The following is a 126,280-nucleotide window of genomic DNA, read 5'->3' as shown; positions in this document are numbered from 1 at the left end:
ACAACATCCTGTGCTGCTGCTGATCCTTCTGGGAAGATGTCTACTTTTGTTTCAGGTTAAAAGAAATAATTTATGAAAGGGCAGCAACGTAACCTGTTATATATGAAAAGACCTCACTGACCCCTTTTGGTTTTAAGGCTGCAGACACTGATAGTTTCTAAAGCCTCTGGTAAATTAAAATGTTGCCGCTGCTGTCGGATTTCTTTCAAATAAACAATCCAAGTCTTCGAGGCTTGTGTGTGTTTTTAATAAAGAAAAGAAAATCAGGTCACTGCATGATTGAAACATTGTCTGTATTAGCTCGAAGCTAGTTACTAAGTTGGCGCCAAAAAAGATGTAGCGATGAAATGACTTGCTAACAAATGAAGAAAGTTCATTTTAGGTGCCTGAATCATGTAGTTCATTGTGTTTTTGTAAAGGCAGTGACTGTCAAACCTGCTGCCAAGGCCACAGGCACTTTATTTTATCTCCAGTGATGGCGATGAGGTGTAAAATGGTCTCTAAAAGCATATTGGAATAAAAACCGACAAGCGACCAAGTCCAGAGGACTAAAAACCGTCTGTGGTACTGTTCTTTATTGGTTCAAACTTTTAAAGCACGATGAACCCAATCAAGGCTGTTTGTCCCAACTAATTCATTATTATCATAATAGAGTATAAGACCAATTAATTGTTAACCATCCCAATATTGTTGTTTCTCATTCATACTGAGTCCCCCATGATCACAGGACTGATTTGCTGATCAGTATCAAGTGGGCCAGCTTAGTTACATGGCTACTTGTTTTGCAGACACTGCAGATATTGTTCCCTAGGACCTAATTCAAATCATTTTTTAGATGTAAATTTACGATGTTTGTTAAATGAACAAATATGTCAGAGCCTCCCAATAAAATCTCAAGTCTGGGTTTCCCCTGAGGAGACTGTTTATCAGAGTAGCCAGGCAGATCCTGACACATCCTTGGCACACTTGTTATCTACATATACAAGGTTTTTGCAACTTCCTCTCAGTGTTTTATTATTTTACTTTTGTTTTCATTTCTATAATGGAGGTGGTCTATCTAAGATGAGATAGCCAAATAAAACACTGCGGGGAACAACGCGTTGTCACTCCCAACTCGTCAAATACAGCAGCTCGATTAAGCTTCAAACTACGCTGCTCTACCCTCTAGTGTCAGTTTTACACATGAATGACTCTTTGCTCTTTGAAGTTAAAACTTCTTGCAACATCTGGATTTTCAAAATAACTTTTGTACCGTTATTAACATTGTCAAACGGTTGTAGTTTGGTTAGATTTAGGCACAGTTACATTTTTATGAAAAAATAACCAGCGAAAACCAGTTCATTTTGGAAAAACAACTCAATGTTGACAGTTGGTCACATGATCCCCAGTCTCCTGGGGGTAAGTCTCTGCATACGACCCAACCCAACACCCTCCAGCTCAGACTTTTCTTGTCCTTTCTGCTAAAACGTCAAACTTAGAAGCGTAGGGTAACAGACCAGGCTGCTGTATTTGACGTGTTGAGAGTGAGAACGGGCTGGCGGGGAAAAAGTCCAATTAAAAAGGCAAAAAAAGAATTCAGTGTTTAAGGCAAATCACAACTGCCTCTGTAGCCAGATTGCATCGTGATTACCTAAAGGACAGTGGCTGTAGATCAAATTAAAAGACACTTTGAAGTACTGAAGACTCCAGGGTCTTGGCAAAGAGTCTACATTTCATGGCTTTACATCCTTTTTCAAGGGATAGGAAGTAAAACCCCAGGTGCAGGTGATAAAATCAATAATGATGGTTCCATTTACAACTGTGCTTTGATGAGTCAACATGCCTGTTGTAAAAAAAAAAAAAGCCTATTAATATAAACTAACTCAGGCATACAGACATGAAGAACAGGCCACAGGTGATTCCCATCAGAGGCAAATTACCTGCCGTGACATCACTAATTGAGATGTGGCCAGAAGCACAGCCCTGAATGTGTCAAAACACAGCGTATTTTATTAGTGATCCAATAAGGACATTACCCTTCGATATCATTTCCAACATTTAACGTTTGGAGACAGCGCTAACAGGACACAGCTGCCTGGAGCTGGAGCATTACAGGGTGTTGATGATGTCATGGCATTACTGACCACGGTTAATCACTCAAAGTGACTTATAGGGATAAATCCCCGCAGTGGGCCAACAGATTAACTCACCGCCTAAATGCTCACTCTAATCTCGCGTGCCACAAAAAGTACAGTCGGCTTTAACGCTAAAGACAATATGTCAGCGTTTAATGGCTTTATGGTAATCTCTGACTAATTGATGTCCAGCAAACATGACTAAAACATTAGGTGACATATTTGTTTCCAGTGATGACAAGACAGAAAAACGTGGTTTACGTATTGCTCATGTCTTTTTAGGAGTAAACACACACTGCAGGGGACACTGCTGCGGTGTGCTGTAATTTTATTACAATGTGTGATGGACGAGGAGACATTATTGATGTCGGAGAGACAGTGCCATTAGAAAAAAATGTAATTCTATAGCAGGAAACATGCGGCTGAACAGACTCTATAGTCTGAGATGGTGTTATAACTCTCCGGGAGATCTAAAGGATGCAGAGCTGTTTATGTGACACAGTGATCCAGTTTCGTCTTAATAATCCAAACTTCTGATTGCTGCCACACAACGGCAGATGAATAAAAACATGACAGACAGCAGCTGTGTTCATACATTACAGCTTCTAATAGACAACAGAAAATGTGATTCATGGTTGCCTACAAATAAAATGTTTATACATTTTCAAAAAAAGCTCTTTTTTGTTTAATGTTTATTTTTGTCATAGGGACAAATACTTAGACTGAACCAATGTCACATAATGAAACACAGCAGCATAGCCTAAAGTATTTTTTTGCTCGGTCCTAGATATTAGATAACACTTTTTTTCTGTTTGCCTGTTTTGCATACATGTTTTGGTGTTTGGGTGGCCCATTGAAATAACTAACAGTGACAGTGTCTCATGGGCAATGTCAGTGATTACAGATGGTTGTCTCAATACATTTAATCAAATTTATTTTGACACTCACTGTAAGCTTTAAACGATTAAGACTAAGAGTCTACAGTCATGCTGGTGGCGCTGTGGTGTTTTGAGCTAATCTCGGCATGCTAACATGCTCACTATGACAATCCCAACATGCTGATGCTTGGCAGGTATGTTCATCATGTTCACCATCATAGTTTAGGCTTTAAAGAACACAAAACACAAAATAAATTTTGTCATAAGCATTTGATAACCACATTTGAGGGATCACTGCAAAAAAATTGTGTAAATCGGCTGATGTATCGATATTGGTATTAGCATTGGCCCCAAAAACTGCATGTTGGGCTCTAAATACAAGTAGAGCTGAAGCTGAGAGTAATTCCATTAGTTTTGCAGCTTCGGCCAGAAACCAAAGTTCAAAGTGAAATTTTGACCTGATGATGGCGCTAAATGAAAAGTCGGGGTGTGGTGTTTACCATATTTAATGGCACTCCATTGGATAGATTTTCTACCGAGAACAGAAGAATGTTGACCTGCTGGCGGCACGATATGAAGAATCAGGAGATTAGAAGAGTCGGCTCATCTCTCTGAAGACCACGACTGTCTGTGCAACATTTCATGGCTTTACATCCAGTTGTTTTTGAGATATTTCAGCCTGGACCGAAGTTGTGAACCGACTGACACTGCCATCCCTCGGGCCACACTGCAAAAAAAAAAGTCCTTGTGCAACACTCATATTTCATTGTAAATTAATTTACAAAATCAGCCAAATGCTCCTCCGGCTCCAATTTGTTAATTTGAGCTCCGTCTACAAACTTTCATAGTAAATGGAAACTTGCACCGCTCAGAAAGAAACAGTCATGATATGCCAAAGAAAATGGTATTTTATTTCTCTCCAACTGACTTGTTGTCAAAGTGTCTCAAATAGCTGAAAAAACATTTGGTGCTGGAGGGAAAACCTGAACACAAAGTGAAGCTTTTTAGCTGTCACAAACAATGGAAACACAAAGTCTGGACTGGTGTCATCTAACATCGTGCCTTCAGCCAAATGTAAGAAGAGCTGTGCTTTACTTCTGTCATCTGTGCATGTGTACTCTTTGTGTACTTTGTGTGTGCACATGTGTGTGTCTTTCTACACAATGCGAGCTGACCTCAGTCCATGTTTGTCCCAGCAGAATACCTCCCCGACACAAAGCTAGGACACAGGAGGAAGCAGAGAAAATCAGGAATCTGGGACTTGGTGCTATATTTAAAAATTAGATCAGGCCTCTTGTAAAACTAGATAGTACGACGGTCTTGCGAAAATTGAATTATGTAGATAATGATGCACTCGTTCAACTCTATTATCTATCGGTGCTCAGCTGGAATGGAGAGAAACTGGAGCAGAGAAACAGCAGGGTCACATTCAGCTCTGCAAAATATCTGCAAGTGAAAGAAAACGTTTGCTGTTTTATAAGGTGGCACCTCGCAAGATGACTTTTGGCACGAAATGAAAATTACAGAATGATTCACAAGCCCTGAAACAGTTCCCCGAGTGGTGATGATTTCCAGATTTGGTCAATTACATTTTAACACTGACGTCTTGTTTCTTCCAAAATGGATTTATAGCATTTAGAAAACAGACGCTGCAGAACTGGAGACTCCACCAGAGGAAAGTGAGCCGACATGTTGTTGGTCTGTGCGAGTATCTTTAGTCTGGCCCTCGGGCTGATTATAGGCCTGGAAGACTTGGGCAGTTTTAGCTACTCGTTCGCTGCTGGCTGGATGCTTTGATGCTGGCACGTTGAATGGCCGGCATGTAAGAAAGGAGCTCAAAGTCTCATTCAGACTGTCACAGAAACACGAGCCCCGGGGGGGAAGACAAAGCATGATGTCACCAGAGAAAGATCGAAGTGTGAGTCACTAATATATCTGTACATAATGGGTGGAATGTGTGTGTGTGTGACAGTGACACCAGTGTGTGTGAAGATGTGAAGACATGTAGTTTCCCTTCAGTCTTTCTCGCAGGCTTGCTGTCGTCCAGCATCGATCCCACCCCCCCTCCTCACTTTAAAGCAGCACGTGGGTCTAAATTGTATTACTGTAAGCTGCATCATACTGTTAAGTGTAGCCCGTCTGAGTCTTCACCGCACTGTCGTCTTATTGTCTCTCTGCTGAAGAGTAATGTCGGACATTTATTTACTCAGGTAAGACAAACACATCTTATCTCATTAAGCTCTTGCAGAGAACATTGATTGTGCTTACAGGTTGAAATTCAGTATTTTCTTTTTTTAACATTCAGTAGAATTGCAACACAATATGAATAAATAAATACTGTTATCTCTGTAAAAAAATGTGTTGTCCAAATGGATGATTAGACGAGTAAATTACGTTCAAATATTGCAGTTTTTTTGTCTCAATGCTGGAAAAAAATAAATTTTCTTCTTGTAACTTCGATTTCAACCATATCACCTTGAATGTAGTTATTTGGTCTATAAAATATCAGAAAAGGATGAAAAATGTCCATCAGTGTTTCCCAAAGCCCAAGAAGATGTCCTCAAATGTCTTGTTTTGTCCACAACCCAAAGATATTCAGCTTATTGTCATGGAGGAGTAAAACAAAACAGAAAATATTTGCATAAATAAATTGGAATTTTGACCTTTTTCTTAAAAGATTACTTAAACTGATGAATCAATTATCAAGCATTTAATTCAAAAGTTGACACCTAAACAATTAATCGTTGCAGCTCTAATAAGATGTAATTCCCTGTTCTGTAAACCTCGCACACACTTGTGTTATTTACATGTATGTCTGTGTGTGTGTGTGTGTGTTGTGTGTTTGTGTGAAGCAGTCTTTGTCATGCACGTCAGGTTGTCTCAAGGCTTCACTTCACTTTATAAATAAGGCATGAGGAGGAGGATATTTAAAGGATGAGAGCACACAGGGACGCAGACGTGATTATTGTAGATTTTACTTTAGCGATCAGCATCTTCAGCCATTGAAGATGATGAAAAAGTAGACAGTCGAGGTTTATTTATATAAAGCGTGTAGCACAAAATCAGAGTTTTGTCTGAGAGGGCTTTACAGTCCGTACATCATACGACACTCTGTGCTCACGCTTTGGGGAAAATGGGAGAAACAACAGGGAAAGCAACAGAAGAGGAATCCTCTTGCAGGACTTACATAAGGTGTCACATGAAAAGACTACATAGAAGTATAGTCGTATCATTTTCATATTAAGGGCTTAGATTGCAATGTTTTTCAATAACCTTTATATCTTATCTTTATTATTAAGATTAGCTGATTGCCATGGCATCAGCTAACGGGGATCCTTTAAATAACAAATAAATCTAATGTTAGGGCTGCAACATATGATCATTTTTATCAACTAAAGCTGCTGTAAGATTTATTTTCGTATTAAATTAAGTGTTTTATAGCTCGATAGTTGGTGTGAGTGTTTGGTCAGTAACACACCTCTCCTCCGCAAAGAGTAAAGAAATGATCTGGTATCCCTGCCCACGTTATCCAATCAGGACAGAGAACTCCATAAAGAGGTGGTCCTGTCTGCTCAGGCAACACTCAGAGAGCAGGATCCTCATGTTCTGGTACCTACACTGCACAACAATGACAGATCAGGGAACGCTTACAACTCAAGAGCTCCTGGTGACGGATTATACTACCGAACAAGTGATGAAAAACGCTTGAAGAAAAGAAAGCAGGCAAAGAGAGCTGCCTCCAAAAACAACAGGAAAGAAAGAGTTGTGCAAATGCTATGACGGAGAGAGGGGGGAGGGGATTGTTAAGCAAAATGGACAGGAAGTTAACGCTTCCTGCAGCTTTTATCTGTCGACATACAAACACATTGAGAAAGTTATCTGCAGACTCCCTTGTATAAAACCCAACAATGTTGAATTTACAATAATAAAAAAAAATGAAAAGCAGCGAATACACATTTAAGAAGAAGAAAATGTTCTTTGCTTGAAAAATGACTCAAACGATGAATCGGTTATGAAACTTGCAGAATAAGTTTTAGAGCAACTTATTAATTATGATCATTTGAGCTCTACCTCACATTCAATTCAGACATTTCTGTTGGAAGTGTTAAAGAAATTTTGACAACCTTCGACTCCAACTGCCTTTTTGACGTTTCCATTAAAGTAACTGTTCCATTTCCATCACATTTCCATAACAATGTCTGACAGGAGCTTTAGAGACACGATAACAACATATTGTGCAACTAGTAATCTTAAGTAGCAGAATTAGAATATTTAAACTTCACACAAGGACAATGTAATGAATATAAAGAGGTACGGAGGAGTATATCTTGATAATCACTAGTAGAAGATGTTGTTTTTTTTATGCATTCAGGTGAAAAGTGACATTTATTAACAAGAAACTAAGTTGTTCAAGTTCATGTTTCAGTGTTTCAGTTATCAGCCTTAGATGAGGTAGGATGGAGGTGATGGAGGTGGTGGACCGATGAAGGCCCCCACCACTATATCTGTGGAGTGAGAGGTGGTGTCTGCAGGGCCGGGGTGGGGACAGCCGGTGTTGGCACGGCCTGAAAGGAGCCGTTCTCCTGCTGCATGTGCCAAGTGGTGTCAGTCTGACACTGGCTTTCACAGCATGTCTCGCTGGAGGTTGTGGCAGGAGGAGCAGGAATACATTAGGCAAAGCTGTCGAAACATATGGTCCCTTTTTAGAGGCGACTGAGGCTCTGATTGATTTTTGTTGTGCTCTTTGATTCTTTTTAATCTGATTTTAATTCCAATTTAATTTAGATTCATTCTCGGTGTCTTTTAACCCTTATTCAACCTTTCTGATTTATTTTTGCCTTACATCAGCTGCTTCTCTTTCCCTCTTGGTGCGTCTAAAAAAAACACCAAATCAGCATTTTATATAGTTTCATCAAGTTTCACTCACTTTCTTGATCTCAGTCGTTCTCCCAGTTGGAGAATTTAAAACTTGTGACTAATCTGGATCTCAGACCTTTTGGCTACTTTGATGCTGTAACTGATACGTAATGGTTTAATGGCCGCTCCCCTCAAACCATCTTCTCCTCTTTCTCCTTTCCCACTCATTTCAGTCAGTACCTCTGTGGTGGAGGCAGACACCCTGGAATGCGCAGCTGTTTCACCGTAGTTCCTACAGTATTAATCTTACATAAAAGCTTGTTATCAATCATACAGTATACAGCAGGGATGGATGTCCACAGCCTTCAGATAACAAGTGCTTTATATGTAGACCTGCATACCACAAGCTTGCCAGTGTCGGTGTCATGTTGGCTCTGTCAGTGTTTGGACTTAAAGGAAATATGAGACATTTTGGAAAATATACGTATTTGCTTTCTTGGAAAAAGTTAGATGGGAAGATTGGTACCGTTCTCATGGCTGAATGTTAAAAAACGAAAACACAACCAGCAGCTGCTACAACCAGTTAGCTTAGCTTCACACAAAGAGTGTCACCCAGCGCAGACTACAGGAAATAAATGGTCTTGACCAGAGATGCCCTGTAAACGTATTAAGAAATGTGTATTCTAAGATTTTTTGCGCTAAAGTTGATTTGTTGCTTTCTTTTCCAGATCTCAGTCCACTTCCTCTGACCAACCATGAGCGGCGGAGTGAATATCAAAGTCATATCTCAAAGTCAGAGCGACGCAGGTGTCAGCTCGAGTCTGCCTTTACCTCGAAGCATGATGCCTCTCTCCAAGATGGACCCCAAACAACAATACGGTGGCCCCCCCAACCCCACAGCGCAGTATCAGCACGCCGCCAAAAGACGACCCTCCTACCCTTCATCCTCTGCTTCCTCGACTCCTTCAGAGCTGCTGAGAGGTGCAGCTTTAAAGAACCACCTGCTGCAGCAGAAAGCCGCCGTGTATTCTCACCGAAGCCCCGCAGCTACGGAGCGAACCGACGGCACGTGCTCGGCGTACAGCAGCCCTCAGATACCAAAGAGAGAAGTCCCACGCTCCAAAGACACACTGGACCTCCGCACCAGCACGCTGACCCACAAGGCTTTGCGAGACCTCCAGTTGAGACGAACCACCAACAAGAACTGGACCTTTGGAAAATATCGGCTGAGCAATGTGGACAACGCGGCTGAGGAGGACGCCTTGTGCCGACTCTCTGCTACTGTCCAGTTAGGCCACGGAAGAGGACGTCTCATGTATACTAAAGGTGCTAATGGGAATGTGATATCAGGCGTGTCTTCAGCTGGAATGGGCAACAACCAAAGAGAGGTGAGGAACGTCTCCAACCTGCGAGAGGTGTCCAGTAACAAACCAAAGTCTTCTCATCCACCATTCAACATGAAGCGCAGAGGGAGTGAGCCAGGAAGAGTCAACATGGCGGCTGTTGCTCCCTTCAGGTTCAGGTGAGGGCAGTGTTTCATCTTTAAAGATGGGGAGATGAGCAGTAAAAGAACAAACTGCAGTTTATTTTTAGGACACGTCGAATACGATGCAGCCTCAGGGCTTCCCATGCCTTTTATAAGTAACCATCTGTTTTAAAAAGAGTGTTGTCCAATTTACGTTGCATGTACTCAAAATTTAATCTGCTTTTTGTTTGTTTCTTAGACCATTAAATTGTTTGTCTCTGTTCCTGCAGGTTTCAGGTCCACGAGGACCAAGATGCCTCCCTTGACGATCTTAGTGACTGTTCCTCTGACTCCATGGAGGTCTGCTGTGACGATTTTGGTGAGTCTCTTTGAATCTCCTCCCACTGATCTTTTTCAACCCGGGAATACAGACACACCTGATGCTCTAAAGCAGTCGTTCTCAACCAGGATGTATCGTCTGATCAAACGGGTCAAAGGGTGATTGGAAGGGAAACACTGAAAATTCTTCTTCCTCAGGCATCTGGGGATTATTACATTAAACACTGAATGGCTCCTTACAGCTTTTCCAGTGTATTGTTACGTGTAGCACAAATAGTGAGGACCCAAACACAAGACACTCAGGAGGCAGGCAGGGTAAAGAACAAAAGGTGAGCTTTAATAACACAGCTGAGGTCTATCGGAAATACAAAAGGAAGTCACCAAAAAGCTGGGAATAAAAGGAAACAAAAACAAAGGAAGCAGGCAGGGGCATGTACAAGAAATACAGAAACTAAAAAAAGGCACAAACCAAAGAAGCACTGGGAGGAACACAAGGAATACGAGGAACACAGGAGACACAGGACTGACGCTGGGAAACAGAAGAGACAAACTGACAAAGAGAAAGAGAAAAACACCGGCGCTAATAGACAATTAACAAATGAAACACAGGTGAACAGGAAAGAAAGGCAGGAAAAGGACAAAGGGAGGAAGTGAATAGCACATGACACGAGGAAAAGTCTCCAGCAGCCCGAAGATCCCAGATTGATTTGACATTATTTACACCCTTTATAAAGCCGATATATTCACTGCAGCTGCTAAGCTAAACGTGTTAGCGTGCAACCCATCTGAAGTGTGTGCATGAGCTCGACCACATGTCAGCACACGTCACACGTGGGCTTCCAGAGACTTGGATTAAGCCAGATGAGCTGTATGGAGCCATTTTATTTAGTTTTTTTTTTACATTTTAAAACAAGTCCCCGTCCACTTCTGCTGTTTATGAGAATGCTGCAATGCTGTTCTCCTTTGAAGCAAACTTTCCATCGGCATGAGGCTGAGTAAATAATGACTGAATATTCATTTTGGGTTGAATTTATCCACAAAATGCAACATCCCCAGTTTGGGATGTCTAATTTCCCTCCCCTTGTTATCTCTCTATATCAGCTGTCCAATTAAAATCCCTAAAAATACATTTAAAAAAAAGAAGCATCCACAGCTAAGACATATTCAGGGGGTCGTGTAAAGTTTTTAAGAAGTCAAAGGCCAAAAAAGTTGAGAATCACTGCTGTAAACCTTCTAATAAGCACTAACTCTGATGCTCAAAGATAAAACAGGTGAAATCTGAAGGTTATCATCCAGGATCTTTAAATTTAAGAGCAGGCGGTCTATAAAGTTTAATCACTTTGTCGACTTAATAATTCAATTCACCCTTTGTCCTTGAGACGTACTCGTCCTACCTCTGCGAGGACAAGTCACTTAAAATTTGGAAAAAAACAGACTTTTTCACTCAGTTCACAGAGTTCACCCAGTAAGGTATGCAAAACCCTGTTTTTCCAATTATATTATATTGCATCCTGTAACACCCAGGCTTTAATATGGCTAAATGTTGACACTGGACTCTGTTCAGCGCGACAGTTGTTCTCACCAGAGCTCCTGCCAACTCACAACGAAAGCTTCATACTGTAAGCACCACCTGTTATGTGCATCAGGATTTCCTGAAATACTTCCTTTCTTTCTTTATGTGGGAAAACACAGACTCTTGGCAGCGAGCGTTTCTCTCAAATCACACAGCTCTGTTAATGTTGCGCTGTTTCTCAAATGTGTCCGTCTCTGGTGCGCCATTGTAATTATATATACATCATCCTGTCAGTGCTGCGTTAAACATTAAAAGTGGAATGTTGTGTTTGCTCTGAAGCCTGCAACAACTCCGTTCCTCAAACATCTTGTTGCTTGGACACCCTGTGTTTGCTTGGTCAATATTTCATTATTTTAAGAAACTCGCTGAGTGAAGCCGATCCTCCAGAAGCAGATAAAACCACAAGAAATTCAGTCAATTAATTCCAATTAACGAGAGATTTACATAAAGATCAACTCTAATACTGTAAGTGATATTGATGTTAGTAAGTAAGCGGACACTCTCCTCAGGGAGGACAGCCGTGACCACAAAACAGAATTAATACTTAAACGTGTTTGTTGAGTTGGATGTTTTTCCAGAAGCCTCGTCGTTTCAGCATCATTTAATGTTAAAACCTGCTGTCATGTTGGAGACAGAACAAGAACTTTCCAGACCTCAAACAAGTAACAGAAATATACCCATCAAACATTAAACACACACTTCTGATCATCTTTTCAGATGCTCAAATAAAATATTGAAAAATAAACAGGACTGGGTTTACAGCAGGGCGAGAAGTTCTTTAGTGTCCTACTTGTAGTGCATTCAGGTGGTGATGGAATAATCGGAAAAATTAGTTCCCGGCAAGGAAAACTCACAAAAACTCAACAAAAATGCTAAAAGTCAGCAAAAATGTTGGTACATGACTTGCCGACTTTGACGTCATATATGCAGAAACGGTGTGGACAAAAGAAAATGTTCGACTGGTGGTAAGAAAGTTTATATTAATTCACATATATCAAGTTTTGCTCACGTGTAATTTGATATATTTGGTTGTAACTGTTAGTTGCTGTCCAGACGAGTGACCTGGACTAGTTAAAAAGTTATCTACTAGCATTAACCGTCAAATACAACACGTCTTTGTAGTGTCATTGTTCTTTCTACATTACTACTTAAAAGCTCACGAACAAAACAAAGTCGGAAGAGCGACAGACACAGTTAGACACAGTGGTGCTTCGAGCTAAATGCTAACATCAGGAAGCTAGAATTGTCAGGATGAGTTCGCCTTATATTTTAGCGTGGTAGCATGCTTACATTTGAGAATTAGCACTAAATGCATCGTACAACTGATGCAAACATAATTAGTTTGACCTATATTTAGTCATAATACATCATAATGTTAAGGACCAGCATGGCTAACAGTATATAAAACTAATTTAGAGGCTCTGTGGAACTTCTGTGCTTTGCTAGAAGCTGGTTGTTAGTTTCTGTTAGCAGACTCCATTTCTAAACTAACGTTAGCTACTGTTGCTCTCTGTTAGCGGAGAAGAGAGATGCAGTCGAGAACTTGCATAAAGTCAGATGCTTTGGACTGTTTTGGACTGAAAATCTGACCCGAGCCCTTCACAAAGAAATCCACAGTCCAGCAGCATTAAACAACTATGAGGCTGATGGCAATGTCATTAGTTTGACAGATAATCAGTTATAAAAAGTTCTGGACTAGCTCCAGCATGGCTAAGAGGAGTAATTAAAACAAATTAAAGTGTACTATCAAGTGAAATGTAGTAATTAATTGACATTATAATCAATTAAATGACTGTGTTTACAAATAGTCTGTCAGCACTAAAACACTACCTGCTAGCAATTAGCATCTGTCTGTTTAAATTAATGACTGATCTATAATTGAAGTTGTTAATTCATAGTGAAAACTAAATGGCAAGCAGTGTCTGAAGTATTATGTTCAAAACCTAAATTACAAGCCTGAATTACATGACAAGAAGTCATTTTGGCTAACATGCCTGATTCATATTTGTCACCCAACATGCAGATATAATTGCTGGGGGCTGTGATAAAATCCTTTAACTGTCTTCTTAATTATCTTAATGACTCGGAGGGCTGACAGCCTCCAGGCAGCCTCCTCAGGGAGAGACCGGAGGCTGAGTGGTCCTAGCCGAGGGTGGACAGATGCAGGACTGAGAGATTGAGTGGTTTGATGCGGAGGATCGACTTTCACCTCCTGTCTGGGAGTTCTTCATGTCCCTGCTGGACGGACCGGAGGGACGCTTAAATTCTGTTTTTGACCGGAGAGCAGAGAGATGTGTCTTTGTGAGCCGTCATCCGGCTTCAACTACAAATTTGCTGGAAGATTAAAAATATGGTTGCTTTCATGACATTCAGTGGAAACATCTGCAGAAACTAAAGCTCGGTGAGGATCTCTGGTGAGAAATCTTACTGTACTTTGAAAATGACTAAAGTTTCATGGTAGGGAGACTCACTGCTCCAGGATTAAAACAAAAACCGCAAATTAATCACTCGTGCACATGTTTAAACTCAGACAAGATGGCTTTACCTTTGCTATCACTTCCAGCTGCTTGACGTCATCATCAATAGACTCTTGCTGAGCACATGAAGGGAAGTTTAGTGAGAAAACTTGAGTAAGTGTTCAGGTCAGTCTTCTTCCCTCGGGCTGATCTCATTCCAGCAAACACAATGATTTTATTAGATCGCTTTTTACGAGTTTAATTATCTGAATAATTACCACATGACTTCAACCTCGTGCACAAGCATGATCTTTACATGTTCCTTTGACACGATTCTTCAACCTTCATGTGACCGTGTGCACATTAACATTGATGTTATCTGTGGGTTTCCCCCTTTGAGCACGTGTGGAAGTCTCCCAGACATTCTTGAATCTGCTGCATTATAGCAGCTGGGATGGATACATGTGCTGTCCAGGGAACAGGCAGCTGTGTAGCTGGCCTGTCATAGCACACACACACATGCACGCACCCACACACACACACACACACACACACACACACACACACAATGTTACTCAGATGGCCAGTTGGAGAGAGAGAATCAGACCCAGATGTGAAGGAAAGCAAATGAAAGATGCAGCCCCACCCTTCTTAGTCCTGAGAAGTGGTGGTGATGTTTCTGCTGTCATATTTACAGAATCAGTATTTCTTTGAATCTGTCCAGAAGTTTAAGGGACATTTAACTCAAGACCACAAATGTTAACCTTCTGTTGGCGCTAAAAGAGGAGTCAAGGGATCACTAAAGTCATTAGCATTTATGCTCTAGGGACATATGTGTACCAGATTTAGTGGCAAATCTGGTGGAAAAAACTAAATGTCACCATAATCAGGAAGATTCCTCCACAAGGGACCTTGAATGTCTGTAGAAACGTTTTACCCATCAAATTTTGTTGTTGAGATATTTTGATCTAAACCAAAAAAGACAATATTCCAACAAAGCCGTCAACATGGCCAACAAAAATGAATATCCCACCAAGTTCCCATGAACATGCAGTCATGCAAACCACCACAGCCGCCCTCTTTCATTTCTCCAATCACCATCTTTAAAAGGTCAGCGTTGTGATTTTTGTGCATATCCCAAAAAAAAAAAGCTGTTTTTATGGAAGTCATTATTAGTGTTGAAAAGTAGCTGTGTTTATCCTTCCAACCAGAAATGTGGGCTTTTTCTTTTGTGCATGTAACGCCAACCAAGGCTTACAAACTGTTAGCTAGGTAATGCACAGAGCTGATTGTAAAACGGGCAAGAGGTTGTGTCCGAGGTCATCTACGGTGTTTTATGTACTGCAATGCAGTCAGGTTGATAAATGGGAGTGAAGATAAATCCACTTTAAGTAAAAAACTCATCTCTGGGCTCCTGTCGGTTTAACAGCTTCGGATCAGAGCAGAATCCGCCTTTTGTTTTGTTCTGAAAAAAAGCTACATTTGGAGTTAGGCCTTATGCAAAATATCCAACAGAATATGCTGTTTACATGACCTGTATTAAATTTGGAATATTGTCATAAACTGATTAATAGTAAAAATATGAGTGTTCATGTAAACATGCCATTACTAGAGCCACTAAAATCTAGATGATAAAGTATAAACTCCAAAAAGGAGGTGTTGGTTCGCACAGATGTCCTATGAAATCATCTAAGTCTTGCAAAAATTTGGCACGCTGGAATTTGTTATCCTATGATTCATTAAGAAATCCCCACGTTCCAAAACAAATGAGCTATTCACTGCATCATGGGAGTAAAGGTCTCCGTCAGTGATCCAGAGTCAGCAGGGGAGCCCTGGACCTCGTGATGAGAAGGAACAAGACACGACATTGTTTCCAGGAACTAATTGCCAGATCAAACAACCTCACTGGTCCACGGGCCACCGCAGGTGCCCTGAAACCAAAATAAAAAAGTCAGTGAAGTGTACTGCGAACCCCATTGTGAGCGTTAGAGTCGTACCCTGGGGCTATTGTAGCTAGCAGGTCAATCATATCCATTGGATTTGCACCATCTAGCATGCTTGTGTTCAGTCATGCTGTGTTATGGAAAAGAGCAACCATCCACTCACTCATCTACTTAATAAGAACTGAAAATAAACTATTCACCAGCATTGCATTTGCATGGTTTTTATTTTGTAGAGCACAGGGGTTGTGTAACAGCAGTTTATGGAAAAGGTAAATGTTTCTTTGGCAGCTGTGTTTGTGCACAGCAGAGAGGTCTGCTGCAGATGACATGCAGGCGATGAGAGAGGGTGGTTTCCATGGAGCAGCGCTGCATGCGAGCGCTGCGGAGCCTCCTCAATCCTCCTGAGAGACGGCGGAGTGGAATATCTGAAATAGATGATTATAGTCATATGTTTGCAAAAATCCCTGCCTCAAAACAATGTGACTGGAATTTCAATTTGACACAATCCCGTGCGTGTCCGTGTGCGTTCGTGTGTACATGAGTCTTACACCGATTTGAAGATATTTCCAAAGTGTGGTTTTGGGTGTGTTACTTGCTTACACTGGCACATCTTGTCGCTCGCTCAGTCTGCTGAAGTGAAGTCACCGATTTGGCTGATACACTTTTTAGGATTTCAAGCCAATTTTTCTCTCTACTCCTTTATCGAGAAGTGGACCAAAACCACCCAATTTACTTGTTAGTTCTACAGAACATCACGTTATGCGCATTACCTTTTAACGTCTATGTCAGGATTGTTGATATTAGATGACGAGAGTAAGGTTGTCTATTTATAGCAGGGCAACACAGAGCTGATTTTAAGCATTTGATTTATCCATCTGTAAATCTGGAACTGATATCACAAGGAAGCTCAGACAGGATCAAGAGATAATCTGGATGCTCCAGTTGTTGCATTGTGGTGGCTTTTGACAGTGGTAATAATATACGCTACGGTGTGTAATTACATATCTAAACATGTACGCGCTCACAGTAATAACACGTCCACTATCACACAAATCAAGCATCATGTTGAGTGTACTGAACAGGCAACACTGGAGGTGAGGGAGGGGGAGGGGGAAGAACAAAGGAAGCAGAGGAGATGGTGGGAAAAACGTGGTGTGTTCGAGGGGAATGGTGCCTGGTTCTGAAAGCCACAGATGATCATTTTCTCATCGCTTTCTTGCATTTCACATATTCTGCTGAGGCACGGCGAAGCATCTTTAAATGAAGGGAAAACGAGGGGAAGGAGGAGGGAGGATGGGAGGGAAGTCGGAGGCGAGGGAGAGGCAGCAGAAAGCGAAGGGGGAGGAGGGAGGAGGGAGCGTTGTTGCGTCTGCCGCCGCTGTCATTCCGCTGCTGCGCGGTTCAGCGGCAGGAGGGTGTGCTGAAGGGAGGAGTGTGGAAAAAACGGAGGAAAGCAGAGGGAAGGAGAGAAAGGGAGTGCCTGGGCAGCACTGCAACAGCTGCAGCTGCAGCAGCCTGACAGGACCAGAGAAGAAGAGAAGGAGGCAGAGGGAAGAAAGACAAGGCTGCAGGATTGCTTTGTTTTTTTTTTTAAGGAAAAAGGGATTGATAAGGAAGCCTGTTTTCTCCCTTGCTGATGCTTTTCTATATGGTCTCATGCAGGAGGCATGCTTGGAAATAGTGTGAGAGGCAGAGGAGATTTGAAGATGGAAAGGACGGATAGCACAAAGGCATACGGCCAAGCAGATGGCAAAGGAGTTGGTATGGCAGCAAAGAGGGCCAAGTCTGGTGTGCCCCAGAGCACACAGCGGGGTGAGCTGAAGGTTTACCGGCCGGGTAGCTCTGACGGCAGGCTACCAGTGCCCTCCAATCTCCGCAAGCAGAGGTCTATGACAAACCTGGCTGTACTCACTGATGCTGAGAAGAAGTTACACCTCTATGAGCCCAAGTGGTGCGATGACATGGCCAAGCCCGGAGCAGGACAGACCAAGATGGGTAAGCCAAAGACGGCAGGGGGTGGCAGCACTGCCGGAGGAGGTGCCCCCCTCTCTAGAAATCTATCCAAATCTGAACACTCGCTGTTCCAGGGCAAACCCAAGCCCTTCAGCCCTCTGGCTGCTCCGTCTGCTCTGAGCAAGCAGAGTCGCATTCCTCGTGGTCCTTACGCTGAGGTGAAGCCCCTGAGCAAGGCACCTGAGGATGGCAAGTCAGATGACGAGATCCTGTCCAGCAAGGCCAAGGCCAACGGTAAGAAGCAGGGAGCCGGAGCCGGAGGGGAGTCCGGTTCCAAAGGCCAGGGAGAGGAAGGGGGAGACAAGCCCTTCCTGAAGGTGGACCCAGAACTGGTGGTGACAGTGCTGGGCGACCTGGAGCAACTGCTCTTCAGTCAGATGTTGGGTGAGTACGGCAGGGAAGTCTTGACACCTCTACAGTACGTGCAGCCGCCATGTGCTACAACCCGAACGCCCCGCTTGTACGATTTCTCGGCAGCACGCCCCCTTTGATTCAGCCACCATACGGCACCTGCTTCCTGCTGCAGACCCACATTCCCCCTGAGCGGATTTTATGCAGCTCTGAGGGGAAAAAAAAGGAAGACGTCCTTGTTGTGCTTGCAAAGCATGCTCCTCCTCTTATTGTTTCATTGATTGCTGCATCAGTTTGACATTTAAAGCTGAATGTTTAGTAGAAAACCAAAGCTTCAGTGATGCTCTATTGTTCCTATTCCTCCAGCATGTCGCTCAGGTGTCTGAGGCTCGGTGCCGTTGATTGTGAGAAATATGCTTGCTTCCCTGTTACAGCATTGCCGGCTGATTGCATGAAAAAAAGCCTGAGGGGTTTGGGGATTATTACCAGCACGCTGATCTCCTTTGTAAAGCTCTCGTTTGCTGCAACATGTGCCGATGCACTCGAGGGTCCATCCGCTGCTCCACGTACGCTTCCCAAAAGAGAGATGGGGAAGACGGCATGCCATATTGAATTCATTTCAGGCACACAGACACGTATTTTGCCTCCTCCCAGCTCCATTCATCTGTAGAGCCATGACAGATGGTTCACACCCCGTCTACTACAACGGTTTAATGGCAGAGAAAATGGCTTTCTCTCTGGAGGTGTAGGTCAGGTTTATCAATAGGATGGGCTTGATGAATATTAAGGGTATTGATCGTGTAATGGTCATTGCAATTCAGATGACTTCATCATTTTTGGCTTGTTTTCCTTTGAATATTAAAGCATGCCTCCTTGTTTAATGGCAGGTGTGGTATGTTTCTTATTTTGGTCACGTGACGGGAGAAGGTATCCTTGTTTTTACCCAAAATTTAGATGCATTACAATTAAAATCCAGTTATGCTCTCAATTTTTCCTCTAAGGTTATTGGATATCTTACAGTTTAGTTGTTTTACTGTTTAGTCCTTAAATCTATTGGCCATTTTAGTCATTATTGGGTAGAAAATTTGTTTTGCAGAGGCTGAACATTTTGCAGAAGGGTTTAGATTTGGGTTTCTGATTACATTTTTTTTGAAAAAAGGTTTTAAAGAATTTAAAGATTATAATTGAAGTGTGTGTTTATCACTCATTCATGCTAATTGCACTAATGCATTAACTAATTTTCCTAAAATCCAATCATTGACACATGTGGTTCAGGCATGTCATCAACAAGCGTTTAACGCATTTGTTATTCCATTGCTCCAGTATCATCAGGAGAGCATGTTCTCTGGTGCATCTTAATGAACACATCTGTGGTGATTTAATCTGCTCTCCATGCCTCATTAGCCTGTATGGACGTCTATCACTCATGTTAGTCACACTTTAAGTAAGAACTGTAAACAATAAGGTAGCAGATAGCAGAAAGGCATCACTGGGTTCAACCACAACCAAAATTTCTAAAAGCTCGGCGGGATCGGCCACCACACCCACGTCTGCGTTATTAACCTAATTGCATAAAATTTGCAGCAGAACGCCTCAGGCTGATACATCTTTTCTTCTCAATGTAGCATTTTGACCTACATGACATTTCCAAATCAATTGAAAGTCATTATTTCCCAAAAAGGGAGTGTATTATCTTGATGAATTATTTATCATCATTTAAGATGGTAATCCCATGCGGGCCTTTGACACGAGTCAAGTGCTTTGTGCCCATGAAATGGAAAACAGCCACCAAAATGGAAACACAGCATGGTGACGGAAAGGCGGGAACCTGCCACAACACCGATTATTGACTTAGATTGATCAGCAGATAAGATGTCTTTATATTGTGATATATATGTTTTACATTCACAGCTGCATCATCTGAACACTGTTTAGTTTTAGACTGAAGGTTTTTTGTTCTCCGTGTACTGTACTGCACATGTACAGTAGAGAAGCTTGTTACTGTAAATAGATCTTTTTATTCATAGTCTGCAGTATAATTCAGGCTAGTTTAATGCTTAATCTGTACTCTGCTTCTGCAGCTTGTCTCATTATAAACTCCCTGAAAGGATGCTTTTATTTCTGACCATAGAGGGCTTCTTTGTTGTTTATGACATCAAGAATCATCAACTTAGTAATGGGCCCATTTATTAAACTCGCCATGTAAGTTTGTGCACCATGGCTGTCATCCAATCCGGGTACGCCGCATGCCACCGGCTCATCACGAGACAAGGCTGCAGACCCAAACAAAATAAAACGTCCTCAATCCAGATCTAGATCAAATTGACTTTACATGCTTTTTTTATGATTTGTTAATCTTGCAACTCCTTCCTCATCACACAGGGCTATTGAGTTTGCACTGTCCGCTGTGTAATAAATGAATATAGACTATAACCTGAAATAATTTTCCTGAAATGCACGTCAAAATGATAAATGTAACATGACAAATGGATTCTAGGTCATTAGATTTATATTCATGAAGGAAGCAGAAGATCAGAGTAGTGCAGACAGCAGTACTCCTGGAAAACAACTCTCCTCTAGACAGAAAGGGGATGAGTGAACCTCATTTCGATGTAATTATATGTGATCTGTCATGCAAGATATCAAACGTAGCGATGGCCTACAGCTATCCGGAATCATAGTGGAGCAGTGGATATCTGGGTATATGGGTGAAGCAACGATCAGATGGCATTATTACAATATGCGGAATACAAGGGTCATTAAATGTTGACTCTTAAAGGCACAGTGTAAGGAAAGGTAACATTTGTAAACACTAGAATGACACCCGGTAGAGCGCATACCTCCGCCGAGGCCCAGTACTCCCTTGAGGTAGTCACTCATAGATACCAGCCATCTTAATACACCAGATATCAAGATCCATGCAGTATTCCCAGAGAAATTCATGAAAATGTCCCTTTATCTGGATCCACACCGAAAGTTAACAGTCTATTCTGAGCCGAGACCACACTTACCAACCCTCCCGGTTATCCTGGGAGACTCCCGTTTTTCATTGCCCTAACCCGGTTTCCTCCTTTCTTCCGATTTATGATGAAGTTTCACCCCTTTTTCCACTTTCACTACAGCCTGCAGTCTACTGTTCTGTTGCGTCCGTCCTCCTCATTGAGTCAGAGCTGCACAGATAAATGGAGAAGAGAAAGTACTCCAGAAAATTTCAGATGTCCTGAAGAGAAGGAATCCTGTTTCTTAGAGAAAGTTTTAAAGGAAAAGGGGCAAGCATTTTGTTAAATCTGCCACGTTGATATGTCTGTTAATCAAGGGGGTCCCACCACATCAATCACCATCTTGAGGTTGTCGGGCAGTGGCGTGCACAGACTCTCGAAAAAAAGGAACAAAAAGTGATGAATTTTACTTTATGTTGAGATTCATGCAAGTTCATGTCCTGCTGACAAGTCAACCAACCCACCATCAAACACAAGTAAAGCATTACCTCTTTGGCGAAGGTAATAAATGGTCTCATAGTCGAGTGATATCTGCTGGCGTACCATTTGTACCATATGGTATTCATATGTGATAATGGTATGTCATGCTTCCATTTTGAACTAAACTATTAGCCAAAGCTGCAAAATGATCAGCTGTTTCAGCTTACAGAGAGTGTATTCGTGGCCCAAGAACCACATGAAAGATTTCTTTTGAAAATGGATGATTTTGATTGCTTTTCACCAGGAGCAATCAATGTGGCTGATTTCCCAATTCTAACTCTTTCTGACATCACTGTTAGTGCATTTCTTTTTGTTGAAGTTATTTTCCACTGGTTCAGCCATTGTGAGAAACTCAAGCTCTATTTGAGGTAAAAGAAAAGCCACCGCCAATAAAACAGGCTATAAAATGACCTGCAGAGGCTGATAAAGACACTCAGTCCTCTCACTGATCGTTTTGTGTGTTTATGGAAATTTGAGTGGAAATTAAACTGATGTGTCAATGAATTGGTGCCACACGTAGGACGTTCACTGTTGACTTAGCAGTGATTTTCAGGTTAATGACCAAGGGCTTTTAACTATACTTTAGAATTAATTTGTCCATACTTGAGCTGCCTGCCTCTGCACTTTCTCTATACAGAGCACTTCCTGTGTTGCATCATTCATGGGTCTTCCCCAATACACATCTGCTTCAGTGTCCGAGTTTTCCCTCTCTGTATCGTCGACATCGCTGCACTGCAGCGTGCCAGAGGACTGTCAGTCACTGCACAGTGCATAATGCATACAGTATATACTCAAGACAGATGTGATTCACATGTGTGCTCTGCGTCCAGGATTCCTGTTTGAGTTTATTCCCAGGAATTTATCACAAAGTAAATTAGCAGTATCCCAGAATGAAATTGTGGTTAGGTTGGTTGGGTTTATAGATGTGAAGTGACTAAAGGATTTATTCTAGACTCACTCATGTGTATTCTTTACATCTTAAACAAGTGTTGGACTTTATTGTGTTAGCCTTGACATTAGTAGATGTTATTCTATGCCTCTCTTCTTACACAAACCAAACTAAAATAAGCTAAACTAAAATAATTACCTCTTTTAGAAAGCCTGTACCTATCCCAGCATATGCTGGATGAGAGCGGTGGTGACTCCCTGAGGCTAAAATGTACATTTATGCAACTAATTTGCATCAACAAATGCCTTTTGAAGGAAACGTAAAGCCACCACAGGTACACTTTCTATAAAAATAATAAGGAAATGATGTAAACATATCGTACAACAAGGGGTTGATACTGATTGTGTCCCTAAAATGTTCATTGACAGTGTATTTCATTTTTCTGCCAAAATATATCCAACGTTTATTCTTGTAGCATCTAGAAGTTGAGAAGTTAGAAAAGAGAAGCTCACTAGATGTTTTTGTTGCTTTGAGTGGAACATGGAGCACATTTCTGACTACTGGAGACTGAAAGATGCTGAAAAATACAGTGGACAATGGTCTACTGGCTAAAGTCTTTAATCCCTCCCCATCTGTAATTATAATATCATGAATTATAATATTGCACTATATAAACTGTCCATTACTTGAGTCATTTTGTTGATGTCACATCTTATTCGTGCTGACAATCACATAATGCAATATGACACAGGTCACATTACATTATTTGTACCCGTAGATAGATATGGTAAGAAGTAGACGAGGCATCTGTACTGACACAAACAACAAAGACAATAGATAAACATGATGAATATAATATAACTCAAAGCTCCAATAACAATCATCATCATTTTGTGTACAAATCTCACATTACTCTTCAATATGAAGTTCACTATTAAAAGTGCACTATTTGGTTTGGGGAAGAAACCAGAAAAGAAAGCTCTCAATGGATTGATTTATTTTCAAAAAGCTTATACAAACTAAATAAACAAACTGTGTTTTCATGACTGAATAAACAAACTGACTTTAAAGGACAACGCAATTTCATACTGTTTTACTTTGTTGATATGTGGCAGACCCTGCCACCTTTCTAGCTTCAAACAGCTTGTTTATTCAGTCACTCATCAATATTGTAAATATCACAATTCTGAGTTTGAATTTCTTCTCCAAAACTACAAAGTGCCACTTTAAGTGTGTATTATATAGTAAATAGTGAATAAGTAAACAAGATTTAGGACAGATCTGTTAACTTCCATCAATTAGATTAATAAAAATAGGACTAAGATGACTTTTCTCAGGGTTTCTACTACATATATCAAATTGCATTATGTAATTCTTGTTGAAATAGAGCTAATCATACCTGAGCCCAGACTTGTTTCCACCAATATTTAAGATGAACTCAATATCTCATTTCAATAATCTCACACAGACTCGTAAATCATTACAGTGCTTGTCAATATTGTACATTTACAATACATCTATATGTAGTATCCAGAATCTATCTACTGGTTCCTCACTGAGCCTATATATTGTATGTGTTTTGGCTCTATGCTATAGAAACCATGTATTAAAACAAGCCTTCAGCTTCACTGCAGATTTGGACCGTATAGGATATCACAAGTGTTGGGCGTTAGATTGTGTTGTGAATGTGTGAACTGCATGTAAATGTTTGCGTGTGATATTGGCACTTACGATTCACACCCTGAATTAGTTCAACATCCTCTTATGAAACGCAGCACATTATTTGACGTGCGTTCCCCTGACATCTTCGCCTCTCCTCCAGCTATTACAGTTAATGCATCGAATGTTAATTTCTTTCTCCCCAAGGGTTTTTGCCTCCACATACTGCAGAGGAAAACCCCCATCTCTTTGTGTTTTTGAGACGGGGAGGTTTCTCTCATTTGTTACAGCTAACACAACAAGACTCCTAATTGTACTGTAATATTGATTTGCCATGGTCATGACCCACTGACTGGACACTTTTACATCACACGCAACCTCGTCCAAATCAGCTGACCTGCAGTGAAATGCTTTTAGCTGCAGTTCAGCTGATTGTTAGCCTTTCAACTTCAACTGAATGACTCTGAGATAATGCTCAATAAAACCAAAAAACAGAAGCTCTGGACAGAAAAAAAACTCCTTGAAAGAAATGCAGGTGTGGCTTGAATGTCAGAGTACATCCCCCTGGTGGGCAGTCTAAGTTACGGGCATCCTCTCAGTATTTCATTTTCAGGATGCACCATGTAGGTGCAGAAGGGGGGTAGAGCGGAGGTTACCATGGTGAGGGAGCCCATGGAGTGAAATTTGTCTGCCTAATGATGTGAACATACGTCGGCTGTGAGCTTACAAGGAAGACAAGTGTCGCATCAGTCCAGACACAAATAATGCAAGCGAGAACACATGCATGTGGAGGCAAATATAAGCTTGTGTGTGCATGCATGCCATGGACAGATCCCACTAAAGCAGCAGCTTGTGTCTGAGTTTTGTTTTGACACCCTGAATGTTTTATGACCTTTTGTTCTGCATGACCAACCCACAGACCCTGAATCCCAGAGGAAGAGGACGGTGCAGAATGTCCTTGACCTCCGCCAGAATTTGGAAGATACGATGTCGAGCCTGCGGGGCTCCCAGCATAGCCATAGGTAAGAGCACTATGTCTGCATTTTAGATTTTTGTATTGTTTGTCTCCTATGCCATTGGATATAACACATATATAACAAAGACAGTGTATGTTTTGTTCATGAATCCCTAAAAATCTGTCTTTGGTTTGATCTGAAAAGAATTACATGATCAAGCAACAGATAGTTTTGGATCGATACATAACACAATCATGTGTAAACAGTTGAGCTGTGCTCTCTTGGAGAGTTGCCACCTGGTTCACATCTGGCTTCCATTCTTCTTAAATAGCCCATCTCTGTTTCATGGTCGTGACTTCATTCGAGGAATCTCTGTTTTTGGCTCGGGCATTAATTTGTTGCAGCATAACAAGACACTGGTGGAGGACAGGTTTTTGTTTCATTTAGATGTTAAAGCCGGGCTGTAATATCCTGTGTAAAATGATGCAAGCAGAGAGACGACTCAGCTTATATCTCTTTAAACCTGCTCATTTTCAGGTTCATAATTTTATTTTAGGTTACTACAATAGTAAGTTTGCATGCTTTAAAGGTCCAATTTGTAAGAAAGTTGATTTTTGAGTCTCGTTCCTAACTCAGGTTGGGTTTGCCGACATCACAAAGTGTCAGTATTTGAGTTGGGAATGAGACTCAAAAATCATTTTCCTCACAAATTAGACCTTTAATAGTCAAAAAACACATCAGTTTCCTCGTACTGTGCAGTGCAGCAGCACCTCTGTCTGAAACGCTCTGTTTAAGCTCCTGTCTCTTTAAGGTCGCTCTGCTGAATACCCAGTCTGCTCTGATTGGTCAGCTCGCACACACCTGAGCCAGCACCGCTCACCATGTCTCCAGTCGGCTCTGTTGTGCTTTCAGCTTCAAGTTAGCTTCACTTCTTCTGCGAATTTATGCGACATGATGACGTAGTGTGATGTCAGGAAGTCACAGAATTAAAGGCGGGACTACTGATGAGGCGTTTCAGGAGCAGTGTTTTCTGTGGGAGAGAGGAGCTCCCGTTGGCACTGACTTCGGGCTTTTTAACTTTCAAGACCTTTTACATGCACAAGAACCTAAATAACACACTGAAGGAAAGGAAAAAAAAAAAAAAAAGGGACTTGCTTGCCTTTTAAACAAACAACTACATCACTATATGAAGTAAGGATTCTCACTCTGTCAGCTTCATACCAGAGTGGCACCAGTCTGACTCCATATTGATGAATTATCCATCAACAATGGATAAAAATACTCTTGTGGTTGTAGCCATTGCAATATTTATTCGGGTGAGCTGGTACATCTAGTTATGTAACGGGCAGACGCAGAAGATGCTTCCAGCCATTTGGAGGACATTTCTAACCCTGACCCACTTACAGGAGTGACTAGGTAGTCTTGGATATACTCACAAAATGATGGACGAGGTGTTTACAACAGCATGTTTGGGTGTGGTCATGAAAAGAAAGGTCCCTGGTGTAGGTGAATATATTGCTCTGAGATGCTGTATACCACAGAGATATCAGGCCATCCTTCACTTTGTCTTTGGACTCTAAAAGGCCACTTTTCTAGCTTTAGTCCCTGAAGACGATACAACTGCTGTATTTGGGTCAACAGCGACTCAATGCCGCTGTGGGTTTCTTTGAAGGACATCCGACAGAGAAAGAAAAATGTTCAGTTGGTCGCTCTGGTTTTTTTTGTCTTCTTGGATGCTTCCAGTATGTAACGCACACTGACCCTTCCTCAATGTGTCTCTCTAGCTGTATGGACAGCACTAACGTGGGTTATGACAGTGATGAGACCAACGCTCGCAGTATATCCAGCATGTCCAACCGCTCATCACCTCTCTCCTGGCGCCACGGCCAGTCCAGCCCTCGACTTCAAGCGGGCGATGCCCCGTCCTCCACAGGTGGAGGATACCAGGCGGGTAAGACCGGCTCGCAGTATACGGCCCATACCATGCCAGCTCGCTGCTCCAGCCGCATCAGCAGCACGTCACGCATTGAGCTGATTGAAGGGTTGGACGCGGATGACACCGACCTCAAGTCTGGTTACCTGAGTGACAGCGACCTTCTAGGAAAGAGCCTGCCGGATGACGACGACGACAACCTGGCAAACGGGTAGGAGAATCTGAAGATATACGCAGGGTTTGAACCTCTTGTTACCCTGACCACGTGAGCCAATCAATGGCTGCACGCTGGTTTGTTCTGTGACTTTGAAAAGGTCAGTTAGGATTTGTTGTCAACTTCCATTTTACTCACAGGCCTCGTGGACATTGCTGCATTTTAATGTTTAATTAAGATGAATATATTTGATGCTTTTTAACATTCAGCTGTGGTGCTAAAACCTTCATGAGGGAAAGTTTTCACGCCGACATCATCTGATTTCTGCTTTGTGGTGGTATCTGATGCTTTGCACTTGGCAGGCCGATCAAAGAGCTTCCATCAGCAGTATGTGCAGACACGCTTTAATTTTTTTCACTTGAAGGATTTCTCAAAAGTGCCCCTGACATTGTCAGAGGCTGCTGACTGTGAGAGAATGCTTTCAGACGTTTTTCACAGAGAATTTGAAGACTCATCAGGTGTCCGCTCGGTCACACAATAAATGCTCCCTCGGCTCTGACTGTTGTCAACAGAAACCGAAGAGACACAAAGTGACAGTACTTTTATAACTTCACCTTCTGTAACAGGAATACTTCTTCTACTTCTACTCCTTGTTCTTTCACACCTTCTGCTTCTTCTTCTTCTTCAGCTTCTCCACCTGCTTCTCCTCCCGCCTCAACACCTTCTTTAACTTCTTTTCCTTTTCTTTCTTCCTTGCCTTCTTCTTCTTCTTCTTTTTCTTCTCCTCCTCCTCCTCCTCCTTTTTCTTCTTCTTCTCCTACACCTCTTCTTCTTCTTCTCCTACACCTTTTCATTTAATCCTCTTCTTCACTACCGTCATCTTCACCTGCTTGTTCTCCTTCTCCACCACATTCTTTTCCTCCACCATCTTCTTCTTCCTTCCCACCATCTTCTTCTTCTTCCTACCTTGTCTTCTCCTTCCCCTCCGTCCTCTCACGTCCTTTGCATGTGTCTTTATCTAATTCTCCGTCCCAAGTTGACAGCTGACACTGAGAGTCAGAGAGTGGGAGAGAAAGAATCCAGGACAGTTGTCCACTGTGGTTTAGCAGCTTTATCGCTGTTGCACATGCAGTGGGATTTAAGCTCAGCCTCTGGAGCGCTCACTCGGTCCTGCTAGCCAGGTCACGTTCTTACTACAGAGCGCAGTAATGAGAAGAAACAGGAATGACACAGATTTAAATAAGTACAAATTAGAGCAGAAGAGAAGAAGAAAAAGTGTGAAATGGAAATAGGTTAATCTAAGTTTTGTAAAAAGTTGTAGCTGAGGTGACTCAGAATGGCATAATGGCATGGCTTGTCTACTTAAAGTTATTTTTACAAAAGAAGAAGTGTTGTATTCAATATAAACCGACAGTTAGCTCTTTGTGTACAGGTTTAGCATTTTGTTGTTCAGAGGGAGGTGAAAAAGATCAGACAGCGGGACCCCAATAAGGTTAGGATTAAACAGGGATTATGTCATATTCCTCAGCGTAACATCCATGCACTCGAAATCCACTTAAATCTGCCCTGTATTCTGTCCCGTCCCTCCCTGCGTCGGCTCTGCTGTGTTGGTTTAAATTTGTGTGAGAGGTGAGCGCGGGGGCTCGTCTCTGCTCTGCAGCACCACGGGCACCAAAGATGCTAATCATTTTATGTAACCGCTTTTTAAAAATGCTTCATCATACTCAGCGTTAGGCTACCAATGTCACAGTCCCTGAATGAACTTTCAAGGTGACTGTGAGACCTCCTGGTGGGTACCAACTGGTCCCTAGAGGTAGATTATTACAAGTTACACCAAAAGGATTATGGGTGTGGGTGTATTCATACATTCTGTCTTTTCCTGTGTGTTATCATGAGAGTAATAATAGGCTATTGTGGCTGCCAAAACACACCAATATATGGAAATACCGGGTGCTATTTTCTCTCTGACCTTGAGTAGGTTGCATGCTTATACTTGGAAGATGCAACACTGTGGAAACCCCTCTGATTTGTATGCTTTGCTGGTACATTTTTGGATTTGTTCAGTGGAAAGTATCCTTGATTTTTTTTTTTTTTTGCAGGGATACTGGAATGCAGCTGTTCTATAAATCAAGAATTAATCCTTCCTCATAAATACACCAAAAACCTTGGGTGTAGATAACTAGCTAATCCAGTTTTTGAAGCAGGCACAGCAGCTCATGCTCTAATTTTTCTTCTTACAGTATCCTCTCTTCTGCGATACATTTGCATTTTCACTGTACACCCCTTGTCACACGCTCACAGTTCAGCTCATGAGTGCCATTAGCTACCAGCTCTTGAAAATAGATCAGGCTCCTCCTGCGTTACCATGGAAACCAGCTGGTAATCGACAGTATGGAGAGGTGCAAATTTCTGCTCCCTTTCTCAAAAGCCCCAGTTCTGCATTTTCATACATTTCATTCATCTGAAATCAGCCCCGTGATAATCAACTAAATCTGAATGACAGAGTGAGACTTCTTACAAATCAATAACACTGTTGCAGTATTCAATATATAATGCTTGTATAATGTATAAGACCAATGTATAATGCCTATAATAATCTGTAACAAGACACCTATCTGCTGGTGAAACGATAAAGATACACAATGCACGTTGTTTATCAACAGGCACATAGCTTGATGTCTAATGGATATTGATTAACCCACACCAGACAGGAGTGGCTATCCAAAGGCTAAATGTGCACACACTGACAGTAATCACTGCGACTGTGTGTCTGCCTCATCAATAGTCTGATACCACATACATTCACCCAAATCTCTTCCTGAGCTCCAGCTCTTCTACATCAGAGCACAGCTTAATGATAATCTGTTTTGTCCCAGTTAAAGGAACGAAAGTATTCAAGTCTGTTTTATTAATCATTAATAGCATTCCTGTTTGTTTCTGGGAAACTGGGACTATTCATTTTTTATTACCGTTTATCATCCCACAAACATACAGACCTACAAAAATTAAACCTATAAAAGCTGCATGGCTGCCTACTGCTCCTAATACTTAAATGAAGAGCTCAAATTTGGCTATACATTGTCCTGTGTATGATTGTGTATATGACAATAACCTTTACCTTTAGAAGAACTCAGAAACAAGCTGGCAGACATTATAAAGTGGTTATCGTCAACATGTAAGCATGTTATTGTAATATTGGCCTACTTACACATCGTGCAGATATGGAACAACATGAATTCAGTTTGGGCACTAGGAGGCAGACAAACATTAGTCAACAACAACACAACATTAGTCCATTATTCGCATCCGTTTTAGCTCTGGTTTGCTCCTCACCAACTCTTGCTCTACGTCACCACACACGCATCATGCACAAGTCCTTCCTTTTTTTGTTTTTTTCAAGCTTTTTTTTATCGCTTGGCCTTGGTAGCTTTCCCTGTTCCATCATTGCCATTGTTGGTACCAGAACAGAGGGATCCTGCTCTCCATGACCGCCTCTTTATGGAGTTCTCTGTCCTGATTGGATAAAGTGGGCAGGGATATCAGAAAATGCCTTTACTCTTTTAGGAGAGGAGAGACATGGGTTACTGACCAAACACTGTAAAACAGTGATTACTGATGGAATATAAAGCTACTTAACACTTGTTCTAATGGGAACATTATGCTTACAGCAGCTTTAAATCACCACCTTGCTTTATGTGCTGTTGTTTCTATTTTTATGGTCATTCAGTCAATATCTTCAAACTGTTTTAAACTCAGATGTGGAAATATTAAGAACAGTTAAGTTACAACTGAAATTGCCATAATTATATTCAGCGTAATATTAGATTTATACCTAATTTCCCTTCTTGCCCTCAGTAAGCACTGCCACCGCTTGAAACGTTGCCTTAAACTTAATGCAACAAGAGTTTTTGCTCATTTCACTGAATTTTACGAGTACCACTTCCTCTCTGACTGTGTTTCATGTCTCAGGAGTGTTGAGCGGGCTTCTGATTTAGCCTCGACTACGTCTGACCAAGAATCATAACCGTTTCCTGTGGTTTCGTTCTTCACACCATTTTGGCAACGTTTAACCATCACTCATATGATATCATCCTATTGCAAGCCATATTTAAAGCGCTGGTTTATGAGCGGAGCAGTAATCACATTATATTAATGGTGTATGGTTGGTTTTTCCATATCTGGTATATAAATAACGCCGGCTGTCCAGCGTTCAGTGTCATTTTAAGAGTGTTCAGTCAATTATGGTTGATGTTTTGCAGGCGCTCAGCTGCAGCGTATGTAAGCACAGGTTAGCGTTTCATGTCTAATGCAGATGTTCATTACTCGTTTTTTCCACAACGTCATTTAGTTGTCGGGATGAATGCGATGCTTAATGTTTGTAGCAGAAGATGTGATTTTCGCAGGAGGCCCATCTGCCCGAACATAGTTATTGTCTCTGACAGATTTACGTATTATCTTGGCAGATCAACTGTTTAAAAACCCTTAAAATTGGAAGATCTCAATGAAAAACAAGGGCAAATATCTTTCAACGTTTGGTTTGGCTCCAAACTGTTTGGCCGACTGAGGAGAGAAGCAGCGAAGGGCACTTAGCTGCAATAAAGAGCTATTGATGACCGCAGTGCCTCATATAAAGCTGAAGTCGTGCCTTGGGCGAGCTTTTGTTCCACAACATGGTTTTGTTTCCTTCATCACCCTCTCTTAAAACCTGGAACACTAGAATACTAAGACTTGATATCTGTGGTATCTTAACAGAAGAATGAATCTCATGTCAGCTTTTCATTAACCCTAACTGGCTGGCAATTATGTTTGGCCATTAATCAAAATTCCTAGATTTCTAAAACTATTCAGACTTCATTCCTCTTTTCGTCCGTGCTGTAACCAAGCTCAGACCTCCTGCTCCTGTTACACCTTTTTGAACATTTAGGTGCAGCACAACAGGCTGTAAACACATCGACATGCCGCGTTATCACTTCACAAATGTCGATCTGGTGAACATGTTAGCAAACAGTTGCAGGTTTACAATTCCAGCGGTCAAAGAGCAATATCAGCATTCATGTGGAGTCATGTTTCTGGTCATGTGGTGAGTGTTTTTGGTCTCCTGAGATATATGTGTGGCTCAGTCGGCTGATTACTGTGTTCACCACTTAAACTGTTGTCAGTCTGCCTTTTGTTGCTGGACACTTAACATGAAGTGGGCTAATTAGAGCTTTGTTTTTGCTGAACTAAAACAGTTCAGTGCTATAATACCAAAACAAATAACTGAAAGACACTGAAATGCTCTGTGAAGCTGAGGGCAACTGCAAAGTTAGGTGTTAGTCCTCTGTGACTCCTTTCATATTGCAAATAGCCATTTGATCTACTGTTAATAAAAAAAAATGAACTAGAGCAGCTTTAACGGGACAGTTCACCGCAAAATAAAACATTTGAAGTGCTATTTTTCCGTCTCAATTGTTTGGGAGATGGCGGCTGTAGAGATGTCTGCCTTTTCTTGAATATAATAGAACTAGACGGCGCTTGGCTTTGTCAGCAATGTCTCTTTCCAGAAATCATGACCAGATTATTCAAGATAATCACCAGACCATGTCATGAGCAGTTTCAAGTAGAAACTTTTTTCTTTCACCGTACAGAAGAAGCCTGAGTTTACTCATGGACGAGAGGCTTATTAACAAGCTAGCTATACTAGCTACTGTTCCAACTTATCTGAGGGGGAGGCCATTAATATTTCCTTCTGTGTAGTGATATGGCTGACTGGTGTAGTTTAGTGTTTGTGATTTTTGGGTTGAACTGTCCCTTTAATATTACAACAAAGGCTGAGGGACATTTTTGCTGTCAAGTTCCTGCTAATAATAGCCCACATCTCATCTGTTAAAGCTGTTCAAAAGAACTGTAGATGACAGGAATTTCAAAGACGGAAGGACAGGGAGGTATATATTTATCTGACTCTCTACCCTGTTATATAATGTATCATTCTGTATATATAGTGCAAAAAAAATACAGATTATAATTTTGAAGACACATCTCTTTTACAGCAAAGTACAGTTGATCTAGATGCGTTATTCATCTGGTAAATGTATTTCATTTCATGAGAGCACCATATGCTGTTCATAGCCTCACACATGACACAGAACAAGCCACAGACAAAAAACACACTGCATGTGAAAGGAAATGTCCTGTCCTGTAGTCTTCAAGGTAACAGAGGGTTTTCGAGGCGATTATGTGGACATCTGGGGATCTGGACTGTACCATTTTCCATTTCTATACAGCAGCATACAGGCAGCAATGCAGAGCAGAGAAAAGGGGGCTGGTTCAGCAGCATCACACCTCGGATCATGCAGCAACACGGCTCGGGATGTGCTGCCATGGCAACCGTCTTCCACTGACCCACTGATGGGGCTGCCTTGTGTGTCAGTGTGATAGCTGCTGAACGGATGTATGTGTGGAGGATGTGCGTGTGCGCATCGACCGCTGGTGTGTGTGTGTTTGAGAGGGATGGAGGGAAACGCACCAGAGAAAATGAGAGAGAGAGAGAGAGAGAGAGAGAGAGAGAGAGAGGGAGGCTGACTGGTGTGAGGATGACATGCTAACCACTTAATTAGATTGTTTTGTAATTGACATTGTGGACAAGAGCTTTGTGCCTATACAGCTATTGTTTGTTTTTACATTTGCATCCCTGTATTTTCAGGATTTACAGAAGCAGTGGTTGTGGAAATGTATCTCATTCGTGCCATTTTTCCAGAAATCTGCTTGCTGAATCAGTGACATTTCTCAAAAGATGTATTTAAAAAAGCCTTTTATTAATCCTAGAATATTGTTTAATTGCCGACATGTCTTATCTTTTTAATTACTAGTATTTATCTTTTCTTGTTGGGGATTTTATTCCATTTAATTTCTGTATTTGAACCATCTGATTTTACTGCCTCAGTCCTTTAATAACTTTTCAATCCATGTAAAGCACTTTCTGACTTTGTCCTTAAAAGGTGCTGCATATATCTAGTTATTTATAGGTATTATTATATGATTGACCCCAAAAAGAACAAACATATTTAATTTCTTTAATAGTGAACGTAAACAGTTGCACGTTACAAACCAGACTGACACATTTTTTTCACGTGTTACAAACACTGAATGCATGTCATTGCTCTCTTCACCGACATTACTGTATATTGTAGATAAGCCCTTGGCTTAGTTTGCTCTTCTGGCAATGTCGTCTCCATGGTAACAACAATAAAGCTTTGCTCATGCTCGTGAGTGTATCCGCTCAAAGCTCAGCGTGCTCAGAATAAAAGCGAGTGTTTATAGTTTTCTAAATATTGGAATACTTTGCAGCCTCACTCATGGAAACTATCGACGAATGCATTCTGTAATGCACAGAGGGCTTTACTGCAGTCATCTGATCCTGGATCTGTGCCCCCGGCAGTCTGCACTCAATTTCCCTTTCCTGCCCGAGTTGGACCTTTTCTATAGCCACTGACTGCTCCCTTAACTGCTGAAGGCTCACACGTTTTCTGACCCACTTAAACCCATCTGCGAAAAAATTGGGCTCAGGCCTTTCTGCTCCGGTTCTCCGCAGGCGCTGCTGGGATTACAGTTTAGTGAGGTCACCACTTGGGGTCAGTTCTTTACGGGCTCTGAAGGAAGGGATGTTGTTTTTTTGCCTCTTACTACTACACACACACTCACGTAAAGTCATACACTTAATCACGTTTATATGCTTTTGTTCTAGCTGAGGTAATTTGTTATTTACATATGTTTCGAAATGGTTGAAGGAAGAGCAACAAAAACAAGCACCCGCCGTTAGAATCTGCTACGTGTTACCCAGACGTACAGTACCCACAGGCTCCCACAGCTCAAACACATCTGGGGTCAATATGGAGGGCTCATTCCCGAACAAGGGTCAGTGAAATACTGGATCTAGAAGGCCCACCCAACACCAAACCTGCCTCTGCCCTCACCAGCATCTTCAGCCACGTGTATAATGAACCATTACAGCAGCACCCCAGGGAGTGTGAATCATCCCTATATCATGTCTGCGTGTGGTCGTCTGCAGTTTGGATTCCACCGGTGCATAACACTGAGCCCCAGGTGGAAAATATGATACCATTCTGTATCACAGTGTTATATTTAAAAAAATAAATATGAATCCCATGGTACTATTAAATCCACCATTCCTCATTCATCTGTTTGTTGGTACAAAAATGTCATATTATCTGTTTTAGGTATGGCTAATAAAGTCTGGTGGGTTCAGATGAGTTCATAATATACTGCTTTATGTTGGATTTGGCTCTACTTCAACTGTGTGTTGATACCGAATCTGCATTACTCAGACGGAATCAGTTCAAGTCGGTTTTAAGTGCCATATAAATCAAATGGACGTGAATTTGTCTTGAGATAAAGGCAGAGCACAAAGACAGCGTCATGAAACAATACAACTATTGCTCCAGACTGTAAATGTGGCACCGCGTGAGACTGAGACTGTGTGCATCAGCTGTACTGTGGCTAAATCTGCGGGGGGAAGTTTCCCGTCTAAAGGTTGATGGAGACTGTACATTCATTTTCCAGTCCAATAATCAAGAGTCCATTTTCAGGGGCCGTGCGGAGATGGGGCGGCCGCCTACTGTCCCAGACGCAGCCACTGATGCATCTCAGACCCATTTGCTTCACTGATACCTCTGCTCTGTGATGGAGGAAGCTCAATCATATTTGCCTAGCTGTGGTCAAGCTCAATACCGATCAAAATTAGGCACCGGGAACGTCAGAGATGTGCTGCAGCAAAGCTCAGCTGGCTTTTTCATCTGTAGCCCTATTTGAATGAATGATACTCAGGCGGACATGAATCAGCAAGGAACATTGTTTCCTGTGATTCTGTCTCTCTGAAGTGATTTTCCACATTGTAACACAGCACTGAATGCACAGAGTGGGGGAATGCCTGCTTTTTGCATCAAAGGGTTCAGCATCCAGTGAAGTCCTGTTTGTGGTGCTTCCTTTTTGATGCACAGTTACAGAGCATGGTACACTAAACTGCAGCCATGAGAGGCACAGCTTTGACTCATTGTGCCTCCTGCTGGAAATCTAATGTCATAACACCAGCTGTGGAGCTGTGCAAGATGGTTCATATTCACCCAGGTTGACATTTTTTTTTTATTATCTCCCCAAAGAGTAACTGAGGTTTTTTATTTGGATGAAGTTTTTGAAAGAGTTTTCCTACTCATAATCTATGTTTTCTGAACAACTCTAAGTATACAGACTCCCTTTCCCACATACTAAACTTCATGGCCTATAACAGTAGTCTTCAAACTGTCCTTGACAGGGTTGTAGGGGTCCCCAGCTAAAGGAGGATTAGAATATTTCAACTTAAATTACATTTTCTGAAAGAACAAGGAAAGAAATAGGGCTGGCCATTTTACATTTTTTTAATCCTAGTTTAATGATGGACTATGACGACCTTTTTATCCTAAAAAAGGAAAAAGTTGGCAGTTCAAACAGCTCCAAAACTTGAAAAAGCAAGAATAGAGAAACTCAAACTCAGATAATTAATCTTATTTTTTGTGGACAAATGATTTTCTTTATCATTGTCTTTATACCAAAAAATACAAATAAAAAAGATTTCTCATCTCAAATTGGGTGTCTGGTCTATTGTTGGGGTCCTTGATATGATGAAAAAAAAGACTGACCTCCAGGAATGTTTGCCATGCTCTTGTCGAGGCCCCTTAGTTCCAATGACTGGAAATCTTAATGATGCATTTTAGACATGATTGTCTGTGCTGACTCTCTGAGTGAGGTATTCTCCTTATTCAACATGACAATGCCCCTGTGCACAAAGCAAGGTCCACAAAGAGATGTTTTTCCACGTTTCCTGTGGAAGACTTTCTCCAGTGTGCACAGATTCCTGACCTCAATCTTATCCACCACCTTCAGGATAAACTGGAAAAACAAGGTTTGAAAGAGCCAGGCTTTATCACCCAATGTCAGTGCCCAGCCTCACTAATGCTCTTGTGGATAAATGGGAGAAAATCCCTGCAGCCACGTTCCAAAATCTTGTGGAAAGCCTTTCCAGAAGAGTGGAAACTGTTGCACAGCTTTACACGAATGTCCATAGTTTTGAATGAGAATTGCAACACTCAAATGTGTGTGTCATTGTTCACATCTCCATCTAAATCACACAGTTTTTTTAACACTATTATATTTTTTACATTAGATGACACAAAAGAACCATGACATAACGTCATAGCCCCTTTCCTCTGCATTTCATGATACTTCAGACTGTCACGATTTCACGTTTTTTACATTTTATCGCAATATCTAAAGAAAATTTGAAAAAAACAAAATGCTATCAGTCAAATTCACTGTTAGCTGTTTTTACTGTGTGTTTTTACTCACTTTTGGCAAATAACTTACACTCAAAATACATGGAGGGAGGTGGAGAGTGTCTGTATATCATATCTATATTTTCCATACAGGGAATAAAGGGTTCCCAAATCAAAACCAAAGGCCTGTCTTTTACCTTTAAAGCAGAGGTTGGTGAGATTGTAGAAACCAGCAAGAGCAAGTTAAATTGTAAACTGTATCGCACCAAAAAAAAAAAAAAACCTCACCTCCTCTCTTCAGGCCTCCCTCCAATTGTATTTTCCTTCTTCAGCTTAGCTGGTTGCACATTGTAGGAAACACTTATTATGATGTCCAAATTATGATTCAGCTGTAATTTAATTTCCTACAAAGTAGCTGCCAATTTCCACTAAATATTTACAATATGAGAAGAGAGTTCTTCATGAGGACTTCATGTCTCTGCCCTTCATCCCCTCCAATATATTTCAAAATAAATTCCTAGACTCACATATCGCAGCACAGTTTGCTCCGCCAGAGGCAGACGGCACAGAGAGATCAAAAGCCACAACGGTAAAGGTCAGATGATGGAAATGGTTTCCAGTCTCGTAAAAACAAGTGAAGGGTCCTCACGGTGCTACGACCTCTCACAGATGGGTTGAATCTCTATTTTAACAGCGTGTTAATAACCCAAACCTGCAGAGGCAATGATGCTCAATAACCTTCCAACCTAAGCAAACATGCAGAGGATGTTTCTGACACGAGCCGTTCGGTTATCAGCGCAGGACAGCTGTTACCGTCCAGCACAAACATGACTTCAAGGCTTTTTCAGATGGCTGCTTGTTTAGCAGCTCTGCGGCCTGGCTGAGATAAACAGGAGACGTGAGAAACGGAGGTCTCGTTTTTGTGCTGTAAACAATTTATACCACACATCTTTCGAGGCAGAGAAACAAGGATCTAAGGTTTTTTTTTTTTTTGCGAATTAGAAAACGTTACCAACAGACGTTCAAACAGATGATTTATGATGTTTGTGAACAAACAAAAAGAGCGACAGGCTGAGAGAAGCATACCTGTTTCTCAGATCATGATCAGAGTGACGATAATAAAAGGTAGAGGCAGACGCAACAATCCTTTGTCGAGCCTGTATCTCATTCTGTAAAGATATTTCGAGGAATGCTCGTATGTCTGGTGCAGCAAAACAGTTGTTTAATTTCAACAAAAAGTAAAACCACCACGGCCATTTCAAATTCCATTCAAGCTGACTCTGTATTTATATTACAAGATGTGGCCTGATGTGGAAAATCAGAGAGAGACCTCAAAACTGTAATACATCATAAGGGTCAATAAGTTCCTATGTTTGAAATATTAACTTTGACAATCCTGAAATGTTTTGGTCATTTCCTCTTTAATTGAGCTTCTGCTAAATGAAATCAAGATGAATTCATGCTGTTTGATCACGTAAGATCTTTTCTGACTACGTTGTGAACCAAAATAAGATTTGCAGAAGATTGAACGGACTTGGCCTAAGATGTGGACAGGGTGTGGGAGCTGCTCGGCCCACAGAGCCTTTACCTCCTGGAGTAGTTTATACAGAGCTGAGATCTGGTGAGATCATCCCTGTGAGACTGTTCCACTGCTAATGAGAGGGGGAGGGAGGTTTTCCAAGGCTACTCATGCCTCACTGGAGGTCCTCGTGTCATCTGTGGGTTTTGTGGTTGTACTCGCAGTGATTCAAGCCTTACCTTGGGCCGAGTTTTTCCAGCTAGGCCCCATAATGAATGAAGGTGGAACATGTTTTATTTTTAAAGATGTTCATCGTGGTAACAATCTCTGTAATGTTAAAAACAGTCTGACTACAGAAAGGTTTATTTGTGTGAGCTTTTAAAATCCTTTGTCCAGTTTAAAACCCTGATAGTGATTCAGACTCTTAATTAATTAAAAGCTTAATCGTTTATTGTCCACTAAACATTTCTGGAGCTTCATAGCAATGCGACATTCTCCTAAACAACTGAAGCAGATGGGGACTTGTTTTTAAACATAAAAAAAATAATTTAAAAAAAAAGCCAAAATCATCACTGTGCATGCTAAGCTAAAGGTGTTAGCGCCCACCCCGTCTGAAGCCTATTTTTGCAGGCTAACCAGGAAGTTAGCATCGCCCTGGTACACTTGACAAAAAGCCTATGGGATTTTTAAATTGGATTTTGAAATATCGCATTTTTTTCAATTATGACACTTACACATTTTGTTCAGCAAGATAATCTTCACAGATGAACACCACTTTTATGACTACATGGCGGTCATACGACTTAAACGTCACCACCACGTAACGTCTTTCTACACAATTACTCCACACGTTTTCTATAAATTGATCAATATACAAGCTGTAAAGTCAGAGTTTGAATTATTAGCAACTAAATTCAGTCATTATCGACTCACCCTCATGCTGATGAGAAGTCTGGTGTAGTTTCTTATTCCTCCAAGTGCAGCTGGAGACCCGCGGGGGTACCCCCCTGTAGCAAAAATCCATTTAACGGGCGTGAATGGCGTCCGAGACGAAAAGGTCCATAAAACTACACAAAAACTTTGTAATATTCCTCCATACTGCAATCCAAGTGTCCTGAAGTGGCGACATCCAGAGTTTACTCGAAACGACGTCATTTAGTACATTTTTCTAGCCTAAACAGTCACTATGCTACATTTGCCTGGAGGCACGCTCCCGCGTTCACGCGAGTCTCCCTCACAGCGTTTGCAGTACGGAAGCCGCGCCAGACAAGATCAACGAGACTTGTGATAGATACACACTGGTATTTACATCCTGCTTAATAATTAAATTGTGGTACATTTAACGATGTATTTTATGTCGTAGAACAAAACGTGTAAATATCTTATGTCTTAGGTAACCACAGACCTTTTTTAAGGCATTTAACCGAAAACCAATTTAAAGAAACCCATTGACTTTGAGAAGAGGGAACCGGATGTGCACAATGCTAACTGATTTCCGGGTTTTCGGACTACAAACTACACCACTCTACTCTTTGACATGGAGTATTTTTACAGCAGGGTATTAGTATTATTTTTTTTTTCTTACTTTGGCTCAGTCAAGGATCTGAATACTTCCTCCACCACTGTGTCTTTATTACTCGGCTGCTCGGATCACTTGCGGGTCACTGACGTGTTACAGCAGATTAATGGCGGTCACCGTGGTGAACAGTGAGGCGACAGCCGCTGGCCATCATCTCTGTGTAAGAAACACCGGGGTCTCTCTGCGCTCGTCATCTTGCTTCGCTCCCTTTTTTTTTTTTTTTTTTGGTGAGAGGGGGGTGTTGCCTGTCCAGCGGCAGACAGACTGCTCCTCTCTGCTCGCTGAATGGGAGAAGAAGGGGGTCTCTGCTCTGCGGAGGACATGAGCTTGAATGTCATCAGCACGCAGACAATTAAAGGAAGTTGTGCTCACCGATAAACGGTCACAAATGAGCGGCCGCGTTTTGATCGGGAAAGTGCCTCCTCTGCAGTCGGTGCCAAGACCCAAACGGACTTCACGTTTTACGCCAAGGTAATGAGGACATTTCATTGCGGTTTTTTTTTTTTTACCTTAGACACAACTTTTCCCGACGTTTTTTTAAAAGTAGAGACTGCCTTTCTTTATGTACCCTCTCTAACTATCCAACGTTAAAGGTTGTATCTCTCTGATAGATTTATTCTTTGGCTTTAAAACATAATCAACCCCAACCTGGCTTTTCACTCACGGTACAGTATAGTTACATTAGCCGATTAGCTAGTCATGAGTTGAGAAAAAATTCGGCTTGTTTCACAAGATTTTTTATACTTTAATTATGAGATTATACTCGAATACCTAAAAAACACAATGGGGTTCAATTAGTAGTCACATTTCTTTGTGTTGAGCTTCTGTTTTTTGAAGAGTACACGTGTGCATTGTGTTGAGAAGACACTGATTTGGCTCCGGAAATTATAATTGTATCTGTGTAAAGACATTTTTCATTCTTGGAGGACACTGCGGTGCTGCTACCACAGCTATCTGCATAATAGAGGATGTGTTCACCACTCTCTCAGCCATAGGCATGCACCCCAGGAATCTTGTCTTGTATGCAGAAAATAGACAGTGCCAGAGATTAACTGCAAGATGCATCCTTCTTACTGTGTGCTATCTCATTCAAAAGGGTGAAACTGGCAATGTCAGTGCATGTTTATGGTCTCACCTTTTCTTCTCTCTGAATTTCCATGTGTGCGTATTTTTTTATTGTTCATATCTTTGCTGTGTGCTGCACCATGTGTGTGTTTTTAGTGATGCTCTTAGATCCACATCCAAGTCTGGACAGTGATTGTAACGCCTCCACCCTTTCTCCGCCGCACCAATCATCCTTCAGTCTTTTTTAAATCCAAACATTTTCGCAGCAACCCAACCCAAATAATAGCACGGACACACAAATCAGAGCGTTGTTGGAGTCGTGCCACAGAAAACAAAAAGTTAATTGCCACCCTATGTATGAAGTATGCACTTTGCTGGTGTACTCCCACCCTCTCGCTGTCTGGATTTCACCTCTTGAGAGCAGACAGTTTTTGGCTTGTAATACCAACAGACCCTCCTGCCTCTTCTTAGGCTGACATCCCCATGGGGTTATTCATGGCCCCGCTGTCGCCGCTGACAGAGGTGGTATTGTTCAAAACATACCACGAACATCTGGGCTTAATGTAAATCAGAATTATTCCCCTTATTGATTTCATGTGAGAACATTTTAAAATTCTCCAAATCAAACATTTGTCTTTGGCCCCCTGAGGTCATGTATCTGCAGCCACAAATCACTAAAATGTTGCGTTTAATGCCCAGAACCGGCACAAAGTGACGAGCTAAGCTTCTTCGCTGTTTTACAACTGCCACTACGACTCAGCTGCAGCCATGTGATTAAATCCAATTCTGAAACGTGTATGGGCCATTTTTGTCTCCCTGTATTTTTCTATGCAATTCCATGTTCCGTGCCTCTGCTAATTGCAGGCTGCAGACCCACAGAGAGCATTTTGAGCTCAGCGAGGAGAGCAGGAGAAAGGGGAAAAGAACTGATTCAGCTCAAGCAGTGACTCAGCTTTAAAGGGTCTTATTAATTTACCTTTTCCACTGTGCCACGTTTTTGTGCGCCAACATAAATTTGATTACCACCTGTGCTTGCCAGTAGTAATGATGGGGAAAGTAATTATACAAATCTGAGTTGGACTTGCGTTTGGCTCTCTGGAGATGTAATTTTTAAATTCAACAATGTGTTATTGCTGTTCTAAAGCACATAAAAATGTTTTACTCTCCAATTTTAAACCCGGAATTGTTTTATCCTCCTGTGGTGTTTTGGTTGACTGCGAGGCTATACCTCTTGTTGAACTCTCTTCACAGTGCTGTGCATTTTAAATGTATTCAAATTAAGAGTGCATCCAGAGAAAGTGATGCCCGGTGTGCGAGGGTTGTCCCTGCCTCGCACGAGGCGCCAATCTGGCAGCATCTGTTTCAGGGCGACGCAGGACTTCATCGTGGGGTGGAGGGAAAGGTCAGGGAGGTTTAAAGAAGCCTGTCACTCTGACTTCCCCTCAGCCTGTGTCTTTAGAGCATACCAGACTGCGTCCTAAACCCTGAGCTGTCAGTCGCTTTGCTTATTATTCAGCATGATTTATCAGCGTCCTATAAACTGTCCCTTGAAGCTACAGTTAAAGATGGCAGTGTGTTTGACCCCTTCTGTCGTGGTGATTTAGTCAGTTATGGTTTAGCTTATACTTTTGATCTTCAAAATGACCATATTATTATTACTGCTCATTATGAGTTTACAAGATGTGAAATGGTGGGTTTAGTTAGATTTATTCACATTTATGTTTGTTAACTTTGGTAAAGGCTCCAAACTAGAAATCCAATGATTAATCGATTAGTAGATCAAGAGAAAATTAATTGCCAACTTACATTTGCTGGTTCCAGCTTCATAATTGTAAGGATTTGCTGCTTTTTCTTTATCATTTATGACAGTAAATTAAGAGTTTTTGGGGTTTTGGACTGTTGGTTTTTCACAATTTTGATATTTTATGGACTAAATGATTAATCAGACTGCTTGTTATGCATTTCCCAGAAGCTGTTGTGGTTTAAGTTAGTTTTATTCACATTTTCAGTGTGCAGTTTAACTGTGGAAAAAGTTCCAAACACAAGAATTGCAAGGAGATTTTAGAACGAGTACATCGTGGGACAGGTTATTAGAAAATAAGTGAAAAACTTGCACTTTATGTCATAAAAAGTGAAAGATCCACTCTTGAAGCTTTGGTCAACATATGGTCTGGAGCTCTGATTGAATGAGAGCAGCTGCGGCCATGTTGGAATTACCTGCTTGTTTGAGCATGTGGCCACCTCCAGAGACAGCTTACAGCAGACAGATGGACATGTCACTGTCACTGCCAGCCTTCTGTCCCTCTAAACACAGATTTCTGCAGCTTTACATTTTTTCTACATTCACATGTTTGCCATTGACTTGAAGAGAGTGCATTTTTGCTGAGTGGTCATTCTGTCTTGTTTCAGTTGGGATGAGAGCAGCTCCATCAGCAGCGGGCTCAGCGACGGTGATGGCGAAGGCTCGGAGAACCTCAGTTCAGAGGAGTTCAACGCGAGCTCCTCCCTCAACTCCCTCCCGAGCACACCCCTGGGATCCAGACGCAACTCTTCTGCTATGGTGAGCTGAAATACAATACCCGACAGTCTGTGACAACGTTTTGCTAACCTTTATCTTGTTTATTTTGTGAAAGCAGTGCTAAAGATTGCAACCAACGCCTTTTTTTGAAGCATTTTCAATGCTTCACTCTGTGATTTACTTTGTATTGTGTGTTAAATGCGAGACCTTTGTTTTGACAAGGCCACAAAAAGACACCACAGACCTGATCCCTGTCATTAAACTGAAACAAAAGAGAAACACTATCTGTCACAGCGCAGTAAATCTTTACTATGGCAGCTCTGTGTCCTGTTCAGAAAATAACTTGTAAACTTCCGGTAGTTCCACTGACCCTCAAAGCCCCTCTTCACTCAAAAATGTGCTTTGCTTATTGTTGCTTCATTCTGCAGGATGATGTGCAGAGTTTTACACTAGAAGGCTGTTATAAGATCCACTGCTAAAGGTGGAGAGTTTCTCCACGCTTGGCCTTAGGTTTAAGGCATGCATGCATAACAACTAGTTCAGTAGCCAATCGTGGTCCCAACATGCAGTTTACACAAATGTGATGTGCATACTTGAAGTCTGCCGTGCACAAACACAGAGTGGACTTAAAACGTCTTGGTGTTAGTATTTTCACCTCTGGCACAGGACCTTTGGACCAGGACATGTCAGGGCTAGCTGGTTAGCATGCTAACTTCAGTAGATATTTCAGTAACACAATACAAAGACATCATAATGTAAAAGCTGCTATTTGTTAACATTCTGATTATAATTTCAGTTTAACCTTTTCAACTCAAATTCTTACAGATTGCCCCTTTTTAAACAAGAGAATCAACAGATTTATTGATAATAAAAATAATCCTTAGTTGCAGCCGAAGTTCACTTTGGTTAAGTGTTAGTTGTTTTTACCTTGTCGACAGGTAAACATTTTGTCTTTTTGCTTACTTACAGAATGCTCAGCGGAAAGAAATGAACATTAGTGCTACTCAATGAGCCATCTGTCGCTCTATATCACATTTATAGGATGCCAAGAAGCAGCATGCCCAATTTTGTCCTCAGTGCCACCTCCTCAGTGCACCACATGACAGTTTTCTATTAAAGTGTAGCTGTCTTTTTTTTTGTCCTACATGACAAATATAAAGGCTCAAGCTCTCTTCTATTCTTACATTTTCTCTCTAATTCTTCACTGTGTTGGTTTCTCTGAAAGTGTTAAATCCATAAACTGTTTTTTCAAATTTTTTGTCATCCGTCCTTTGTCTTCCTCTGTGGTTTTCTTTTTAATCCGCTCGGGGCATATCCGTCTATCTCTCCCTCCTTCCCACTGGAATGCAGCTGAGATGAAACAAAGATTACAGACAGCAGTCAATTCCGTAGATAACATAGACCATGACTGATGCCTCCCCGCACTGTGCCTCTTGTCTTCCCCTCTCTGCAGCTCCGCACCGATGCAGAGAAGCGCTCCCTGGTGGAAAGTGGACTGTCTTGGTACAGCGAAGATGGCAAAGCCAGCCACAAGCTCAATAGTTGCAGCTATGACACGGGGAGTCTCAAGACGGAGGCCCCGAGCAAGTGGAGAAAGAAGCCTCCTAGTCTCAGCGAAGATTCAGGCTGTAAAGGAGAACTGAAGAAGCCTCAAAGTTTGGGTCAGCCAGGAAGTTTCAAGAAGGGTCGTAATCCTCCTGTAGGCGTGACGTCCCCCATCACCCATACCTCTCAGAGCACGTTGAAAGTTGCAGGTGAGATATGTTATATAGTATAAATAGGAACAGTTCACCCAAAAGAGGAAAATCAGTCATTATCTTTTCACCCCAGTGCCGATGGAATGTGTGAAGGGTGAACTTTTGTAGTCCACAAAACGTATCTGGAGCTTCACAGTAAAACAGCTTTGTAGTATTCTCCTAAAAAACTGAAAAAGATTGGGACTTTTGACAAGCTCCATATAGCTTGTCAGGCATAATCCAAGTCTCCAGAAGCCCTGAGATGCCCAATATTTACCTTGCAGTCAAGCTTGAGCACCCACTCTTTTCAAATCAATTTTGGATTTTGGGGCTTCTGGACACTTATGCTGTGATGAGCTGAGTCATTTGATGTTTTTGAATTTTTCAGTGGAGAATGCTGTTTTGCTGTAAACCTCCAGAAATGCTTTGTGGACTACAAAACTTCATCAGACTTTTCATTAGCATCAGAGTGAATTTTCATTTTTGGGGAACTATTCCTTTAATTACTAATTCTATGTCATCCATTATTCCTTTGTATGCTGGATCCAAATATAAAACAGAGCCTGTTTGTAGAGCAGCCAAGGCGGATATCTGCTTGGTATCAAGATGAATACAGAAGTGTACCCCTTAGCGTTAGCCAGGCTTTGATTTGTAGCACAGCGCAGAATACTGAGGGAAAAAATGCACCATGAAATCCATTTCATTGAAAAATCTCAGCTTAAAAAGCCGGAGCCATCTTTCTGCTATTGTCTCAGAGAAAAGCCTGTTACTTTATGTCTGCAGAGATGCAGTGTCTGTTGTCTGTCTGTAACAGCTACATTTGTGTAATCCCTGGAAAAAACATAACATGATTAAATAATAGGTTAACATAGAGTTTGAGTGCCAACATTTCTTGGCATTTTCATGTTACTTTCCCCAGCTTCAAATCAATCTGATTGTATATGTTCTGGCTGTAGTTTTCACAGGAGGGAAATGTTCCAGCAGATTCACTTTGAAGGTTTAGAGAATGACTGAAGAGGTCAGATGTGTTGCATTTGCTTTTATGAATATACTCCAACTTTACCTTTAGCCTTAACTCAAAGTTAAAAGATCGAATTTGACCCTTTTTATCTTTTAATGGTCCTTTCGATCACCAAATATTTACTTTAGTTTACTTTAATCATCCACAATGAGATTCAGATTTTGATCGAAATATCACTTGGAGATGTCTTAGGATAAGGGAAAAAAAAAAAAGAGGTTTAATTTTGCATTCAGCCCTTTTAAGTCTGAGTCAGTTGGTGATTCACATTGAAATGAAAGCTCCTAAAGTAAATACAGATGTCTCTTGCCTATATTCTATCTCAGCTGTAATGGCTAGAATGACATACATTTACTTTTATGTGAAGGTGTCTAGTTAAGAGAGACATGAGGTATGACAGCGCCGATTATCCATTTTAGTTTCAGTCTTTTAAGTGGGGTTGTCGTCATATTTGTTAGTCCAAGTTTAGTGGTTTTACTGACCACTCACCAAGGTTATTGTAGTGAACTAAAGTTAAACTAAAGCAAGCTGTTAAAAACAAAACAAACATTCTAGTTAAAGGAAGAGGGAGGCGATTCTGGGGAAAGATAGTTGATTGTTGAGTCTCATTCCCAGGTTGTCAAATACCAACGCTGTGGGTTTGAATTTCAGGCCGAATAAAGACCCAAAGCATCGATATTTGATGACCTGGGAACAAGATTCAACAATGAACTGTCTTTCTCCAGAAACGCCAGAAAACTAACTGAAACCATATTCCTGCTATACTCTACTGTGTCTACTTGTGTTTTTACTGTAAAACTTGTTCTGAACTTCGTAAATCTTGCTTATTAATTCTTGCTTATTCTTAAAACCTATTGGAAAATACAAAACTAAAATAACTCTGCTGCTCAACCCTTCCAATCTGTCGTAAGTAGCTTATTCTTGTCAGGGTCAAGGTGGCAAGAGGGCAAATTGAGCAGCCCAGATTTTCCTCCTGCTCTTTATCATCATATAGCTACATGTAATCGTTATTAAGATTGCCATAATGTTGTTGTTGAATAACGTTGTCATTAACCTGTACAATGTCTTTTTTTTTAGCACCTAAAAGTGAAAGGCCACTGGATAAATCCAAGATGTCTCTTAAAACTGCTGGTCTACAACGGTCTCGTTCAGATGCCGGCAGGGATCATCATGGAGAACACCGCAAGCCCCCGTCAGGTTTGGTTAAACCCACTGCTGGAGCCTCCTTCGGCTACAAGAGGCCACCGACAGCAACCGGTACCGCCACTGTCATGACAGCAGGGGGCGCCACCATCTCCAGTGGCTCTGCTACTGTGGGGAAAACCCCCAAGTCATCTGGCATCCCTGTGAAGCCTGTGGGAGGAGGACTGCCCTCGGGTCGAAAAAACAGTTTTGATGCCAGCAGCGAGCAGAGCTTCCTGGGGCCAAACGCCCGAAACAGCATCCAGTACCGCAGCCTGCCTCGACCGGCCAAATCAAGCACGCTCAGTGTGATTGGTCGCCCGGCAACCCGGCCAGTCAGCGGTACCATCGACCCCGGTCTGTTGAGTTTGAAACCTGTGCCCATGGCCTCCACTGGCCCCAGACTGAAAGAGCCCAGTAGCTGCAGCAGTAAAATGTCTAATCGAAGCACAGGTCCAGTGAACCAGACGGACCGAGAGAAGGAGAAGGAGAGAGCCAAGGCCAAGGCTGTGGGTGCTGACATAGACTGTGGTTCTCTGAAAGGAGAGGAGGCTCAGTCCACAGGAGAGTCTGCTATCAAACTGCACGGCCTGAGACGGACCAGCAGCAGCAAATACCCTGAACTGTCATCACCCACCACACCAAGGTCATTAAAACAGTGTTTTAAAGGGTTGCTTCACCCAAATAACAAAAAAAAATTCCATCATTTTCTACTCTCCGGTGGTATCCAGCCATGCAGTAACTGGTTTTATAGGCTCAGGGTTTCTGCTGCCATCCCCACAATCCAATGAAAGTACATGATTGAAAAACGACATCTTAAAAAATTCAACAGCTATATCTCTTTCCACTGTGTCCTAGTTACTAGAAATACTCCCGAGCTCACCATAAAGATTTTTCTTCTTTCAATCAAAGAAAAGGTCTAGAGTAATGGGAACATTGTTTCTTTAGATTTATGTTGCTGTTCAAATTTAGAAGCAGAAATCTCAAAACCTTGTCAAATACAACTGCAGCTTTCAGTCTGGCGATACAGTGTTACAGTTAAGTAGGAATATCCTGAAATGAGTACATATTTTGCTTGTGCATGTGTCCAGTGATGACTTACAATATTAATAAAGGTTATTTTGGACATCATGTCCCAGGGCTGTTTTATATATTTTAACATCTCTTCATATGCCTGATCCCCAGGATGCTGAACACTAAGTCTCTGGGTCGTCCGCCCAGCTTGGCTCATCTGGACAAAGTCAACTCCAACAGTCTCGACTCCTGCGTGACGCTCCAGGACCTCCCGCCCAAAGTCCCCCCATACTCCAAGCTGCAGGACCTGGCTGGTTCCCACACATCCTCCCGTCTCACCCCCAGCCCTGCACCTGTGCTGCACATCGATTCCCCCGGCTCCTACACCAGTGACAGCCTGAGTGTGAGCGGGTCACCGCTGCTCTACCCCAAGCTGTCCATGCACCGCAGCATGGAGTCCCTGCCCCTGCAGATGAGCGTGCCTTCCAGCTCGAGATTTGTTAAAACTGAGATGCACGACAAGGAAGAGAGGGGTACCGGAACCTGGGGATCTGGACACAGAACCTCCCTCAACCTCACGGAAAGGTACGCCCCATTTTAAGAAGTGTCTGATCTGATGTCAAAAATCTGATTACATCATTTCCTTTGTCTTCAGTGTATGTTGGTGATTTGACTCTAAACAAGAAAATTAGTGTGAAGGAACTAATAACCAACTTTTTGTAGTAACAACAAATACCAGGAGAACTCAGGAGAATTTTACTGACCTTACCCCCCAGATACCATGTCAAGGCTGTATGTAACATTTCAGAAGCAGAGCCTCTGTTCTTCGGCAGCCACATTAATAATCTTGTTTGGAGTTATTTTACGCACTTCCTGCATGTGTTCCTACAAGCTTAAATACACATTTACAGCTCATTTAGATGATTTGTGGCTGTACTTGAATATGACAACATTTTGTTGATCCTAACCTCCTCCGTCTCTCATTTTAAACATTAATATAGCCGATCTCATAACACAGCTGCTGACTGATGTTCAACATGTTATGAGCCGTGATCAAATTTAGTACTTGTTAAGTTATCTAACGACACAAAACAGAGGTAAAACAAAATAGATAAGTAAATAACTGAAATGCGTACAAGACTAGTACTAATGTTTGAAGAAATATGGTAAGTAATTTGCAGTGGAAATTTTACTTTACAAATTATGGAAATGGCAGATTAAGATCACAGACTTCCGCTGCAATTAATTCAAGTAACTAGAGGTCCCCAGGTAATACTAGTCCAGTATGAATAAGGCTTAAGTGAGAACCCTTCATTTGAGATGAAAATCAAGAAACTAGTGTTTATTATTGCAAAGATCTTATGTATTTGCTCACTTTTGGTATTATGAATTTGCTTCCAGGCCTCTTGAATTCCTAATTATCAACATAATTTCGCTATTTAAAGAAACAAGGATGGGAAAACGGTCCACAAAAATGTGTTGTTAGAAGATAAATGGTCTACCTGTGATAATCTGTGTTGGCAACCAAGCATTTCTGAAATGTACATTGGCAAAGACATCTTATTCTTTCCTCTCGTGTATGTTAAAGAAAGTGCAAGTGCACACATTAGTCAGGGAGAAATAATTGAAGGGGAAATAGTTATTTGAGTAAAAATAACATGGCCTTTTTCCATCTTCCTGTGAACCAATACTTGTTGAAGTAACAACACTTTTCCATAGTGTGTGAAATATAATTTGTGATAACTGTTTCAGTTTGAAAACGTCCAACATTGAGCTGTAAGTTTCTTGGCAGCAGACGTACCGGCACTCCATATTTTATGTGTGTTTTCCGGGAAGGGAAACTCTGCTGTGTCATTTAGAAGATGGAGGGCTGGATCCATCAGAGGATTTCTGTTCGTCAAGGCGGAGATGAATTATTTTCTGCCAAAGGAATGTACTTTTAGGCAATCCCACGCTTATGTGTATGAAAGTGCCCAGCGTGCCATATGGACTAGATATACAAAAAGGATTAAAGGATAAACCCATGAGATGTCTTACCCAGGTCCTATGATAAAATTATTTGAAAAGAATTGTTCAGAATGACTGTTCACGTCCTATTGATAATGTTTTTATTCTCTTCTTTGCAGCTTGCAAACAGACAGAAGTACCTTGCCGAAGAAAGGCTTAGAGTAGGTCAAAACAATTACTGTTCAAGCATCCATTTGAAATCTCTCACTGTGATGTTTCTCCATTGTCTGAAGTTTAAAATGACCCCTCTTTCCTCAGACGCTACGGCTCAAGCCTGTCAGATAGTGACGGAAGCAAACCGGGCAGGCGCCACTCCCACAACTCAGTCAGCATGACAGAGAGCGATAGCCCCCCTCAGCTGCCCTCTCCCACCCGCCCTCTCCACCCCTCCTCCGGCAAGGCTCCTCTCACCAACGTGGGTGAGTCTGCTCGCTCCATTTGGCTGCCAAGTTCTAAAAACACTCCCTGTTTGAGCTTTGAGAGTAATGAGGCTTGAAATCTTTGATAAGCCATCCATCTTATCCTTGATTATTATTGAAGACGGGAACGTTAGATTCATACTGAGTGGGAAGTCCAGCGTCGTTATCACAGTTGAGAAATGTTGACACAAGTTGTCAATAATAGATCCAGTCGTGTCTGTATGATGAAGTGACGATGGCACCAGATTTGACTGTGGCTATAACTTTTCATATCTTCACTCATTTAGACTGGAGTTTAAGTCTGAAACATGCTGGAGATGGAGGCCATAGGGGGTCAAGTCAGGCTATATTTATATCTTTGACTGTTGTGGAACCAAAGTGTTGCCTTTCACTGAGTCATCAGAATATGGGTGCCATACTGAGTGTGTGTAAGAGTGTTTCTCAACTGCATCCTACAGTGTCATCTGTCTTTCAACAAACATCTCTCCTTTATGATAGTTGCCCCAATTTCTACCACCCCGAGGATATCGCGCTCCAACAGCATCGGCCCCCCCAGTGAGTCCGCCTGCGATCTCTATGGGTCCTCCCCCCTGGGCAGCAGTATGTCTCTGGCTGACCGGCCAAAAAGCATGATGCGGTGCGGGTCTTTCCGTGAACCGGGGGATGATGGTGAGCATGCTCAGCCGGCCTCCCTGCAGGGGAGTCGCCCCACATGGCCTCAAATTAAACAAAGCTGTCTGCTCGTACAACACGCAATCTGTTAGGCAAAATGTCAAGAGGACATGAGCAAGGAAAGTGGAGAGGAGTGTTGGTGCCTCCATTTTAGATTTATAGACAGTTATGCAAGGACTTAAAGGCACTGTCTGTGATCCAAATGTAAACAACAGGCAAGCCTCCACCAATGATTTAAACCTGCTGTATAATGGGCAGGACTTTTAATAAACATTAAATCCCAAGATTAGTCATTTTTCAGGCTAAAGTGTTCCAGCTTCTTCATTGTAGGAATATGCTTTTCTTTGTCATTTATGATGGTAAATGATGAGTCTTTGGGATTTTGGACTGTTTGTTGGACAAAAGAAGCAATTTGAAGACGTCACTTTGGTCTCTGGGAAATTGTGATGAGCAGGTTTGAAGATTATTGTGACTTTTTATAGACAAAACAATTACTCATGAAAATAAACAGATGCAGCCCTAATGAAAAGTGGAGAGTTTTGGTGCCTCCATTTTAGATTAATAGACTTGAAGGCACCATATATGATCCAGATGTAAACAACACTGGTGACCCTCCAGTAGACGTTTTTCTATCGTCATATTGCACAGCCCTATAGCAAATTACGATAAATGATTGATTACTAATACTTCTTTAGTTTCTGGTTAGCTTAATAATATCTTAAAGTTGCCTTTTAATACAAGTCAGTAACTTTTAATATTGAGTCTAATCTCTACCTTTCCTGTTTCAGTACATGGCTCCGTACTGTCTTTGGCATCCAATGCTTCATCCAACTATTCCTCGGTGAGTAGAGTCATAATATGTTCATGATAATGTTGCTTTTGCTGGAGTTTAATGCTTTATGTCTTCAGTTTACACATTGTCCTGTCTCCAAAAGCAAAATCTTGAAAATCTTGTGCAGCATAGATTCATTTTCCAAGTTACAGCCAATACTTGCAGGAGACCCTTAAATGCATTATATTAAAGTCTTCCCTAGTCAGTTACAAACCTCTTAGTGAACTGGTATTGAATTCTGCGATCGGACAACTATTCATTACTTGTTCCAAGTATGTCTTTCACTGTTGTCATGTCCCTTTTACAGTGGATAAGCAACTGTCCCTAAAGTTAATGCCCTCCCTTATCCCTGTTTATTGTCTATTTGTTCTCACCATGCCTACTTTAGAGTGAGGACAGGATACAAGGAGAGGTAAGGCCGACATGCCATGACGCTTCAACTCACATTGTGCCTTTCCCTCTGCGTCATCTGTCAGTCATTTCCTGTTGAAACGGCCCCATTCATCAGATTGTGTTATCAGTGCTCAGTGATGTCTGTGACCACGGAGCTCATAACCCAGTTCATTTTGTTTTATCTCTAATATTCTTTGTCCTTTTGCAACACCTGCTAACATTTAATAAAGACATTTTCAGACCTCATAAAGTTCTCAGTGCATGAGAAAAGTGGTAAAAATCCACTGTCATCCCTTCATTAAACATTTTCTATTGGTCTGAAGCGATAACATATTTTGTTGTTGGCAAAATCACTTTTTGTTACTTTTGTTACGAAACAACCCATGTTAACACTAAACTCTATGTTTGTTCCTGATGCTATAAAAAAACATTGGCCATACAGCTGGGGCTTACTTTTCATTCTGTCCACAGCAAATCCGCAAGTTGAGACGAGAGCTGGAGTCCTCCCAGGAAAAGGTCGCCGACTTGACCATGCAGCTTTCCGCCAACGTATGTAGGATTTTTTTTTTCTTTAAAGATCTCCTTTTGGAATTAACTATTTTTATCGGAGTGTAATCAATCCAAAATGTAGATTACACCTCCTCTACGTCATTTAGTTTGTACCCCACAACCAACTTGGATACAGAAACCCCATGTAAGAGGTGTATCTAATATCTGCACTGCATTTCTGTGAGGGTGAGATGTGGGGAAAATATGGTGTGAATCCTTGCTCTTTACTCTGGCCTCTCTCCAATTTGCACTGAGTAAGGATAGCTAGTCATAAGATATTCAGGGCACAATAACCTACTCAGGGCTTTTGAAATGATATTTGTGAGCCTTTATTTGATAACCGACAGTTGGGAGATGAAACAAAGGGGGAACAACATGTAAGAAAGATCCCCAGATGGGGTTTATGGTCGGCAACATTACCGCCAGGCCCCCATGTTTCCAGTTCTCTCACTGCCACTCACATCTGTCTGTTGTTAGACACTAGTTTAACCTTAACTCTTGCGCTGAGAAATGTTCCACACCTGCTTCTACTGACTCTCTACAGGGTTCCCATGGGTCCTGGAAATCTTTGGTTTTGTGATCTCAGGAAAAAAAGTCAAGGCGTTGAAAGTTTTTGAAAACAGACATTGAATTCATGTATTTTGTTTAAGTAAAGAAATTTAAGTTCCTATGATATTTTTTATCAATCTTTGAGGTGAGTGATCGATCAATGTCTGGGTCCTTGAATTTTAAGTGAATCAGCCTGGAAAGACCTTGAAAAGTCATTGAATTTGATGTTTAAGACAGTGTGGGAACCCTGACACTCACTCTGCATCTTTTAGATGCCTGTTTGAATCACGCTTTAACACCCCCATACCACTGATCCTGATCTAATAATAGCTGTCAGTATGAACCACAGTCTCCTATTTCACGTTTTACCCACTGCCTCTTCTAAACTCAACTAACCTGAGTGTTTTGAACGACCTGCGTGACTGTATGAATCCTATCTGTGTGTCCTCCTTTGTGTGTTTTACTGTTTAATCCCTTGCCTAACGCCACTGTCCCTTTTTTTGATCCATTCTTGGCTGGACTCGCTGCTGCCCCCTGCCTGCCTCCCGCTGACCCGCACCTCTGGATGCTGGGTGTAGCAGCAAGGCCAGGTTTGTTGGACTGTTGCTCCCACAGCAAACTCTGTCGCTTTCGTATGATTCTCAGTGGACGTCAAGCTGACGAGTCGCTGTCACCTGACATTTCTGTCGGGCTCACTGCGTGGCACCGTTGTCCTCATCACCTACCATGAAGCATGTTGACAAGGGTTGCAAATAATTGTGTTTTTCATTATTATCTGATTTTTCAACTATCTTTTCAATCAATCATTTTGTCTCTAAAAATGTTAACAATATGAAAATTTTCCTAGCTGGATTCTTCATATCTCTTGTCTTAAAATTATTTTAGAGGATTTGCTGCAAAAAAAACTAGTTCTTGGCATATTTGCTTGAAAAATTCCTTTAACTGCTGAACAATTATGAGAATAGTTGTCCTTTAATTGTCCATCAGTCAAAATATTGATTGACCAACTAATTTTCAGAACACCAATTTCTGACTAGTCCGATAGTTTTCTTAGTTTTGAAGGCTAATTAGATATCACATATATAACAGTAACCTTTGGGATACAACTTATAGACATTAGAGAGAAATTAAGTTATGTAAAAACAACAACATTAAGAAGAAAAAGTGAGCTGAGTACTTTCTGGTGATGTAACACACTTTAAAGCAGCCACAGTGGAGGTCTGCAGTTCATGGAAAAAGATAGATGGCTGATTACATTTTTATTGAGTCGTTAGGACTGTTACGCCCCACTGAAAGTCGTTTCTTTAGAGGTCAATAACATCATAAACAGGTTCAAGAGTGGCCGAGTTTTATATTCTTAGATAAATATGACCCTAAAGAAACACCTGAGCAAGGCAACCACAAAAAGAAATGAAGGAGGGAATAAGAGGCTAGCAGAATTTAACAAAAGGAAAGGAACAACCAAACAATGGGCTGTCAGTGCTGGGAAATCTCCCTAAACTATAAAAACTTTGAACATAATGATGATAATAAACTTTATTTATATAGCAGTTCTCTTAGCAAAGTTAGAGTTCTTTATAAAAGAAAATGAAACCAGACAGATAAAATAAGAAAGAACAGAAAGAAAGGAAGTAAAAAGAATAAAATGAATAATATTAAATACAAAGATATGACGGTATAAATAAGAACAAGAACTCATTAAAAAGTCCAAAAAGCTTCCACGAAATAAGTATTCTCAGAGAGTTTAGTTGGGGAGAAGAAACTAAATCAAACAGAAGTAATACTGCAAAAAAAAGCCATGAATTTTAGAAAATGTTTAATTGCTACCATCCTCGCCACGACGAGCATTAATAGTGTGAGACATCATAGCCTAAAGGTCAAACATGCTACATGACGTTGATGAGGTCTGCCCCTCATCGCCACACAGCTGCCCTCCCTGACCACCATTACCCTAACGCCCTCTTTCATCTCTGACATCATCCACAGCTGTCCACTACTCCATCCCCACCCTCCTCTCCCAGCAGATGGAGAAAAGCCATTTGCTTGATGTTCTGTGAGCGTGTGAGGCTGCAGAGAGATTCGATGCAGCCGGTGACTCATGCCTGTCTGCTGTCTCAACCCCCCTACTCTTCTCTCTCTGTCTCTGTCTCCTCCTACCTCTGTGTCCTCCTCTAAAGGCTAATCTGGTGGCAGCGTTTGAGCAGAGTCTGGCGCTGATGACGGCGCGCCTGCAGACCCTGTCGGTCTCCTCGGACCAAAAGGTATCCCGGTGATATCACGACACTAACGAATGTTGTACAGCCAGTGACATGACAAAGAAACAAGCCATTAAAGGCAGAAATACGTGATGATGATATAATACATTCTGTCAGGTAAAGAGAAGCTTCTAAGTGACATAGTTTTCTTGAAATGAGATGTGTCAAAGGTATGGTGGGATTTTCAGGTTGTCATCAACCACTCAGCACAGCCTGACATCCTCGCTGACAGCAGAAAGACATTCCACAATCCTCGGTTCAGAAGAATCCTGGTTCAGTTACCAGCCTGTAAGCTAACATGAACACATTAATAATAATTTTCTCTCCTCAGGAGTCTGAGCTCACCGAGCTGAAGGATACCATTGAGATTCTGAAGGTCAAAAATACAGAGGCCCAAGAAATCATCCAGGGGGCTCTCAGTAATCCGGAAATCACACCTAAAGGTACAGAATCTGCAGGGGATGTGCAGTTTGATTAGGACTGGCCTCCAAAACACACAAAGAGGTGAAGATGGTGAAGTTTCAATGTGCTCTCTCTTATCCTGATATTTAGAACTGCTGATCAATCGTCAGAACTCCTCAGAAAGCATCTCCAGCCTCACCAGCACCACCAGCCACTCCAGTATGGGTAGTCTTAAAGAGCAGGAGGCCAAGAAGAAGAAGAAGAAGAGCTGGGTGAGGACACATTTGAAATATTGTCCCAACATACTTTCCTGCGAGAGAGAATTTTGCAGCGGTTTATGAATCAGATGTTTTCTTCAGCTCACTAGAGAAAGGGATGAAAGCTATTAAGCAATTTTCAGTATTGAGTTGTATCGTTCAGCTTGTCAGGGTTTGTGAGGTGTCTGATCGATGTTATCAATGCAGATTTAGTGCCTTGATTAGAAAAAGAACAAGAAGAATCTTTATTTATGTCGCATATCACACAATGTACAACATGGTGAAACTGGTACTCGCAGCATACGCAGCCGGGGACCCTCTCCACATCTTAGCCAGTGCCTTGGACAAGGGCACTGACTTGAGAATCCATCTCATGTACATGTTGTGATCACCACTTGATTATCAAATTTCAAGATTGAAAGGATTTTTGTCACTTGCTCGTACTGTACAATATGTGCATTGGCCTGCAGGGTCGAATATTACAATATTATATCAATTTTAACAGGATTAGACATAAAAATGACAAAAGATACAAATCCAAAGATGAACCAATATTAATGGATAACTCTGATTAAAACAAAAGTTTGGGATGCAGTGTGACACATCAAATCAAGTCTTTGTACTGTTTTCATTTGACTACATGTCAAAAAGCATTACCAGCTTATGACATTCAATTGTATTCGTGTTTTACACAGCATCGCTTTTCAGAATGAGTGGTTGTATTTAAAAACGTATTAAATATGATCAGTTTATATTGGACCAGTCAGTAGGCCAGTTGTGAGCCATTATCAGTATTTATTATGTTGTATTTGATCTGATGACCTAGTTTGTTCTCCTGCATGTGTGTGAGCTTCTCCTCCTATCTTGTTCCAAATCTGTTATTAAGTATGACTCTGGTCTCTCCCTCATGCTGCCCTGCTTTTTATTTTAGGTCTTTGAGGTGAGTGATGTTGCTGCAGTAAATAAACCCCCACACACTCCCTCCCTTTCTCCAGCCCACATGCACTTAGAGTTACTTTCTGTCGTTCAGGTCTTTCTGAAGTTGATTTGTTGAGTCACTTTGTATCGTGTTTTGATCATATCGTAAAATTTGATTACGGAATTACAGGATTTATGTTCTTATGTAATCTACAGGCCATTAAATTGTTCTGTAATACTGAGATCAAATGGTTCAGTGAAGATAACTATCACTTTTTTTAGAAACTATAAGGAGATGGTTTTCAGAGACTGTATTTCATACTCTCTCTCATTTCATTCAAACATCACGCATTTGTGTACGATGAGCAGTAATGATTGATGTGTTTTTGTTTATAATTTCATCCATTTTTATCCCTCCAAATGTTACATTCAGTTTGGGTTTGGACAGTTATATCTGCCAACTGTCACCTCAAAATTGTACAAATATATGAAACCCGATGGCTACATAAATTAAGAATGAAGGAAGTCTGTATCGGAAGGTTAACAGGAAACAAGTGTGGATGACAACTCTCAGTGGGAAACATGGCTTATCTGATAGAAGCAGCTCAACCCGACTGCTTTAAAGAGCTGCTTATTAATTTATTTTTTAGATGTATCGTTTGTTCAGTCTCATATTTCTTCTCTGTGCAGTTACGCAGCTCCTTCAACAAGGCCTTTAGTAAGAAGGGCTCCAAGACAGGGCTGTATTCCGACATAGAGGAAATCGCCACCCCAGAATCCTCTGCACCTTCCTCCCCGAAAGTCCACCATGATGGAGACAACGCTGCATCATCAATGAAATCCTCGACCTCCGCATCATCAGCAGGGTAAACCTTTCCCCTCTCCCTGACTCCACTGACAGTGGATCACAACAGCAAATAATTTGAATCACGAGTCGTGGTCCTTTGAAAATTATTCTGATGATATTTGCTGCCTTCACACGTTTCTAACGTTGTTTGACTTTAATATCTCCAGACTCTGTGAAGGCGACGATGTGCAGGATGATAAGGTCGTGACAGAGCTGCGATCGGAGCTGTGGGAGAAGGAGCGTAAACTGACCGACATCCGCCTGGAGGCTCTGAGCTCCGCCCACCGCCTGGAGCAGCTGCAGGAGGCCATGACCAGCATGCAGGTGTGTGTGATAATGATCAGATTGGTTATCTTTCAGTGCCCACAGTTCACCTGTGGAGTTGGTAAAGGTATGTTGCCAAGCTTTTAATCCTCCACTCTGTGTGCAAATATTGTACACAGAGTGGAGTATTTGATTTATGACTTGAATACATCTTATCTACTTGATTAATGGATATTTGGTTACAATTAAAGTAACATGCCTAGGTTCACCTTGTCGTTCCTTCCTGTACCGGAGTTGTATTGTGGAAGAGGTGCTGTGACTTGATCAAAATTAGTAACACTGTGTGTGTTTTTATCTGTAGAGGACAGTGGAGAACCTGAAGACTGAGAATGACCATCTGAAGACAGGCGGTCTGTCCCCCTGTCCATCTCCTGGACCCTCAAGCTCCCCCTCCCAGTCCTCAGGCCTCACTGCTCTGGGGAGTTCATCACCTCGACAGTCAGTAGCCATGCACATGCCCAAGAGCTACAGCAGAGGGCTGAGTGAGGGAAGCACCTCAGGTACAGTTCAGTCTCTGACATGTTGACAATGTGAAGTGTGTGTACACTCCTGACCTGTAAATCCGGTCGTTTAGTATGCTATTTACAAGCAAAAAGGCATATTATATCATTTTCTCAAGGGTTGGGCTTTGGACCTGGTTACTGAGAGTGCGGTAAATCTGTGAGTAAAAATCCAACAAGAGCAATCTATCAAAACATTTGGCACCTTTAGAGCTGATGAATAGCCTGTTTATTCTGAGGAGTGTCCGCTTGAGAGCGCAAAAATGACGGAAGGTTTTATTCTAATTAGTATAAAAGCTCCATGCAACTGATGTACTAAAAGTAAAACAGCTTATTTTATCACACTATTTACCACCCAGATTAAATTAAATTTAGGCCTCAGTAGCTCAGGAGTCTTCCTTCATAGCAAACTCTCTGCTAGGAAGCTACATTTTTAAAAGGTAGGAGTTGGATTACTACACCTACCAAACATGAAGCTACACCTTCTCATTCTCTGTCTTGCCCTGCAAATTTAACAGAGAATATGTCATATTTAGGGAAAATACAATCAATGAATCATCAAAATTGTTATGAGAAGAGGAAACTCTTGCTGATTTATTGTGACCTCTCAAAGCTAACTGATTTTAGTAGTAGCTGGTCTATTCTGTATTATATCACTATTTATTGGCAAAAAAATATTTTAAATATTATTTATAATCAGATGATAAATGATAAAGTAAGGAAATACCAGGCGAGTGAGTGGCAGTGAATGGGCTCAAGTGCAAAAAATAGAAATGATGATATTGTTCATAGTAATGTTTCCCCAATAAAAATCTGATAAATATGATAAATCTTATTACTACTCCACTTTTTAAAAATATACTGTCTTCTGCTTTTATTTTGAAGGACAAATGGCGATATAAAATCTTAACTCTGTGCTCCTTGGTTGGGGGCGAAAAGCTTTTCTTAACCTTCGCAATTTACCGATTTGTGCACATGTAACCGTAACCTTCATGAGCCTCAATGCTGATAAACTGAAACAACCCCAAAAGCAAAACGCTGTCATACATGCTACATCATCTTTCTTGTGTTTTTCTGTCTCTGTCCTCTTTTTATTTCCTCCTTAGCAGAAGTCTACTCTGCAGATACTCTCACTCTTTCCTCACAGAGAGACGATCACCGTGTGCGGGTGGTGGTGTGTGTTGCAGATTTACACGTCTTCAAAGATGTAAGTGTGATGTTTGTCGTCTGTCCTTCTTCAGCACAATGAACATTATTTAAGATCCTTGTGTCACGTGTTTGTCGCACTTTGTGTCGACAGGAGGTCAAACAGCAGGATTTCTTCGTCGGCACAGTCAGGGTGAACGGCAGGATGGACTGGCCCATGCTGGATTCAGCTGTCAGCCAGGCTTTCAAGGTGGGTCGCCGTCTTCTGACAACTTTATTCAATGTGACCTGTCCGAGAACTGAATGTACAGATTGTATTGGGCTGCGTTCAGCTGCCACAATAAATTTAGCAGGTTGTTACTTCAGAGAGTTTAACCACTGAACACTGCAGTATAGAGTCATATGGTTTTATGGACAGGCAGGTCATCTAACAAGACTGTGCAGGTCTTGCTGGTAGGGAATTACTGGTTTGATTCGTAGTCAGTGCCCAATAAAACCAAAGCACTCATAAGGTGGTTCATATTTACTTTAGCCTTTAGCCCCCAGCTATTGGAATATCTTAAACCATACAAGGAGCGCCATCTGTCTGCAACCACAAGATCATATTTAGACAGAATTACTCACTTCTCTTGTTTCTCTTCTTTTCATTCCAGGTGTACATAGCCAAGGTGGACCCCACCTCCAGTCTGGGCCTGTCTACAGACTCCATCTACAGTTACAGTATGGGGCACATTAAGAGAGTGCTGGGTGGAGAAGCTCCAGAGACGCAGCCCTCTCGCTGCATGTCCCGAGGCCCCACTGGCATCACAGTGGCTCTGAAAGGTCTGTGTAGTACCTGTGCCATTTAAAGTCATATCAGGTTTAAGATGTACAGATTTACTACTGCAGACTTGGAAGTAAATACATTTATTTAGATTACATAAAGTGCCAAAAACTGCAGTTCCTTGTGTGGCCACTTGAGGCAAGCTTCAAAATCAATCTCCCTAGAGTTGGCGTCTAGTTTTCAAGGTAGCTGTAAGCTGCCAGGCTTCACTCAGCCCCTTCAGCTCCACCACATCTCTTTGCCCATTTTTGGATCAGCTGGCAATTAGGCGGAGTCAGGCGATGTTGGCAGCCACCACACTGAGCTTCTGGCTCTTCAGAAAGCTATGGCTGGGGACTCCATTTTTTTTATATAGTCTATGATTAGAATCCAGCAGTAACACATTGTTAACTTAGAAAAATGTCACCAGGAGTTGATTTAGTGCTAACTACAGTCGAGGCTCCAATTCATTATTTAGTAAAAATCTATACAAATCCAGAGCAGCTTTTTACCTCCAGCCAAGAAGAATTTGGGCTAATTAGATAAACTTTAGTTATGCAAGTACTCCGAGGTTGCCTTTCTGCAAAACTGAGCCTTTTGGACTCAGTTCAGCTTCTATTTTCAATGTCATCCCTTCAATTCGGAAACCATGAACACAGATAGTGTCAGCACACAGATATTGATGGATCAGATGTCAATCACATCTTTAGCTCCAGCCGTGTTGCGAAGTGTTTATCTGAGATGATCCAAGTCTGACTAAGTGCAAATCCTCGTGTCTGTCTGCTTGTCATAGCAACACTTTCAGGCCTGCCTGTCTTTATTACCATTTTATACAGTGTTGCCTTTTTTGCTTTACAACTTGTTTACGTGTGATGAGCACTCAGTTACATTGACCCATGAGCTGACCTCAGTATTGACTAAAAACTCTGATGACCCAGTGGCAGCGGATGAACTCATCAGTACAACGTTATTTTGCCACAGTTTTAGATCTATACATATACATTTTATATATTTACTGCTAGTATAGATGTTTGTGACTTACATACATTTTTATTTTTTGAATTATTCTTCATTTGGTCATTTCTCACATCCCCTTTACATGAAAAATATTTCAATATACAGTAGGTTTACAGTTCCCTTTACAAGGGGTTACAGTATTGATAGGTTCTGTATATTCAAACAGTTCAACATAAAAATGAGTATTAAAATATATCAAAACAAATAATGACAACACTGAAAATAACCAGTATAAATAAACAAACATACCAAAATAAAACTAGTCCAATATACATTGGAAAAATATCCACATTATTTATAAAAGCCTTACACAGACTTACTGTAACAGCAGTGTTTTGTTTGCGAGTGGCACATGTGTTTAGTCCATCAGTGATTCTAAACCAGAGCTTTGACGAGAGGCGAGGCTCTGGCCCGGTAGTCGACCCCTCTGCACCTTTAGCATGCAGGAATGTAAGGAGCAAAGTGCTAAGAGAGCTGGGAAAGCAGCGGCGGCCCAGACGGGACTCTGGGTAACATGATCCCAGCGCTGCCAGGCCCAGCTGGTGGAGCAGGCTCAGACACATGGGCCCCATAGATGTGAGGGAGGAACATTAGACTCCTGCAGGCTGGTGGGGGTCGTCAGACTAACTACTCTTGATGCAAAGTTATTTTAAGAGCAAAATTCTTGAGCTCCATGTTGCTTATAAAGGACATTTGAGGTGATATTAATTTGTTTTCACAACATCGTCTTACTCAGGCTCTTCCTGTTTGTAATGTATATTCATTTTGGTAAAGTTATCAACAGAATTCTTAACGAGCACTTAGATATCAAGTACTGCAGTTACCACCAATTTAAATCTGTGCTGGGTGATTAGCAGCCAGTCATCAACTGCATTGTTTATGACATCACAGTTCGTTCTCGCTATTCCTCACTATGTTCAGGTTTGAAGGAGAAGTGTGTGGACAGCCTGGTATTCGAAACACTCATTCCCAAACCCATGATGCAACACTACATCAGTCTGCTACTCAAACACCGCCGTCTCATCCTGTCCGGCCCCAGCGGGACGGGTAAGAGCTACCTCGCCTCCCGGCTAGCCGAGTACCTGGTGGACCGCAGCGCCCGCGAAGTCACAGACGGCATCGTGGTCACTTTCAACATGCACCGGCAGTCATGCAAGGTGACAGAAACTGACATGCCACGTAAATCTGTGCAACAGCAGATTATTCGATGTGTCATGTTGTCGGCTCCCGTCACCATTTCTGTCTCCCTTTTTCCCGTTCTTTCCTCAGGATCTGCAGCTTTATCTCTCCAACCTGGCCAATCAAATCGACCGGGAAACCAACACGTCAGACATACAGCTGGTAGTTATTCTGGATGATATTCACGACCCCGCTTCCATCAGCGAGCTTGTCAACGGCGCTCTCACCTGCAAATATCACAAATGGTAAGTTGCGCATACGCAGCCTGAAACTATCTACGCGAGTATTTATGGAACTGTTCAATATAACCTAAACTGTGATGCTGTTCCTGCCCTCAGCCCTTACATCATCGGAACGAGCAATCAGACGGTGAAGATGATATCGAACCACGGCCTCCATCTCAGCTTCAGGTTGGTTAAAGGAACGGTTGTGGGAGTATTTTCCTCTCCTGCAGTATCGTATTTGTTCTGATTACACTGAGGTTAGATTTCGAAGCTCACTGTGGAATAAACAAGTCGATTCAAGAAAACCATCTTAAAGCAGATCAATAGTAAAGTGTGAGTTAATATAATAATATGTATTCTGATACAGTGTGATTCAATACAGTTTGATTTAAATCGGTGCCATAACAGTTTATGTAAGTTTTAATAAGAGTTGACTTTGTTATGGTCAAGACTGAGTGACCCAAAAAAAATACCTTCAAGATAACATATTTGAAATCTCTCAGTAGTAGCACTTCTGTAAGTGACAGCTGTGACTCACTTTTGTTGCTTTTAGTCTGCAGTTTGATAGTCCGACTCACTGGATGTAGACTGTGGGTGTGAGCCTGCCTTATTCAGTCTGTGTTCCCCTCCTCTTGCACTACCTCAAGCTACTGTCTTCAAAGGTCCCATCACCACATTAAACAACAACCTTTGAGCTAACAGCCTACATGCTGAAAATGACAAGTTACCCCAACCTTGTTGCTCACAGTACAAACAAGCTAGAAGCTCTTAGCTTTCCTTTTGCAGGGATTTGGCCATTTTAACACTATTTTGCAGGGCCATCATGCTGCATCCTGGGTTTAGCACCACCCAAAAAACTGTCAAAGTTACAATATTGTGATAAATAAAACCTATTATGACAGATTACAATCGCAGAACTGTTCTTTTTAAACGTTTGGGTTAAATGATACTGTCACATTGATGAAGGAAGAGGATACATCCATGTGAAATGGAACAAGACTGAAATAAAAATGGATTTTGGTTGTTTTAATTGAGTTTCCACATCTCAATCCAGGCTCTAATGTTGATGTGGATAAAATGGTCAATGGCGTAGCTAACAAACTAGCCCACTCATGTACGTAAGTGTTGGGTTTGTATTTTAATGACTTTTTGCATGTGCTTTCTTCATCTTAGGATGGTGACCTTCTCCAACAATGTGGAGCCAGCCAACGGCTTCCTGGTGCGCTACTTGCACAGGAAGATGATGGAGTCAGAGGATGAGAAAAATTTGACCAACGAGGACCTGATCAGGGTGTTGGACTGGGTGCCCAAACTGTGGTATCATCTGCACGCCTTCCTGGAGAAGCACAGCACGTCGGATTTCCTCATTGGTATGAAACACACTCTTATCAGGACAGGGCATGATGATTTCAGGCCTGAAGAAAGTTGTATTTTCATTTTGTCGGGAATACTGACATCTTTATTTGTGCAGAAGAAAGTTTTTTTTCCTCAGTGTGTGTCCTTTGATGTTCTTCTTTCTCCTCTCTCGTCTCCTCAGGCCCCTGCTTTTTCTTATCCTGTCCCGTCACAGTGGATGAGTTTCGATCCTGGTTCATCGACCTTTGGAATCACTCTATTATCCCTTACCTGCAAGAGGGGGCCAAGGACGGCATCAAGGTGAGAAACAGAGCCAACAAATCCAGGAAATGATCCCCAGCTAGCATTACATTTCTTCCCTACTAAGTGTTAAGTGGCTTCCCTTACACAGGAAATGTTGCACTCTAATTTTAATGTAACTGCTATGTGGTGACGCTTCAGGTCCACGGTCAGAAGGCGGTATGGGAGGACCCAGTGGAGTGGGTGAGGGGCACACTGCCTTGGCCGTCTGCCCAGCAGGACCAGGCAAAGCTGTTCCACCTGCCTCCACCCAGCATCGGCTCCAGCAGCCCGGGTCAGTCCCTCGAGGAGAGGCCTCACAAGGAGACTCCTCCCAGCTCCATGGAATCTGATCCACTGGTAAAAAGAGAGCACTTTCTTTTGATTTTTGTTTAATACTTCAAACTTGAATGGATGTTTTAGGATTACTGATTACTGACTCTCTCTTCTTTGTTTTTAGATGGCAATGCTTTTGAAACTCCAGGAGGCTGCCAATTACATTGAATCCCCAGACAAAGAAGATCCGAGCCTGCCTAAACTTTGAAGACAAAGTTTGCACCTGACACTTAGCACTTCAGTTTTTTATTTTTGTGTCCACTGTGATGACGCAGTGCACATTCAGGAACAAACTGACCCTCAGAAATGGTTGTAGGGTGATTTAACCCGTCATTCCCGCAGTAGGTTAAAAGTGTTACTGGGTATTTATTACAAATCATTTTAATACGCACAGTATGTTCAAAAAGACTGTTCACAAGTATTAACTGAAAATCTCTATTCTCTGACTTCACTATATGTTCGACTGGATACATTCACTTCAGTTCACATCCCTTTACCGCCTCATTAGCCCTCAGTATTGGTAGATTGGTGCTAATAGATCCCTATGAAACTCATCGTCTCAGCACTTAGACTTCAGGTGATAACTGCAACAGCATACGCAGGCCATCCTGTCCCAGGTGCATCATGGGATATAGAGAGCTATTCTCAATTATGGTGACTATTTTTTTTATTTTTTTTTTCCCCTGGAAAAGAGTATGACAGCATGACAGATGCTACTGTTTATCGCAAAGTTCTTCAGAACATATCTACTGTATAAGTCTTTGAAGGCTAAATCTTATACATATGCAATCCTGAACTTTACAAACCCGAGCAGGTGAAACAAATCAAATGCCTTAAAGGACAAAGACGTCAATGTCACTTCAACTTCAGCAGAGTAAACTGGTGCTTTCATCCACGTCACCCCTGCAAAGATGATCAGAGATAAGATATCTTGTTCCAACTCTCTACATATTGTTTTCAGTTAATCAACTTTTTTATTGCAGGATAACACATTTTCACATATTTCTACATCTTCTTTATCAGTTTTATGGCTTTTAAGTTGGAAAATTTTAACTTGCTGTCATACTCTTTTGCATAAATCTAAACTTATTTATTATCAGTGATGTATGTTCATCACTTTGTCGCTGCAGACTACCATATTTTCCAAGCACTTAATTTAGTTTTACGAGCAGCTTTACGTAAAACAAGCAGTCACCAATGTTGCCATATATATCAGGTGTTAGATACACAGGGATAATATAACATAACAGAACACCCTCTGATTAAACAGATTGAGCTATTAAATCCAATTCAGATTTTTTTTCTAGAACATTTATCTAAAAAATCTTCATTTTCCGTCAAATCTTCCCCCCCATATTCAGAGTACTTATTGTATATATTCTGTACATACAATCAGGCTACGTCGCAGTTATTTTATCTATATTAGTTGGTGCATATATCTAATATACTGAACCAAATACTGTTCTTTAACCACGCATATTGACTGTCAACTTTAGGGGTTTAAGTTCAACTATGAATGTATAGAAATCACTTATGAAATGACCATTTTAACAGTATCGATCATCTAGTAGGTGCTTTTAAAGGACGCCTTATCGCAAATTTCCACGGCAAAACACTTCTAACAATGGCTGAGCAGAGTGACGTTAAAGCTACCTATGCCCATTTCATTCGCAGCAGTTCATGCACTTCACGAACCGAATTAAAAAGCCTCATTCTCAATGTCACTCGTGCTTATAATCATCATTTAGGTGCGTACGGTGCTCTTTAACAATGTCCCGAACTGTTTTGGTGTCGAGTAAAGATCATGTAGACTTTCAGGGTAGGTTAGCGAAGAGTGTTGTGCCGTCAAACGCTAATAAAAGAAACGTGAACTAGATCTGGAAGATAATTTCTGATATTTTTTAGGATGTGTTGTTGAAGAAGTGTTGAAGACATTACATAGAGACAGTGAAGTCATGTGAGACATTGTATGGTGTGTGCGCCCATCTTGATGTTGTATTATTCATATTTGGGTACATGACTCGGTGATGAACTGTTTATGGAGGATAGTTGTTGCAAAGCAAAAGTTTAAAAAAAAAAAAAGCAAAAAGTTTTAAACACTTTTTATGGTACTTTGTGTAGGTTTTTGTAAAAGAAGCCCAAATGGAGAAAAGGACATAAATCACACGTTCATCCCAAACTGTGTCATTGTTCAGGTGCTCGGACTGAAACATCACATGTACATAAATCCTGTAAATGAATGTCAGACCACTTTTATGACAGCTTGGTAAGAAAGTTTAACATTTTAAAATCGCGTATGAGCTGCTTATCGCTTCGTTTGCATAAGGCTGATAACTTCAAGCTAATCCGCAGCTCTGATTGGTCACCTGTAAACAGAAAAAAATGAATGAATTGAAGACGTCAAAGAGCAAAAAAAGATGCCAAACGGTGACAGTGGCACCAACACTGGTCACATGCTGATTGAGAATAATCTTAGTTATTGTAAATATTTCAGGTATTAGACAGTATTACAGTACCGACCCCACCCTGGTCCGTCTCTGCAGGTTACCAAAAGCCATCAGCTCGAGCTTCTCATCTCATTCACTGGTTGTTGTGCCTGTTGCTCTGTAGTAGCTGTGATTTGTGTTTGCTTACTAGTGTATCAGGACTATGCAGCAACTTCTACTGGTGTTGGCAATCGGCAAATGTCTGAACGTCACAAGCAAACTCAATGTGTTTTCATCTGGTCTGTCCTTCTTGAGTTTTTAATTTGGACCAAATTGCATCACGAGATAAAAAGTGGAAGCTTGTTTTTAGCCGGTGATGCTGAGCCTTAAAGAGAGGAGGATTCGGATTGAGAACAGGGTTCATTGATGTAGTTCAACAAATGAAGATGTTTCATGTGTTTTGTCCTTATGAATGGCAACGAAAGTATCCTAACTGGATTGTACATGGTCGATTGACGATAAACAAACCAAAAAAATGATTAAAGATTCGATTATGAGTTTTGAATATTTGGTAAGAATCAGCACTTGACTGTTTGCAAAGTAGAATTGAACCAGATTAAGAGATGAATCTGATATCTTGGGCCAATACAGGTTGCTGAATAGTCATATTTTTGCAAAGCTTGTTGTGGACTAAACTAAGATTTAAAAAAAAAAGATGTTATGCGGTATCTAATGTCACTGACGTGCAAATGTTAAGGGTTTCTAAGTGTTGTAAATGCATGTAAACTTGCTGTGTGATGAGAAAAACATTAATGTATTGTTTAGGAAAATCATTCCAGATAATGTTTTCCTTTTTAATACTCAAGATATTTGATATTTCTTTTTCTTTTTTTTCTAAAGAATCCTTTGTAAAACTTAATTTCTCTATTTTGTACAGGGCATCATTGTAAAGATTGTAAATAGGTCAGCATTCTGGATGCGGCAACAATCATTGAGGAGAGGGAAAGAGAAGCATCTTTGAGAGAGAGAGAGAGAGAGAGAGAGAGAGAAAAGTATATTTCTTCAGAGTTGGGTCCAATACATGGATAAGGCATGTTTCTGAAGGCTTTCATCCACCTATCACTGGTTGTTGGAATCAATAAAATACATGTTATATTTATTCTGTTGCTTCTTGTGTGTCAATTTGACCTGTTGATTGAAACTATAAGAATAATGCAGTAACACATTTGCTTTAAAGGGAAACATTACAGGTTAAACACTCCACCAAGGATCTTTGGTAATGATGTTTTCATCCGTGTACATCTGTTTGTTGGTTTGTCAGCAGGATCACACAAAAACTACTAAACAGTTTGTAATGAAACTTTCTGGAAAGGTCATATTAATAACGATTTTGTCCTTTAAAGCACTATGTAGTTTTGGAGAAGAAATTCAAACTGATTTTTAACATTTACAATATTAATGAGGTAATAATACAAAGTTAGAAATATTTATTTGTTTACATAACTGAATAAACAAGCTGTTCTCAGAGGAAAAACAGGTCCCCAGAACACTTTCTGAAGCTAGAAAGGTGGCAGGGTCCGCCACATATAAACAAAGTAAAACAGTATGATGTCCTTTAAGGTTAGTTTGTTTATTCAGTTTATGAAAAAGAAAGTTTGTTTATTTAGTTTGTTTAGGCATTAAAAAAATCAGCCAACAGCCGTGTTGACATTTAATGTCTACGTTTTGTGTTGCAGAGATATTTACAGAAGCTAGCATGCTAACCAGGTAGCCCCGGCCTGTCCCGGCCCAAAGCTCCTGTGTTTGCAGCGTAAACACTAACAGTCTCCCAGACTAAACTAGACTAAACTAAACTAGCTGCACAGCTAACTGAGCTAAGTAGCTAACGGCAGCTGGGGGAAATAGCAGTTAGCGGTTACTATGGTGATATGCAGCCACCAGCCAATTCTTACATATTGCACCTTTAAGTTATAATGAAAGCCCAATAGGAACTTATAAAGGATAAATCGCACTATGAAGTTATTTCTGTTAAAAATGAAGTATTATTTCATGATGATGAACATTTTGTCACCAAATTGGCAAACTACAGTCTTTAAAGTTTTTACTTCATGTAAGTAGGCCATCATGTATTTAATGGCACATTTAATGATGCTCAGTTTGTGTTGATGAGTGAGACTAACAGACATGGTGGTCTGAGTCATGTTGCCCAGTATCCATTACATGTAACTCATTAGGGGGGCGGTGCTTGAACCTGCTCAGCTCTATATAAGCCAGCCTCCCCCGCAGGATCAACGGCATTGGATCCAGTTTTTCAGGACTTTACTTTGTTGGGAATTAGCTGCAACCTTCATCATGCCGTCCAAGCCTGCCCCGATCAAGAAGGCGGCTAAGAAAGAACCAGCCAAGAAGGAGGAGGAGAAGGCTCCGGAACCCGCTCCTGCCCCAGAGCCGGCACCCGAGCCCGCCCCCGCTGAGGCCGCCCCTGCTGAAGCCGCCCCGGCTGAGGCCCCCGCTGAGGGCGAAGCTGCACCTGCTGAGGCGGCTCCTGCCGAGGGAGAGGCCGCCGCTGCCCCGCCAGCTGAGGAGCCCAAGCCGCCCACTCCTCCACCCGCAGATGGTAATGCGAGCCACGAGTCACCGTCCTCTTTTTACACAGCCTTACTCATTTTTTATCTCTCAGTGGATGAGCCTTGGATTAGTTGTTTAACCTTTTAATTGAAGCCAAAGTAGTCTCCAGCTCCTGGTAAGCGCGCGGTAACCTTTACGCAGATGCGCTTTTACGCGCTCTGTGTGGAGGTGCCGCGGGTCAGGTAGGGAAATGTGACGGGATAACAGAAACTGCATGGTAGCTGCATAAACCGCCTGCTCGGACTCTTTCTGACTACCTCCTTCTGATAGGTAGTGAAAGTCATTCTCCTTCAGGGACGCTGTGTGATGTTAACTTGTCAAGTTGTTGCTAATATGCGCTTTTATACATGAGTGACAGCTCCATATTGAGGCCTAAAGAGAAAACAGTCACCAAACTGAATATCTAAATAAGTTGGCTACCTGACAAACTCAGCTGGCACCCACACTGGTGACAGTAGTTTGCAGTGTTCTCTTTGTATAACGCATATTTAACAACTGTATCAACAGCTATTTCTAAGATTAACATAATCCTCAGTGCACATTGATTCAACCAGTCTTAATATCCACATCAGCTGCTCCCACTGATGAAGCTGCTCCTGTTGCTGCAGAACAGCCAGTGCCTCCTCCTCACTCACCAATTTCTGCTGATTTTAACTTTTCTTCTCTTTTCTATTTTAGTAGCTTTAACCTCTCTCGTAACATTTTGAAAATGTCATGAAAACATTTTCAAAATGTTATGCATTTTCCTCTAACCTCGTACGTCAGCTGCTGCTCCCGCTACAGAAGAAACTTCGGCCGCTGCAGCTGAGGCCCCTGCTGATGGTAACGCCGGCTATCAGTGGATTAACGCAGATCTTGTTTTAAGTTTTCATTAAAACTTGAACCTCCTACAGCAAAGCTAACTGCACTAATACCTACTGCTTATATATTCTAACCTCTACTATCAGCTGCTGCCCCTGCGACAGAAGAAACGCCAGCGGCTGCAGCTGAGGCCCCTGCTGATGGTAAAACTATCAGTGGATTAACACAGATCTAGTTTAAGTTTCATTGAAACTAGAACCTTCTATAGTCAAGCTTCCTTCACTAATATCTTCTAACCTCTAATATCAGCTGCTGCTCCTGCTACAGAAGAAACGCCAGCGGCTGCAGCTGAGGCCCCTGCTGATGGTAAAACTATCAGTGGTTTAACACAGATCTTACATACCTATTATGAAAACTAAACGTCCCACAGTACAGCTAACTTCACTAATGTCTAATGCATATATCTTCTAACCTCTAATATCAGCTGCTGCCCCTGCAACAGAAGAAACGCCAGCCGCTGCAGCTGAGGCCCCTGCTGATGGTAAAACTATCAGTGGTTTAACACAGATCTTATAGAAGTAACCTATACATAAAACAACTTTACCCTCCTCCAGTAAAGCTCACTGCACTAATTTCTTCTAACCTCTAATATCAGCTGCCGCTCCTGCTACAGAAGAGACGCCAGCTGCTCCTGCTGAAGCCCCCGCTGATGGTAAAAATAAGGAATAATGGACGTCTCACATAAGTTATTAAAAACCTGAACCGTCCACCAGCTACAGCAAAGCTAACTACACTAATATCTTTATTTTAATATCTTCTAACATCTAACGCTGATATCTTCCAACCTCTAACATCAGCTGCCGCTCCCGAAGAAGCACCAGCTGCTCCCGCTGAGGCCTCTGCTGATGGTAAAAAAAAATCACATGAGCCACAAAATATAAAATATATTTCTATATGTAATCCTCAACCTCTTGCGCTAAAGCTAACGACACTAACTGACTTCTGCGCACCTCTGAACACATTCTGCAGTCTCAACACATAACTTCATCAAATGTTCGAACATTTGCTTCCATGCACTAATTATTAATATCTAACATTTAATAATAGCTGCCGCCGCTCCAGCTGCAGACGAAGCTGCTCCCGCTGCTGACTCCGAAGCACCGGCCGCCGACGGTAAACCAACCTGCAGAAACAGAACATGTTCACTCCTCTCTCTTTTTTTAATATCTGAGATGATGGTGTCATCTGAGACAAATTTCAGTGTTATTTCAGTGTTAGACCTCCCTCTAAGGGAGACAGAGAGCTGCGAGGCACATAACTGCATTTTATTTGATCGCTCTGCTCATCACATGCTGCCAATAATCATGCAAATGCCTATCTAACATCAGCTGAAGCTGCTGAAGCTGCGCCAGAAGAGCCTAAAGCGCCCACACCTCCACCACCTCCACCCAAAGGTAACCCACGATTCAGAGAGAAATCTCAAGAGTGATATGATTCCACTTTCATCACTTGTTCTTTGTATTTGACAGTTAAAGTAAAGGACTGCGTCATCACGTCTAAAGACCCTCAGCTTTGCATCAATTTCTGATTTGAACTCCTTTGTGCATATGTGAGATGAAGACTTGATTGTTTCACTTGGTTCCTGCAGAGCCCACAAGCGCTCCACTGGATCTGTTCATTGAAGACAAGAACGACACTTCAGTTTCTATCATCTGGAGCCAGCCAGAGGTCGTCGGACACACTGGTCTGGATGGATACACCATTGAAGTCGCAAAGGACGGAAGTAAGTCCCGCTCTGCTTTTGACCAGGTGCACCCAATACTGGCATGTTGCACGACAGGGGTCAGATTATTAATACACCCTGACAAAAAAGTGTCAGCTGACCCTTTAAATCACTTTGAAAGCTTTTATTTCAACATCTGATTCGAGGCTTTACATCAGCATCGTTATATCTCTAATATCTATAATTAATTCTATAATGTTTAAAGGCCTTTTAAAGACACTGAGGAACCTGTTAAATTGCTGTTTTAATGTGGGTCAGCCATATCGCTTGCAGCTGTTCCTGAAGTGTCACTCGCAGAGTTATATCATGTGCTTCTTAACTTCTCCCTACAAGGAAAGAGGCATTTAAGGAGCTGCGGAGGTCTTGCTGGAGGTCCTGCTTTTAGACTTACAGCCCTAAGCTAATATCAGCAGCAGTTCAATGCAGGCTTGATTTAGCAGACACTGACGCTGATTTCCCACAGAGCAGCAATTTCATATCGCATGCAAGAAATTTGTGTCAAACATAATCACTTTCTGCACAGCGAGCAGCACTTTAACGTGTTGATTCTGCATGAACTGGGTCTGTTCCTGCTGTCAGCGTGCTTTATAATCACGGTCTCAAAGGTGCGCTGTGTAGTTTTAGGTAATACATTTACAATCAGCAGAGAAAGATTTTTTTATGGCTAAACAAACTACATAAACAAACTCTTCATTTTCATGACTGAATAAACAAACTGACCTTAAAGGACAACATCATACTGTTTTACTTTGTTTATATGTGGCGGACCCTGCCACCTTTCTAGCTTCAAACAGTGTTCTGGGGACCTTAATCAGTTGTTAAAAAGATCAATATTTCTAAGTGTGTATTATTACCTCATTAATATTGTAAATATTAAAATTCTGAGTTTGAATTTCTACTCCAAAAACTACGCAGTGCCCCTTTATTAATCCTCTAATGTCAAGATAAACAACAGATTTTTGGAATTGTCAGTCTCTCTTCATGTTGTATAATCTCCCCTCTCAGCTGACGACTGGAAAGCCGTCAACGAGGAACTGCAGAAGTCTTGCCGCTACGTCATCAAGAACCAGACCACCGGCGACCGTCTGAAGATCCGCGTGGTGGCCGTGAACGCCGGAGGCCGCAGCCCCCCAGTCGCCCTCCCCGAGGCTGTGCTGGTGAAGGAGGTCGCTGGTGAGAAGTCACAGAATTTAATTTAACATATTTAATTAAGGAATGATTTACCCATTTTATCATGAAAAATCACAAAGAAATGTCAGATAAGATCAACTTTATAGATCGCGCACATGTTAATTAAAGTGTCACAGCAGCAATATGGGGGACAGGACCAGAACTCAGAAGAGACTTAATTCTTATGATCTATTAGATATTTGACCAAAAAGCGTATAGAAATCCGATAATAACACTGACAACAAGGGTTCTCATGTAACTCCCGCTCCTCTTCTGTGTTTCTCAGAAAAGTTTGCCAAATCTTACAGACTTTGCTGGATGAACTTCATTTTTTCTTACCTCATACAATATAAAGTTGTTACTGATCCACTGCATATGAGATGGAGGGATTGCATCCTTCCATTTCAGTGAAATATTTAAGTAACCAATATGACCATCTGCTGTATGTTGGAAACCACTGGAAACAAATGGGTCAGTAACAGTAAACAGGTTAAAAGGAGGGGAGCCATTAAACACAGACAAATCAGACTGTAAAAGTCATCATTAGGCCATTTTCTCTATTCATTCTTAATGTCAGACACTGAACACATCTCTATGTTAAATATTACAATCAAATCAACAGGTTTAATTTTAATGACAGCTGTTTCTTTAAAATTGTTAATGGCTTTATTAGATTGGAACACTTTGTCCTACTTGACACAGGTCTGGCCCGGAGGCATTTATCACTGGAGAGGGGAGTTGTAAAGTGCAGGAGTCAGACAGAAACAGCTCAGCAATGTTTTCTCTCTCAGCTGTCCTGTTGGCACATACCTGCAGAGTTAACGGTGTAAAACCGAGGTCTTCTCGCTCGTTTCCAGTTTGAGGTGAAACACTGATCCACCCGACCGCGGTGTGATGATTCCACAGGGTTTAAACGGTGCCGTGCACCTCGCAGCGTTAATCGTGGACAGTATATCTTAAGTGATTTGTGGTAAAATGGTGATTGGACCCCCGAGGGCTTTAAAAGGAGGGAGCAGCGTTACTTTGGCTCACTCACAAATCATCGTTATGCGTAATGGAGACCTGAACGGGAGGGCAAAGCAACCTGATCCCGGCTGGACTGGCATTACTTCAATAGCCACGTCCAATGTTGGCCGTCGTGTTCGTCATAGCGGGAGGTCCGCATATAGACACGACTTATGAATGAATGGTTTCCTACAAAGTTGCCACAAAGCTCTGGAAAAATAGCTGGGATGTCACCGCTATTAACACAGATTTTTCTGCCGAGGGGTCGGCATCACATTGTGATCCCTGCCAGGATGCATGCTGAGGGGGGTGTCAGGGCACTTTTCTGCAAGATCGATGGTGACAAGTGATCTGACTTTGGGGGGAGGAGACGGGGTGGAGGGTAAATTCCACTGTACTCTGCCTAGAGAGTGGGGGTGGTGGATATGCGTTTAAGATCTCATGTGTCGTCCCAAATCTCATGACACTTCCAGAGATTCACTGTTTATTTTGAAGCATGCCACAGACTTTACAGGGAGAAAGTTCATTACGCCTGATCCTCTCCGTACGAAGTGATAAGACACTTAACATGTGATACATCTGCTCTAATACACACTGGCTTGTAGTTTCTGTTTCCTGCCTAATTTATACATAATTTCAATACATTCTGACGCGAGTGGGAGTAACTGAAGCCCCCGACCAATGCGTCAAAAGTGATATACTTAAGCATGTCGGCTTTATTTAGAGTCCTGACAAATGTTGCTCTGCTGGACGGAGCAGGTGGCGCCTCTCATCAGATCACTTTTACAAATGAGCCTCAGCAGGGAACTTATGAGGCTTAAGTATCATTTCAAACAGCACGGTGGCTAACTACCCTTATAATCTTCATTTTATGATTATTTATGGTCTATTTTAAAAACACTGGAAGGAGATAGAGAAGCTTAGAGAAGAGGGACGGGGGTTAAATGCAGCAGGGTGGCCTCTGAGACGAGATTATGGATATATTTGTGCACCGAGCAGCCAGGGGGGGATTCACGCCTGTGACATTCTCATACCTAAACTGATTTTGATTCCATACCTACGGATTCGCACCTCTTACTTACTTATTTCATGTGTCAGCTCAACTTAATTTGTGTTAATAAAGAAGCTGTACGAGGCATTATGCACATAGGACAACAAACTACAATAAACTTGGTGGGAAATTATGTTTAAAGCACATATACAAATATCAACTATCCTGCTTTCAATAGAGTCCTGTCTTCCAATCATATGTGCATCTTCTCATTTTATTTACCTTCATTATAATCTAAACAAAGTCCTGTACGTCTCTGTTTTGTTGTTTAAAACACCATGCCGTTAAAAATAAAAAGTTTGCACCACATCGCAGAAAGCAAAAAGGACTTCCAGTGCTCACTTTTTACAACCAGTTAAAGCACAGATGCACCCTGATGGCACCAGTGAAAATTCCCCTGGCTTAAATGGGCTTAGATGAGCTCAGCAGGTTTATCGACTTCCTCGAGATTTGTTGGTCACAAAAGAAAAATAAATATTCTCTTAACATATACTGACGATCCTTTTCCAGCTGCTTCCTCCCTGGGACTGATCCCCTGTGGAACAAGCAGATAAAACAACTTCAAAAAGGACTATAAAAGATGTATAAATGTTGATTTACTGTAATAGTCATTGATTGTTTTGATTGATTGTTTTTTTCTCTCTCTAGATCGTCCCAAGGTCCGCCTGCCCCGTTTCCTCAGGCAGAGATATGTCGCCAACGTTGGAGATAAGATCAACCTGACCATCCCCTTCACAGTAAGTTGAGGATGATTGTATCTTAATCAAACTACATAACTCCTCAAAAGTCACTGTCTGATATCTTTTATCTTTTCTTTTTTTAACTAAGGGCAAACCCAAACCTGTGGTCAGCTGGACGAAGAACGGTCAGCCCCTGGACACAAAGAGGGTGAACATCCGCAGCACCGACAGAGACAGTATCCTGTTCATCCGTACGTCCGAGAGAGACGACTCCGGAGTGTATGAGATGTGCGTGAAGGTGGATGACTTCGAGGACAAGGCTTCACTCACCCTTCAGATCGTTGGTGAGCAAATTATTGAGTTTCTGTCAAAAAGACTACTTACGACTGTTTGATACACAGTGAAGGCCGGTAGCTTGGAACTGCCAGACCAATTCGCAAATGTGAATAAGTCTCAGTTATCATCACCAGCAGGCGAGCGGTGAAGTGTGTAATGTAACCATAAATATATTATATACCAGGATATGAGTGCACCGCTCAGCCTTGTTTACCATTTTGGCTGGTGGCGACTCGCGGTATTGCAGCAGGAAACTTCAAAAAGCTTTTTCCCCAAAGAGTACCACTAAAAAAGACAAGACACCTAAAAAAATAGGTCAATTATGACACTTTTAATACAAAGTTTTGATCCATGGAGTTTTGTGAAACCTCCCACGAGCCAAGAAAAGAGATTTAAAATCGGTGATGTTGGGTATGGCCAGCGGGAGAAAGTCTTCACATGTTCAGTGGGCTGCAAAACCAGGAAGTAAACCCTGTAGCTAGAAAACTTCTTTGGCGTATGGTGTCATTTGGTTGAGTTGGCGCCATCTTTGCGTTCACTTTCTAGTTCTTTTTCAAACGTGTGGACGTAGCACTAAGCTAGTTAGCATTACAGCAGAACATGCACAGCTCAAAGCACAGGTTTGCTTTTGTTAGCTTGTTTGCTCCCACTGAATCGTAGATAAGGGAAGCTAGCTAGCTAGCACTACACCTTCCAGCAAGCTAGCTTCTGTCCATGGTAACCACGGACGCATTTGGCCGAAAGTCACCAGTTAACGTTAACACACTTATGATGATGATAATAAGTGACAATTTACTTACTACTAGCCTCCTTCTGTATCTAAAGGCTGTATCCACAGTCAATTATTATACCTGCCTCACATTAGAAAACGGTTTTGATTGGCCTTTTCACAAACCAGGACGGAGGGTAACCTGAAAATTATTTTGATGAGATCAGATTTGAAACAGTTGAAGTAATACTTGAGCTGTCTGGTCGTCCACAGAGCTGCCTGGACCTCCTGCCACCGTCAAGATTGTGGATACCTGGGGCTTCAATGTTGCTCTGGAGTGGACCGCACCCACCGACAACGGAAACACAGAAATCACAGGTTACACAATCCAGAAGGCCGACAAAAAGACTGGAGTAAGTTGTTTTCAACGTCTCTGTCTGCAAGGCCGTAATGAATTATATATAACGATTAATCATAGAGGGGTAAATTACGTGCAGTAAATCCTGAATCCTCAAAACATCCGTTAATTCATCATTGCTGCACTGTTGTGCTGTGTGTCTACAGGACTGGTTCACTGTGTTGGAGCATTACCATAGACTGAATGCCACCATCTCTGACCTCATCATGGGCAACACCTACAAGTTCAAAGTGTTTTCTGAGAACAAGTGTGGAATCAGCGAGGACGCTACTGTTGCAAAGCAGGAGGCCAACATCCTGAAGACAGGTACCTTTCTCTGAATATCAAATCTTTAATTGTTGTCTCTCCAGTTAACCTTCCTTCGCGCTCTTATTCTTATTTTGATCGTTTCTGAACTGATCCTGTATTAAGACTGCTGCTTTCTGCCTGTCAGTTCCCACCTTGGAACGGTGCATGTTACTAAATAATTTACAATCAAAAGTCTGCTTTCAGTATTTTTTCTTTTAGATGCAGCTGAAAGCCCAGAAAGCTAGTAAAGCTAGTTGAGCCGAGATTATTCTTCTTTACAGATGTATATTCGACTAATAACAACACACAATTGCTCAAGACTGCAACAAAGCAACCGACCTTTAGACTGATCAAGGGCAAAAAAGCCAAAAAGAAAACAAACTCTATAGACTGTATTCACATGGAGTTTATCACCTAAGGTGTATATAGAGTAGGAGCTTTATGGTCACGTCTGTTTCTCCTCCATCCTCCAGGTATTGACTACAAGCCTCCTGAGTACCAGGAGCGCGACTTCACCGAGCCACCCAAGTTCACCACCTCTCTGAGCGACAGAGCCACCACCGTCGGCTACAGCACCAAGCTGCTCTGCTCCGTCAGGGGATGCCCAAAAGTACAGTACCTTTTTTTTTTTTTTTCGTATGCTCAACCCTCAAATCTTTTTCCACCGAACCAACAGCTTCGGTCAAATTTGCACCACAACAGCATGAAAAAACAAGCACTGGAACTCCATTAGCTCCTTGGTTTCCTCAAGCGTACTCAACTCAACTTATGGATTTGGATTTTGTTTTTGCATTTTTTCGGCATGCATGTACATTGTTAAATACGACCACAGGGATGTGATCTAAAAGGGTTAAAAAAGGGTTATTTTTTTATTTCATCTCAATGTTAAACAATACCTGCACGTACAGCAGATGGTCTTTCAAGTTCGATAACAACAACGTGGATCATAGATGCAGTGGGTTTGAGCTACAAAATCTAAAATTTTGAATGCCATTGAAGGTAGGGATTGAGAATGAAAACTTAGTGGCACGTTTTGGGAGATGGTTTGCAGTTACATGTTGGCTGAATCCTGCAAAGTTACTGATAGCCCTCGCATGTTTGGTATTTTGAAAGGTAGAAGTTTACCAAGTGTCCATTCAGTGTTTGCCTGATTATACCGAAACACCAGTGGTGCTGCAGCTTAAAACTACTTGTCAGCAGCTTGGCTCGGAGCTGAAAATATTCATCTGACCTTGTTAGCCTGCTGTCTGAGCCTCTCAGCTCCTGTTTGGGCTCATAATCCCACCGGATCGCCAACCCGATTGTGTTGTAGATTGTCTTGAAGAGGAGGCTGAAATTGGTATCATTTGCTTTTTGAAGCAGGGGAGGAGGAGAAGTGGCCGTAAGTTTGTCAGGTCAGCAGAGAAGCGGGGGTCGCATGTGTAACATTCCCCTGTGGGGCCACACCATGTCAGGGCCATTAAAACTCCCAAACTGGCCGTGTGCTGTGTGTCCACTTCAATCAAACAGGTTCTTCTCTCGCCAAGTAGCACAAACATAAATAGAAACACCACCGCTGCTTGTTTATTCGTGAGATTATGGTTGTGTGGCAAGAAGATGGTTTAATTTACCGACCGTACTCTTGCAGGAAACCATTAAAAAATCACATCAATCATCTAAATCTGTTTTATTCTACAGCCCAAGGTTCAGTGGATGAAGAACCAGATGATTATTGGAGATGACCCCAAATACAGGCAGATCTGCGTTCAGGGTATCTGCTCTCTGGAGATCCGTAGGCCTGGTAACTTTGACGGCGGCGTGTACTCCTGCAAAGCCAAGAACGATCACGGAGAGGCAACTGTCAGCTGCAAGCTCGAGGTCAAACGTAAGTTAAAAGAAAAAATCTTTACGATACTAATTGTATCTTAAGTTGTAGCAATTGTTTTGGCAGTGTTTGACCTTTAACCCTCTGAGAGCTAATAACTTGTCTTTCTGTTAAACAGAGCCGGTGGTTGCAGATGCAGACAAGAAATAGGTCAACATTCACATTCTCACAGGTCAGAAATGAAATATACATGTAAACAAAGTCTTACTCTATCATTCTTGCTATTGCTTGTAGTTCAGTTGCACAGCATGGATATTTGTGAAATAAATGCAATGAAAAAAAAACTAAAATTAAACTGGATGTATTGGATAGGTCGATCTATATGAGTCCTGAGGTGACATCTGCCGTCCCCATGACTAACTTTCCATACATGGCGGTCACTAAACTGGGAAAAGGTGGCCTCTGCCACTGAATGAGTCCAAGAGGTGGCACCCATAAATCAAATCTGTGATGGCTCCTCAGTTAAGAGACTTAATCACATTTCCATGACTCAGCAGCAGCAGCAGCAGCAGCCTCCTTTAAAGCACTGACAGACATACTGTACAGCATTTAATCAGCGTGTTACTCTCTCAATACTCACACGGTGTAAACATTTTGGAGCTTTAATCTGTGTTATAATGCGCTTCTACACAAAACAGAATTGCTGGATAAAGCTCACTTAACTCATGATTTAAAAAATACAGATTTCTTTTTTTATGTGTGCCTTTATTATGTAATTCTGAGTGGCTGCAGTCGCTACAACTGTAGTACTGACTCCTTTATAACACCTGTTTTCTGTTCATCTGTTGCAATCCCAAATTAGGAGCAGAAGGAATGAGACCTTTGCAGCACAAGGTGCGTGACACTTCTAGTGTTTCTAAATCTGTCGTCCACAATGACGAATAAAGTTTTTTAACTTATTTCTTTGTCTCTACAGGAAGGTGCTGGATTCCTGGAAGAACATGTATATATGGCTGGTGACCGCACTGCCGAAGGGTTGTTGCCTGTGGCCTCTTGCCGAGTGTTACCCTGTGTTATGATGAACTATTGTTGTCGCTTTAAGCCTTTATCGTTCTCAGCATTGTATTAAGTCCATGAAGTCTGTATCCATGTCCACAATCAGCTTTTTCTCCCCAACGACTCTGTCTATGGAAACTAAATTATCCCATTTTCAAATACTGTTACCCCTATTTTATCATCTTGTCAGTCTTTAGGTGCACACCAAGAATTTTACAACATGAATTCACTGTTCCTCATAGGACAACTGCATCGAACATCTACCTGTTTATACCAATAAATAATTTTATTTCTGGTCTTGCTTTTTTCAATACAGTGTGTTCCTTAAATTAAACGCTCCAACAGAGTAGTTTAAAGCTTCCATTGTGCTCAGGAGGTGGAAAAGAAAAAAGGGGCAATCATGCATCTAGTAAACTTTTTAAAAAATTATTTCATTGTTTAGGTTTATACGGATCTTTCCAAATTAAATTAGCTGCTTAAATACCTGAAAGATTAAGAAATTCGGTCTAACTTTATTTTATTGGTCTTTAATTTCTGATATACTTCTTAACAATTTCCAAAAAGTTCCCTTGAAAGAACTATGTCATTTGGCAAAAATCTCAACTGGTACACATCCATTTAATTAAAGCAACATTATGTAGAGATTGGCACTTTGAGCTTCTGAGTGACAAGTGATGGGGGGGCGAAGTCGCTGAGACGGAGACACCATTCATCCTATTACAAGACACTGAGCCATCAAAATGATTCTGAAGTTGCTATTTTAAGATTAATTAAGTTACGTAATGTTGCTTTAATTTTTATCAATATGTGGTATTTCATAGATTTGGTTTATACTGATTCTACATATCTAAATGAGCTACTGACTAGCTGGTATCACTTTATTCTATGGACACGTCATTTCTGATATACTGCATTACAATTTCTAAAAAGTTTTCTGGAAAGAACTGTAATTTTGTGTACATTTTAGCAAAAATTGCAAGCTTAAACTTGAAAGTCTTTGGCCAGTGCAGAGCAGATCAGCTGAACATGCAAAAGTGTGAAAAAGTGTCTACAGATGAGCACATACGAAAAAAACTTAAAGAATACATACAGCTTCCAGTAAGTTAGTTAAATAAGTGGTATGATAAAGTACAAAAAATCTTAAGTAGTTACTATGTAACAAATTAGGATTGAATGAGGAACTACGTAAGCATTACATAATGATGAAGTAATGAGGGACTACTTAGTAACTACTCAGTATTAAGTACCACTAAACAGTAACTAATGTTTAAGTAATTAATAAGGAACCACTGATAAAGAAACAATTCACCACATTGTCAAGTCGTTCTTTCTTCATTCCTAACTCATTTCTTAATTAACTAATGATTAACTACTCTAACATTAACTAATGGTTAACTAGCTGTTAGTTCCTCAGTCGTTACTCATTTGTTCCCTAGTAACTACTCAAAAGTATGTTACCACATGAATATTTACTTATGTTTGAATTAAATCTTGATTAGTACCAACAGTTAATAAGTACACATTTTAATATATCTTTTCATAATTAAGTATTACCAAGAATTCAAACTAATATGTATAAAATACTGTGTCAGAAACTCAGCTGTTTGACAGGTCTAACAGGCTCGGCTCACTCAGAAAGCTCCTGTACCTTCAGATTGATTTCATTACTTTCCACTACAGTTTCACTCAGCTGCTGAAGGTATGAAGCCCGGTTGGCTGCAGACCAGTGAGAATCCAGACACGGCAGCACTATTCATTTGGCTCATACAAACCCAAGAGAGCATCACAGTATGCCAGGACTTCCATAATAATAATACCAGTCTATAATACTGATCTTGTAACTATCTGGTCTTGGAGTTACTGGCATAGTGATACAGGGAAGAAGCCAGATATATCCAGGTTACAGAGATGCATGGGTTCACACAGAGGCTGACAAAATTAGCCTCAGTGCTCCATCTCGCTCAGGTTATTTTGGGAACGAGTGGTTCAAAATGTGCTTTTCTGTATCCTCACAAGAAAACAGAAGGCAGTGAACTGGAAAAAATGTGAGAAAGTGGCAAATGTCAACAATTTCTACATTTAAAATGATCAAAAACATTTTATTTCTCTCCCTCATGATCATGTTCAGGTTTTTTAACCAAATTTTATTGACAGATTTTGGACACGAGTAATGCTTCCTTGTGGTACTTTGTTTTGTAGATAATAAGGAAGTGTGTTAATAGTGTGCTGCATAATGACTCCTTGAGTGTGGCGTCCTCTAGTGTTATAACTGAGCAACGACATCTACGGGCCTGAAAAAGGGAGAATTGAATGAGCCATTTACTAACACATTCATAAGTTGCTGCCTCCACATCCAAAGAATGAAGAGAGACACGTCAACGATCAAGAAAAATCAACACCAACCCCTTGATTCACAGTTGCTGCCATTTTTGAGACGTCTACTTGCACAATTTTGCGTCGTGCAGCTTTAACCTGTGGGCTCGGAGCCATAATGGGTCTCAGGCCTACTTCTGCTGGGTCCCTGGATGCTGACATGCTGCAATAGGGTCATGGAGCGAGAGACGTCTAATTTGGGTCCTGCACTGTTAAAAGTTTCAAACCTCCAATGAAAACCATTATTAAATCACTGATGCATAATACAGGTGAGTGCACATATTGAATACGTTAAAGTATATGTTTGAAAATCTATAATTCAGTTCAGTTTCTTACAGTAACTTTGACTTTGAGATGAAAAATCATGTGATAACTTTTACCTCTAAAACATCATATTTAAAGGTTACATATATGATATTTTGAACATGAATACAGTCGCAAACGTTAGTTGCTATGTAACAATTTACTGGATTACTGGTGACTTTAAAAGACATCATGCCCCGTCTATAATCTGATCTTCTCTGTTCTTTGTTTTGGTAGCCGGGCTGGCCGTGTGAGTCCCTCTCTGTCCTCCCCTCCTGTTTTCAACATGGTGGCCAAGTAAGAAAACTTTCTCATGTTATCAATAAAGAATAAGAACATTGTTAAGCGATGAAATAAACTATGCAGTAACACAACCTTGTTTCATATTTGATCAGCGCCGCCTCGTTTTACAGTTTGATCTGAGTTCGGTGAGCTCCGTTTTAGTGCAAAACACAAAATGGCGGCCATCTGGTGACAAACTTTTCTTGTTTTACAGTCAAACAGCGCGCTAAAATATGGTTCTGGAAACATTTTAAGCAAGAAATAGACTATGTGGTCACAGAATCTTGACTCATGTTTCATCAGCGCTGCTTAATTTTAAAATTTGATCTGAGATACATGTATGTGTTCAGATGCAGCTTTCTTTTTGTCAACTTTATTGAGCAAACAATGCGCACATTGGTTTTGTCTGAGATGCTGGTGCTCTAATAAGGCAGTGAATGTTGTATATTTCAACTTTAAAGGCTTTCAAAATGTTATTTGACTGAATTGCTCAAATTATGACAGTGAAATGAGTCATTTCACTGGATTGTGACATTCAAAGAAATATATCCACCGTTTTACAGCCGCTTCTTTCTCATCATATATACAGCTAATGGAAAAAAGTATTTTTGGCCCCAGACAGTGCGTCACATAATATTGTGATTGCATGGTCTGGCTAGTACAAAAGTTGACTTCAAAGCCTGTCGCTCTGCCTGGGGGCCACTGAGTCGAGGCACTGGAGCACATGGATGAAGTCACACCCTTTGGACTGTTGTGAAAAATCCAACCTGAGGCTTTCACACAGAAATCCACAGTCCAGCAGCATTAAACAATTTCAACAAATCGTCCACAGGCTTTGCAGACAACCGAGAGAGAGACGGGGAAGGTCTCATTTCTCATTTCATGTTACAATCTGCTCACAAATGGCCAATAAAGAAATGATTAATACATTACAAATTGTTACACAGGGCCCCTTTAAGGAAAATTGGACTTTTAGCCGTGCTAGCAGCATTTCGATAGGCATGGCAATGTCGATCAGTCAGTGTGTCTGTCCACCACTTTGGTCCAGATTGCAGTATCTCAACATCTATATGATGAATTGCTATTAAATGTTGCACAGACATTCATGATCCCAAATCAATATATCCTACCGCCTTTGGTGACTTTGCCTCTAGCGCCACCATGACATTTGTGGTTTTGAGTGAAATATCTCAACAACTATTGAATCGTTCCCATTAAAATTGATTCACCTACCATCTTCATGTTCCCCTCATGAGGAACCCCTCTGGTGATCCACTGACTTTTCATCCAGCGTCACTGTCGGGTTCGGGTACTTTGGTTTATGTGCAAACATACAGCATAATTTACATCAGCCTCAACTGTACTTTGTGTGTAGTCCTAATGAGCAAATGTTAGCGTGTCGACAGACCAAAGTAGCCTACGATGGTGAACATGCTCAACATTATACCTGCGGTACATCAGCATTAGCATTGTTAGCATTGCCACTGTGAGCATACTAGCATGCAGCGTTCCTTCATGCAGCAGCTAGCTGTATTCTTTCAGTTAGTCTTGTTTCACTTTTCCATTTTCATTGTTTGTGGCTCATTAGCCTCCCTGCTTCACCTTTATGAGTCTACACCCACACGGCTGCTTCAGGCACATTTTCCACCTCTAATTTCTATGCTGAATTATCTCCTTGGAGTTGTTTCATCTATTAAGATTCATTGCCATGAAGTCCAGCACGAGGCAATCACAAAATATCCCGTGGCTGGATAATTGAATCCCAGGAAAACTTTTCTCTCCCTCGAGGAACATGAGCAAATAGGCACAGCGGGATGGAAAGTTCATAAAGAGGCAGGATGCTTCAGCCATGCAGCATCTCTGACTCATCTGGTGATGTGGCTCTGATCGTTGGTAATGCACTGAGCACTGCCTCCTGGTTGCTGTTATATCAAGGGTAACGCCAAAGGTAATGGTGTGTCCTCCCCCTTGAAGGGAGCCTGGCTGCTATTTGCTGCAGAGTTGTTGGCAACGCTCCCAGAACATTTAATAAGTGTAATGGTGAAACTGGCACTCACACCACTGTCCTGTCAGTGCTTTTCATTAACAAATGTTGCAATTCTAAATCAGCAGGATCGACTGCCTGAGGGCACTTTTTTATTTGCCTCAGACTTGGGCGGTTAAGGTGGAATGAGGAAGTGATGCTGTTCTGCACAGTTTGTGGCAATCTTCCTCATTTTTAAAGACTGATGAGATCTCTTATTCACATGTCTTTGCAGCGATGATGTCTGAAATTGTTAGAAATGTTGAAATTATTGGACTTTTCATGCTGTTTCACAGTGATTCTAACGATCCAGCCACACATTAAAGGGGTAATATGAAAGAACAAATAGACAGAATCACCGTGACGTTGCAATAACAGCAGTTACATCTGGGAAGAAGAATTGAAATAGCATTTTTTTTTTAAAGACAGTTGAATTGTATTTAAGCTAATGTGTGATGCAAGGATTTTCTACCTGGACACTGAAAAACAAATATTGTGATTTTGTCTATAGGGGGCAGCAGAGTAACCGCTAACTGCTGCTAACTATAGCAGCACTTAGCCGGTTAGGTCAGTTAGCCATGCAGCTGCACAGGTGCTTTTTGGACCAGGACGGGTCGTTAGCTAGCTGGTTAGCATGCTAACTTCGGTAGATATCTCTGCAACACAATACATAGACATCATACTGCTCTCGATAAACTCGATTTTTCCATCAGCCTACTTTGTGTTAAGTGCTAATTAGCAAATGTTAGCATGTCGCCACACCAAAATAAGATGGTGAACATGCTAAACAGTATTTGCAGTGCATTAGTATCATTAGCATTCTTATGCTGGGCATGTTAGCATGCAGCATTCACGTTTAGCTTCTTCATGGAGCAGCTAGCTGTATTCCTCAAGTTAGTCTTGTTTCACTATTTCATTTTTATCTAATGTTTGAGCTAGCTGGTTAGCATGCTATCTTCGGTAGATCTCTCTGCAACACAATCCATAGACATCATAATATCATAAATGCTTTTTATTCATGTGATGTTAATGATTTCAGGTAATGTTTTCTATTAAAATTCTTACATATTGCTCCTTTAAATGGATTTCCCTGGAGAAACCTGCAGTGACAGCGTGATGCAGCGGGAACTGCCCATTGGTCCGACCTCCCATTGGTTCGACCTCCCGTTCCTCCGACAAAATACCCACTGGTCCGACCTCCCATTGGTTCGACCTCCCGTTACTCCGACAAAATCAACCACAAGTCGGACCAATAGGAGGTCGAACCAATGGGTGGTCCCGTTAGTTCGACCTGTCATCCCTACTTTCTGACAAGCGCTTTCATTGCGAGCATGCGTCTCTCTCTCTCTGAGAGTTTGTTTTAACTCTGCTGTCCCAATGCTTTGGCAACATTGTATATCACAGTCGTGCCAATAAAGCAAATTGAAAGAGAGAGAGAGAGAGAGAGAGAGAGAGCTCTCGGAAACGCACACACACACACACGGACGGAGCGGAGCCAGTTTCCTCTCGGTGCCGTTAACCGATTGTGCCAGATGCGCCAGAGCGCGCACCTCTGTGCCAGGCTCGCGCTCTGTGGGGAGATTTGTGTTATTCATCTTAACAGAGATGCTGAACAGAGGGATTAATGCACACATTCACACAGGCTACACACACACGAGCTACCCACAGACACACAGCTGAGGGGCCGGAGAAATGCGCATCTGGTGGCGTGCTCAACCTGGTCAGTGCGTGCTCGTGCAAGTTGGCAGCTCTCAAATATCCGACCTGTCTGTTTAGATTACAGATGCATTAGTCCAGTTCGAACTAATGAGGACCTCCCATTAGTTCGAACTCTCATTACTCCGATTGTCGGAACAATGGGAGTTCGAACTAATGGGAGGTCGAACTAATGGGAGGTCGGACCAATGGGTGGTCGGACCAGTGCCATGGACCCGATGCAGCTGCCTCCAGCTGTCTAGTGTTGGACGTCAGTTAGTTTATTGATTTCAGGGGACAGAACGAGACTTCATTAAGTCAACTTCATTAAATGTGAGGCCCTGATTTGTTGAGTGCCAAAGAAATGTAATGAATGCCCAGAAAAAGCTTATTTTTTCTTCTTATATATTATATATATTATATATTATTCCAGATGGCCAGTCATGACAGAAAGGCTCATTAAACATGTCAAACGTCAAGTTTTGTCTGCAGGCAGCATCATGTTAGGTTTAAGTTTGACTCCTGCTTGACTTTCACAATTTCTGTTTAATTAGATGACTCTGTAATCTCTGTCTCCTTAATGAGGCAGCAGCAGTGATCTGTGTCACTCCTGCAGCTCATCCCACCTTCTGCTCTTCTAAATTATTCACGAGTTACATGTCAGATGCCTGTAAACAAGAAAGGGAGGAACTAGTTGCCTTTTCATGTTGCTGCTGCTGAGCCTGCTGGTGCTTCACATCAACTAACTGCTGCTAGAAAGAAGAAAAAAAAGAGAGAAAAAAAAGGAAAAACAACAACTTCCCATCTGTGTTCTGCCTGCCTCTATACTGCAGCAAAACCAGCCCGAGCAGACCGGTAACTCCCCCTCACCCATCCTCCTCCCCCCCTCCTCTCTTTTCTATCCTCTCTGGTCCTCACACCTCACTGCACTCAGGTTCCTGCAGAGTTCCTGCAGCAGGGAGGCACAGGACCTAAAAAATCAAGCTATCTATCTATGAGTGAGAGCCACTGCAGACCGCCGGTTACCATCTTCACCTCTCCTTTCACCACCCATCGATTCCCCCTGCTATTGCACTCCCCTCCCTCTCCTCGCTCTCTTCCTCCCTTTGCTCCTGCGTCTAATTCTCAAAGCTCAGCACTCCCTTTATGCCTCTACTGAGGGAAAAAAGTGATGGAGCAAGAAAGAAAAGGAGGAGGAGCGCAGTTCTTAGTGCGCCACAGAGAATCTAGCCCCCACTCCCTCCCCTACCCAATTGATGACAAGGATGGTTTTTATTGAGTAGCTCCTCAGCCAATGAGCGAACAGTGCCGGGAAATACAGCAGTGGAACTGCACTGGCTCTGATGCTTGTGCTGATTTCAGTGTGTTAGAACAATGTTAATCTGTGTGAGTGTTTCCTCTCCCTCTCTCTGCCTGATCTGAGTGCACCTCAGTGGCATCTTAAGCAAAGGAAACTCTTGCTTTGCTGCTTCTTGGACAGAAACACCCTTCCAGGTGAATCTGGGACCTAGCAGCACTGGGAGGTTTTGAGATGTCTTTTGAGAGTGGGATGAACCAAAGTGCAGATTGTTAAGATTTTTTTTTTTCCCTTTCTGTCACGATAACTGACCCTGTTCTCTGCTTCCCCTCTTCGTTCAGGAGGCGGCACATCTCTCTTTCAAGGTAAGCAGCGTTTCTTCCTCTCCGTCCAAGGCAGCATCAGCAGTTACTGGGGCTTTGCTGCGTGCCGGGTTGTCACAGAGGCACCTGGCCTCATTACACACATCCTGCCTGAATGTGGAAAGAAAAGCTCTGCAGAGAGAGAGAAAGAGAGAATAAGTGGCTCAGGGGTAATTAGAGCAGACAGTGTTAGCGTTTCGCCAGTCGCCTCTCATTTTAATACAGGGAGCCTTAAATCTGCCAGAGTCGAACTTTTATAGCTTGCCGGTAAGTCCTCACGCCTCACGGTGCGTAGCATCATGTAGTGCTGCAGTGTAATGTTACATAGCAAACACAAACGCGTGTGTGAGGGAAGAACTTGAGATGGGACTTTTCACTGGTTACTTGTAATCTAGATGTGTTGAAATGTATTAAAAGTGAAAGATTTTTGATTTTCTTTTTAACATTTTCCTGAACAAGGAGAGAATGAGATAGAAAATAAGTTGGTTTAAGCCGAGATTCATTTGTTTTTATCTGTGTTTCTTTACTGGGGCATTTTTTTTTACAGTGTACGGCGGCAGTCCTTTAGATGGATGGTGATGAGAGGCAGCTCACTGTTATACAGTAAAAGCTCTCAGGGAGTGTGTGCAAAGTCAAATGTGCTGAGCCAGCAGGAGTGAAGGGCCCACGCAAGAGTCTGCAGAGCTTACTGTGTTTATATGCATCTGTGTCGCCCTATTACATGTTAAACAGTTTCATGTATTTTACTCCTTTAAACCGTCATCTTTAAACGCATTCGGTAAAATAGTCCCTTCAGTGGCCGTAGTAGTCTCTAAGCTCTTTAACGTGCATTAACATTTTGCGCATTCCAGCCTCTGATGGACACTGTAGCCTGAAATTCATTTCATTTTCTCGTCCTTTACGCGGAAAATTCTCTTCATGCGGCGTCACAAACATCTCCACGTTCCTGTTTTTCCTATCAATTAAGAAATGTTTTATTTCCACTCAAGGTTTGAGCGGATGATCTTTGTTGGTACTGTGTGTTCTTGTGCTGATTATGATGCAGTGGTGTGGACAGAGCAGGTGATGCAGTGGGTTCTTCAGTCCCCGGGGGTGTTATGAGTACATGACTGGGACACTCCTGAGCGCGTGAGCCAAATGAGGACTTCCTTTTTGGCATCAGCAGAGGTGGATCGAGGGGTGTGTAGCTGCAGTACGTCTGTACTCACACACTCATCCTGACACACGCAGCTTTCCTCCTGTCCCGCGATGTACTGCATGTACTTGCCTTGGTGCATTTTGTACTGCAAAGGATGTTTAACAGGTTCAGCGTGACTAATCCCCTTATAGCAGGTACAAAAGTGGATGTAAAGTCAACGTATGATGTAACAACACAACAAGAGAGCCAGCATGCTCATATTTATCATTATAGGCTTAAAATGCTGGTATATCCCCCTCTATTACCTCTTTTATTAACTGTCATGATTAATTGCGTGAGTACGAAGCAGTCGTACGTCATTAAAGACGTGAAAAGAAAGTATTCCAGTAAAGTCAGATGAAATGTTTTTAGGCTGAATGTATTTCGGTCGATGACAAAAGCATCATTTTGCGTCTAAAGTTGTGTTTTTCCTGCTGAATTTGCATTTAGCAGCCTACTGAGAGAGGATTAATCTTACTGAGCAGTTCTGCAGTCCGTGCCCAGTGTGATGATGAAGTCAGCGTTACATCTCTTAGATGAGATTATGTTATAGAGTGTCTCTTTATTGGACTCCCACAGTGCTTATTTTCCATTTATGCAAGCAAACGCACGTCTTTTTCAGCCGTGATAGTGCCGTTACTGTCAGGATGGCAGTGTTTACATGTGTGTCTGTGGTCGGCCCGCCACTGTGGTCCAAACCGGAACATCTCAACATCTATTGGATGGATTTCTTTGAAATGTCGTACAGCTATTTGTCAGTCTGATGGGATGAGTCTTGCTGAGTTTGGTGTTCCTCTTTTTGCTTTAGCGTCGTTGACATTTGAGGTTTTGAGTAAAGTGTCCTGTAAGCTGTTAGAAGGATAATCATCAGGCATTAGTGTTGCCCTCCAGATCAAGAGACCTTTTCACAGCAGACAGAAAAGCACAGGTGGAATTTAACATTAATGATGGCTGCATTCCATTTAGGTGAGCTCGTTCCAGAGCTCTGGCATTGTGCATGCTCACACACAGACGTGGCCCTCATTAACCTTATTGGTCACCGTTGGCAACTGTGCTTTTCCTTTTCACAACAGTCAAAATGCAGAGAAAAGGGTCCACTGTTACAGCTTCGGTGATTCCCTGACTTTGTGTTTCGTGCTAATTAGCTGTTGAGATGTTAGCATACTAACACTCTGAAATAAGATGTTGAACATGGGCATTTAATCCGCACGTTAACTTTAGCATTTAGCTCCAAGCATCACTGTCAAGCCCACAGGATGAGCGTCAGGCTTTGAAGCCAGTTTTTGTAGCGGCCAAACTGTGTAATTACAGCGTCACGTGACGCACTGGGGCCCAAAAAGACTTTTCCCCATAAGCTTGCATTAAAAGAAAGAAAAGAAATTTGTAAAACGGTGTATACATTTCTTTGAGCGTCACAACCCCAGCGAAATGACTCATTTCACTGTCATAACTGGAGCCATTCGGTCCAGTAACATTTGCAAAGTCTAGAAGAGTCGCACGATTAAATTATTTTATACCCATTCAAGATAGCCGGGCGCCCCGGCCCCTAGGCCCCACAACACGGATGATCCGAGTATTTTCATACCTTGGAAGTCGAGTCTTTTTGGCTTCAAAACACCACTGAGCAGTTTTCATAGGATTGAACGGGGCTCCACCTTCAACACTGTGTCCAGATTTGATGTAACATCCTTGATCACTGTGTATGAGCACAGCCTCACAGAGCTGCTAGCACGGCTGTCAGACCTTTACACTTAGTCACACGTCAAACACACTAAAATAACAAGACAATCTTCTCCTGTGGTTTTTTTAGTTGTTGGCACAACAGAGAATGAATCCTAAAACCCGGAAGTGAGTTAGCATTTTCAATTCCCTTGTCTCAATGTGAATGCGTTTTTTGGTTAGATACCTGGAAGAAGGTCTGTGGTTAAGACAAGTTTTAAAGATTTTATTTTTCTGTCTTTCTTTATTTAATTCTGTTACGTGTCTTAAAAACGGTGGAATGCTAACAAGTGGCTAAATGAGACTACAGATGGTGTCGGGGACGTTAAACATCATCGCGTGACTCATCTACTCAATAGTCCATCATACAGTCTGACTTTAACCCTAACTTTAACTCTAACTTTACCACTTGTAGATCAATTTACAGATAAATGTGTATAGTATAGTGTAGTAGGAAGCTTAGTGGTGGTCATGCAACCACGATGCAGTTCATTTATAGCCTAACGTTAGCTTTTTACTTCATCAACTTGCAGAATAAAACATGTACATATCATACATTATTTAAGCTTATTTTCTGCAATGATCTAGTTGAAAAATCTCAAAGGCTCTCTGTCGAGGGAACCAGGGCGATGCTCACTTCCATACATCATCCCTGTGGCTGTCTTACTGTACGTCTGAGCCTCCTCGTCTCCACCTGCGTTGGATCATTGATATTAGAGGTTGATACTGTAAGAGCCTATGTGACAGTATGTGAGGACAACACCAATCAGTAGCTTGGCTCTTGAAGTTGGTTGACAGATTGATGAGTATTGGTCATCTGAATATCAGTAATGTTTTGTTGACAGTCCTCATTTGAGCTCCTTCAAGTTTCCACATCACAGCTCCCCCTGAGGAGAGGTGATCACGCCCGGAGCACTTCTGCTGCTTGATGATTCATGAAATGGGATTCTGTACTGCAGCCTATAATCCTCGCTAAACTGAGACCCTCTCTCACAGACTGTCAGGTGCATCGACGTACACGAAGCACATAGGTTGCTGTTTTTCATTTACACTCTATAGTCCTGTGTGTGTGTGTGTGTGTGTGTGTGTGTACTGTAGGTACAGTGAGACCAGTTTACAAAATGGCACATGATGATGTTTTAGTGTTGACAGACATTTTGACATCTATCTCAGACAGTGGTGTCAGGGGAGATGTTTTGTAGACTTTAAGAGCTCCCCAGTGAAAGTTGCTGAACTGATGTCTTTGCTGGTGCTGCAGTGCGTCTTCTGTCAGTCGACTGGCATCAGTACAACACTTTTTAGCCTGAGGAAATGGTACAATGGATTCTTTTTAAGCTTCTGCCTGCCTTAAAAAAAAAAAAGGAGACAGGTATCATTCTTTAGCTCAGGTATTGAACCCGCATTCAGACTCAGAGCAACACAATCAACGAGCCATCAAATGCCGACCGAGATTAAGCTCTTTGTGATCATTTAGCACATCCAAGAAGAAACAGATGTCGATGCTAAACCTTCAGAGGCCCTGTGGAAAAGGTGGAACAGCTAATGAAGGTCAAATCCACAGCACAGAGCTGAGTAACAATCGAGGGAGACGTGAGAAGTTAAAGGGATCACAGAAGGGAAACAGATTTACTGAGAACTAGAGTTGCAACTATTAGTCGATCGGACGGAAAATAAAATGATCTGTCAACATTTATGATGATTAAGTCCATCCTTCTCCAATGTGAAAATGAGTTGCTTTTTTTCTCTGTTTCTATCATGTGAAGATGTCACCTGGGGCTTCTTGAAACTGTAATGAGCTTTTTAAACTGTTTAATACACAAAATGATTAATTTGTCGAGAAAGAAATCAGCAGATTAATCAATAATGAATATAATAGCTTGTTGTAGCTTTGGTGAAGGGGTCAGGTTAGTGAATGGACAGGAAGTAGCACTACACTATTCTTTTTTTATTAATTATGGATCACATGACGACGTGTAATGTCTGATTTTTCCTTCGTAGTGACGAACGCGCAGATCGCGATCTCTCTTTTGACTCATCAGTGTGTGTGAGCGTCTACGGTTCCAGCTAAGCGTGTTGGTGTTATGGTCTACAACTTCACTGTCTCGGTTCACAGTCACCGCTCTCATCAGCTTTGTTTCCTGGCAGTGATAAAGCTCTGGTGGATGCTGCATGAAAAAGTTGGATTTTCATCAGTAAGCATCAGTGTATGTTGCTGTTGGAGCTCAGCGGGGTCTTTGGGAGGCTGTGAGCTTTACAAATGCAAACCAGGATAGTAAGAGGAGAAGCTGCACCTTTTCTTAACTCCATTTTAAAAAAAATCTCTTGTATGGATGGATCAGGCTTAGTATAATTATAGAGTCTTAAATTGTAGCTTGAACAGATTTTCCTTATTCCTTTTCGCTGCATTCTGATATATTATTTATATATCTATTTAAACTCACTGAGACATGTGCAAAACAGACTGCCTGCACACTCAACAGCTGTAAGACACTGTCCATCCTCCATGAATGCCTAATGGACTTAGTGTACACCACCTACACTGTAAAAAACTGTAATATTACAACAGATACTAACAAAATAACAGAAAATAAATCATTAAACAAGTTATTTTCTATTGTTAAAATACTGTTTTTAGCTTTAATTTTAAGATCTTGTTAATTCTTTGGCTTTTTAATGTCCAATTAAGGATATTTACCTTCGTAAAAACGATAAATTTACCTTTAAATGAGGTCAAACACTTCAATAATAATAAAAAATACTGGATAAATCTGTAAAATAAACAGAAACAATTCTGTAAAAATGACATACACTTTTGTGCTCATCACCAAACGGCAGATAAAGTCAGCAACTAGCTGGTGAGCACAGTGGAAAAACATGATCAACTGTATTTAAACACAATGATAATACAACATTATGTGATGTCGCCTCGGTGAACTGGTCTGCCACTTGCTTTATTTACTAAAGGAGCACGTGACTGTAATGACTTCAGTGACTGTTTCAGCCCAGCCTCTGCAGTCTGGAGCAGAGCAGGATCAATACCTTTCAGGAGATCAATTTTGAGTGCTTCATGGGCAAATTAATATATTTAAGTACCAGGTTGAGCAGCTAACAATCAGTGGCTTAGTATATGAACCGGCTACATGCAGCAATACCCTGAAGATAAAAGCTGAAGCTGATGTCAGAGGAGGTAAAGGAGCATTTTCATTCTTCATGTAAAGTGCCAGTGGGGGAGCAAGTGTTGCAATCCTTAAGTTGAAGCGGCTGTACGTTAGATTTTTGTAATAATAATGTAGATGTGAAAGGGAACATTATCTGCAGGTCCCCTCGGCATTGTGGAGCTTTGTAGTGAGTTTCAGCTTATTGTTAAACCGTCCGACTACAACTTTAGTCTTTGGTTCTCTCCCACACGACTAATAGTGCCATTTTTGGCCGCATTAGGCAGCTGTTTTCAGTCAAAAGGGTCTAAAGTCCACCGTGCTCGACCTTCAGCACCAAACAGTTGAATTGTGGAGCATTTAGCAGCTTAGGAGCCAGATATGTCTACTTTATTTATTTATTTATTTATTTTTACTTACTTATTTTGTTTTACACGTTACAGTAAGGTACAAATCCAAAGCGTACACTTCGGAAAATTGCCCCAAAACATAGACAGGTTAATGATAAGGATCAGGATGAGAGTAGAGCGTACAATAATTCCCTGTGAAAAGTAGAAATGTATGTGAAAATTACAGTAAGTTTCCCACTGGGACAGAAATGTTAACAGTGTACTGGAGGAGTGACAGTACAGCCTGTAGATTTAGTGCCCTCAACTGGTCATCACCAGTCCTGCACTCTCAGCTGACTTCATGCAGAGCTTTGATAATCAGGACTAACATCAACAGTAAAGAAATATTATTCTGTAACTAAATATTTTGAATCACACTGGATGAATTAATCTATTGGTCACAGTAACAGAAAAAGGAGGATCTTTCTGCCGTTTGATGCAGAATACAGACCGGTGTTTTCAGGATTTGCTGATGAAGGTCTTTCTTAATGACATCAATTTGTCTTCTCCTCTCGCAGCACGACACCCATGACAGATTTGGAAATTTGCTGGAGCAGAAAATGGGAGATGTCGAGATTGACACATCTGGCTCTCGTATTCATCGCTGGCCTTTTTTCACCGGAGACTTTATTAATGCAGCCTTAAAAGTTTTTGCCTCCAAATGCACAGACGTCACTCTGTGTGTGTTTTAATAAGGCTCAGAGGGTTGTGAGAAAAATGAATGGCTCACTGTTTAATTAGCAAGCGTCTCGAATAAAATCTGATGTGAAACGGCTTCGAGGCCAGAAGGAAAAGAAAAATGTAGGAAGTCTGTGCAGAAGGATCAGATAATTACTTACTGAACTCGTGTCCCTTCTGGCTTCTCTTTACTCAGTTCAACTCCGCCATGTTGCCCCAGATCTGTGCACTTGGGCAACACATCCTTCACTGGTAGGGAGATGTATTCCCTCTCTCTGTTTCTCCCCTCCACTCTGTCTCTAAATGTCACTCTCTCCCTCCCTCCTGCTCACACCCAAATGCACCAATATCCCGAGCTATAGTCGGCCGGCTATTTTCAGCACCGGGAGGGAGAAAGATGATTGTGTGTGTAGTGTGTGTAGATGTACATATCTGTATGTTTGTGTTTGTTGGCTTCAGTCTTGATCATGTGTGCAGTTCATGTGTGGAGAGGTTAAAAAGAAAGGAAAAGACAGAAAGGAGTGTTAGATCGGTCCAATCTGAGGTACCGTGAGAGGAAAACTTTTTCCCGATCACAAATAACCTCAGTTAACAAACCTTAAACAAACACTTTATATCAGAGCACACATATTAATCATTAACTATTTGTTAAGAACATGCATATTAGTAACACACTGGCTCTCTATTAATAATTACAAAGTACTTCATAATGCCTTTTTCTGCATGAACATATCCTAAATCTACTGGGCCATTCATATAGAGTTTTCTCTCAATAACTGCGGTATTACTGCTTATTTTTAAATACTTATTGCAATGTTTCCTTCACAATTGCGCTTTTTTCCATTCATTTATACTTTAAAATTAATTAATAACAATAAATAAGCCCAACAAGTGAGGAATGAGGACGGGTAAGAAGGGACATTTGGTTTGGGGATGGGAAAGGTGCCTTTTTTTTTTCGCTCATCCTGGGCTGAAATTATTGGTCATTTTATGAAGTCTTTTTTTCATCTGGTCACGGATCGTAAAAGTCCAAAAAGAATTTGTCCTGTCGTTGATAGTCATGAGTTCAGTTCGGGTGGATTTGGCTGTTTCCGTGTCCTTGTTGGCTGCTTCATGACTGCATTCAGTTTATTAAAGTAAAAGTAAATATCAGCCATCTTTATCTTTCCTTGTAAATTTATACCCAGAATATTTTATTCTATTTATATTGTATGTAATATTTGCAGGTTACAGAGGTTACTATCGTTCATACAGTTGAGCAACAAAGAAAATTATTATTTTGCAGACGTTGTTGTGTTTTCCTTTACGTGTGAAGCTTTCAGGTCCACCTCTCTGTCCCAGTTCCATTTCTCATTACCACAGAGAAATGTTTGTGGGCGTTATTGTTATAATAGTTTGCCTTTATGCTAATGTGTGTGAGCAAACTCACAGGGGAAATTCAGTAGAACGGTATTAAACAGTTAATTACTTTTGTGAGTTATACCCCTGTGATTAGAATTGTTTTCCACTTGTTTTATGATGCAAGTCGATGCTAATATTAATCGGTTGATGGTCGATGGTTAACTTCTTATTCCTGATGGACGGGCTTGTAGACATTTGGTGTGTGTGAGGATTTAATTTGTCTTGGAAAAACGTGCATTTCCTTTGTAGTAACTTCAAGAGCTTCACTTGCTCTCAAAAATAGTGTGACCTCCTCGTGTAGTGGACAGTCCTGGTTGTCATCAGCACCCTCAGCACCGCATATTTCCAACCAAAAAGCCAGAATTACTGTTGGCAATGTATGTTTCTACAAACCACGGATATGTCTCAACTTTACGTTTCTTTACATTCAATTTTCCATTTTTACCTCGTGACAACGCTGTGCTTACACTCTGGTTAAGTTTAGGAACAAAACCACTTGGTCAAGGTTCAGAAAAGATCATGTTTTGGGTTAAAATACCTGTTTTTTGTCGCCATAAACACGGCTAGAGATTGTCCTGAAGTTCTTCTTAAAAACACCTGCTGAAACACAATCTCGAATGGTGGTCACTACCCTGGCAACCTTCTTGCCAGTAACTCCACCACCATCACCTCCACCTTCAGACATGAAAGTCAGGTCATAAACATGTAATATGAACGTGATGTGATACGTTTTGTGGAAATGTCAATATGGCACGTAGCCTATGACATCTACAAATTAAAATATATCAGTGGTGACTGCCAACATTTCATCCTGGACTGCATGTTTCACACATAATAAAGGCAACACACACAGCATCTACTTTGTCTCTTCTGTGGAGCGCTGAATCAAATCCCCCAATCACCAAATTTAAAAAACAAGAAAGAAAGGTCACTTGTACAATAATGTACAATACTGACATCTCTACAAAATGTGTCTCATCATGTTCACATTACATGTTTATGACCTTAGTTACAGGCGAGAAGGCTGCCAAGCCAATGACCTCAACTCAGGACTGCTTTTCACATCTGTAAGTGTGAAACCACTGGATATTTTTAACAAGACAATTTCCAGCTGTGTTTGTGGTGACCAAAACAGATATTTAAAGCCAAAGCACGATCTTTTTTAATCCTAACCAAGTGGTTTTTGTGCCTAAACCTAACCAGAGAATAAACACAGCCTTGTCACGATAAAATAGGAAATTAAACCTCAAGAGACGTAAAACTGCAAAATGAAGAAATGTCCTCGGTTTGCAGAAACATGTATTGCCAACATTTATTCTGGTGATTGGGTTTTGCTGCTCCAACTATGACAAGTAAATATGTGTACCGTGAAAAAGGCCTATTCTGTTGGCATCGAGACATAACCCCTGTGGAAACTGGGACAGTCTGTGTTGTTTTCAGTCCTTCATTGTAACCGGGTGCATGAGTAACTTAGCTGTGTGTTTTGCTGCCATATTAGCAAAGCTTGATTGAAACTTCTATGACTTTGCTGTCAGTTTTGTTGTTGCTGTCGACGGGACAAGCTTCTTCATTTTTGACCTGCAATTTCCAGCATAACACCTCCGAACTACAACCTGAGCAGACATTTAATAAGTGAGAATAACACCTGCCAGCCGTCATTAATGTTAGCAGTTCAAGTTGTGCTTGTCCTGTTATGACAAGAAGTCAAAATGTGTGTTGTAGAAGAGATCTGGGGAAGATCAGAGAAGCATTGTACATGGAGGAGAAGGGCATGGCTGTAGTGTGAAACCTATGAGAGACCACTGCTTGAGGCCAATCAGCTGAAATGCAGAACCCAGACTTTGTATTTCCCTACGTTGTGACAAGGATGAGTTTATGCTCTGGTTAGGCTCAGGTCAAGATCATGATTTGTCTTAAAATACCTGCAAGGTCTCCTTAAAAATATTCATTGACTTCAAACTTGTGTGAATGTTTAAACACAGTCCTGAACTGTGGTCACTGGCTTGATACTGCTTTCTCGTCTGTAACTCAACCACGGTCCCCTCCACCTCCAGATATGACAGTCAGGTAATTAACATGTAATGTGCATTAAAAGACGTTAAAAGACACATTTTGTAGAAATGTCAATATGGAACAAAGCCTATGAAACATACAAATATGAGTGCATCATGTGCAGAAACGTTGACTGCCAGCATTTTATTCTGGTGACTGGGCCGGGCCACTCCAACCAACAAAACTAGGTCCTTTTAGCAAGACATCAGAACATTTTCCAGCTGTGTTTGTAGCAACAAAACCAGGTATCGTAAGCCTGATATGACCTTTTTGTAACCCTTACCAAGTTTTTGGTTCCTCAACCTAACCAGACTTTCAGCACAGCGCTGTGACAACTTAAATTAAAAACTGAAACATAAGTTGAAAGTTAAAGAGATGTAAGGTTTCATTAAGGCAATGGTTTGCAGAACCGTATGCTGCCAACATATATTTTGGATTGGGTTGCAACTTGTACCAATAAATGATAATAAATAATTGGGTTTTGTCGGCCCTGTTATAGTTTTATAAAACCGAAACGTGAAACACTAAGGCAGTCGGGCAGATAAACAAAAAGCGAGCTTAAATGTTCAGAAAAATTAAGACCAAGAAATTAAAACCGAAAGAAAAATACAACCAGGATGAAGAAAACACGAGAAGTAACATGGGGAACAAAACAGACAACCAGACTTAGAGAGCAGGAAAAAGACAAGACTTAAACATAAGAGCTAATGAACAAATAAAACATGGGTAAACACAGGAAAAGGGCAGGAAAAAGACAAAGACAGGAAGTGGATAAATTCTACAAAATAAAACAGGAAACATCCAAACTAAAAACTAAAACCATGGCAGGCCCATCAGCCCTGCTCATTGGCTTTATTTGCTTTCATAACCATCTATTTTGGGGTCAGTTCCTTTAATTTGCATCTGTTATAAGCAGTCAAGGCTTTACTCACAGGATCGTGTTGACATTGACAGACCTGTCACAGTCTCCTGTCCTTCACCTGGAGACACTGTAGTATCGTGATGTCAGAATCTCAGTTAGAATGAAAAGCTGCTGTCAAAGCACGAGAGCTCTTCCTCACAGACGGACATCCACCCACTCAACACACTCAATAACAAATCCCCCCAGTGTTTAGACACGCACACGCACACACACACACACACACACACACACAGCAAACACAGACACACTGTCACCTTGTTGACCAACTGCTACTTCCAAGACACCCAAACACTGCAGCTCATTCACAGAGCCAACTACGACCATATGGTGCTCTCTGTTTACTGCTGTCCACGCTGCAGTAATGACTGGCCAGAGTACGACAAGTGCTTTAAATGTGTATGAGGGAAGATGGTAGGCAGGCAGAAAAGGGCTAAAGTGATCGGAGAAAAAGATTAAAGCGACGAGGAGAGAGGAAGAAGTGAGGCATGGCAGGAAACAGAGGAAGAGAGAGAGCAGCTGACTGTCGGACAAACTGCCTTCCAGCCTCCTGTTTCTCTGTTACACCCCTGCATTGCAGCACTCCCTGCAGGAGCTGAGAGGGTGCAGTCTTTTCCACATCCCCTCTGCTGCCTCAGAGGAGACAAATCATCTCGACCAAAATGTCCCGGCACAACTGGGCACTGGCGCGCGTTGGCAGCAGCTGTTGTCTGCATATGTTCGTTATCTGGGGCTTTGATAGCGGTTGTGTTGCTCTTCATCGACGTCCCAGCGCAGCGCAGTCCTCGGGCCTGACTCATCCTTTGTGGAGAGGACGACTCGTAAAAAGGGAGAGAGACACAGAGAGGGAGAGATTTACTCATTCACAGATGCTTTGAGGAAATGAGAGGGCCAGCGAAAGGGCTGGAGTATCCCACAATGCACTGGGAATCAGAGTGAGCCAATCCTGATGTACTATCACTGCCTTGGTTAATAATGCAGCTGCATTGTGACCTTGCACAAAACTCTGCCAGGCACCAAAGCTGCTGAGTCAGAGAGCAGTAGTGATTTATAAAACCTGGTCGAGAACATTAGCTGATTACAATCCACAGTAATGAAACATCACTATTTTCAGAAAGCTTAACATTACTTTAAAGGTCCAGTCAGTGTGTCGGATTTAGGGGCAGATATGGATTAAAAATATTCATAATTGTGTTTTTTTATTACTATAACTCACCTGAATTTAAGAATCATTGTGTGTTTGTTACCTTAGACTGAGCCGTTTATATCCACAGAGGGAGCAGGTCCTTTTCTACGGAGTCCACCGTGTTTCTACAGTAGCCCAGAACAGACAAAACACTGGCTCTAGAGAGGGCCTTCAATCATTTTCACGTTTTTAGCAACCACTATAGGGGAGGGTGAGGTGAGTGGTGTTCACTTGGTAGCGATCTGCAGCCTCACTGTAGACGCCATCGGTAGTGTTAAAAAGACCCAAAAGTCTTACTTGAGTAAAAGTATATGAATAGCGCTGGAGCAGTATCTGATATTGAATGTACTTAAGCGTTAAAAGTAATTTTCTGGTATTAAATTATACAAGTATCGACCCACTATTGGTCAACTGATTACCAGACCAGACATCCGGAATCAGTATTTTTTAATCTGATTGCTGGTAACATAAATTAATTTAAAAATGCGCTACTGTGGCTGTGATGTAGCATGTAAACTTAAAAGTAACTAGTAACTAAAGTTAACAAATCAAAAATGTACTGGAGTGGAGTGAAGGAGCAGGACATAGAAATACTCAAGCAAGGTAAAGTACAAATACCTCAAAATTGCAAAATTATTTTACTGATGAATTATTGAATCTGTTTATTTGGTCATATATAATATGTTGCAAGTTAAACGTATGCTATTAATTCCAGTGAGTAATTCCCTGCAGACTTTTCACCTCTGCATTGATGCATTTATTAAAAAAGTCGACCTTCTTTCAGACACCCCTGTTAAAATACCACAAAGCTTTTTACAAACCCGGGCTGAGACTACAAAAGGTTTTAAATCTGTCATCTTTTTCTGCTTTCCGTCCATCTAAAGTGCATTAAAATTGAAATCTCTGTTCTTATTTTGGCAAAAAAAGTCATTCAGAATTGCTCATAATGAAACCTTACGTAACTGTCTACAAAGCAAAGTAGATCTGATTTCACTTTGAGCAGTGTTTTTCAACCTGGAGGCTCCTCTGGCCTGCATGTTTCAGACGTCTCCCTGCTCCAACACACCTGATTCGAATGAATGGCTCGTTATCAGAGCTTGATGAGGAGCTGATCGTCTGATTCACGTGTGTCGGTTCAGGGAAACATCTTCATCATTCAGGGCAGAGGAGCCTCCAGGACCAGGATTGAAAAACACGGACTGATAGTAATGTTGCTCGTCTTGTGTCTGTCGACTCTCTCTGCAGGAAAGTGCTGCCTGGTTTGGCTCCCCTCCATTCACATTTTCTCTATTTATCTCTTCCTGTTTGCAATTTATTTAACAATGAAGTCTGGGTTCACTGTTTCCTAAACCTCTATTGAGTGAATTAAGTTATTGTTGTTGCCAAGTCTGCTCCTCTAATAATGCACATTTACTGCAAGTGCTGCCACACTGTAGTTGCCATTAAATGTCACTATATAATTACTGACTGTAGGAACTTTCCACAATAGATCAATGAGCTCTACAGCCAGTCTGCTGTTCTGTAGCCGACCCTCAACTCCAAAATGGGTCTCTGAAGCTGCGTGTAATGGCCTGAGTAATTTTTTGTGCCACTTTATTACTTATTTCATTTCCCAGTCTCCCCGTCACTCTATGCCATCAAACTCAAAATGACTAGAAGCGCACAAGGAAAGAGACAGAAAATGTCTGTCTGAGTCTCAAGGTAACGAAATCCTCCTCCTGAAATAGTCCGATACATAACCTTTGGTCAGTGTCTCCTTTTCACTCTTTCCTCAGTTTTTGTATGGATCTAACAAGATGTTACAGGAGGTTTTAATTATTAAGGTGGATTTTCTGACCTGCAGACAGCCGTTTACAGCTGTTTTAACTTTTGATGTTAAGCTGGGCTGATCACCTCCAGGCTCCAGCTGGCAATGAACTCTCATGGAAGAATCATCATTTGATTAAATTCTTTTTTATAGCTATAAATGCAGCACAAAATATCACAAGCAATAGTGAAGATGGGATGCTGCTTGGTTGTAATGGGACTCACGTCCTGCGTCACACCGAAAAAGTTACCTAATATTTTCCTTAATCCCAAGATGAAAGCCAAAGTAGACTTTATGCTTAATTATAACTTTGAACAAGATTGACTTTATGTGTTTGTGATCATCGATTTTGGAAGATACACTTCGACTTCTGCTCCTTGTGCTGCTGGCACGGCTACAACTGCAACCAGACTTTGCTGCAGACTCCTAAATGGCTTTTAACTGACTTGATAAATTCTCAAACGGAACATTATGTTATTCTATAAAATGCATACAGCTAAAATATATTGACATTAAGATGGACAACATTATGTCCCACATCAAAAATCTACAACAGAAGATGCCAGGTCCAAACATGCTTGTAATAATTAGGGATCTTTGTTCTGCATTAATGCACTTTAACTAAGGTGTTCACTCAAGTAATTTACAATTTGAGGTACTTTACCTGAATATTTCCATTTTCTGCTTCTTTGTACTTCCACTCCACCACATTTCGAAGCAAATTTCTTACTTTTTACTTTTTTGACTTTCACTTAAATACTACACAATCAGTATGTAAGTAGTACACAATATCTTTACTTTTACTCAAGTATGACTCTTGGGTACTTCATACAACACTGGAGGTAATCACTTAAAGTAGCCTACAATAAAACAAAGTGCAGTTTATTTTTCATCAACTCCCTTACTTGTACAAAATGAAATTCACCCTTCACTGTGGTAACCTCATGAACGTCCACTCAGAGCACAGGCTGAGGTGTCAGGGAGCTCACTTAGGTGTCCACTGCTACATCCCGTAAAACCACCCAGATGAAAAAACAAGTTTTTTTTGTGTACTCCTTTCGTTTGCCTGTTGTTAACGCTGGCTTCACAGTTTGCGTTTGCAACCACACCCCATTTTATTTTGCGTCCTGCCTGCTTTTTGTCACGTCATACATCAGAGTAAATGTTGCCAGACAAAATATGGCCTCTCTCACTGAGAACAAGAAAATGTAGATCGAGTCCTTTAAAGCTACCCGAGGTTTCAGATTTAGTGTTTGTTCATTTTCATGTAGAGATTTAACTGTAGATAGTAACCGTGTCTCTCAAGCGTCTTTACTCGTCTTAGTCGCCAAACTCCAAACCAGCAACGTCACCCTCCTAACTTCACCTTGCCGTCTCACCTATAGCTCTCCCATCATGTCCCCTCATCCGTCTACTAAATCCACGAAGGACGGTAGGTTTTATAGCCTGCTAGCTGATTGTAAGGACGCTGATCTCACTCTTCTGAATCTGCTGAGAGAGAAAACCATTCAACACGGCAAGAAATAAAATATTTTTTTCCCACAAAGAAGCGGGTGAGATATCCAGCCTGAATGAAGCAGAAATCCTTGGCAGTCTTGAACAGTTTTTGCACAAAGTGTTTGATTTAAAAAGTAGTCTGTGTCACTCTAACATCTCCTAAAAGCATTCAGCGGATGAAAACTGATTTTGGAAGAAAAAAACACAAGTAAGACAAGTATCTCTTGGCATAACTTTGCAGTACATTGGTACAGGGGGGGAAAAAAGCTGCTCTGTGATGCAGCAGTTTTGCGAGAGATCCCTGCCCCCCTCTGGCAGAAGACGCTCATTGCACTGTAACCTGAAGGGAGAGGAGCCACCTCTCACCGGCTCCTGACAGCTGCTGGCTGAACATGAGCACACAGAGAGGTATTTCCCCAAGGAGAGCGAGGAGGAGAGGCGAGAGATGGGGAGAAAGATTGAATGCTGGAATTGAAAAGGGCTCAAATATGTACAGAAGTACACGAGGGGTGTTTTTCAAAATCTCGTGCAGAAGGAATAAAACCAGGCTGATTTACCCAGATATTCACATTCAAGCCTGATACTCCACTCATTTCTCTGCATGCATAGATTTCTTGGGCACACGGCAGATGTTTTGTGATGTAACGGTTTTGAAGCCTGACACCGTGGGCTGCATTTTTTTGGTTAGATTGTAACTGGAGAGGATGCTTCTGCAATCTGCTCACTTCCAATTATCATTGATGAGTCTCCCGAGGGATCAGTGAAAGGCAGACAAGTTGACCTAATCATTCCTGGTGCCAGTTGTTTGTACTGAATGGGCTTAACAAGGGAGAATCTCTCCAGAGGGTTATATCACACTCCTGAGATCAATTATTGGGCTCCAATTTATCGTATGAGCTCATTGTGACACTATTTGGAGCTGATAGGGTGAAGTCAGCACACCCCGAAGAGTTCGTCTCCCCTCCTACTACCTACCTTTGCCTCCTTGTTGTCCATCCCTGATCTGTGCAGCTTTATTCAAACGCCCCCCCTCTCACCCCAAACCTTGTGCTTATTGATCTCTTACAACTGCCCTCCAATGCTAGACCAAAGAGTGGCATGCTGCAATCAGCTGTGTGAGCAGCATCACAAATGAGGTTGGAAGAGGGGGGGGGGGTTGGAGAGAAAGAGGTAAAGAGGCTGCGTGCATGAGTACATTGAGGGAGAGACAGAGAGGGAGTAGGGAGGTGTGTGTGTGTGTGTGATGGGAGGGTGGAAAATGGGGGAGATGGTGTGCATTGGAAGAGGAGGAGGAGGAGGAGGAGGAGGAGAAGGAGGAGGAGGGGTGTAGTGCTGCAGTGGAGAGAAGTGAGAGGAGACTGCAGTCTCTGCTTATGGGAGAGATCAGACTATGTTGCCACAGCTCTGAGGCACTGTAGCCCGTACAGTTATCGATGTTGGATGGGCCACCTCGCGAAGGGGAATACCACATCTGACCGGTGAGTTTTGTTTTGGAGATCTTTACACATTAAAAAGGTGCAGTAATGTGACATGAATGCAGTCAAAACTAGAAGACGGGCTTATCTCAGAGGATCTTCTCTGCACCTTCTTACACAAAGTGATTCAAACTATGCTACACTGCTGTGACCGAATATCTCCGTAGCCGAATATCCCCGTGATCAGGATGTCAGCGCCCGTGTCTTTGTGGCTGAGTGATGCTGGCCAGTGATGAGCTGCAGAAATCAAAGGCAGATAAGGACTGAGTGCTAATGGCACAGAGGTAAACACTAAGCTAAAACAAGCAGGGAGGGCTGTGGACGTGTCGCGGTGTAGCCTGCATTCAGCTGCCATCCTCGTTCACAATGATTTGAATGGCAGCAGAAGGCATATGTACAGTAAAGTTACGGAAGTACTGTTGAGTTTTTTCATGAGTTGGATCAACAAAGCAGGAATCGTCATGAATTTGTGTTTCTGGCGCGTCTTGTTAGAAGTGATGTGAATGTTGTATTTTCTGGGGAGGGACCCGTGTTGCAGCTGAAACTTTCATCATAATCATCATACATCACATCACATCACATCACAGCAGAGCAGAGCCGAGCGGTCTGCATTCATATCATGCCCACCTCTCAGGCGATGACTTGACACTGGCCTTGAGCCAATTGGTTATTTGATTGGCTGGTCACCTCGGCCATAGGCAGGTTGTGGGCAATCTCGAGAGCTGATAGACACCGTCAGGATTGCTTAGCAACAATAATCTGTCGGCCCACAGCACACGGGCCTCTATTGTACTGTATGTGAATGGCACGCACTTGACCACAGATCCTGCCCTGTGACGAGGGAAAGGGTACAAGTCTGTGCTGAAATACACATGTTGGAATGCAAAAAAGTTATTGATCTGCGGGCTGTAAAACGATGAAGGTGAGGTTACATCATGATTGTGTTTGTCAGACGCCGACACAGAAGTCTGATCCTTCACTTTCACGTTATGATACAGAAACCCTCACATGCACCGTGAGCTCACCGTGTATCAGCGTTATTCGACACATGAATTCGTGTGTGTTTTACGTCTGTGAAACCCTACACTCGCTTGTTGAAATTCCCCTTAAACTGTGACGGATCATTTTCCTTTAGTGCTCTCAGAGAAAGCTGAAACAGAAATCCTCTGGCTCTGAACATTTGAGAGCTGTAATGACACACACGCACACACGATCAGACACACGGCGAGTTTTTCATTCATTGCTATTTCATCTTACAAATTTTCTCGTTTTTACGCCCTAACCCTGTGTACCTCCACACAGTGCTTCCTCCACACTTGTAGCAGTGATATTCAGCTGCCAAGGAATGAAAAATTTCACGACCTTTTCTATCAAAACACTTTTCTCCTTCGAATTCGTCACCCTGAAGCAAAAAAACAAACAAACACAGAGACATTATAGCTGCAGAACAGCTAAACTGTTGTCAAGTTGCCAATTATTCTTAACATTATGTTTGAGCTGGTGAGGGGCATGACAGCGTAAAGGCAGCATCCAAATCACAGTGTTCAGCACTGAAAATAATACCAGCCCATCAGACGAGTAGCTCCCAGAAATGTATCATACTGCAGCAAAAATACTATTGCAGACAGAATCTAAACCACTCAACCGTTTTCTACCCCCAATATTCTTATAAGCGCCATACTGTGTGCTGTGAAGAACTGAATATACGACGACGAAGAGAAGTGAATTGATGCTACAGTTGTCATTTGCTTCCACTCATCTGCATCGTGTGAAAAAAGTCTCATTTAGACCAGATCGCCAACACCTCTGTGCTCGGCAGTAAATGCTAATAGCCTGCTGGTGCCACTCATACTTACGCAAGGAGAAAAAACTGTGAATAAATAATATAATGCTCACTTGAGGCTGGGAGGTAAATTGACTTTGTCAGCTGTTTGCAGAGGATTGAATTGAACAGCTGAACCATAGTGAGGGGACACATGTTTTATTAGTCTCTGATTGTGGTGAAAGAGACATAAATTGCAGCCTAATTATCTGTTTACAGCTTTGAATTGAGTTTATTCCTCCATGGGGTTCCAACTACTAATTAATCTGCGACAAACTGATTGTTTGGTCTCATTATCTGACCAGAAGTCCCCAACCTAGATGTATATAATTTACAGTTACGAAAGATGAGAAGAGGAGCTGGAAAAAGGAAAAGTCTATTTTCTGTCAATCAGCTACCTGATGGATCATTTCAGTTTCACTGTGTTATGCTCTTGTGAGCTTACTGCTCGCAGACTCATCAGGGCCTGATAACAGCAACCACGTTTGATATTTACGATTTAAAATCTGGATGATTACATCTGTACTTTCTGAGCCGAACCACAACAACCGATGAGAGAGGCATCCCAGAGCAGCTGACAGTGCTGCCAAGCAATGGTAAACATCCCAGCCCTTGTGGCTAACGTTAGCTAGCATACTTCTGTTGACAAAAACTTCTCACCTCCTGAAAACCCATGTTGACTACGTCTCCCCTCTCATCCTCAAAGATTTAACCACTGCAGCGCGTTACTACAGCAAGTTCTTGCACCACACTAAACTCCACTTTGTTTACGTCTACTTCCCCATGAGATCGCGTGTTGAGCGCAGCTTCAGTCTACAGAGCCATGAAGCCAGAGCGCTGAAGACACACCCCCCGCTGCTGCACAGTGCGGTATTCACTGTTTACTCAAAATGTACTGATATTAAACGTGTCGCATGTCTGAATTACACCAAATTTAACACTGTGCTTCCTTGGGTCGTCAGCAACAGAGCTGCCATGAGTGAAGTAGATCAGACGAACAGTTCTCGAGATATATGAGTAACAGGTGGACAGAAAACAGATCCCTTGCTTTATAGTCGGATTATTATTCAAATATTGTTAGCAACATTTTTGGTTCTTTTTCGACATATTTACCAAATACCAATAAATAAATTTTAAATATCAAATAAATAGTTGTCTTAATGTGTCACGCACAAACTACATACCAGCTTGTTTTCAGTTACAATCATGAAGAAGTAAAGACCGTCTATTCCAGCATGCAAATTGTTAAAGGCAGGACTGAAACTCTTGCACAAAAACAAACAAAAAACTGTTTCAAGTCCATGTTACCCACGACAGGGAGAACATGTTTACTCCCCTGAAAAGAGCTAGCCCGGTATTGATTTATATAAGCTTTGGACAGTATTATAGTTTATCAAAAAAAAAGGACCCAAACGCAAGACACTAAAGCAGGCAGGTAGAAAAACAAGAAGAGAGCTTCAATGATTTAAAGCTGGAGTCCATATATCAAAGGCAGGCAAGAAAAAGCAGAGCAAAACTAAATATACCAGTACAAACCAGGGAGAGCAACGAAGGTAAAACACAAGGAGAGAATAGGACCGGGGAACAGATGTTTCCAGTCTTTATGCTAAGCTCAGCTAGCCGTCTCTTGGCAATAGCTTCATATCTAACTGGCAGATATGATACTGTAGACCTGTGTTGACCTTCTCTATTATTCCTTTACCAACTGAGCTACCATCCACCTCTAGAGATCTGCCTGTTTCTGTGATAGCTCTGATAAGATGCAGATCTCTCTCTGTCTCCGTCTCCTTCAGTTCTGGTGGATCACTGTGTTCAGAGGGACGGGGAGCACTCACCTCAGTGTCTGCTCATTCTTCACACGGACAGTAAATACTCACATCATCAGCATAATGGATGTGTTTAGTCCCAACTTTCATGGCTTTTATATCCTTTGAGATTTCTCAGTTGAGAATTTGTGCTCATTCATTGTTTAATGTTTCACTGACGATGAACATTGTTGACTGTGATTGACCTTCTTCTCAAACACGTCTCCGTCTTCCTCGAAGCGAAAGTGGCTTCGCTGCAGCTCTCGATCTCATCATCTCTCAAACAAATGGGATCATCTTTATCAATTAGTCGCTTACTAAAGGAGCAGCAATACATCAGGAAGAACATGCAACGCTTTTAAGCGGGACTGAAACTAATTTTGTTTTCCATCAGTGATTCATCTATCTTTTTAGATTTGGCATTTTGGCTTGAAGGATCGCTCTCATTCTCACGTCTTTGTTTCAAGTTCGGAAAAAAGGGTTGGGAGATGATTAGCTTAGTTTAGCATCAAGATCATAAACTATAACTATAGCTAAAAATAGGATAGCAAGAATGTATATGCTTTTTCTCATCCCAGTCTGACCACTGGACTGTCTGTGCTGTCTGTGTTGATTTGGACCAATCAGCTGATTTGCCAATCATCCAGACATTAGCTGTAAGCTAGCTAGCAATGGCCACGTGTGAGGGAGTTTACCTGTTTGTGTTCAGCTTAGACTCAGACTCTTTCTGTTATGTCCCTACAGTCTCTCTTTTTTGCCTTTAATCTCTGTAGTCCTAGCGGATATTGTTATTACCCATATTTTGTGGTCAAGTTAAACAAATTTCAACTTGGGCTGATGCACCTTGCCCCAGTTTGCATCTCCCATGGTAAACCCATGCGTATCTTGACATTGAACAAACTTTAAAGGTCCCTTATTATGCTCATTTCAAGTTATAGATGTTTATTTTGGTTGTCTACAAGAATTAATGCTTTACTGTTAAAGAAAAACATTATTTTTTTCATACTGTCCATTGTTGCAGCAACTTTAATCACACTTTGCCTGGATGCTCTGTTTTCGCATTTTAGCCTCCTGAAAAACCCAGTCTGCTCTGATTGGTCCACTCACAGAGGCCTGAGCAAGCCCCGCCCACAGTTTTCCACATCACACATCAGCAAACATGACTGTGCTGGGGACGTGGCTGTGTAGTTGTGACATCACAACATTATGGACGTTGTGACGGCTCATTTAGCGGCATAGTTCCTGAATATAGGCTGTGTGTATTTCTGTGTGGATTGGGCCTTTGATGCTTTCACAGTATTTATATACCACCTTGACCTGCTTTGTAATAAAAAAGACATGAAAATCTCACTTTCTATCATATGTGACCTTTAAGTGTCACTAACAACTTGACACAGCTTCCTTGATTCTTGTGTGTTACCCTCTATTCACGCTACACGGATGGATAAACTGCTGTTTATCAAGAAATAGTCACAGTAACTCAAGATACATTGTGTTAATCACTGAGCTTTACTGATGCTTGTGGACCTGTTTTTTTCACTCAGGAGAGAACCAGCTAGAGCTAGAGTTTCCCTCTGTTTCCAGTCTTTGCGCTAAGCTAAGCTAATCATCTATATAAGCATCAAAAAAGCATTTTCCAAAAATGTTGAACAAATTTTGAGCACGACACTACATTTAAGTTTTTTCTTATTTTCTACAATAACATCAGTTTGGACTTTTCCCAGAGGACAACTCAGACAGAAGAAACAATGGTACATGGCACTGACACAATACCTTTTTGTGTTTCAGTAAAATTCAATACATTTCCGTAATCACAGGTCTTGGGGGGATATTATACTTTGAAGGCCTTTGAATACAAATGAAGACAAAATATTCGTCTTGGCACCTTCACACACTGCAGTTGTTTGGCGTCACTAATCCTCCCTCACTGTCTGATCTCTGTGTGTCTCAGGGACGCTGCGCCTAGTCTTTGACAATGAAGTTCCACTTGTTCAGAAAGCCACAGGCCGTGGAGGCCGCCGAGCCGACCGGTGCCACCACCTTGACCATGGCTCCCACCCTGGCTTTCATCTCCACCTCGGCGCCGGAAACTCCTAGCTCCAACAACGGCACAGAGATCAACAAGAACGACATGTTCGAGGAGATCAAGAGCAAATTCTTGAATGAAATCGATAAAATCCCATGTGAGTAACGTTTCAGCGCACCCACATTTTCTGCTGAGAAGTTAATTTTACCTCACGAGACACACAAACGTCAATCTCAATTTTCTGTCGTTTTCACAGTGCCTCCGTGGGCTCTGATTGCCATCGCTGTGGTGGCTGCGTTGCTCATCCTCACCTGCTGCTTCTGCATAATCAAAAAATGCTGCTGCAAGAAGAAGAAGAACAAGAAAGGGAAGAAGGGCAAGGACGGCTTCAACATGAAGAACATGCAGGGCGGCGAGGTATGGTGCCCTGTGTTGACTGCATGCTGAAAAATCAGGGTAACAGGATGTTTTGGGTGACGTTTTGCTTCTTCTTTCCTACAATAATTCATCATTCAAATTTCTATTGCTATTTCTGACATTTATTGCTGAGTTTTTTTTACTCATTTTTAAAGATGTCTCTAGCTAACCAAATTTGATCTTTCACCAGCAGCTTTTGTAGCCCAGGCTGTAGAGGACACAAGGAGAGCTCTCTTCCCCTCCATTTATTCGATGTCGTTGTGGTGGTCGTTTAACTGTGTGACGTATTCCTTTGTGGCCCGTGGTGAAAAATGGCACACTTTTGTTAACGGGTGGCAAAGAAAAATGAGCACTTTGAAGTGGAATGTTTCTCACACAAAGACAAAAAAAGAGAGCACATTTTACAATCAAAGCTAATGGATGAGATATTGGGAGATTTCGGAGGCGAGGCGCAGTAAATCAGAGGTTAAATGTCAGAGGAGCCGGCGAGCCAATCAGCTAACATCACCATAGATTACTTTGAGCTCCGGTGACAGTTAATTAAAGCAATCAATTACTTGTGTCCATTTATTGTCTCCAGCCGAAAACGAGCGTGTCATTTCTCATCATAATTGTGGTGGTGGTGGTGGTGTTGACTGCCTCTCTTTTTGTAGTGTGTTTGGTGTCTTGTGAGTTGAATCTCTTCCTCTCTCTGCTCTCCTCCTTTTTTTCCCCCCGCTTTGTGTCTGTCTTGTGTGTGCCCCGTGTTTCTTGACTGTGGTGGACTCCCGCTCTACGGTAGGTGGATAGCTCACGTTGAGGCGGAGGGGGGTTTCATGGAATGAAAGTCCTAGCTTCCTTTGCTTTTTTCTTTTTTCTTTTCTTTTTTAGCTCCCCCAACTTTTTATTTTTCGATTGTTTTGTTATGACAGCTTGAGAATGTAACAATGGAAAGCTATGATGTGCTCCATAAACCCCCAGAGAGGAGAGTCTAACCATCTAACGCATTGTTCCTGGGACAATGTAACTGTAACTCACACCAATATGGAAAGTATTGGACTAAGAGATGATATGCAAGACACTTTTTCGTTAACACTATTAATCTGTGCATGTGATAAAGGGCATGGTTGGTTGTTTGGGAGACATGAAGAAAAGTGCATGAAGAGCCAAATACTCGCAAATCTGTCCTTTTTTTGATTGTAACACTCACGGAGGAGGTAGGATGTGGAGACACTGGATGGCCTGAAAAAACATTTCAAAGTCAAGGTCACCTTGGCGATGAGGATTCAATTTAACTACAATAATAACGCTGCAGCAATGAGACTCTACATTATTCAAATAGCTGGCTGTGCCCTTTAATCCTGAACCATTTATTGTAATAATGTTGAGCTGAAAAGAGAGGCTTTTTTTTTGGTGCCACATAAATTTTAGAGGTGAAACATGGCGTGTAGGTTACAAAACTTTGAGATTTTATCTTTGAAATATGAAAGTTGCGATTGTAGGGTTTAATGAAAGAACAGATTAAAAGCAGCAGGTTATTTGAAAGCCATCTCCTCGCACTTAATATGTATCTAATTTGCCTTTTATGATTTTAATATGCACTGGCATCTGCTGTTGTGAGCTAGTTCCTTGGGGTTTTTTATATAAACATTTGCCTCCTTGTTTATTTGGTGAAATCAAAGCCCTTTCGCAAACAAGAGAAGTATGCTTATATCTGATTTCATTGGAAAAGCTGTTGCATTTATTACCCCTCTTAGTGGAACTAGCATGCAAAGCCTCCACTGACTCTGGCTGTACTGCACAAGCATGTCGAAGGAAATGCCCAATGATCCGAAAAACACTGAGAGAACAGGACGTGCTGAGAGTATGAACATGTATTTATGTGTTACTGATTGTAAATGATAAACCCCTGGTTGTTATCATTAGGTGCTGTGCAGGTAAGCAGTAACCAAAACATGTATCTCCCACGTAAAAAAAAAAAAAACAAACTCCTGGAGCTCCAGTGTCTGTGGCATGCTGGCTGTCGTGGGGAGCCCTGTGTTCTGATCCCCGGTGCGCTGACCTTTAACACCGCGCTTTGTCTTGTTACACCACAGACACAACAGGACGACGACGATGACGAGGGAGAGACCGGACTGACGGAGGAGGAGAAGGAGGAAGAGGAGAAAGAGCAAGAGAAACTGGGGAAGCTGCAATACTCTATAGATTATGACTTTGAGAACACAAAGGTCTGTGGATGACACTCGTGAATACATTACACATATTGTCAAGCTTTAAAAGAAGCATAGCGAACAATTTCACACGTGTGAGAACTGTTTTTATACAGAAGTTTTTGTTTATATCTCATCTATAGTGACATTTTCCAGTATTTGAAGAAATGGTTCGACATTTTGGAAAATACATTGATTAAATCTCTTGCTGAGAGATGAAAAGATTGATAAACTTGAGCAGCGATGACATTGGTGGTAATCATTTATCAATATTAGTTTGTATCCAAACATTTCCCTACAATTAAACACAAATACCACCCCTGTCAATCTCCTGCACTCGGGCCGGCACATGATAATCAATCACAGAAATGTACAGCAGCTTAGCTAGCTACACGAACTGCTCTATGTCCAAGAGGAAAAAGAAAGGAGACATTAGAAACCACTTGAGCATGCAACACTATAGTCTACTGTAAGTCACTATCTTATCACGTACCATAATATCATGGAAATTTGCACGGTGATCTTTGCCGTAGCAAAAGATCACCTAGCTATAGTAAGCTATAATAGTAAGCTATAATAAGCTATTCTCACTTATAGTCCATACAATCTGATTCTACAGTATATGCTGACATCGATTATCTGGTCTGCAGCTCCTTTAAAGGTGCAATATGTAAAAACAAGCCACTTGTCCGAACAAATAGGGGGCAACATATCACCAGAGTAACCGCTAGCTGTAGCTGACATTAGCTAGTTAGCTCAGTTAGCCGTGCAGCTAGGGGTGTGGAGTGGGAGCTCCCGGACCCGGGGAGCGTTGGTTGTTTACACCGCTAGCACGGGAGCTTCGGACCAAATCGGGCCAGGGCTAGCTGGTTAGCATGCTAACCTCAGTTGATATCTTTGTAACACATTACACAGCCGTCATAACCTCAAAACTGATACTTCTTCACATTGAAACTTTAAGTTTTCTTTGATGGGAGACAATAATATTAACCTATCTAATGAACAATAAAGCTTTTCCTACATGTGGTATAGCCTGTTGCTTAGCCTTAGTTTATAGAGTACTGTAAATATTGCTGTCAGTTCTTAGCTAGCATCTCTTGGTGCAAGCTATTTTTCAGAACATCTTTTAATTATTTTAAAAAAAGGGTTAGGGGTATGAACCCAGTGTAAATGACACCTATGAACGTTAGCTAACTACTAGCTAGTAGCCTGCGTTTCTAAAATGTACTCTCGTAGTCATATTGCTACAGTCGTACCTTTCATCATCTCTTGCATTGTCATCCTCCTCACTGTTGACGACAAGCTCTTGAACAATACATTTTATATTATACTACATATTGATGAGAAATCATTTCTTATGGCCTTTATGCGAGGCTACGCTTACTGGCTGCAGCTTCATATTAAATGGACAGACATTAGAGTAAAACTGACCTTCTTGTCTAACTAAGAATATTTCTCCAAATGCTCAGCTAGTCCTTTAAGGTCTGATGCTTGCAAACTTATTCATTTATTTTTATGAAACTCCAGCAGAGCGGCGCAACAATAATTTTCACAGACAGGCTGATAAAAACTAGCTTCACAATAAGTCTGGCTAAAAGAAAAGGGAATTTGTCAAAGATTAGGTAACTTGTCATCATTACTGTAACGCCCTCAGGAGCATATGGACACGGCGGCTGTATATGACATGAATTAATGAGGCTTTAAGAGGTGAATCAATGAGAAAATGTCTTAAATTAAGTCAACATAAAGCAGAGCAGAGACTAGCATACATATTAAATAGGTGTAAATCTTATGGTACAGAGGAAAAGGCAGATTTCAGAAGTTACCACACTGTGATGATTGCGTGACATTGAAGAAAACCCTCTGACATTCAATACTTCTCCGGTCCGACAAGAAGTTTGCGGTGATTGATTGCACGGCTTCAGATGTCAGATGATGTTACATCACCAGGCTGTCGCTTGCAGCTGTGACCCAAATGAACAATCTTATAAACGCTGGATTTTTTGCCTCATAAAAATGTGCCTTCACTTCTCCTATCCCTCACATCCTGCCTCACCTCCTCTGCACACAGCTCACCGTTGGCATCCTTCAAGCTGCGGATCTCATGTCGATGGACTCAGGCGGCACCTCCGATCCTTACGTTAAAGTCTCGCTCCATCCTGACAAGAAGAAGAAGTATGACACCAAAGTCCACAAGAAAACACTGAACCCCGTCTTCAACGAGACATTTGTATTCAAGGTGAGTGGTATCAGAGTGATGAAAATGTCGACTGATGGAGAATTTGCATCTTGCTGCACGGCTGAGTGGATGCAGATGTAAACACACAGAGGTCAGACATTTGTGGATGATCGTGAGCAAGTTTGTGTTTTTATATAAAATGAGCGGCACAAACAATCATCCTAACCAGCTGCCAGTGTGTCCCTTACAGCGTGTTAGTGTAATAATACTAACTGTGTCCTGTCAGGTTCCTCAGGATGTGTGTACTCACTGGTCTGTGCAGCCTGCAGTACATGCTGCTCTTTCCTTTCCGGGCTAATAAAGCCCACAGAGACTTAACAAGCGGCTCTGGGTCACGCTGGAAGCTCTGCCTGTCTGCAAATTTGCAGCAAATCAAATTTTATAGAAGTTTTTTCTCCCACTTTATTGCAAAGGTTTATTTGAATTTCTTACTACTTTTTTTTTTTTTGCTATTAATTTCTTATGCCTTAAATGGTTGTCTGCAGTGGATGGTAGTGTATAGCATCGCCCTCATCTTCATTTAGGAAGGTTTTAGCCAGCAGATAATCTTTTCTAATATCGTTTATAGAAGCAAAATGGAATTAAATACATTTTTATTGTATTTAAGTTATTTTATCCTTTAATACAGGTCTTTTCTCAGAGAACTTGTCTTTAATTTCAACTTTGTTTCATATATGTCTCCTTGTTTCTCAGCTAAAAATCACCATGAACATGTATTGATTACTTCTCCAGTCTTACCCATTGTTGCACTTGACAATCCACAGGAAACCCATGTGAATTTTTCCTTCTGGACATCAAATCTAATATTTCGAATTAACATTTTTTCCTCTTATTATTTGAGGATTTAATTCACTTTTATAGTACAAATGTAAAGAAAACCCAAGCCATCACGGTACAAAACAATACTGCATTGTGTCTGTCGATCAGGTGCCCTACGAGGAGCTCGGTGGAAAGACTCTGGTGATGTCTGTTTACGACTACGACCGATTCTCCAAACATGACGTCATCGGCGAGGTGAAGATTCCCATGAACACCATCGACCTCGGACGGCCGATCGAGGAGTGGAAAGATCTGGAGAGCGCCGATCAAGAGGAGGTGCTGTTCAGATTCAAACTTTTGAAATCAGGCTTTTAAAGACGACAGTTCATAGATAATATACAGTTGTTAAAAGAGATGTTTTGAAAAATCAAACATTCAGTCAACAAAATCACAATTTTCTTACAGTGGTTAAATAATTTCCTTGAACTTCTTCAAAACCCTTTGAGGCAAAATTCACTTCTCATTTACGGCAGTAGATGCTGAATCTTTTCGTTTTCCTCAATCCAAACAAAGAAAAAGTGCAGCAGACAGCAGCAGAGAGTCTTTTTCTTTAGCCATTATCATAGTCTTAAACAATCAGTTTTCTGTTGTTGGCTGATGAACATGTGTTGCTTGTCGTCTCTGCCTCTTCTCTCTGTGCTGACTGCTCAGCCCGAGAAACTGGGAGACATCTGCATCTCCCTCCGTTACGTCCCCACTGCCGGGAAACTCACCGTCTGCATCCTGGAGGCAAAGAACCTGAAGAAGATGGACGCCTGTGGATTATCCGGTAAAGAAAGTTTAAGTTACAATTGATATTGGTGCTGTTGGGAACAATTAAGGCTTCAATTTGTGTTCGTCCATGACTGTGATTATGAATAATGTCTCAAAAAGATCGCTGCGCTCACAGCACAGTTCTGATCTGATGTGCGAGAAGGCCTGAAACTTCAAATATGGAGAAAAGACAGCTCTGCATACTTAAATTCACTGCACGTATTTAATGATAAACACAATCTCTGGGTCCCTAGAGCAATCCCAGAACTTATAATGACTTCAAATAGAGCAAATACACTTGGGAAGTGCAGCTCACAATTGTTTTTCGGCAGCATCAAACTCCACAGAAAAGCTGATAAATCAATACAGAGAGCGATCACGAGCATCAGCATCAGGAGTAATAGAGGGGGTTGTAAATATTGCAGGGACTACAGGAAGGCCGACAATTAGGTTAAATTAACTTGCCTTGATGGTCTCTGTTGCTGATCTTATTGATTGATGCCCTTTGCAGATCCTTATGTGAAGATCCAGCTGCTGCAGGGAGGTAAGCGTCTGAAGAAAAAGAAGACCACGGTGAAGAAGAACACCCTGAACCCTTACTACAACGAATCCTTCAGCTTTGAAATCCCTCTGGAACAAATGCAGGTACAGTACGAGACAAACCTCTTTCAGTAAAGCTATTAGTGAAGCAAAGTGTTGTGGAAGTGTTTTGAAAGTCATCTCCGCTCATATTTTAAAGTTGTTGTGACGACTTCACCCTTTCATGCATGGTGTCGGTCACCAGGTGATGGATCCCCAGAGCCTTTCTCCACATTCTCCATCTGATTATTATCTTTGTGTCCTTTTGTAATTTGGATTTTTTGGTATCATAAATTCAAAATGGCAGAGGAAGGACGAGAAGTATCTCTGGTTAAATCCTGGTATTCTCAGAAAACCAGACTATAGGTATATAAACAAAATATCATCAGTATACATCTGTTCCCTCCAGTGGACGTTGTGCACTACAGGATATATTCGGCCTATTTAGATACCGCCTTTTTTGTATGTTTTATTTAAAATTCTGATATTATTTACACTTGAATAGTTTTATTAAACAGCAGTATTTAATAGTCCTCAGGTTTTGTCTATGTATAGGCCCAATAGGCAGAACATACCCTTTGCCGCATTGCGTCCACTGGGCGGCACGATGTATTTTCAGTCACAGAAAACAGTACTTCACTCTTTTACTTGAAAAATAAAGGTTTCACCTGTCTGGTTTTCTGAGAATGAATCGATTTAACAGTTAAACATTTGCATAACTCCTTCAGAATAATATATTACTCTTTTGAAGAGTAAAAACAAACAACAACAAAAAGAAAATCATTACTTTGTGATTTAATCATTCATGCACGAAAGAGAACAGAAACAGAAAACAACACCACAGAAATGATAAATTCTCTCTCGTTCCCTTCTTAGAAAATCTTGGTGGCGGTCACAGTGTTTGATTACGACAAGATCGGTAAGAACGACGCCATCGGAAAGATCTTCGTGGGCAGTAAAGCGACCGGCCTCGGTCTGAAGCACTGGTCCGACATGCTGGCTAACCCGCGTCGCCCCATCGCCCAGTGGCATCCATTGCAGCCAGAGGAGGATATCGACGGTCAGCTGGCATCCTTGAATGCAAAGAAGTAACATGCTCCACCAACCAGCTAATGCACTAACTCAGAAATCCAACCCCCCCACCCCCCCTACTTTGCATGAAACCCATGACTTAACACATGACGACTCGTCATGAAACCTGCTCAGCAAAAAAGAGACATCTTAGAATATCTGCTCATTCATGGTGAAGTCGGAAAAAAACTCTTTTTAAGCATCACATTTCACACATTTAGTGTATGCTGAGAAGAGTGGCGTTGAGTTTATCTGGTGACTGGTTCGTGAATGATCGACTTTTGGTCTTTCTTTGATTTGAAGAAACTTAGAAACTGATTCTTAGGGTGCTGACACTGAACGAAAGTCTTGGTGAAGACAATGCTGGAAATAAAGCTTTAGTTTAGTTTATAGAGCATGCTTTACTTACCTCCCCACTGCCCTGCATACACCACGCCCAGTCTTGTATCTTGCTAATAAGTGTGCTATAACTTGCAATAGAAAGTACTGTAGTATTGGGTTATTTCCTGCATATAGAGTCTGTTTAAGTCTATAAATGCAAAAAGATTTAATTGAGGATGAATGAGGTCACTGAATGCAGCGACTCCATGTTGCAATATATTTTCAAGAGAAATAAATGATTGTCTTCATTCTATCAGCTCACATTTGAGAAGGACACACACACACACAGTACACTACAGTGTTATACATCACGACAGGGGGGACACAGTCGTCTGATCTAAGTTGCTTGTTTTGTCTGCATACATACATCTCTGTCTTCTTCAAACAGATCTAATGTAGGACAGGAATACAAGGGTGCCTTTCCTGATACGACACTTTGAGAAAATCAGTAAGCTTCATTGTTTTATTTAGTTCAGAGGGGAAACTTTTACAGAGTGAATCTCGTTCAAAAGTAGTCAGGGACACTGTGAATGTGCCATCTGGAGTCTTGTCTTGAGCTGTGTCGACCACTTGGATGTAAAACCTTACTTACCTGTGGACAAAGTGAGGATACTAGAAGGCTTACCAATGATCTTCAAACCAATTGTGACTATGCTTCTTTAAAAAAAATTGCTTCCTGACAACAGTGCCATCTAACACGTTTTATGTTTTGATATCCATTAAACAGATTAAATGTCTTTAGTACAACTTCAACAGCTTCTGGTGAAAACGACGCAAGGATTTCCGTCAAAGACGAGATGTTTTTATAGAGAATTGAATTTGAAATGTGAAGATGTGGCTGCACTTTTTAAGAGACCGTGAACTCGAGTGCAAAAATGCAGGTTTGTGCTAAACATATAATACGATGAGACACATCTTGGACCATTTGCTTGAACCAAATAGAGCTGCAGAGCCGAGCATGTATCATGCCTCACAGTACTTCACGTTGTTTGGATCGCTCACTCGTCAGCCACAAGCTTCGTAAAAACCTGGAGTGCCGTAACATGGTGGTGTTACAGCTTCATCACAGACATACTGCTTTACTGTGATGTGCAGAGGGACGGGGGCAAAAAAATGTCAAAAGGATTTGAATCTTATAAACAACTCAACACCTAAATGTGAAGTTTAATCACTGCTGAATGCTTAACGCAGACATTTTAAAACCACTGAATTCAACCTGTTGCACCAGATCAGTTTAAGGTTTGGGAATGCCGGTGACACCAAAACCAAGAACTCACTCGCTCCCGTCTTCTGTTACAAGCTTTATATTTGGGAATGCTAATGATGAATAGCATTGATTTCCAAATAGAGGTATTTGCACCCCAGGGGGTATTTCTGCAGTTGCCATGGGGTACATGGAAAGACTGTGGAGTAGTGCTACTATTAAATAAAAGTAGAGAAATTTATTATTTAATGGAAAAATTATAAATCCCCATATTTAGCCATAACACACAAATAGGATTACAAATGTGTGATGCTGATCTTTTGTATATTTATTGTCACAATTACAACAGTTGGAAAACTAGTTGGCATCAGAGAATTATTTATTGTTCACATAACAGTTACTCCATCTAGAATAAAAAATATCTGACTGTAGATATAAACAAGATTTAAATAGCGATAGATAACACGACAGCAATAAGTAAGAATAAAATATATAAAATACAGAAATGTAAAAATAACAGTAAAAAAGTACATAAAACTATAATATGTGACAGCTTTGTATATATTTATATACCTATATAAATATATACACACTCCAAAGGATAATTGTACTGATGAAAATTTCAGTAAACCCACTGAAACTAGTAGAGCGCATACCTCCGCCAAGACCAGTCTCCAATCCATTTGATAGTTTTTGTGTAATCCTGCTGACAAACCAACCAACTAATCAACCAGCTAATGAACGCACGCGACAACATAACCTCAGTGGCGGAGGCAAAAAAGAGCCCAGAATCACCATGCGTTGTATGAAAAAAGAGTATAGTACAGTATAGACAGTATATACTTTAATATAACTAATAGAGTAAAATACCATCCAGCTTAAATTACATTTGGTGTCAATGAGGAGGAGCTAACCTTTTAAAAACTGTACAACTCGAAATGACCTTCTGTAAACAGCTCAGAAATATTCATAAGATTGACAGTAAACTATTTCAGTGGTATTTAAATTTCCACATTAAGACTTCAGCAGTGGTTACATTTCAGAAGTAGCCGTTCAGTTGAGAATAAAATTCACGTTATCACAGCCTTTCTTTGCTTCAGTAGGAGGTCGTATTGTCACCAGAAGTAAGAATAATTCTGCAGGAGGGTAAAGTGCAGCACACCGATCGGTCCATTCACAATACTACTTCTTCCTATTGTCAACATTACGCATCGCGCAGATCTGTTAATAGGCTACAGCATGTATTTACAAGATGATGTAAATAGTAGCATGTTTTAAAGAGGAACCATAATTATATTGTGTATGTGTGTTTGTGTTCTGTGTCATATTTTGATAATAAAACGGAGTAAAAAAAAGAGTATGCACTGACTGCAAAGTGTATGTATTTTTGCTGAATGGGACTTGAATGTATGTCTGAATAACTCATGTTAGGGTTCACAGGCTCCTTTAAACGCCACACTCCTTTAAAGCAGGGTTGCTTTGTGTATCATGTGTAAAAAAAAAAAAAAATCCCACTCAGTTTGCCATAATACTGCATGACTGTGTGGTTTTTCTGTCACCGTCTGTACGTGTCCTCTGTGCTGAATTACAGTTAACTCGGGCTACAAGTCATTTATTGTTCATTTCTGCTTGCACTTGTTACACAGTGTGTGTTTGTCGCTGACCAGTAAACTGTATATATTTCAAAAAAGGAGAATATTTGCCGCCTCCTTGATTTTCTATCTCAGTGTACCGTAAGTGTTTCCTTCGTTCACTCCTGCCAGATCAAGTCATGGTTTATTAATTGTAGATAAAGTGGACGACGTAATCGACTTGTAGCCCCGTTTTTCTTTCCGTACTTCATTAAACTGTACCTTCTCATCTTATTGCTATTCATATAAACCTGCTCTTATATGACTGATTATACTTTTTAACAAGAGAAATGAGTGTCAGAAGTCAGTAATTTACATATGAAATAGACCAACCTTTATTTTTTAATGTCACAAAACATCTTTTTTTAACTCGATTACTTCTGGGAAATATTACCACTGCATGTTATTGATGCAGTCCTCTTATGTAGCTCCAGTCAGATAACGAAGCAATCAATAACCTTTTCATAATAAATGTCACTTCATGAATGAACAGTTTGACTAATGGATCGCAATACGATGAGCTGGGGTTGTGTCACTTGTGCATGCTGTGAGATATCGATGCTGTGTCTACCATGACATTTCTGGCGTGAGGATTTGTTTCCCCCCGTCTGTGAGTCATTGTCATTTAGATAAACCTTTATTTAGACCGCATGAAGATGAACAATCCTTATCTTCATGACAGTCGATCTTTTAGAGTGTAATGTCGATATATCTCTATGTTCAAGGGGATAAGAGGAGTACTATGGAAGAGGATTGGGACCACTGTTTAAAAACAAAATTGAGTTCTGACTTTTTTTCTCCGAATTGTGACTTTTGAGATTAAAATCTGAAAGAAGTCAGAATTCTGTGGAAAAAAGTCTGAATTTTGAGTTTAAGTGCAGAATTGTGGGAAATAAAGTCAGAAAAACTCACAACTCTGAGAGAAAAGTCACAATTCTGACAAAAATTGAGATTGTGAATTGTGAAAAAAGTCAGAACTCATTTATTTTTTGTTTTACAGTGGCCCTGATCTTCATCTATAGAATACACAATAGACACATTTTCCATTAATGATATTGAGTCTGTTTTGAAGATTCAATCCCACAATGTGGTGTCCCATGTTCAGATTTTATTGTGAAGGAGCACCACGTCACATCCTTGAT

At 41.4% G+C, this 126,280-nt stretch overlaps 3 protein-coding genes across 6 annotated transcripts; all 3 read left to right on the top strand.

Annotated features, from left to right (window-relative positions):
* The first annotated feature begins 8,604 nt into the window (after window positions 1-8,604).
* On the top strand, window positions 8,605-69,842 carry nav1b (neuron navigator 1b). Its single transcript, XM_073469305.1, has 34 exons — window positions 8,605-9,371; window positions 9,605-9,693; window positions 17,288-18,022; window positions 24,936-25,038; window positions 26,757-27,116; window positions 43,936-44,086; window positions 45,498-45,798; window positions 47,876-48,626; window positions 49,166-49,579; window positions 51,121-51,165; window positions 51,254-51,420; window positions 51,919-52,093; window positions 52,855-52,933; window positions 53,313-53,336; window positions 53,789-53,866; window positions 54,997-55,005; window positions 56,593-56,676; window positions 56,949-56,954; window positions 57,002-57,113; window positions 57,223-57,344; window positions 58,261-58,269; window positions 58,938-59,113; window positions 59,262-59,420; window positions 59,722-59,918; window positions 61,028-61,125; window positions 61,219-61,314; window positions 61,718-61,886; window positions 63,805-64,040; window positions 64,153-64,307; window positions 64,401-64,472; window positions 65,460-65,656; window positions 65,824-65,942; window positions 66,084-66,281; window positions 66,382-69,842. The coding sequence occupies exons 1-34, from the start codon at window positions 8,605-8,607 to the stop codon at window positions 66,463-66,465; spliced, it is 6,537 nt and encodes a 2,178-aa protein (XP_073325406.1). The 3' UTR covers window positions 66,466-69,842.
* A 1,137-nt stretch (window positions 69,843-70,979) lies between these two features.
* Window positions 70,980-82,709, top strand: LOC140998048 (myosin-binding protein H-like). Its single transcript, XM_073468181.1, has 12 exons — window positions 70,980-71,300; window positions 73,761-73,895; window positions 74,901-75,068; window positions 77,770-77,858; window positions 77,950-78,145; window positions 79,120-79,259; window positions 79,411-79,570; window positions 80,026-80,162; window positions 81,230-81,416; window positions 81,535-81,588; window positions 82,219-82,250; window positions 82,333-82,709. Exons 1-10 carry the CDS (start codon window positions 71,036-71,038, stop codon window positions 81,564-81,566), a joined length of 1,509 nt encoding a protein of 502 aa, XP_073324282.1. The 5' UTR covers window positions 70,980-71,035; the 3' UTR covers window positions 81,567-81,588; window positions 82,219-82,250; window positions 82,333-82,709.
* A 13,974-nt stretch (window positions 82,710-96,683) lies between these two features.
* Window positions 96,684-124,867, top strand: LOC140998842 (synaptotagmin-2-like). 4 transcript variants are annotated; one of them, XM_073469236.1, is made up of 10 exons: window positions 96,684-96,830; window positions 97,706-98,117; window positions 113,781-114,012; window positions 114,112-114,272; window positions 116,348-116,479; window positions 118,533-118,700; window positions 119,628-119,795; window positions 120,171-120,288; window positions 120,784-120,917; window positions 121,728-124,867. In XM_073469236.1, the coding sequence occupies exons 3-10, from the start codon at window positions 113,805-113,807 to the stop codon at window positions 121,941-121,943; spliced, it is 1,305 nt and encodes a 434-aa protein (XP_073325337.1). In that variant the 5' UTR covers window positions 96,684-96,830; window positions 97,706-98,117; window positions 113,781-113,804; the 3' UTR covers window positions 121,944-124,867. The 4 variants fall into 4 exon arrangements, with proteins under 4 accessions (XP_073325337.1, XP_073325339.1, XP_073325340.1 ...); XM_073469238.1 differs by lacking the exon at window positions 97,706-98,117; XM_073469239.1 differs by lacking the exons at window positions 96,684-96,830; window positions 97,706-98,117 and adding an exon at window positions 108,119-108,205.
* Window positions 124,868-126,280: the final 1,413 nt, after the last annotated feature.

Source organism: Pagrus major, chromosome 6 (genome assembly GCF_040436345.1).
Source record: "Pagrus major chromosome 6, Pma_NU_1.0".
Classification (NCBI taxonomy): domain Eukaryota; kingdom Metazoa; phylum Chordata; class Actinopteri; order Spariformes; family Sparidae; genus Pagrus; species Pagrus major.
The sequence above is the reverse complement of the archived record's forward strand: the minus strand, read 5'-3'. Positions and strand labels throughout refer to the sequence as shown.

What these genes read in the sequence shown, in the direction of transcription:
- nav1b (XM_073469305.1), top strand. Translation starts at nt 8,605, where the DNA reads ATGAGCGGCGGAGTGAATATCAAAGTCATATCTCAAAGTCAGAGCGAC. An exon ending in CACGTCGGATTTCCTCATTG is followed by an intron (nt 65,657 to 65,823) that starts GTATGAAACACA and finishes TCGTCTCCTCAG; the next exon opens with GCCCCTGCTTTTTCTTATCC. An exon ending in GGGCCAAGGACGGCATCAAG is followed by an intron (nt 65,943 to 66,083) that starts GTGAGAAACAGA and finishes GTGACGCTTCAG; the next exon opens with GTCCACGGTCAGAAGGCGGT.
- LOC140998048 (XM_073468181.1), top strand. Translation starts at nt 71,036, where the DNA reads ATGCCGTCCAAGCCTGCCCCGATCAAGAAGGCGGCTAAGAAAGAACCA. An exon ending in TGAAGTCGCAAAGGACGGAA is followed by an intron (nt 73,896 to 74,900) that starts GTAAGTCCCGCT and finishes CTCCCCTCTCAG; the next exon opens with CTGACGACTGGAAAGCCGTC. An exon ending in ACCTGACCATCCCCTTCACA is followed by an intron (nt 77,859 to 77,949) that starts GTAAGTTGAGGA and finishes TTTTTAACTAAG; the next exon opens with GGCAAACCCAAACCTGTGGT.
- LOC140998842 (XM_073469238.1), top strand. Translation starts at nt 113,805, where the DNA reads ATGAAGTTCCACTTGTTCAGAAAGCCACAGGCCGTGGAGGCCGCCGAG. An exon ending in GGACGCCTGTGGATTATCCG is followed by an intron (nt 120,289 to 120,783) that starts GTAAAGAAAGTT and finishes TGCCCTTTGCAG; the next exon opens with ATCCTTATGTGAAGATCCAG. An exon ending in TCCCTCTGGAACAAATGCAG is followed by an intron (nt 120,918 to 121,727) that starts GTACAGTACGAG and finishes TTCCCTTCTTAG; the next exon opens with AAAATCTTGGTGGCGGTCAC.